At 39.9% G+C, this 144,179-nt stretch overlaps 3 protein-coding genes and 1 pseudogene across 4 annotated transcripts; 3 read left to right on the forward strand and 1 right to left on the reverse strand.

Annotated features, from left to right (window-relative positions):
• The first annotated feature begins 1,594 nt into the window (after positions 1-1,594).
• LOC131232284 (pectinesterase-like) lies at positions 1,595-8,854 on the forward strand (annotated as a pseudogene).
• Positions 8,855-41,202: 32,348 nt separating this feature from the next.
• On the forward strand, positions 41,203-60,406 carry LOC131232632 (methionine aminopeptidase 1A-like). Of its 2 annotated transcripts, XM_058229004.1 has the most exons (17): positions 41,203-41,391; positions 41,627-41,741; positions 43,124-43,174; positions 43,820-44,005; positions 45,799-45,874; positions 46,226-46,273; positions 46,389-46,433; positions 46,603-46,702; positions 48,188-48,239; positions 48,325-48,366; positions 52,816-52,877; positions 52,962-53,060; positions 56,655-56,728; positions 56,825-56,894; positions 57,100-57,165; positions 57,246-57,334; positions 60,212-60,406. In XM_058229004.1, exons 2-17 carry the CDS (start codon positions 41,668-41,670, stop codon positions 60,287-60,289), a joined length of 1,212 nt encoding a protein of 403 aa, XP_058084987.1. In that variant the 5' UTR covers positions 41,203-41,391; positions 41,627-41,667; the 3' UTR covers positions 60,290-60,406. The 2 variants fall into 2 exon arrangements, with proteins under 2 accessions (XP_058084987.1, XP_058084986.1); XM_058229003.1 differs by lacking the exon at positions 41,203-41,391 and having other exon boundaries at positions 41,449-41,741.
• A 1,436-nt stretch (positions 60,407-61,842) lies between these two features.
• Positions 61,843-103,771, reverse strand: LOC131232631 (tubulin-folding cofactor D). The gene is made up of 17 exons (XM_058229002.1): positions 103,435-103,771; positions 101,119-101,666; positions 100,445-100,547; positions 97,639-97,824; positions 96,509-96,706; positions 82,275-82,391; positions 81,961-82,065; positions 76,433-76,603; positions 76,099-76,314; positions 70,277-70,475; positions 69,089-69,294; positions 68,635-68,856; positions 67,977-68,537; positions 66,690-66,959; positions 66,113-66,157; positions 62,591-62,776; positions 61,843-62,466 (listed from the first exon to the last, which is right to left on the reverse strand). Exons 1-17 carry the CDS (start codon positions 103,630-103,632, stop codon positions 62,179-62,181), a joined length of 3,819 nt encoding a protein of 1,272 aa, XP_058084985.1. The 5' UTR covers positions 103,633-103,771; the 3' UTR covers positions 61,843-62,178.
• A 31,570-nt stretch (positions 103,772-135,341) lies between these two features.
• LOC131232587 (hsp70-Hsp90 organizing protein-like) lies at positions 135,342-143,245 on the forward strand. Its single transcript, XM_058228925.1, has 7 exons — positions 135,342-136,378; positions 140,066-140,354; positions 141,391-141,476; positions 141,953-142,176; positions 142,275-142,341; positions 142,435-142,494; positions 142,838-143,245. The coding sequence occupies exons 1-7, from the start codon at positions 135,494-135,496 to the stop codon at positions 142,949-142,951; spliced, it is 1,725 nt and encodes a 574-aa protein (XP_058084908.1). The 5' UTR covers positions 135,342-135,493; the 3' UTR covers positions 142,952-143,245.
• The last annotated feature ends 934 nt before the right edge of the window (positions 143,246-144,179 follow it).

The following is a 144,179-nucleotide window of genomic DNA, read 5'->3' on the forward strand; positions in this document are numbered from 1 at the left end:
TGCGCAATATACTCTTCATTGTTCATCTCCACTCCACGGTACACATGGGCTTACTTTCTGTGAATCTGGACCGTCCAACTTGTGGGCCCTACAACTTTTGGCCACTGATCATAAAATCACTATAGTTAAATTCTACAAAAATCTGATTAACACCCAATTCCATTTTTAACCTCCACCGTTGGGAGGGCCAGGCCCAATACTGACTACTGGACCTGATGTTTGGTGAGAAATGATAATATGGTAGAGCAACCTCTCACCGCCAAGTGGGAGAGTAAACTGTCACAACCGTTCATCTAGTAGGCCCTACCGTGTTGACCCATAAGCTAAAAATTCAGCCTAAATTGATATTCCTGAACATTTGATTGTTCCCCATCGAATGAACGGCAGAACGAAGACGATTCAATGGCTGCAGTTCAGAGTGGAAAGGTTAATGAAAGGGATGGCTAGGATTTCCTGTAAAGGAGATTGTGAATCACACTGCATTTATATTTTATTTGCGTCAGGGAAATGATATGATAGATCCGCCTCTATCTTAATACGATAGATTTCCTCTTTAGCCGTCCACGTGGCACAGCAAAAAGTTTATCTGAACCATAAGACCAAGTGGACCCAACATCGATGTTCACAAAAATACGATTAGTGGCTCTTCAAATGGATGATAAAATGCAAAAGGAGTACTTAAGGATTGCAGTACAAGACTCAAGGTAAGAAAAAGCAACGTCTGGGATTGTCTCATCTGTGTGATTTTTAAACCATGGACAATCCATGATAAGGCCCACCTGGTGGAGAGCTCTGATCCACCCTGTCACCTTTAAACATCTACTCTTCCACGTGGACGGTGGAAGAGGGCTCTATCAGTAAATTCGCCTCGTATATTTCAGTCCACGACCTCTTGTTGGGACGCGGTTTGGCTAGTGACACTGCCAGTTGCCATCAGCCAGGTGGCTAGTGGTCGGTGCTATGCGGACCCTACCATAATGTATGTGTTTTATCCACGCCTTCCATCCATTTTGAAAGATAATTTTAGGGTTTGCCAAAAATGAGGTAGATATAAATCTCAGGTGGACCACACCATAGGAAAACAGTTGTGATTGAATGTCCGCCGTTAAAAACCTCCTAGGGCCCACTGTAATGGTTATTTGACATCTAACCTGTTGATTAGGTCATACAGACTTGAATGAAGGGAAGAAATATATATCAGCTTGATCCAAAACTTTTGTGGCCCCAGGAAGTTTTTAATGGTGACCGTTCAATCAACACTGTGCGGTCCACTTGAGATTTGCATCAACCTAATTTTTGGGATCATATCATAAAATGATATGGAAGAATGGGTTGACGGCATGGATGAAACACACACATCATGGTGGGGCCCACAGAGCACCGACCGTAGCCATTGGCTAGTGGCACTGTGGCACGGTGAGTAGCCGATCCGTTTCCCTCTTGTTGCCGTTAAAGTAACATGTTCCACTTGGCCAGTGCTAGTGCCAGGTGGTCTAAGAGCCCTCTTCCCTTTTAGGCTACCACCATGCCGCTGGTCCTTTAGTAATTTTCAGAGAGAGAGAGAGAGAGAATGTGTCCATGGGCCATCTGCTTCTTTCTCCTCCTAGCCATGGTTAGCAAGGCCTCCCACATGGAAGAAAACATGGCCACATGGGCTTGTGCAAGCACCCCATACGTAGATGCTTGCTTGTCTCACATGCTCTTGTGCCGTGGCCCGGCTGGCAGGCCATGTACGTTGTCACAACTGCGTAGATACACGATTCGAGTGTCACGTGAACGCCTCGCCCATGCTACAAACTGGGCTTCATCATCTCTCAGTGTAAACAATCCAGACCGCCACCGTGGGGTTCCCCTCAATGGAATAGCAGTGAGTGATTGTGTCCATCTCTACGAAGATAGCGAATACCGGCTACAGCAGTTGCGGTCATTGCATGGGCGCGACGATGCTCTTACATGGCTAAGTGCCGCTCTCACCAACCATAGGACATGTTTGGATGGTATACGTGAGACGGGCTCTTTGCTTCCTCAAGTTGCTGAAAATCTTACTGTTTCGCTCAGCATTGCTTTGGCTTTCTATGCATTGCCGACGAACGAGACTGGTAAGTTGTCACCTTTGTTTTTTATAGTCTCCATGGGGACATTCTCCCCATCATAGTCCAGTGATCTAGACCGTTGATATTGTAGATATTGTAAGACTACTATGGATGACTTATGTGCCAAAGATCTCCCATTTGGGAAAGATCTTAATTCTTCGTAGCTGGCCAATAAGAAAATAAAGAAACCGTTCGTGTTCCAAAAAGAAAATCAAATCAGTAGACTTTTAGCGGACGGGCCATCTACGATGTGGGCCATAACCAATGGTTTGGATCATGAATCGTGGACCTCGCTTGTACAAACGGCATGAAATCTTGGGTTGTAACGCTTGATCGTCGTGCCTTGTAGAAAAAATTGACAGATGGCATGCAGAAAGTGACATGTGACATGCTCCACGTCCGTGGGCCCTAATTGTCTTAGCATGAGCGACGCGATAGCCGCTCCATTTTTGGGCCGTGTTTTGCCGTACTGCTTTTTACGTTGGGAATATAGCTGTTGGATTTCATCCAAACCGTTCAAATGAGCGCCTGATTACTGTGGATGGTGAATATGAACCGTTCCTTTCAACGGTTGTTTCGTGGGCCATTGACAGGGTCTTCTAAATCTTTAGAAGTTTTCCTTCTTTCTTTTTTTTTTTCCCTCTTTCTTTTCTTTTTTTTGTTTTTCGGTGATAGCCCACTACAGTCATCCATATCATATAAACGGTCTGGATCATTGAAACGTGACACCGTATCTGACTATTATTGTCCCAACGTCAGAAAAGGCAATACGTCCGGATGTATCGTAGCACGTGTCCGTGTGCAGTAAAGAACCCCGGTTGCGTGTTGAGTAACCTCGTGAAACTGCAATTTCGGGTACTCACATCTACCAACATGTCATCCGTGGGGTCCATCTATTCATCGGGTGGGCCACGAATGTGTACAAGAAATCGTGAATGAGAGTATGACCCCTATTGGAATTACGTGTGGTCCACCAAATAAGCTGATCGTACTGATATTTTTTGTTAGGAAATTGCAGTTGCTGTGCACGATGGAAAGCTTGGATCTCTGAAACCGTACTATATTGGCAGATATGAGAAACGTGTGGCTCTCGAAGTGCACTCACACGTGTCAGGTTTCAAAATATACTCATAACACGATACGTAGGCCGCACTTGTCAGCGGCATCTTTACACGTGATAAATGCGGCCCAGGACATTAACTTGAGTCACACCGCCGGCCAAGAATAATTCGGACGGCTGTCATATTTCTCTTTCCACCCGTAAGATTGTCTTGTCTACCGCATGTATAAGGCATTTTCCATCCAAGGTGGGACACCACAGACCAATGGCCTTGATTTCCAATCAACGGCCCCCACTTGTCATAACTGAGTATATACCATTGAAAGACGATCCCCACGATACAATGCGTGGGACATAAATTTGCAAAATAACGTTTGGATTTTCAGTCTGTAGAAATGAGCCTATTGTTTTGTTTTCAAACCATGGTCTATGCGCGGAGTTAGGACTGGGAAAGGACCTGGTGACGCATAAGGCCAGGCCCTAGACCTTAAGCCCGAGGTGGGGCGGGCTTGAAATCTAGGCCTAGTGCTAGGCTGGGCTAGAGCTGGGCTAATGAAAAATGGTTCGACCCTGTTGGTCCATTGGGCCAGTCCAATCACTAAGTAGGCCATCTTTTTAAATCATGGATGGACAGTTTAAAATCACTATTATTAGTTTCCATTCACAAGAAATGGACATGTGTGCTTTAAAGGCACACGTTTTGATATGAGGTTATGTTTCTATTGTTCAAACCGTTTGTATTAGGACTTACTTTGGATGGCCTTTCAAATAAATAAATCTCAAGTTGGACTTATTTTAAACCGTTGATCATTTTAACCTTTCTCATGGCGCACCCGTAACGCTAGAGCCAAGGATTAGGGCAGGACTATGGCCAACGTAGCCCATTGCCAGCCCTACACCATGTCCTCGTGTGCAAAATCCTCATAGTTCAATGCCTGGCCAATAAATAGATAGTTAATAAAGTAAGAATGTACATTCAACCTTTAGGAAAAAAAAAAGGCCAAATATTCCATTGCTAGGTTCTCCCTGGACCATTCACACCTAGGCCCACTGTATCAAAGGGTCCGGTCCGTCTGTTTCATTTTTTTTTAACATATGGATGTTATACTGTTGATATAGATAGCCCGGGGCCAGATCTGGGCAACAACCAGGGACTTCTAGTGTCATGGGATGCAGCTAAAGGGAAGGCCGATTTTGTGGTGGCTAAAGATGGGTCAGGCAATTACAGGACCGTCAAAGAAGCAGTTGCAGCTCTTGCCCAAAGAAGGAGAAGGCGACCTGAAAGAGTGGTGATTTATGTGAAGTCTGGCGTGTATGTTGAGAATGTGGAGATTAGTAGAGATATGAAGAATGTGATGTTTGTTGGTGATGGCATGGATAAGACGATTGTTACCAGCAATCGAAATGTCCGGGATGGTTCCACCACGTTCGGATCAGCCACCTTTGGTAAGAATCTAAAACTTACAATTAAGGAACAATAGCCATGGAATGGGCTCGCATGGTGCATGTAACCAAAATCCTGGAGAATATGCTAATTTGAGACGCTATTCTATCACTATGGGCCCCACTCTGATGTGTTCATCAGATCCACCAATTCTTGAGGTGTGCCCTTCAGTGTTAGGCCATCAACTGAAAAATTAGCTTGAACTGAAACTCAGGTCGGCTAGACCACAGGAAACAGTTTGATGGGGGCTCCCAACAAATAAAACTTCCCAAACTGTTTTGTGGGGCCCACCTTGTAGTAATGGAAAGTGAAAACCCATCTCCAAGTGCATGAAAACACGTCACTAAGTGATGCTAGCTAGGGCGCGGATTGCTTCCAGCGCATGGTTCTCGGTTATAGGCATGGGACCCACAGTACAAGGCCAAAATGGTGTGTTTACATTTGGTACTACCTTTTCTTATACAGACCTTGCACAGGTATATATAATGCAGCAGGATTTGATTGAATGTCAATTAGGGCCCACACAAAATATGTTTGAAAGTTATTCAGTCGAGTATATATTTGAGTGAGCCCATCCATGACAGTAATTTGTCTAATTAAATCCTGTCATATTATAATGATGTTGAATTCGGTACAATCATAGGCAGATTGGGTACTGCCTCCACCTATGCCGAACTTAGCACAAGCATGATGTGGCAAGATTTGATTGGACGGCAACCTCTATCAAAGTTAGGGCCCACCCAAAGTATGTTTTGAAAGTTGTTCGATCAAGTAGGTACACAATCAAGCCTTACCTATGACCATCCAGTAGCTACTCAACTGGGACCCACCTTTAATGCTCTGCTGTCTAATTAAATCGTACCACGTTGTGTGTATGTTGAGCTTAGCACAAGCAATGGTAGTATCGAGTTCAAGCCCCCCCTAAGACACAGTATGCAACCCACATTCATGATGACAGGAGAGTTAGCATATGAAACTTTGCTCACATTTTTTATGAAAATGTATTGTTGATGACTGAGGTTGAGTCAAATCGAACCATCAAATTAGTGAGTGTAATGCCCGTATTTTTTTTAAAAAAAAATATATTTTATATTTTATCTTTTATCTTTTGAGTAGGAAAGAGATCCACCGCTCTCATCATCCTTCTCTTATCTCTCGTTATACAAACTTTTCTCGTATCTCGTAGTCTTCCAACGAAACCTCTTTCTTAAAAGGGGAACGTAAGAGAGCGAGAGTCTTATCAAAATTAAAAGAACTAAAGAAAAACTCTAAAAAGAAAAAAAAACACGAAAGGAAAAGTGGAAAGGAGGATTTTTGGAATTTACTTATTCAAGTTAGTATATTTTTTTTTCTTTGTTTTGTTTATTCAATATATAATTAGTTTGGATGGATTTACACATTAGACGGATTGGATCAATCAAACATCCATTGTGTACGTTTAATTCATTCATGTAAAAAGATATGCGCATGATTTTAAGACTAATGGGTAGAATGTGAGATTTTAAGGTATGCACATGGTTTTAAGGCTAATGTGTAGAATGTGAGATTTTTTCCATGATGGACAGCGATCAATATTATCTGTACTGTTCATGGGTGTTATAAAACTTAATTATGTAATATTTTTAAGAATCAGACCAATTTGACACCTTAAGGAACCGTACTGATCATAAATCTACCAATTTTCTTCCTTAATCTAACGAAATTGAATAAATATCAGAAGAGTAATTCTCTGAGCAAGATACAACTTGGCATAGAAAATTATATGACATAATCTGAAATGTATGATTAAATCATCACCATTCATTAGTTCATTAATATTAAAATAAATTAAAATCTTAAATTCTAAACCGATTGGACCATTGGATGGGCAACATTGATATGAAGAAATGATAGATAATGAATCATACATTTTATTCATTATGTGTAATCGTAAGATTAAAGATAATTCTTATTTATGTGATTTTAGGAAGTCCTAATTCAATTCAAACTGTTGGTTCATGGAATCATCTCCACCGCATCAAGATGAGTGATCCTGATGTATTTTCCATTCATCAAGTTAAAATAAATGGATTATTTGATATATTGTATAATTACCCTAATTTAATTATCATGTACTCTTAGTTGATTTAAATGAATGTGTGATTTTTATATTAATATAATAATAATAATATGATTTGATTAATGTGTTAGACTATGTTGATTCAAATTTGATAATCAAAATAATCTACGCAATATATGATTCTTTGATATGCTTGTGCATCTATCAATTGCATGCACAACACATGCTGAATTCTTAAAGGACCTCCTTAGATAGTAACCTGGTAAAATCGTTAGCAAAAGCCCACCATATTAATGGAAGCCTACTCAAGAGTATATGCGGGCCTAGCCTATGCATACCAAATGGTAGAAGTCTGCCAAGGGGCAGATGCGGGTTAATAGGTTTCCAACTCAGGCAAGTAGGCAGATTCTCACTTGATGCATTGATGCATTACAAAATATTTGCATTTTCTTTATAAAATTATATTGTGTATGATTATTGGCATTCTATTATAATTTAATATAAAAAAACCTTGTCGAGAATTCTCACTAGGCCTAGCCAGCTTACCCTTTATTAATATAAAATTATATGGATGAGCAATTAGTTGTTGAGTTGGTGCATGAACAAGAAGTTGTGGTTGAACTGGTGTACGACACACATGAGACATAGTCATACCTATCAGAAGAGGAAATGGCCGCATTTGGACCATTCTTAATTATTTAATTAGAATTTTATTTATTAGGATGATCTGATTAATTGAATAATTTTAAGCATTCGATAGATTTTATTTAATTGAATTGTTCTAGGTCTGTAGCAAGTATTCATTGTAAAGTTGTATTCACTGATGAATGATGTCAAGTTTATGTTGATTGAATGTTTATGGTCGTTGAGAATGGACAAATGTTGATGATTAAATCATTTTTGTGTGAATGATTGTGAATGAACATGGTTTGAATGTATAAATGAATATTAATTTTGCCTCTGAATATCGTATAATGGAATGAAGTTTGTACACTTAGTGTATGAGTTACGACTTGAACTCGGGTCTGAGGGTGCATACTTTGTACTCAAATTTCGAGGCATGACAGTGAGTCCACGAGTCACTCATATTCACATTTAAAACAAAGTTTTCTAGTGACCTGGCAAGAAATCTCATCTAATCGAGTTGATTCGGTATTTTGAGCCAATTAAGTTCTTAGCATACTTAGAACTCCTTGTGATTTTTTTTTAAACAGGTGTATCTGGGGATGGTTTTTGGGCTAGGGACATTACATTCGAGAACACAGCAGGCCCTGAAAAGCACCAGGCTGTGGCACTAATGGTGGGCTCCGACCACTCTGCCTTCTACCGATGTAGCTTCCAAGGTTACCAAGACACACTCCTAGTGCACTCACAGAGGCAATTCTACCGCGATTGCCATGTGTATGGCACAGTCGACTTCATATTTGGCAATGCCGCAGCCGTATTTCAGAATTGCAATGTCTACGTGAGGCGGCCCATGGGACACCAATCTAACATGATAACTGCTCAAGGAAGAGAAGACCCTAATGAGAACACCAGGATCTCGATCCATCGGTCACGCGTTGTGCCTGCCTTGGATTTTCAGGAAGTGAAGGGCTCATTCAAGAGTTATTTGGGTAGGCCATGGAAGAAATACTCCAGGACCGTGTTCATGAAGACAGACCTCAGCAGCTTGATCAATCCCAGGGGGTGGACCGAGTGGAGGGGCAACTTTGCATTGTCTACTCTCTACTATGGAGAGTACATGAATTCTGGGGTGGAGCATCCACAGGCAGGAGGGTGAAGTGGCCTGGGTTTCATGTGTTGAAAGATCCACGAGACGCAGATCCATTCACTGTGGCAAGGTTCATACAAGGCAATGCATGGATTCCATCTACCGGTGTGCCCTTCTTGCCTGGACTTTAACCCAGTAATGAATTGGTATAGGTAGAAATAACATAATGTGGAACAATTCAGGCAGAATGATGTGATGTGGGACCCATTGCATCCCATGTCCTCCTAACAACTCAAGAAGGTGGGTCCTGCATCTCATCACCCCCTGATTTGGATAAGGTGATGATCATACATCTTCCTTGTGTTTCTGACCTGATCATTCTCTAGCATAACCACTTGTATGTGCATATAGTGTGTTTTATGCTGGGTTTGTGTAAATGAACCGTACAGTGTTTATTGGTTTTTCAATTTCTTGTAAAAAGTAAATAAGCTATCATTATGATTTTCAGGTGTTCATTTAAATATAACATCGAGAGAGAAATACACTTGTAAAATAATTATAATTATTACATTTTGACATTATAAAATTACTATTATTTTATTAGCGACTTGTGTGGAATAAACAATGTAACAAAATTATCATTGTAGTTAAATGTAAGTGATGTCATCATACAGGAGTAAATAATCATTGAGGATTTATATCTATTTATAATTGTAATTGAAAAACCAAATATGCCCGTATTATTTTATTAGTGGCAGTAGTGGGATGGCACTTATGCACTGGAGAGAGAGAGAGAGAGAGAGAGAGAGAGAGAGAGAGAGAGAGAGAGAGAGAGAGAGAGAATTGCAGCTTTCTAGCATTAAAAAATTAATGGCAGAGATGTCCTTTGTTGGAAAAATTCCATTTTCAACATAGCATTAAATAAAATAAATTTAAAAAAAAAAAAAAAAAAAACCCCATATAATTGATTAAACATTAAGAACTCCCTATTTGCCAAAAGATAGGCCAAGGAAATCACCTAGAAATCTTTTTCAGACTAATTCGAAGAAAAAAAAAATCTTTTTTAGCCAAATCAAATTAAACATGTATTTTCAATAAAATACATTTTATTATTAAACTTTTAAGGGCAAGTAGAAAATAGAAATTGACAGTTAGTACGATTAAGTAAAAGGTGAATTTTTTTTAGACAAACTGATTTGTATGTGGATTACTTGAGAAGGAATTGAGAGAGGTAAAGAATATCATTCATTCATTGACATACATTATTATTTATAGATATGGAAATTTTAATTTTTTTATTTTAATTTTCTTATATGATATATACACACATATATGCACATAACTAGCTATTTTTTTCATTACATTCATCCAAACTGTATTAATCTTGCACTTTTCATTCTCCCTATTTTTTACCTCTCTATTCCTCAGCATATTTTTAACTACTTAAACATGAACATCTCCCATACCATTTTTTTTTTTTTTTTTTTGCGGCATACCATTAGGCTATGGAGATGTTGAACAAAGGTGGCCTGATTAGAATATCTAAATACCTAATTACCCTTCTTATTTTCCAAATCCATTTCCATGTCTTTCTAAACCAAAGAGCCCAACTTTCAATAGATAATTGTGTGGGTGGAATCATCCTAGCTACTTGCACATGTTGGATATACTTTTTAATATTATAAGAATAAGCTTGACCTGTTGAAAGAGGTTCATGAAATTGATGTAGAGCTAACCTATTAAAAGAGGTTCATGAAATTGATGTAGAGCGGGCCATGGATATGTTCTTAGCATGAATGGATCAAAAGAAGTCTAAACGGAAGTAGGAATAATCTATCAAATTCAAGGACCAGTCAAACGTAGGTCATGACGCAATTGGACCCAATACACGTCCTATTTAAAGAAATTTATTTCGACCAGGGAGAAATTGTCTTTCAAAGTATAGATCATAAATTACTCATAACTTTTAATATGAGCATCATCGCAAAATGCACAACTTATCGATCTTTATCTAGTGATGTTTTCGAGGTCAACTGGCTTGCTATGTTAGAAAACGTACTCCATCCAGTTCAACACTGATTTTTAGAAAATTTTACTATTTTTAGAAGAAAAAATTTTGGAGTTCTAAAAAATTGCGTCATGTAATAATGCCTAGAATATTTTGATAACTTCTATTTTATTTGAATTAAGATTTCTATTTTAGGAAGATTTTGCTATTTGAGGTAATTTGTGTTCTATTTGAATTAGAACTTTTATTAAGATCTTGGGTCTTTCATATATAACGTAATTGAGCATTTTAAATTAATTATTCAATAAATTAATCAATTTTTCTATTTTATTTTTTGTGAACTCAAGAACTCTTCCTATGTATTCAAGGTTTTAATCACTTGAGAAAGGCAGTGATCTCTCTTGTTATTTCACTACAATGTGTAGAACACTACCAAAATTGGGAAATTGCGACGGATTTGGTCCGTCGCAAAAGTGTCTAAATTTAACAGCGGATCTAATTCGTCACTCAATGAAAATGTCCGTCGCTTTTGAGTCAAGAAATTAGCGACGGATCGAAATCCATCGCTAGAATCAATTTGTGACAAAAATAATACCCAGCGACGGCTTTTAGTGACATTTGCGACGGATCATGGTCCGTCGTAAAATGACTTTTCCCCAAAACATGTTTTCTTGTTTTTTTAGAATATGGTGGAAAAAATTTTGTTTTATTGTAGTCTAAGAATTGTTTTTTTAATAGAATTTCAGTAGTTTACTTATACATATTTGTATCTAAGATTATTTTTTATTAATTGATTAAATGGAAAGAATTTTTTATTTTGTTTTTATATCAAATGAGTGGAAATTATTATTAATTTAAAAAAAAAAAAAACTAATATTTAAATGATTTGTAATAACACATGAAAAAGAATACTAAGAAGTTTAAAAATTTTAACAACGTTTGAAAAAAATTGAGATTTTGAAAAAGAAAAACCTTGATTTAATAAAAATCTATTTTTTGGAAAAAAAAATGAATATTGAATAAAGTTGACAATTTTGAAAAAAAAGAAGTTGATTTCGAGAAAAAAAAAATGATATCCTGAAAAAGAAAATTATAAAGAAAAAAATGTGAAATTTTTGACAACTTTGAAAATTGAAAATATTTTGAAAAAGAAAATGAGAGTTTGTATTTTGAAAAAAAAAATGAGTAGTTCGATAAGAATTGACAAGTTCAAAACACACACACACACACACACACACACACACACACACACACACACACATATATATATATATATAATGGAGAAGTTCGAAAGAATTGAAAATTTCAAGATAAAACAAGATTAAAAAATTGATACTTTAACAAAACAACTGACATTTTGAAAAGGAAAACAAAGAAGTTGAAAAAATTTGTGATATTGAAAAATAATTGAAAATGTTTGAAAATTGAAATTAAAAGAAAAAGTGATTTATAAAAACACTGAGATTTTGAAAAAAAATATATATCATTTTGAAAAAGAAAATTGAAAAGTTGAAAACAAAATGGTGCTTTCGAAGAAAAAAAAAAAAAGGCATCTTGAAATTTTTGAGGAAAAAAAAAAGATTTTGGGAAATTTTTTGAGATTTTGAAAATAAAAATTTAGAATTTGTATTTTAGTTTTTTTTTTTTTTGAAATGTTTGATAATAAAAATGATATTTTGTTAAAAGTTTTGAAAGAAAAATTAGGAGTAAAAAAATATACATTTTGAAAAATATGTGATTTTTAAAAGGAAATTGAGATTTATCTGTGAAAAAAAAATATATTTTTTACTAAATTACTAGGCACATCCACTGATTAAACCTTTAGGGCGTGTTTGGCCAAACCAATCCCATGGGATTAGGTGGGATGGAATGGTTTTCAAGGTAATGATGGTGGTGTCAGTGGATATTGGTTAATCCCATGGGATGGAAGGAATACCAGGATGGATGGCCAGCGTGTTTGGGATGTCGGTGGGTTTCGGTTTACACCGTCGATTTGTAGCCGGGCGTGTTTGGGATGGCCGGACCAATCCCATGGGACTAGACCGTGAGCCATATCCAACGCCCGCCCACTTGTTGTACAGTAATTGACCGTACAAGGGAAACAGGGTAGGTCCATGCTATGTGGGCCCCACCATGATGTTTGTCTCATCCATGCCGTCCATCTATTTTTAAACATATGTGGCTACACATGTGCCACACACCACCATGTTGACCTATCCTCCAATTGCTTTTTCACCTACACCCGTGCCATCTTTTTCCACCCTCCAACAGTCTTCAGAAACGTAAGATCTAGAACGTTCATCAAGCCATTTTGGTGTGTGTAATTACACACATGGGCTAGGATGATGAACGGAAGAGATCTCATACATGGATGCAATTACACACGTGTATGGCGCTTGTTTCGGCGTGTGTAATTGTGAGGCAGCAAATACCTTTTTCCTTTTTCTATTTTAGTTTAACCCACTTACTTTCAAACATTACAGCATTAGGTCAACAGTTAAGAAAGATTTTGGATTCTTCTGCCTAGCCGGTCAATAGTCCAAATAAGGATTCTATCGTGTGTGTTTCTCACAATTTATTGGAATTGTGCCTACCCATCCAGGTAGGTGTGACGTACATGTATGCGAAAACTAACCATCCAAATCATGGGCCTCATTTTGGATTGATCTTATTCTAAATTTGTAATAGGCCCAAGAGGCCTTACCATCGATTGATTATCTTCAATGAGATAGTTAGTGACAAAATCGCAACTCCAACTGGCTAAAATAGGAGGTCAGGATTTTCCTATTATTGTGATTTACAAGCTATCGTCCACAAGATGTATTGCAATGTGGGCTATCTGATTGGATTAAGTGGATGCTACTATTCGGTGAATGAGTTACCACAGTTTAGTAGTTCATGAAAAAAAAACACCACTTTCCTGCCCAATAGATATTGTATATCGTACAGGTCCCACACGCACACCTTGCACTTGCATGTACTTACACGAATAACATTTCATGGCACGTATGTGGTACATCCGTGCAATGTGTCTCTTTGGAACCACGTGTAGATGATGTGTCCTGAAGATCAAGGCGATTAGCTATCAGCTAAACCAGAAATACACGACACGTCGAGTTAGTAACGAGCTGGTAATCGGGTCCAGAGATTCAGAAGCCTTCTAGATGATGCATCCTGATGGGAATGGTGGGTCAGAGTCTTGTATATATTTGCTGAGAGTTTGAAAGCACTGTTTTAGCCTCTCTCCATCTTAGCTTGTTTTTTTGGGGTGTTTGGTTTTCTCTAGGAATGACACGGTGTATAGTATATACTCCGAACATTGGTGTGCCTCACTCATCATCTTCCTTTGCATCAATTAAGATAAGTATATCAAATAAACGTGGTAAAGCAGGAATTGCATTCCATGTAACATAGTATCATGGTATGCTTAATTAGTACTAAAATTGTTTACTATGCAAATCAAGTAACCAAAGTTTGATGACAACATACAGAATAAAAAACACAACTACAATACCTGTTAGCAATGCAGCTAACGTTTCGCCCCATGACACGTCGGCATCATTTGTTGAAGTCGCTCAAAAAACCACTGTTCGGGTCGTCTGTTGGGTCGACGACCATGACGTCCTCTGGGAGGCAAGCCCATCGCTGGAATGGGATGTAGGTGCCTCGATGTGCGGCGATACTATACTCTGAGCAATGATGCCATAATAATAACTCTCCTAATAAGCTGCAGCTTCTCTCTAATTTTTGAAGGCCCAGAACCTACTGTCACTGTATCCTTCTACTTCCAATCAAGCATCTTCCCAGGAAATCCTTGCACGACAACCAACTAGAACAACATAATATTTATCCTTCTTCATCTGTAGAAACAAATAACACTCAATCAACATAATATTAACACATACCTTGATCCTTTGTCGAAAACCGGTATTAGAGCCTACATATTTCAAATTTGTGAATTTAAGATTTGGCTAATATTATGAATGTCTACTTGATATGATCATATGAAAGCATTATAGTTATCGATTGTATGCAGTTTAATGTCATCCACAAAATGTAAACCTACTAACATCAAACCAACCTAAAACAAAAAAAAAAAAAAAAAGCAATCCACACAACCAAGCCAAAAAAAAAAAATGAAAAAAATATTAGTTATTACAATTCTAGAAGCATAAAAAGTATCATCATGGGACAAAGCCCATCAAATGGAACCACTAGCACCATCACCAAACTTATCTTGAAGGGTTTATTTTAACCAATTGACGCAACACTCAGGGCGTAGGCTGACAAAGAAGGATGCCATCTTCTCGTCCCTTCTTAAGAGCTGACCAACTTCAATGAACTCAGAGTTGGTTAGGCCCTGCACCACTTCAAGGATATCTGGAACTTTGCTAGTTCGGTTGACCTCTTTTCCTAGCCCAAAGTCGCGTATAGCGTCCGTAACAGACCTCAGAGAAATGCTAAGTACATCACATGGTTGAGGCGGGTGTTGTCGTTTCTTGGTGCTACTCCCACTCCCACTGCGACCATGATCTATATCAGATGTGTGAGTGGGAGTGTCGTGATAGCATTGATTTTGCATACTCGGTGTGTCCAAGGAAAATTGACCGCGCATGGTCCCTATAGAATCTCCCAACGTATCGTCGGAGAGGTCAACATGATCGTCAAGATCGTCATCTAACTCTGTCTAAGTCTCGTTCAGATCTCGATTAATCCTAGATGACGATGCAGCCATTGTCCTTAATCCCTTCACATAACGTCCGGTCGCTTAATCAGAGCCGACGATAACCCTTAGGTCATCCATTCTCTCGATCCTCTTGCCCCTTAGTCTCACAGCGTGTAGGTGTGACTACAGAAACAGAGCACTCCATATTATTTCCATGTATTCAGATTTATATAATCAAAGATCTGGGTTGAAAGCTAACACATGGGATAGACAGATATAGAACAACTAGATTTAATAGTACCTTGAGATACTCTTCCCATACTTCATCTGGTGTAGTGACCACCATACGCTCATTGTCCCAGCCGAATCCACTAGCAGCATGTCCCTAACATCATTGTACTCTCTTTTATGATATCGGAGTCTGTTTTGTACGTTCTGCCAGGTGACAGGCACCCCTGTTTGTCTTGTCACTTGCTCGGCCGCAACTTGATATGCTTCTCTTTGAAGCCATTGTCGGCTTTCCTTCCCAGTGCGATTTGTTCTAATAATGTGTTACATAGAACTTAATCCATTATAGAGCTCCACTTGCTCTTTGCTGCCTGGAATAGAGGTTTTACAAGGGATTTAACTATCTTTTCTCGTGGTGAACATCGCGTAGGTAAAGCAGGGGACCGAACGGGCGACTGTATCAGTGTGGATGTATCAGATAGACAATTGTCCGATATTACACCTACACAGAAAACAAACTATTATGTGCCCTGTTATTCAGACAATCAAACCACCCAAGTTCAATGCATAAAGAAAGTCGGAGTGCTTTAGGCAAATTGTAACGCCCTGAAAATCAGGGGTCGAGCAGGAGCTCAACTCCTGAGTTCCAACACATCACTTATGCAACATAGATAATGATGATTAAATGTTGTCCGTATTAGTACATTAAACATGAGTGGGATTATACCAAATCAGCATATCATACTCCAGAGACAGTTAAGTTACGCAAGTGGAAGACTGTGATAGTTGTATAAAACATATAAATGGATTTGAGTCCCTAGAGTATGAACATGTCACCAGGTCAAATAATTACATGTATAATTCTCAAAATAACAAAATCATAAAATGTGATATCGTCTATCCATATCCCTGTAGCCCCAATGTGCAACTTCAGGTCTACATAGACCCGCCAGAGAGTTGCATGTAGGAGAACTCCTCATCATCATAAAAGTCAGGCTTCATCTCATAAGCCTCGACATCACCTGCAACTACAACAGAGTTTAATTGGTGTTTTAAAACACCATCCCAGAGTGAGAGTGAGTGATTAACGCAGTGGAGCTATAAGGCATAGGTTAACATGTTATTAATTCAGTCAAGCAGTAATGATAAAGCAGTATAACACTCATATCCTAAGTACTCTTGTTAATGCAAGAATAGTATGTTGTAATGATGTATGCCCTCACTTGCACTCCCTCAGTGACATCATCTCACGATCGCGCATGGCAAACTCTCTAAACGTGCGCTTCCTCGCCAAAGCACATGCAATGTGGTGCATGGTCGTGTTAGCCAAGTAATTTATTTAGGTTTATTCATACTGTAGATTCGAGAAGCTAAGGTACCTCCCTTTATATCGTTTACCCAAACGATGATCCATCTAGGGTCGTCAATCCTAGTTAATCACATACGATAGGCAAGTTTTAGGTCATTACGGAGAGGCTCGTCACCTCAGCACAGGCCTAGTTTATACTCAAGGTCACTATGGAAAGGCTCGTCACCTTAGCGTAGTCCTAGGGTATACTCGAGGTCACTACGGGAAAGGCTCGTCACCTTAGCGTAGGCCGACAGCTCGAATACAGTGTCCCATACCACCATATTCGACTCACGAGTTTGGGTTGCTCGCTAGTCACTACGGGGAAGCTCGTCGCCCCAGCGTAAGCTGACAGCTCAACCACGGTATCCCATACCACCATGTCCGGCTCATGAGTCTTAGCGGATCGAGGTACCAAGGTTAAATAGACTTTTCACTGGTGAGTTTGGTACCTTAGATTCAAGCAGTAGCATCCATACATGGTAAACATACGTTGGGCCAATCGGGTTACTTGACAAGCTCGACTGGTACGAGCATACGTTAAATTAATCGACATGGAGCGCATAAGCACTCCGCGTGGCGTAACCACTGTCGATATTTAGCGGACGACTCAGATTCCTCGAACGTATCCGTTGTCGCTACCAGTATGACCATCGATCGTAAACCATTACCAATTGCCTAGACTTCATCGTAGCCCCAATCACACTCCAACCAATAGCATTCACATGTGATAATTCAAGACAGCATGTGACAACCAAATCTAAACATAAATCTCATTCGAGCATTTCAACAAATACATACTACACATGTCATCATACATAGGCATTTCATCTGTAAATTACATAATAGTAAGATAGGTTACATAAAAGAAACTGTAACTATGTATAAGGGGATTGAGAATCCTATCTCAACACCCTCATTAAGTACATTACATCAAGCATTTTCTCATTCAGGCATTTTATCAAATACTTAGACTACACATATTACATACATGTAATAACTTAGTTAAAACACATATTATAGGAAATCCTTTCACCAAGGAGTTGTCACACGTACAAAAATCAGGTATTCCCAAACATCCATCATAACAAGCACAAATCATAATTCAATACTCATTCAAACATTTAAACAAACACATGAAATGCATTATTTTCAACATAGTCCATATATATGTGTAATGCGCGGAAACATCGTATCTAAGCATATGTGATAGCAATCGAGTCAGTCATAAATCATTAACTGACTTTGAAATCCTTGAAAACCATAACCTAAACATTTATAGTTCGTACCTTTCACCTGTAGACGCCTAACGAACTCAGTCTAAACACTAAGCCTTTGTCTACGGCACAACGACAACCTATTACATGAAATAAGTTAGCTATTTCATCACTTTCTCTATTTGAATCCCTAAAATGGATTAGGGTTAGTATTTCTTACCCAAGAATGGAGTCGGAATCACCAGAATAGTGATATGGGAAGGCTAGTTCGGCACGGGGAGCGGTGGGATCGAAGGCCAGCAACAATCTCCCACTTTATCTCTCACTTTCTCTATTTCCTTCTCTCTTTGCTCTCTTCTCTCTCCTAGGGTTTGAAATTCGTATGGAATGAGAGAGGGGTGGGTTAAGGCACTTATATAGGCCCAGAACTGGTCTCAATGGCCCTAGGGCCATGGTGTACTCAAGTTATAGCCAAAGAGTAGCCGTTTCGGTCCAACGGAGCACATCTGAAGGCCCCTTTTCTGTATACGGTCCGGAGTAAGTCCCCTAACGATGGATCTATGCCAGGATAAGTTTTCGGATCGATCGGGTTCATGGATCGACCGCGTTTTAGTTTAACGGTCACCATTACTCGATTAGGGCCACAAGTACACTGACCTGTGTTGGAAATTTTCCCTGATCCGAGGGTGTAGTTAGGTCAGAATTTGATGGTCTGAAATCTTAAATTTGGCCCGCAAGCAAATGGCCCAATTCACTTAAATTCGAGTTCATTTTCTAAAGATATTCGCGTTTCTCACACACTTCGCTCCGGGCTCAAGTTATGCGTTTCTGGATACTATTAGGACTTGATTTTTGAGATAGTTGTCAAGCCCAGTAAAGCGATCATAACCGTATAGTTTTGCGGTAATCAGACTTTTGACGCGCTATTCAGGTCCGATACGGAGTTTCGTGATGCTCCCGAGAGTAACGGGATTTTGAGATGGATCCTAGATTTTTAGGCAATATAGCGTTAACAATTTTACTGGTTTTAAATCTTGCAGTTCGTATTAAAAGCTGTCCAGGCTAATTCGACAGGTGATTTTGTTTAGCCCTTAATTAATCTTCGTTTAATTTCTAAAGGATTTGGTCCTTAGTGATTTCTGCCTGAGGTGATCCTCGGGTATTTGTTCTAATTTTTCTGAGACGTTACACAAATTATACGGTTGATTAACATGACAAGAATAATCCTTACCCGCTCCATTTAGTTACAACAAGTTGGTCTAATGTACTTCATACGTAAAGACAGAACTTGTCAAAAGTAAATTACAATGCAACGGCTATCTACTGTACTATCATGTCCTACTATTACATTGCGCATCTGCCCACATTCGCTCAGCGATGACATCACGCGCCCTAATCCAGGCTTCTTTCTCCATTTGATTTGATTGAAATAAACAATGTTACTCGTCATGCGTGGAGACCTCGGTGGGTATAGGGTTACCCTCCATCTCGCCTACTGATATACCAGTAGTCTGTAAATCTTCACCACACTTAATATCAGATCGAATGAAATAATGTAAGACAAAGCAAGCAATGACAACTTTTACTTGTGTTTCAAATGAATACTGGATCACCATCTTCAGTATTGGAAATCTACCCTTCACTAAGCCAAAACAACGTTCAATTGCATTCCACAACTGGGCATGACGATAATTAAACAGCTCCCTCATGTTCGATGGTGCTCTGCCAGTTCAATACTCTTGCAAATGGTATCGAACACCACTGTAAGGAGCCATAAATCCTTGCGAATGGGCATATCCAGCGTCGACAACGTAATATTTTTCTATACATTAAAACTAATGTTACATTAAGCATATCAGATTGAACCATTAATTATCAAAATATATTCCAGTGCAACGACTATAGTGATCTACCATTTGGGACTGTCAAAGGATCATCGATTTAAGTCAACGCATTGTGTAGCACCCTCGCATCTGATGCAAAACCTTCCCAGCCAGCTAACAGATACAATATCTTCATATCAAATGAGCAGGCTGCAAGAACATTTTGGGACAAAACTCCTTTTCGGTTGCGGAAGCTAGCATGATCGGGTGCTATAACGTGCGCTGGAATATGTGTACTGTCAATTGCACTAACATAGTCCTATGATGTGTTACATGTAAATTAAATCAGCGTGTAGTTGTGAATTGATGGACAAAAATGAACAGTAGAGTAACAAAGAGACCTTCAGAAACACTTATACCTGGAAATATGAAGCCCAATTTTGATTTGTTTGGAGGTCGGTGGGTGGCTCTTGTTCGGCCTGTTTCACGTAAATAGGGTACAACGATACCATCGCATCAAGAACGCGATAAAAATGCCGGCTTACTGTCGCACCCGAGCGAATGAAACGATGCCCTATGACACGATTGCGAATGTTATGGCCCACCGTGTGAAGAAAAATAACGACTTGTTCTTCAAGACTAATATTCCGAGTATCACAAGGAAGTGTCTTCTCGCGAAGTTGAGAACATAGCAAGAAAAATGCTTGTCGACTCATCCTGAGTTAGGTAACACAATCCCTGTCAGTGGCCCGAATAATCGAGTTGATGAACCTTGCCCGCTCCTCATCCACATAAAGTGTCGGTTGTTTAAACATGTAAGCTTGGCAGTATTCTCCAACGGCCGCCACACAAGCTGTCACCGCTTGAACGACCACGGCCCTACGTTCGTCCTCCTCTTTGCTATCCATCTGTCCGGGTCACCTACACCTAGATGTACAATGTCGATGGTTTAATAAATATCTTCACAACTTCTACTCTATTTCTATGTGCATTATTATTTGATACCATTACTTCAGCTAGAATAATTTTGTCATATATTTGCAATTCTATCACATCATAGGACTCTCCCTTCTAAGCACCATCCTGTCAATGGAGATATCGATGATTGTCGGCTTTCATCTGGTCTACACTAGGTGCGAAATATCCATTAACCAAACGTTATCCTGGGGTGGATTCAAATGAATTAGAAGTCAGGACCTTCCCTATGAAATTAGGAAAGGAGATGTCCACCAACCTGAATTTGTTTATTTGGTCCGCGCATGTCCAAATTGCAATATAGTCATCTATTGTGTTTGGTAGGTATAATACAAAATGTAATTTGGTCTTGTAGGGTGTTTGGCAAGTATAATACAAAATGCAATCTGGCTTGTCATTTTATTAGACTTGGAGTAGCATTAGATGCATGTGATAATCCAATCAATGACCAAGAAAATATAGTAGCATTAGTGTGCTACAAAAACCCGAGGTAACTTGTAAGTTGTTCTAGTGCTGCTCCTAGTTGCATTGGTTAACTTGGGCACTCCAACTGATCAATCTGAATTCTCCATTAAGTCCAGAACACATTTCATGGGCCGCATGCAAAATCGCACTCCTTCATTTGGCCTTATTTTCTGTAGTTGCCTTCCTTTCAAACGTCGAGATGGATGGTTGCAAATTGAATTGCCTAATAAAAGTGATTCTTTAGAATTCGATGCAATCCATGATACTATTTTTCACAAAAAGATGAACCAAACCAGCTATATTGAAGTGGGTTTTCTATTTCAAGCTCAACCAACTCTCCTTCTAAGAATCCAACAAAAAAACAGTAATATCTGAAAAGGGAAAATATTATAAGGTCTTAGAAAAAGGCAAAAATCTCATAAACCCACTTCAATAATCAAAACCCAGAAATGAATTCTGTAATCTTCTACTTTTCTAACAGAGATTACAGCAGCAAAAGAAAGGAAGAAGAAAACAAAAGAAAATGGTTTTTCTTTTTTCTTCTTTTGGCAGATTGTAAATGCAAGATGTATTTACTTGGAACCTTAAACACACCATTCATATATGATGAGAGAAGCAAAGCACAACAATGCTTCCCTAGCTGAGGTTTTAAATAGAGGCTCAAACACACCATTCATATATGATTACAGCAGCAGAACACAAGAAAGAAAGATCTAGTTATTATAAGCAATATAGAAAAGGAAACAAAAATATCAGCATTCAAATAAAAACCAAATTATAGGAGGGAGAAATGTCAAACATTGAAGATAAAAGACCTCTAAGGCACCCCTGTTCCCTTAAGCCCTTTTCAACTGAAAGCATGCTCACAAGTTGTCCAAAAATGCAAACATAATATAACTCATAAAATAAAATAAAAACATGTGATTTCTTATGTGTGAGTAAAAAATAGAAGCATTCAAACATTTCCACTGAAAAAATTATCATGAATTTTACAAACCAATTCAGCGCTCACATGGAGTCCCAACAAATGAGTGTACAGAGTCATACCATTAGTTGTACATGAATTTTGATGGTGTCCCACTCAATGACTACTTCCACCAACCATCATGGTGTGGCCCACCTTTTGCATGGATTAGATACTCATAAACATTTGACATGTTGCCAGAAAAAAATGGTTGTATCAGAACTGTTACAAACCATTTCATCTGATAATTTGAAAACCTGGAAACAATCTAACCGCATCTGTGCCATTCTAATAGTTAAAAGATCAAACAATGGCTACATGTACGACATAGAAGCCCATGTGCTCCATGAAAGCATCCCTCACTAGCTTAATACCCATACAGTTTGATATGATCTCCTTTGCCTACTGAAACTGAGAAAACCAAATTGACATCCCCATTTTTGTCCCAAACTACCCAACCAATGCCCAGCTGCCTTGTAGATGCAAATTAAGCCCATGTGTAGTTGTGCTTTGATGGACAACAAAAATATCAATTTAGTCACAATTCAGTCGAGACTTGTTCAAGATTTAGTCCACTTGAGTAGTCATAACTCCTAAAACTTGGAAAAAGAAAACTCGATGAAACTCGAGCTCCACTTGATTCTGTTCGCAATGAGTCACAAACAAGAAAACCCAAGTAGGAAATAGAGATTACAGCTATCTTCTTCACTGTTCGATTAAGAATAGCAACACCCAAATAAATTTCTTTTTAATACCCAAATCAAAAAAATTAAAAGTGAGAAACAACCACTTTTTTTTTTGAAAGGTAAGAAACAGCCACTTATTTTCTTTTGTAGTAAAGATGAAGTCTCGACTCTCAACAACAACCCAGCAAAGAATTTATGAGTTTTGATTGGCATTTAGCAATGAGTAGTGAATATGCAACACACATCAAAGGAAGTGAATTGCCAGATATTCAGTCAGTGGTACATGAAATTCAAGCCCAATGCACATGTCAAGAGGGGAAGCCCTTGCTGAGGGTAAGACATGCAATGAACTATTATGTACATCCACTTTGCTCCACTAAAATCTCGACTCAAGGAAAGTAATAATGATTTACTTGGAACATTATGGAGAGAGCTCTTTGTGTGGTAGAATCAAACATCATGGAGTAATTTTGGAGTTTAAATTCCAACACCACTAATCAAATTAGTGGCTTTCCATTCCACTTTTTTTGGCTAGATCAACTCAATGAACTACTCTAGCCAATTCAGGTTCAACTCCACTGTCACTAACATTTTTACAATGAGAACAGCGATTTCACTCTACCACTGTTTCATCAAACCCTCACCAAGAACCATCTAAAGCTACATAGAACGGTAATTCCTTCCTGATCATTTTTTGTGGTCGTTGTATTGAAATGTATTTGGTATCAGTTCATTCCTTGCCACCAACTATCGGCAATTCCTTCCTGATAATGTTTTGGGCAATTCCATATCTCACCATATCCTATCTATTTCCATCGAAGCGAACAGCCTATTGTTTTTATATTTTGAAAAAGAGAAAAAGAGAAACACACACACACAGGTACACACAATGCAGATAGCAGGAGTTTCTTCAGCTACAGTTTTTAGTCCTTTTAAATGATCTTTTTCTCGATGGAATGGTCTTTCACTACAAATGAAAGAAACAAGTCCCCAAATCCATGTAAGATCCATCAAATAACTAAAAACTGTCAGCCAAAAATAGATTTCTCCCATTTCAATTAAAGAAAAAACCACTCCCAAACAACACATTATTATTATTTTTTAAGCGAAAAAAAAAAACATAAAAAAAAACACAGACACAATGCAGAAACCGGTTTTTCTTCGAGTGTTTTGGATTAATCATCAGAAATGATATTTTTATCCTCACAATGAAGTACCCAAATCCATTCAAGATCCAAGAAATTAAAGAATGCAAAAGTCATCAACCAAAAATAGATCAGACCAATTTTAACCCAAGAAAAAACACTCCCTAAACAACCCATTATGGAAAAAATAAAAGAAGGAACACACAAACACACACACACCCAAACAGACATTGAATGAGAGGATTGCAATACCTTACACCACACCACTAGGGAAATTCACCATTATTTTTGTTTGGGTTCGAGTACCTACCTGCAATCGATGAAGATGAACTCGTGGCGTTATGAAGACGGCCGTGAATATTCACCTCACTTTCAAAAACAGGGACAGGGTACACCGTGGCTGGTAATGCCGTTTCTCAAAGTAGTTGGACCGTGGCTATATAACATGGGTGATGAAGACAGCCGTGGAAAACCCACCTCAACGCCGATGAGGGAGTCAAACGATGAAACCCTGAAGCTTCCCCTCTTCCTATCCTCACCGGCAATGAACCTTATATGGACGAGCAGCACTGGTCTGGTTGCAGTGCCGCGTCTCTTCCAGCACCCTTCCGAGTCGCCTGTGCCTGCCGTCTGAAGCAGACTCTTCAATCCCATTGCAAATCCCATGGGAATTGGTGGGATGGAGAAAAGAGGGGGACAAATTCGCTGAATCCGATGGAAATCCCATGCACCGTTTACGAGGGCGGTGCCATCGCCCGTACATAGACTAGCCAAACAGCTGGTGGGATGGGAAGAGTCTGGATTATTGTCGTATATCGTCGCATGGTCGATATCCATTGCCCGTCCAAACACGCCCTTAACTGTTTATGCGCACAAAGATTCACTTGTGAAAAGAATGATAGTCCAAGTTTAATGAAGTTTAATTGTGACATACTAATTTTGATCTGAACGATATAGTATTTTTGAAACCTACGTGCTAATTAGGATAGAGAACAAAAATCAGCTCAATACGACTTGAAACAAATCAGATCCATCCAAAACACTTTTTAAATGGGCATGATCATTTTGTCTATATCTAGACTGATTTTGGACAATCCAAACTGACCTTAAACTCAAATCTGACCATTAGATCGCAATATATGGCCCATCACATTGTTGATCAATCTTGTCCACCCAACATCTTTCTCATCTGAAACTCGATCGTGGCGTGTGACTAGTAAAATCGAAGTTTGAAATATAAAAAATTGCATTTTTCAAAAAAATTGAGAAGTTTCAATAAATTGAGATTTTGAAAAAAAAAAATGAGATTTAAAATTGATAATGATTGAGAAAGATTCAGATTTTGAAAAAGAAAATGAGATTTGAAATTTCTGAGATTTTTGGCAAAATTTTGACATTTTGAAAATGAAAATTGGGAAGTTAAAAATAAAATTATGATTATTGGAAAAAAGTTCAGAATTTTAAAGAAAATTTGATAGTGTTTGAGAAAATACATGATTTTGAAAAAAAAAAAAAGATTAAAAAAATGATATGTATTTTGAAGATAATTGAAAATTTTGGTAAAAAATTGAAAATTTGCAAGAATAACTCATAATGAATTGTAATGGCAAGAATAACTTATAATGATGAGATTGATCTAATTCTATGATAAAGTTATTCTAAAGTCGATCTGAACAAAACGATGAAATGTATTCATAACGTGCTAAATAGGATATACTGCAAAATTCAGCCTATTATGACTTCAAACGAATTAGATTAATCCAAAACACTTTTTAAATGGGAAACGAACAGTTTGCCAAGATCTTGATCAGATTTTGGACAATCTGATCAGTCCAGTTTGAAGAGTAAATAACTTCAGATGTTTGAATTAAATTTCACTCAAATCAGACCATTAGATTGGAAGATACATACATACATACATACATATATATATATGGTCCATCATATTGTTGATCAGTCTTGTATGCCCAATATCCTTCTAATATGTAACTTGATCGAGATGAGTAACTAGTCAAATTGAAGGTATTGATTAGTAAAGTAGAGTGAATTGATCAAACATCTAAAAGATATAAAGCACTTAGTGGGGCTCACATGAGTTTTGGATGCAACTGAAACTTGGTCTAACCCCTCATCCAAGTGGGACACACATAGTGAATGGGCTGGATTTGTGAATCACATCTAGGTGGCCAGGCATAGATACAGTGTGCTCCTTGGTGCATAGTAAATGTGGATTGTGTGCATTTTACTAAAGAGTGAGGTAGAGTGCAACTTGTTTATCCATAGTTCAATTTGCCTATACATATTCACTTGGCTTAAGTTAAGAACAGGCTTTTTTAATTTCTAGTAAATGTGGATTGTGTGCATTTTACTAATGAGAATGTGTGCTTCTTTTAGTAGGTTATTGTTGTAAAACAATTGGATGGAGATGGGCTCCAAGGAAATAAGGATATTATTTGTGGAGGTTCTCATTAGAAGACTATCTTTATGGTAAGATAGCAATGCTGCCACACTTCACTTGGGCTATTTACTCTATATTTAGTTCAATTTGCTATTCACACCAACTGAGCATCCAAATACACCCAAAATGATATTTAATCATGTTTATGTTCAGGTCTAGTTCCTTCCTATTTGGTGAACTTACAAATTTGTAAGGAACTGTAAGTTCTCAAAACCTTAAATTAATCTTGAATCATTTATATCTTTATCGCTTCATTTATATTTTGTCATCAAAGTCAACTTGTAACTCCTCAAAACCTGCTCTGCCGTAAGACATTACAGTGCATGAGAGTTCCTAGTAGGTTAATTTGCAAATTATTATAAAGAGTTGGTTGAATATCTTTTATTTTTTATAAATGTTGTTAATAGTTGGTTGGATGATGAATGTATTTGCGAATGTGAATGAAAATAAACAACTTATAATATATATATATATATAGAGAGAGAGAGAGAGAGAGAGAGAGAGGATACCTTATTTAAGGGGACGTGAAATTTTGTAGCTTACGGTATGGTGCCCCAATATTGATTGTATGTTACTAGTATATAGTATAATACTATGTCCAATATTTTTTGTATGCGGCTAAAATTTTATCTCAATTCTATGCCGATTCTGTCCCACTTCCCGCAACTAAATTCCTTTGTATATTTACTGTTAGGAATGGAAGGATTGTAGATAATATGTTTCATTAGAGGATTTACATTTAGTTTGAACTTTGAATCTATCTTTTTCAGAAATAGAGAAATTAGGAAGGAAAAATTGCCTTTGTATAGAAGGTAGGCCCAATCATGTAAATGCTCTTAACTGTCCCAAAGCCAAGTCCAAAATTAGATCCAAAGATCCAATGGGTACCCAAACACGATCAGATCCAGGTTTTTAAGAACCAAACCTGATCAGGCCCGTCCATCATCAGGCGCACTACACAGACATCTAACATAAGATGTTTTGGCAATTTTATTTAAACAGTCCATCTTTTCCATATAGGGGTTGTCAGGTTGGCACGTGTGATGCATGCAAGTGTTGACAAGGTGAGGGTGGACCATTCATCCGTTCCATATAGGGGTGGTCCACCTGATAAATGGACTGGATGATTTTTGCACACAGCACTCGCTAGATTGGCAGACGTGATGCATGTAACTGTTCATGTGGACAAGATGCAAGTGGCTAGCAGAACAAATATTTGCAGGACAACAGTGGAAGGGTTAGATTCAATTCAACAATAATTTTGGGGCCATGGTCCTTTGCGCACCATTACTATTGACGGTGTACACAGGAACCCTATTGTTTTTCAGCTGGCTGCTATGAAATAAGTAGCTATTGCTAGCTAGCCTTTTTCAAGTGGCTGCTATAAGCGCTAACACCCCACGGCAACATAAAATAAGAGCCCTGCTTATCCCAACTAAGGCCCACGGCAACATAAAATAAATACTCTGGTCAGAGATCATATATCTCTCTTTGCTATATTCTACTTGTTCAGAACGGAAGAAAATGAGGTAGCCTGCATTTTAGGGTCCTGAACATCAGTAAATGCACGTTTTTCTGGAGTACCCAAAATACACATTTGATATGATGGGCCCCACTTTGGATGGGGTACACCCCAAAGATCTACTATCGATCATCTGCTTTTTTGATCTTTGGCCTTTCCTCTGTTGAATGCATACTGTTGCTGTATTTTTTCTTTTCTTTTCTTAATATCTACTTGTAAACCACTAATCATAGAGATAGGATCTTCCAATCTGGGAGACTTTTGGGCCATCCCATATCCATAGTGGCCCCCAAAATCCAGATTCACTGAATCGTGGAGCCCACGATCTGGGAGCCTCATCACACTGTACATATGTTGAGACTCGGGACCTAATTAATCATCAGCTTCCAAAATTGGGAACCCTGTACCTAATTGCAAGTCCAAAATTTGTGCCAGCATAAAAGAAATATTTATTCCAGCTATGGGAAAGGGATACTCCCATTCCGCCTTTCTCCCTTCTTGCTTGTGCAACAGCTACTGGAATGAATCCTGCCCAACAAACACTGCCTTAAAAAACCACGTTTTCATGGTTGCTAGTAGTTCTAATGGTGTGTTTGGATGAATATTGGATAAAAATGAATAATGCCCTTGATGTGACATAAATGGTGTCTAATCAACCTTGAACTGGTTTCTATATCAATGGAGGAAATATGTTGATTTTTACACAATATCATGGCCTCCAAACACCCCGCAAAACCTGGTAAATTAAAACAAAAACAAAACAAAACCGAGTTCATGATTTTATCGCGATAAAGGTTGCATCCAAGAGGGCTACAATTCACAACCATGTTGGATAAGACACGATTTCAAATCTCTGTTTCAGTCCCTCACCTATTTGGGACTGCTACTGGGTTGCATACTTGTGTTGCTGAGACCAATGCAACTCATTCAAAATGGTCGAGCCAGGAATCCGAATTCAATTAAAAAAAAAAAAAAGGAATCTGGAAATTTTTAAAAAATCAGAACAATAATGGAAGTTAGGTAAAATTCCAAACAAATTTAACAAATTAAAAAAGAAAAAGTTTGGGATGGTTACACAAACTGAGGTTCAGATAGTGTACACTTTCCATGTTCTGGACTGAAAATTAGTGTTGGGGCCCATTCTGTCAAGACAACCCATAGATATAGATGGGTTTCTGTAGATGTATGAATGTATAAATATACATATACACATATTACATGTCACGCCCCAAACTCGGAAACCGGGCTCACAAAATTTCCGATCACCGAATCCGGCGCCGACAGCCTCCGTAGAACCCCATTCTCGGCTTTCAGTGCCCATTCGCCAAGTTCCGATCCTGGGATGCTACGAGGAGGATTTTCAACATCAGTTTGATTCGTAATAAGCATAACCAAAAGCATAACCCACAAACAACAACCAAAAACTCCATCACATTTCTACTATGATCAAAAACTTTACAAGTACAATGAGCATAAAGGGAAATACAATGATAATAAACAAAAAACTCCAAGATGATCTACAAAGCGCTCCTGCCTCGGCGCTGCTGTGCTCCAACGTCACCTGCACGCAACGGTCATGCATAAGCTTATAGAAAGCTTAGAGGGTGGTGAAAGTGTGTACTCAAGGTGGTAATGCAGTTATGCAGTATCAGAGTAATGCGGAACATGCTGATGAAAGCCAAGAATACCATTAGCCGTACTAAGGTCATGCGGTGCAAAGCATGAATGATGTCGGCCATACCAAGGCCATGCAATGCGAAATGCAACTCAAGCATACAAATCCTCATCTAAGTCCAAATATCAATACAGCTCAAATCTGGAATATCACCGAGGTCTAGTACACTCCAAGCCAGATTGCTGCCCCATCGCGTGCAATAAGGTGAGTGAAAAAGACCTCACTATCCTCCTGCCAATATCGGGCTCAGCTCGTCAATAGCGGACCCATTCTTCGAGCTGGTCAGACTCAGCCTAGCATTGCCCCCTCTTCTCGGGCGGGTAAGGCCGCACCCTCTTCCAACCGACCATGACACAGTGGAAAGCACAACCGTCTGGTAATCGGCACTCGGCGCTCATGTACCCACTCGGTCTAGACGTTGGAGCAATCTCTTGGTACCATAAGGGTTTAGGGACTTTCACCCAGGGATATTTATAGCACTCTATGTAGAACAAGATTTTCGGTATTCAATCCTGCCAACCACGATACGCCTGTGGAGGCTACGGCCCTGATGTCGCTAGGGCGTACAGTACCATATCACACAATGCGAATGCATGAATCACACTATCCAGTCATGCAGCAATCCTGCGCGTATCGTGCGCTCATGCGGGGCAGCACCGCCTATCCGGGAGCTCATGAACAATCTGCCCGAGGGCATATGCTATGATCAGTCACTCCTCATATCAAGCATATATATGATGTGTATGATCGTGAATCATGAAACTATACTAAGTAGGTTATATGGTAATGGATGCAGTTCATAACGAAGATGGGCTTAGACGGCTTACACATTACATGTACGGACCTATAATGAGCCCTAGGGAGAGTCATAATATGGACATTTAACCAACACTATACTTGCAACGTGGATGTCAAACTAACATTACTCCCAAGGCATAGCCCGTTGTAAACATCATTGCATAAACCATGTTGGGATCACACATTGCAATGGGCCTTAGGTATATCCTATTGGGCCTTCAATATATCAAATGGGCCGTATCACATGGGCCTTACATTCATCAAATGGGCCGCATTAATGAGCCTCACCAACGGGCCTTATGTACATTGCAATGGGCCATAGCCCATGGGCCTTAAAATACATCACAATGGGCCTAATCACATGGGCCTTATGTGTATCAAATGGGCCACACCAATTGGGCCCCATATGTACATCAAATGGGCCTCAACCCATAGGCCCCAATACATCTTAATGGGCCTTAACCCATGGGCCCCTAATACATCAAATGGGCCTCGACCCATGGGCCTCACATATATATCAAAGTGGGCCTCAACCATGGGCCACAAGTGAACTGAGATGGGCCTCCCACCACCAGTATATTATATATAATATAATATATAATTTATATATAGTACATACAATATTATATATAATATAATATTATATATATATATATAAATATATATATACACACAGGTACACACCCACACACGCATGCACACAAACACACCCACCGTCCCCTGGACGGTGGGGACAGAAACACAAATATCACAGTGGGCTCCACCGTCCGCCTGGACGGTGGAAGCAAAACACATATATCACTGTGGGCTCCCATGTGGGGCCCACCATAATGTTTACATACCATCCGATCCATTGACAAGGTCCTACGGACCCAAATGAATAGGGAGAACAAATCTCAGCTGGATCCAAAAATTCTGTGGCCCAGAAAAGGGGTTCCAAGGGCAGATGTTTAATTCCACTGTTTCCTGCGGTGTGGGCCACTTGAGCTCTAGATCAGGCTGATTTTTTGGAGTGGGCCCACTTCAGGGAGTGGCCCACCCAATGAACGGGTTAGATGGCAGATATGCATCATGGTGGGGCCCACGGCTGGGGCTGTGGGTTGCTGTCGTCCGCCCGTCCGCCCGTGCATGCGCAGGCAATGCCTGCTGCCATTCTGACAACAGCAGCAGCTGCTGCTTAAAATACATGTATATTTTTTTTTTAAATCGCATTTTCTTGTGGTTTTTCCGGTGTGCGGCCCGCATCATGTAAATCCACCCCAGCCATTGGTCTCTGCAGACTATGACAAGTCCATCGAGCCCAATATTGGACATGTCCTGGCGCGTAAGAAATTTTAAGCAAATTTGAAAGGTGAAAATCACCGTTTTTAATGCTATGGCCCACCAGATACTCGGATCAACCTCATTTCTCGGCTCAACGCCTAAAATAGTCTGAGGAAAAGGTTGGACGGCTTGGATTAACGACATTCATCAAGGTGGGGCCTGAACAAGTGGTCCACCCAAAAAGCTTGTGAATCAAGCTAATATTTTTGTTTCCCTTACACGTCCAGCGTCCCTGGACGCTGGACAGTGTTGCATAGCACTTTAAGGTGGGCCCTATTCAGGTGGGCCACCAAATGATGGATGGTGTGGTCACAACATATATGAAAAGTGAGCCCCCACCTATAAATGGATTGGATCAAATACATGCTTCATGGTGGGGTCCATTCAAGTGGGTCACACAACCATATCATGATCTCATAAAAGAAAAGAAAAAGAGAGGGAGAGAGGGATAGAGAGTGCCACACGCATGATGGAGGGACCCCGGCACTATGAGCCCTCCCTTGCACTAAATCATACATCAAGTGGGTCCCATTACATATGGGCCCATTAAATCAAAAATCCAATGGTAGAGATCCCTTATCCATTAAATTAAACGGTCTAGATGACCCTAAGTATGCAAGGAAAATAAACATCATGATGGGGTCCATGGAGAATGGCCCCATCATGGAATGATCATGATGATCCAAGTGGGCCATCGGCCACATCTTAGGGTTCAAAGTGAGATCCCAACCATTAATCGGTTGGCCTCACTTGACCCATCTTAAAAACATTAAAACTACCCTATCAAGGCACACACCGCTTGATCTTCTTGCTCCATTGGCTTCCTTAGCTCCTTAATTAGCTTCGATTCCAACGGAGGAGATGAGGTTTGGATGATTGAGATGGGAGATGAAGGGGTAAGAAAGTGGGCCACCTTTGATGCTTGGGAAAGCTTGGAGAGGTTCATACGTATGGTGTTTCTCATGCTTGGGAGAGTTGGTTTGAGAATGAATGAGGGAGAGAGACTTGTAAAGGGAGAGAGATGGGTGATGGATGTGTTGATGTGGTGAGTGATGGGTGTAAGAGCTCTTTTTTGACTTTTGTGGCAAATGTTGTAAGAAAAGTATGGGCTTTGTAAGAACTTTTTGACTTTTGGAGCTTGCTTGGGAAAGGGTGAAAGGTGATGTGTACATGACATGTACTTGATATGATGGGATTGATTGATGTGACAAGTCGTAGAGATTCTCTTGGGTTTTGCAATGCGCGGCGTTTTCCTCGCACTAAACGCTGGCCCACATCTCCTGACTAAGGTATCGCCTCGGCGCGCGAGTCGCGGCATCGAAACCGCGGCGACGGCGCGGTCGCTATGGCAAAGGTCTTGGGTTGAGTCGACTCGGGTTGACGGCATGAGAATCAAGGTCGCGTGCAAATACCGATTAAGAGTCGAAGGTTGCCGGAATTCGACTGGGAAGACCGCGGAAGTCTATGGAACGGTACGGTCTAGGATACGGGGCTTACATTACACGCCCTACATTTACCAGCAATTCTACATATTTTTTGAGAAACAAAGATTTTCCACTTAATATATAGGCCCCGACCTTGATAAGAGGTGGATGGGTTCAGAAAATTTCAGCCGAGTTTTCGAGATACATACATTTTAATTTTTATATTGTAAATGACATGAGCAGCTGATCAATCTGATTCTTGGGCAGGATATCATTATGGTGGTTCTTTTCTTTTTATGGATGGATTGAATCTCACACTTTTTTTCTTTTAAAAAGGTGGGACCACATTACCTGTAACTTCGCTGATTTGAAAATTGGTTGTGCAATTATTCCAGGGGCACTATAGAAAACAATCATTGGAATTGGATTTTAGAACTATCATGCCAATATGTGTGGCATGTACATGAGTTTTATTGTGCATGCATGTGTTTATCCATGCCATCCATCCATACAGACCCTTTACATGCGATATTTTGGTTATATGTGTACAAGTGATATAGACATCCATTGTGAATTTGGTTGGTTCGTTGATTACAATTCCATGGTCCATCAAGCAGAATTTTGCTAGATCCAGTGTTTTTCCCATAGCAAGATTTTTATCTCAAACATGGGATTGGAATACCAAAATACCATGGAATTTCCAGACATGCAACATCAATGGAAGCAACTTATAGGTTCTATATATCATCTTTATCATTTATCTTTTGTTTCAATTGTGTCACAAACCAATTGATTAGTAACCGGGTGGAGCGCACCTTCAGTAGGGTGAGCGCATCACGAGCTTACGCCAATAGGGGCGGTTACAGAAGCGTTCGCCTACTTTGATAGGCATAGCTGGCAAAGATCCTTCTCTTCCCCCCACCCTCTTCCACTATTTCAATCTTACTGAAATGAATAGTCAATTCTAGAAGGGAAGGCGGTAAATACCTTCCTACGCACCTTTCGAACCAATCAAGGTCACGATTGGCGTCACGATTGGCCCAGAAAGTCTTAATAGGATCATAGGCGTATCCCAAAACATGCCTACTTTCAGACGCTTCTTTCGAGGAATTGACTCCACGCGCCCTCCCCCGGAGGGGGACGTTTGTCCTTGTTTTATTTGGATGCTTGTAGAAATATTGAGAATAAGTCTCTTGGATTTGTATTTTAATCGATGGGACATAATTATGATGATCATTTGTTTAGTTTTCAGGGCAAATGATATTATTTACATTACCTTATTTCATTAGTAGCTGACTTAATTTTGCGACGGATTGTGTCCGTCGCAAAAAAATTGCAACCAGTCACCGACTATGCGACGGACGAAATCTGTCGTTTATTTGATTTTGTGACGAATCTGGTCCGACGCAAATTCGCGATTTTGGAGTGAAAAACTAGAACTATGCAGATGTTTCCGCTCTCACTTTAGTGAAGACAACTTCATCCTAAATTATATAAATGCCCCTTCTAATTTTCTTTCATGTTTCATGGTTTGGTTGGTTTGAAAGACTAATTGTATGATTTTCTTTTGGGACAGTTCTAACCACACATGGTAGAGATGATGAATGATCCCATGTCTTTGACAAAAGATAGTGCATAATAAGGTGGGCCTCACCATAAAGATCAATGGGCGCAACAATCAGGCCAGTTCACTCATCAGACAAGCTGCAACAATCCTCAGCCTGATCTTTCGCGCCAGGTGAGGCCCACCTCATTCACAGCTAGTGTCCCGTGCAGGGCATATGCAATAGGTTGTAGGTGATCGTTTGTCTAAAATGTCTGGGGATTGCCAGAAAATAAAAAATAAAAGGAAAAACAATACCAAACAATACCATCAACTGATTGTTAGATGGATTAATTCAATACCATCATTTGTAGACAATTGCAGCTATGGGCCCACTCAAATTCTATTGCAGAATGGACCACCATCTAATATTTCTAATTCTTTTTGTTACTTATTTTATGGCTTAGAAGAATCGAATCAGGACCGTTCAAGTGCACGTTGAAGTTGAACATTGAATGGATGCTAAAACGGAATATTGTCAACATTCCAAATTCAATGGATGGTATCAGACGGTGGGGCTCAGCTGTGATGTGGGACCCTGGGATTTTTGGAATTAAAAAAGGAGGCTCAACGTGAAGGACGAGTTTCACATCTGTACTTGAAAAAGGGCAAGCGGATTCGCGAGAGCGGAGATTAAAAGGCCATTTGCTGCACAGGTGGCCAGCGTGGAACACGAGTGGCGGGAACCACTCACGATTCATTGATTAGGCTAACGTGCAACATTACCTTGCTCGCAAATCATGGTGGCCCAGTCATCAGCATGTGTCTTAAATGCTGCTCATGGCATCTTTTAGTGTCTATCAAACCGTCCCTTTTTCCCACACAGGCATAACCCAACGGATGACTCGGATCGGCCTAATTTTGGATCTTTTCAGGTCTGAGCAGGTTCTGGTGGCCCCACTTGCTGAGCAGCTGTTGTCCCTCACACGTGCGCCATGAATGGGCTCGACAGTGTTCTCGCCCGAAACGTCCCAGCATTCTCATACTGTCACTTCAGAGATCAGAAAAACATTGATACTCGGGCATAGCGTGTGGATGATACACCAGCTCTTAAATATGAACGTGGTGTACAAGTAATTCAAACTAGACTGTCGAAAAACTAGGCTTAGTTTATTATTTGACAAACTGCATTGGAGGACGTTTCTTGGACGGCACGGAATGAAAAATCTCCCTGGGTCGTTTAAAAATCTAACTTTCGAGAAGCAGTTCTTCAAGTCAATTTAGTCGGCCTTATTGAATTAAAATAAAAGAAGTATTGTCGTACATACCGATACAGCGGTATGGAACCCGACACAGCCCAATACAAGGGGAATACACGGCAATAAGGAGCTATATCGTCTCATCAATAGATTACATGTACCATATCAAAGTCTTGCGTTGTAAGCGTCACCTACAAGGAGACCATCAACACCGACACCAGGGATCCAGTGCCCTTGTGGTGTGGGTGGGTGTGTTTGTTTGTTGGGTGTGGATGTGTGTGAAAAAGAAAAATAAATAAAGAGAGACTATCAAATGATTCGGCAGAGTTTTTAAAAAGGGTTTAATACCAATGTAGGGGCATTTTCACACCCGGCTCAATTGGGGTTGCCCGTGTGATGCAGGGCCTGTACACTCGGGGTAGGGGGCTCCAGTAAGATGGATGGGATTGTGTGAGGCGTCTCGTGTTCGATACTTTTCACTGGAGGTGATTAATGAAAGGGCATTTTCACACCAAGCTCAAATAGAGTGGACTATGATCATTGATTATATTAGGTAGAGGGTTTAAGTTGAGGAATGTGTAGGCCACTTACACTTTTTTTTTTAGTGCACGTGAGAACAATCACATAAGGCCTGTTTGATTTTCTAACGTAATGATAATTACATTGTAAATACGTAATGATTATTTCCATAGGTAATTACCTCATGGTTTTCAAGGATGGATTTGATTGTTACTTTTTTCAACACTAAAATCGAGGATGCTACTTAATATTTGTGGGGCCTACCATGATATATGTAGATTATCCACACCGTCCATCCGTTATGCCAACTGAATTTAGGGCATGAACCAAAAAAGGAGTCATATTTAAAATTCAAGTGGACCACACCACAGGAAAAAGGTAATCAAACACCCACCGCTAAAAACTTCTTAGGGCCACTGTTTCTATTGGTGTGGGCCACTTCAATGTTGGATTTGCCTCATTTTTCGGCTCATGCCATAAAATGTCATGGTAAAGCAGATGGACCACGCGGATATGTCATATACATCATGATGGGGCCCACAAATTTAAGTTAATCCTTTTGGACCGTTTTCCCAAGTAGAATTACCTACCTGTTTAAAAATAGGGTGAAATTGTAATAAGCTGGTATTCATGGCGCATTTACAATGAATTTGAAAATTCAAACAGGCTAATTGTATTTTGTTTGTCTACACTTAGGGAAGACATTTGGTCTACTAGTAAAATGTACATTTCAAATTGTGTTAGTTGTTATAGGTTAATCCGAACCGAGCCTTGTCAAGGTTAATTCTGGCGTCAATGAATAAAGCCTCGGACGGGTAATGTCCGACCCGAGGAAAACATCTGACTTGAGGGTTCTTGTAGGACTATAACGCCGACCCGATCCTCTCACAACCTTGTGAGTAGGACCTCGGAGCAGTAACAATATGTCTGAGCCGATATATCCTTTACCCTCGACCGACCCGAACCTCTATACTTTGCGTATCAACAATCTACTTATCCATGGGCTTAGGTCAGCGAGCAAGATCCAAGCCATGAGGTAGGTTCGGATGGGAATCTAGTTAGCAACAACATTAGTGCACAACCCCGGTAATGTGCAATCGGAGTAATGCCCAGCGCACGATCTCCGGGTAACTACCGATGACTGCGCACACGTAGCCCTCGCATGGTGGCGATGACCGTGCCGAGATTATCGGACACGTTCATCATAACCCTCAAGTATAAATACAAATCATTTTTATAGATACACGTACGCAAGATCTCACACTCTCACTCTACTCCACACTACTTAGACCCGATTTCCTTAGCCTGACTTAGGCATCGGAGGGTCCCTTGCTTGAGCTAGGGTCTCCTTTGTTTGTTGCTTTGCGCAGGACCAGGGTTCGTTCCAAGCACTCAAGGCTCGGCGGAGGGTGATCCAGATTTTGACATCAACATTAGTAATTGTAGAAAATATATCAAATATTTTTATAAATCTTAACATATCTTTTTTATAATAATCATTAAATAAATACAAAATGTAAAACAATAACGACAAAAGAATCAAAATACTAGCAATTATAATTTTGTCAGTAACCATATATTTCCAGACTATAGATTGATGATCTAGATTGTTGGGGGGAAAATAAAATGACTTATGGAATGGACTAACTCTACAAACCAGCAGGGACCCAATAGGGCTAAACCACTTAAGAGGCATCTACTGGCAATGAAAGGTTGACCTTAAAGTAGGTCGATACAACTGTAAGTCCACTAAAATGGCTGACCTATTGAGTAAAGTCAGCATAACTACATGTCAGTCATAGGTCGATTACAGATCAACCCGACCATAGGTCAGATATAGCTCGGCCTTAGGTCGATATAACAACATGTCAATCATAGGTCGTTTATAGATCGACCCGACAATAGGTCAGATGTAGCTTGGCTTTAGGTCGGCGTAACCTCTGACAAAGTGAATACTGATCTGTCGAAGAGGCTCAGCATTATCTACTTCCAGTTTTCCACTTTATCCGGTGCATCCCCCGCCCAACCTTGTCCCGAACGAATAGTCCGAGAATCTCTCCAATGTCCCAAAGATCTCTCCCAAGATCTTCGGAAGATAAAATCAGATCCCAGGGATCCCGGATGACTGTAATCCCAAGAAAATCTTCGGGAGATCCGAATACCCATGCGAGAAGATCTCCAGTACAGCAAGAATCCTACACGGGGAAGGCTTCAAATGTAGTTATCCTCCCTCTCGACTATATAAGGGGATTCATAGATGGTGAAATGTACATTCATAATACTCTATCTAAATATGGTGACTCTTTTCTTGAAAGGTCACTTCTTACAAAGGCCCAATTTCTTGACTTAGGCATCGGAGGGTCCCCTGTACTAGCCAGGGTTTCCTTTGCCTCTTACTTTCTTGTGCGCAGGTTACATAGGGTTAACCAAGAAGAGTCTATATGAAAACTGCATCAACATATATTATTCCATCTAGATTTAGGGTGTGATCTATCAATTCCGTGGGATCCAACCAGATGAATGATCTTGATCAATGAAGCATGTCTCGAGATGTTTTGCACATCTTTTTCCCATTCTTAACTACTTTTAGCAATATCTGGTAGGGGAATCATATGTTACTAAAAGCGTAATTCTATAAAGATAGTGCTAGTGATTAGATAATCTGGACCATGTGATGAGGCACTGGCCCACTTGCACGCGCCAAAAATCATCTCTGCAATCTGTCCTCGTGCAAGTCACCCGAAAAATTGGGGTGTGTGATATTGGGCCATATCATCCGAAGCGGTTGGGACTCACTGACCTTGATGTGAAAAGAGCATAGGTCACCTCTCCACGTTAAGAAGTGGGAGCGTGATGTATCAATATGAAATATTCATCTAGTGGCTTTTATCACGGATGACTGAGAAAATCACTACGTTGCTATCCAATTCGGACACATGATATCACACATTACAAATGCCTGTTCGACTATGAAAGTGTCGGGCATACTAGAATTGTATTAGACTCGGATTGAATTGAACACCTTGCGAACTCAGATGTTGAGATCCAATTAAGACCGAATCTTTGAAAATTGGTCATTTATTCAACCACCAATTGACAAGGTATCTGTGAAGACAAAGTTACTGATGTATTCTTTTTTCCTCAAATAAGCACTTTTCTTACAATGATAATAACTTCACCACATTTTTCAATAAAATTAATATAAAGATAGAAAAAAATTGAAAAAGAAAGCTACATGTGAATTTTATTAATCTAAATATTAATGAAGTACAATTGACATATAAAATAATGAAAGTATAATAAATAATTGACGGCAATTTAAGCTATTGAAACAACAGTGTTGTTAATGGTCTTCCAAACTTGAACGGTCACGGTTGTAAAAAATTCAGATGGCCATGCTATTTGGTCAGTAGATCCTAATTGAGAAATCATTAAATAAAAACTTACGGAATTAAAGATTGGACAACAAGGTTTACCACAACAATGTAAAACTAAGCTAGATGTCGGATATATACCATTTACAAGTATTAATAAGTCTTAAAATGTGCCAATGTCATGGTTGCATGGCAATCCAGATCACCCAAAATGATGACCCAACTGCTACATAACGCAAAAATGGCACCCAGAAGTTAATATTAACCCTCTCGTTTTTCTCTCTACGATTGCGCAACTCACTGCTTTACTTAATCCTACATTCGGTGGCCATTAATTGGATGGTTAGGAGTGTTATCATTTTAGATATATGATTTGTAAACAATGGGATGCACAAATTGGATGGCGTGGATAGCCATGTAGCAGTGCCACACTGACGAGTCACCACTATTTTTTAAACTGTGTAAAATCAAGGATTCTAAATTAGCCAAGATAACGCCCTTGAGAAGTTTTCAACGATAATATTTAATATCCACTGTTTCTTGTGGTGTAGTCTACTTGAGTTAGAAACATGGATGGACGACTTGGATAAAACATATACATCATGGTGGGGTCCACATAGCTTTTCCACCAGCTAGTGGTTGTTGGTCACCACCCAGTGAGTCCGTCACATTAGCCTAGTGTTAGAGCTGGGCATGAACCGACTCAACTCGTTCGGACCCAACTTGACTTGAACCGAATGGGTGAGTTGGTCTGAACTGAGTAGGCTTCACCTAATCTGAACTCAAACCGAGTTAAGACCGAGTTACCCAGTAACTCGACCTAAAACTCGATCCAGTCAGACTCGGCTCAATTCGAAATCAACTTGACTTGGATTCGAGTATATATAATAATAATAATAATAAATCTTAATTTTTAAGTATCTCTAATCATACATGCCACACTTGACCCCACCCCAATCTGATCCCAAACTTTCTCTTCCGCTGTCTTTCTCCTTCTCTTTCAAGCATAACAACCACCCACCACCATCACCACCCTCCTTTCTCTCTCTCCTCTCCACTCCCTCCCACCCTCCTCTTTTAAGCCCGGCGGCTACCCACCACCGTCCTCCTCTCTCTTTCTCTCTCTCCTCTCCACGCCCTCCCTCATCCCTTGATTTGAATCGGTGCCAACTCGAACCGACTCGATACTTCTTACCAGGTCAGACTCGGTCTATTAGTCCTGGTCAGACCTGGATTCAGATCAGTTCAGGTATGCTGGACTCGGTACCGAGTCAAGTCGAGTTTGGGTCAGGCTTATTTCAAAACCGGATCGAGTCGAATCAGCCTTAACTCGGTCCGACTCGACTTATGCCCAGCTCGGACTCTTTTAGTCTCTAGACCTCCGTAGAGACGTCACTCCCCCCGCGTGGCGTTCGTATCGTAATTCGCCGATGCGTATAGGCGATAAGTACTGGTTTCGGACGATACTAAAACATGCCGTAAGCTAGTGCGGGGGTCTTATAAAGGAGTTCATCCCCTTCTTTCTCTGCTGTTTACGCATTTGATATCGATAGATACAGTCCAGAACTACAGCGGGAGTGAATCTTCGCCATTCCAGACAGGTACGCGAATTCTCCCTTTTTCTTGCTGCAAAAATCTTATTACTTCTCTACTTTCAAGAAACATCCATATGTTTTATTTTTTCTTTCTCATTCCTTTGGTCTATTCCATTTATTTCTTCTCCTCTTTTTCTCCCTTCTTTTTGAAGTCTCCTCTGACTGCATAACTGAGATCGATTGATTGAGTCATTCATAACTTATTTCCATCTTTTGTTTTCATTTGTTATTTCTTCTAAAGGAAAAAAAAAAGGAAGCTGTAGAATACAAGAATTCGATCCGATGGACGGAGGCTCAATTGCATCGGCGGAATCAACCTTGTCTTGTGCTCGTTGTGGCAAGCCTGCTCATCTTCAGTAAGTTCTTCTATGCCAGCTAGATACGTTCTATGTATGTATGTATGTATGTATTTATGTTCTGCTAATATCCAAATGGGATGCATCAGTTAACGGAAACCATATGACACATGACCTGTATCTTTGCAGAGTATACACAGGTTTCCGGTAGTGACAAGCCCATGGTTATGTGGTCCAGATTGTTGGTCTGCTGTGTCCCACCATAGATGGACCATGCCCCAAAAATCTCCTCAATAGGACAATTTCGACCTTTGGATTTGTTGCATATAGATTGATGCTTAAGAAGAGAACTACAAGAATGGTGTGCATTTGACTGAAAAAGGTTCCTAATCTTGGTGGCGGAGATTACAAAACCATAGACCCTACTTGTCAGAATTGAAAACCAATGGATACTGTGCGAAGCTGCGGGCTATGTAATTCCTCAAATGGAAAATTTGCATATGGCAGCTGTCCATGTGTTTTGTTCAGTTTGTATGTTTCACTCTCCTCTTCCATCGTGTTCTATTACACTAAGGGTTTTGGCTCCACATTGCAATTGTGTTACTTTCAAGTTGGAATTGAAAGGAACAAACTTACAATTGGAGGGCTACTTCCTCACTATGAATAGTTGGAAATGTTGTTACAATTTGAGGGATGCTAGGTTGAAGTAATGTTTGTAATTCAATTCAATTGTGCATCCAAACACACTCTGAGTGAAACCTTTGGTAGGGACTAATGGAACTCATCTACCCCTTTCCATCCCCAAGTGGAGGCCCTTGCTCGTCCAATTTCATTTTGCAGTCATGGTTAAAGGGAGATCCCTGACATTCTGTTCCATGTTTTTCATTTCAAAACCCTAAGACCTCTCCTATAGCTGCTTCCATTTTCATGCCTCTCCAGTGAAAATGATAATAATAGTGATTGCAAACCAATCCTCAAGCACCATCTATTTCTTTAGTTTTGTTTCTTGAAAATTTTCTTCCACATGAGTGGTTGCCTCATTCAATTTCTGACATATGAATTCGTAACTCTACTCACGAGATGATGGTTTCAAAAACCTTTTGATTGTGTTCTTTGTATTGCTATTCTTGAAGGGTTAGGATTTTCCCGTGCCAAAGATTTTTGGTGTATGGGCCGTCACAGTGGGTCCCATCACATTAACGTTTTGATTACTGAACCTCTGGCTGAACTGTGCAAACTGAAAGCCTGAGCATACTGTGCATATCCTCAGTTTGAGCATTCTATAGTGTTTCAATTAGTCATGCATTGCATAACATTCATGTGATCCACTACTTATTGTGACGGTTCAGAACTCAATGTCTATGTTATTATGAAAAATGTTAGGTATTTGTGCTTTTTTCTTGAGCTTACCATATTCTTTCCTTTTCTTTTCCTATGTGCAGTTGTCCCAAATGTGTAGAGTTGAGGCTGCCTCGAGAAAGTGCCGTATTCTGGTTTGTAACCATTTCTAGCGTAGCATTAATTTGTATTACATTGTGTATTCAATCTTCATTTTTTAGAAAAATTGGGGGACGGACTTTGTTCTATTTATGCGTCATAGCTCTGCCAACATCTTTACAATCTAATATTGTTCAAATTTGTTCCTTTTGTGTTTTATGCCTATTTTATAATCTATTGATAGCTAGCCTTATATGTATGACAGGCAGGTTCATGGGGCAGACTGCTTTTGAATTATGATGCATTCACACACTCAATTATTAATGTTTGTTTCTTCATTATAGAAAGCTTAGTCGATCCTTTTATTCTCAAAAAAAAAAGAAAAAAAAGAATGAAAGAAAAGAAGTTTAGTTGATCATGTTTGGAACTTGGAAGCAGGACGATGTTTATTCATGTCAGTGTTCGCATTTCCTCGTTTCAGTTAAGAGTGATGAAAGAGATCTGTATTTGTGATTGGATTCAACATACATGCACTATTGCCCAGGACCATAGTTCAAATTGCAATCCTTTCTTGTTCTTCACCTTTTCTTTTTCTCTTGTACCAACTCATCTAGACGATTTGGATTTTTTCTGAATTTGTCTGAAATTCTATCATTTGATTTTCCAGTTATTTTCTATACTTATGTACTGTTTGATGGCAGCTCCCAGGATTGCTTCAAGGCGTCATGGAGCTCACACAAGACGGTGCACTTGAAGTCAAAGTTGTCCAGACTTACAGCAAGTACTCCAGATGAACAAATTTCGGCAGCGCTTAACGAGGGCTGGCTCTATTGTTTAAAAAAAGGCCAGGCTCGAACATCCAAACTTCCCCATTTTTATTGGACAGGGTATTTAACACTGATATCCTTATTCCTCAAAACAAAACAAAAAAGGCAGCCTTTATCTCAGCTAGTCTTCAACTCCTTATGGACTTATTGCTATTCTCCATGGTAGTTATGATGATAAATTTCAGTTAGACGATGTCCATTTCTCAAGGGGTTGTTGTTATTCAGACTCCTAGGAAGCATGTATGATGTATGTGACAGCGTCTTGGATGAATGACTTTTTTTCAGCTAATATGTTGGAGGTCTTTTTTGATGGTGTCCAACTACTTGAAGCCAATGACATGTGTGCATTTTGATAACGTCCAACACCTGTCTGCTTGGTAATGTTTTAGGGAGGGTTTCAGATTGCAACTAGCTCTTGCTATGTGCTCTCATTGTTGAAGATGGTTCTAGATTCATTCCTTGGATTAGGATACAGAAAACTCTGGCGCCTTGCCTGCCTTTGCAATAAGATAAAGGACTTTGCGTCTAGGTTGAGAACTGCATTTTCATGTTGTTGTTAACAAAACAAAGCATGAGATGGGATTATAGGAGAGTAGGGTGTCTTATTCTTTGTTGCAGCAGTTGATAGAGCTAAATGGCACTTGGTCTATCTTCTATTTTGTCCATTTGGGAGTTTATGCTTTCTTGATTGTTATTGCAATGGACAATGGAAATGACTATAAGTTGGGATTTTTTAAACGAAGTGGATTTTTTAAGGGTAAAAATATGGCGGAATATAAAAGTTCTTAAAACCCAGATGTTAGATTTTACAGTCCTAATATTATTCATTTCGATATTCTTAAGTTTCTAAAGAAGAAAAATCTAAGACCAATGGTTAGGATTTACCTTATCAAAAGCCCTGCCCAATGAACTGTTGTTTTGTCGATGTTGTATTCCAACCTAGGAGTTTTCTCCCAAATCCATCCCAGATGAAGGAGAGGTGAGAGTCCACACATTAACCCTTGGAGTAGGGCCAAGGGAGACGCACAGTGTCCATAAGGTGGACCCCCGCATGTGTCACACATGTGATGAAAGGAGAGTAAGAGGAACAGATTTCAGAAAATAAAAATAAAAATTGAGAGTTGTATTTTTTTTCTCTTAGTAAATTTCTCTTACCCAGAAAAATATTTTAAATTAGTTATAAAATTCACAGTATTTTTTTCCACATCTAGATCTTTCTTCCATAATCGTTTTATTGGAGTTTGTTTTTGTTTTTGTTTTTTTAGTGAGTTATGTTTTCCAATATGCATCAGTGCTTGGTACTAGGGTTGTAACCATGCTGGGCAGGACCAGAGTATGTCCGTGTCCTGCCCTTGAGCTTTGCTTCTGAGTCCAGGCTCATTGCAGCCAGCCTGTGAGCTAAAATTCAGGCTCAGACTGCACTCAGCACACCAACCAATACTCTGTCCACCAATGTTAAGTTGGCTTGGGACTGATCAAAATAAACATTTTGGTTGGGATGAGCCCAGCCTACTGTTTGCACTTTTTGCAAGATGCAAACCCAGGTCCACCCAACTAGTTACGCACCCAAACTCATGCTGAGGTCCAAACCACAGGCCTCTAGCTCAGCCCAAACCCTACCAAAAGTGGCTGGACTTGGACCTGGCTTGGCCAAGCCCAGTTGCAATGCTAGTTTGCATAATTTTCTTACATGTACTGTGAGGTATCTTTTCATTTCTTAATCTAGTGTTTCATCACACTAGGGACTTTTTTTACACTTTACTTTTACCGCATTATAATTTTGTGGAGCTCAGAATATAGTTTTTTTTTTCATGTCACCTTAAGACTAGAGTTTCTTTTGTGTTTGTGTGCAGACCTCTAAGACAATATCCCATATCAAGTCGACGTATTGTTCCTGCAAACATTGACAAACCCGATTGGACCATTGATGTGAGTCCTAATTCAATTAGCTACCATTTTGATGATTTAGCAGAGGTAGGAGTAGAAGAAGATGAGTATGATGTTGGCCTTGTTGTCTGTGAGCACATCTGTATATGGCACATACATGTTTATGCATGCAAATGTTCCTTTTCTTGCATTCTTCCAAGCAAAAATTAGTAGATGGACGGGTGCATTTTGCTCTGTCATTGTGCCCTTCTGTTATGGATGCATGTGGACAACTTTATGTTGATGCTAGGATTGCTGTGAGCACGTGCACGTGCCTATGTTCCCCTATAGACATGACAAGGAGTTATTCGGTTTTGTTGGTTTGTTCTGATCTGACTGATTTGTAACTGGCAGGGCATCCCAAAGATTGAGCTCAATAGTGACCTGCAGAATGTCGTGGAGGTAAGGTTGGACTTAGAAACTGCTTTTGGATTCATTGTACCAGATATCCTGGTAAAAATGAGTTGGATATTGACTAGATGAGGAGATAACTTTACTTTCCTGGTTATCTTCAAAGATCAAAACATTGGAGCAGATTGAGAGAATGCGAGAAACTTGTCGAGTAAGTATTTGATTTACAGTTTTAGTTTTTTGCCTATGTTGGATGAGGTTAGTACCTGTGCTTTATTCACAGGGACAGATTTATTGAATAGCTTAAATGCTGGTATATTTACTTGAATTCATTTGAGAGTTGCATGCGGAACTCCGTTCCCTACTAAAATTATCTTCAGATTGCAAGGGAGGTTCTGGATGCAGCTGCTCGTGCAATTCAACCTGGAGTGACAACTGATGAAATTGATGAGGTGGTCCATGAGGCAACAATTGCTGCTGGTTAGTTGTCTTCTTTGGCCATGTCATCATAGTGTGATTTTTAAACCTGTCCCGCCTTGCTGGTTTCTAAAACTTGTATGCAATGGGTGATGGAGTGTGTTAGATAGAGGCCTTAATCTTGCTCTGCTGAAGCTTGAAACAGTGGCTAGAATCCCATTATTATTCATCCTTCCCTCATAAGTGAACTGTGAACTATAATGAAACTCCTGGTCAGATTAGAGTTTGGTTGAGTTGGTATTTGTCAGTCCTTTTTATTTTATTTCTTTTGTCAAAATTCAGACAGACTACAAGGCTAGCGGTGTAAATACATACCTCAACTTGTGTCACTCTTCCAAATTGCATATGTTGATTTACAAAACTTTGGAGACTTCAGAATGACTCCTACCTTTCTGCAGAAGCAGAAGTAGATTGCATTTTCCTTTATTTTGCCTTCTTATTTGTCTCCTAAAGCTTTGAGTGTCAGATTGATCTGTAGAGAGGCTGGGTTCATCTTCATGATTATTTGGAAGAAAAAAGGAAGATGGAAAATGAATGGAGTGGTGGCAGACAGGGAATCAACCTCACTAGGTCATAGCATGTTATGAAATAAAATGGCCAACTCACTGGAAAATTAGAGGCGTAGAATTCCAAAGCTGCCATTCTTTGGATCCCAAGGGTGGTTGGAATTCCATGGAGTTTATTTTCCATATGAAAGAACTCAAGTTGGATATTTTGACTCCAATTGCATGGTCTTGAATCTAAAAATCTGGGCAAGGGCCTCAGTGATGGGGAAGTGATGGTGTTAGGTACCCTTCCCTGCCCATGTTAATACATGGTCTGTATTTGGTTCAGGATCAAATTTTCCAAATGGAATTTCGGCTAGATAAATGGCTGTACTAAATGACTAAATAAAAGAAAATGTAATCAAATGAAAATAAAATGTGGCGAGTTTGTTGCCACATTAATGCTGGGAGGTTTTAAAGGGTAGAAAGATAAAGCAAATCCTTCCACCCAGAGGTTACTGGAGCTCTGATTGAGAATGTTGATTGCTTTGATTGACAAATGCTACGAGGAAAGTTACCATTAACCATCCCTAAAGAGGCTGACTGCCTGACTCTTGATAATGGTTTACCTTAAGGTGTTTATAGTTACGGATTGACACTATCCCCTGGTATGGTTGTGTTGGTGGATGGTTCTTATTCTTTTCTCTCAATAAAGTAGTCGTTACTGATTTAGAAAAGAAAAAAAGAAAAAAGAAACTATGAGAGCAGATAAACTTTAGCACAAAATCAGACATGCCACTGGACATGTTTCTGATTTACAAGTTTGGCACCTTAGTAAACTTTTAACCACTCTTCTTCTTCTTCTGTCATCTTAATATTTTCTATCTCAAAATCCCAATTCTTTTCTTGCTCATCTGCTATTATGGTTATTGTTGAACATAAGCTGTGTTCAGTTATCACAACATTGCTTGCTAATTCTTTGGGTCTCCTCATCACTTTACAGGAGCATATCCATCTCCACTAAATTATAAATTTTTCCCAAAGTCTTGCTGCACGTAGGTACTTTTTCATTGTATCATCTTTAAATTGGCTTTTGTAGGAGGAAGGGAGTGATTTTATGCTTCTTATATCTGTATGCAGGTCGGTTAATGAGGTTATCTGCCACGGAATCCCAGATGCCAGGTTTATTTCATGTTTAGTTGATTTTCATGTTACAATTTTCCAAATTACTGGTCATGCGCTGATAAGATTTTCAATCACATGCTGATTTCATTTGATTCACTTAATTATGTTGATAGACATGACACTTAATTCTCCCTTTTTTTGTGTGTGGGGAAAGGGGGAGTGGCATCCTTTGACATACTTTATACTTGTATATTTACCGAGTGTAGTAAAGATGTTAGCATGTTGGACATTATTTTCTCTTGGCGTAATATTTGGACAATGTACTGTACTTTTGGGGATTTTTCGATCATTTTCACACTAAGATCTTTCAGGTTATTGTTTATGTATGGAACTGAATTAGTGTTCTTATATGGTGGACCTGATAAAGTTATGTGGTTCATAGTTTTTATTCAAACAATACTGAAATTAGCTCATCCCTTGTTATTGTAAATAATCCCTTTGTCTCTTATCGGCAGTGTTTGCAATATCGATGATATCGGCCGATATTATCATCATTGCACTCCAGTGATACGATATGCCCAGTTAGTGTCTGAAATTTCTGATAACGCAGTGAATATCATATGATCTCGCTATATATCACCGATATTGCGATATATCCCAATTTATCGCAGCTGGCCCTTTGTTTTTATTACAATGTATCGATGACACTATTGATACATTTTGGTATCGATGATATTTCCAAACAGCTCACCCCTCTTGTGGAAGTCCAAAAAAAAAAAAATCCATTTTTTGAGAGAGGAGAATTAAACAAGAGAGAGAGAGAGAGAGAGAGAGAGAGAGGATGTAAAAAAAAAAAAAAAAAAAACTATGTGCCACTCTCTCTCTCTCTCTCTCTGATACAAAATAAAGAGGTCTCGGCATGGGTTTCAAGGTCTTTTCTATGGGGCCGACCTCGGTGTATGTGTTGTATATCCACACTGTCCATGTTTGCCAGCTAATTTTAGGGCATATTCCCAAAAATGAGGCCAATCCAAATCACAGGTGGGCCACACCACAGTAAACAGTGATCATAGAACGCCCACCATTAAAAACTTCCTAGGGTCCACCGTAATGTTTATTTGCCATCCAACCTATTGATGATGTCACACAAACATAGATGAAGGGAAAACACAAATAGCAACTTGATATGAAACTTTTGCGACCCCCAAAAAGTTTTTAATGGTCAACTACCAGTGTTTCTTGTAGTGTGGCCCACCTTAGATTTGGATCTTCTGGTAAAACAGATGGACAACATGGCTATACAACACATACATCGAGGTGGGCCCTACAAAAAAGACCGATGAAACTGTCTGGTCTCAACCTGATTGAATCCACACCATGTCACCACACATGTCAGCCCCATACATGGGGTTTGCTACTCGGTGGGCCCCACCATGTTTTTATGTCAAATTCAAACCGTTCATGAGGTGTCACCTCTTGTTAGGTCCAGGGCCCAAAAGTCAGCCCCATCCGTGATTTAGGTGGACCACACGATTGGAAACAATGTATAGGCAATGCTTACCCTTCAAACCATTTTCCTCAGTGTGGCTCATGTGAATCACAGATGGAGTTGATTTTTGGGTCCCATCTCTAAATTTTGTTGTGGCATCTAATGGTTAGAGTGGACTTATATAATCATCAAGGGTGGGCCTTGTAAAAATCAAGGGCAAATGTCTCTTTATCAACTGTTTCCTTTGGTGTGGCCCACCTGAATCACAAGTCAACCTAATTTTTTTGCCTTGGGCCCAAAGTGAGATTACACATCTAATGGTTGAAGTGGATTTTCACATACCACATCATTTGAGTAATATATTAAATAAAAAACATTATCGACCCAATGATTTTTTATGGGGCCCACCTATGTATGTGAGATCCGCTCTAACCATTATATGTGTAATCCCATGTTAGGTCCAGGGCCAAAGAGCGCAGACTTTGCTTGTCTAAAATCAAGGTTGTTGCCTTGGCTAGTTTATTTGGGTGTAGGTCAAGGAAGCTTCCTTCTACCTTGGTCTCCCTCTTTGCATTGCTAAGCTGGCTAAACATCTCTGGGATGAGGTGTGGAGGATGAAGTGGAAACTATTGAGTTGTAGGAGTCAATATATTTATTCTTTAGATTAAGGTTGCTCCCATTTTGATCGTCGCTACTACAGGAATTGCTTTTTCTTTCTTTTCCTCTGGCTACTTCCAAATAGGAATTTGCCAATCCACAGTTAGACCATGAAATTACAAAGGTTGTACCTGTGAACGAATCTCCACCAAAATGGGAATGGGCTGGGGTTATGAACTTATAATCATGGAATCAACTCAATCATCAAATTACAAATACATTCCATACCAGACCAAACCGGAATATGCTTATATGCATTTTCTCATTATGAGAAGGGGATATTTGAGGTACATAGGAAATGTATCGAATTGATTCTTTTTAATGAATAGATCCAATTGCAACTTCAAATATGGAATTCAAAGGGATCGAATCGGAAATGATACTCTAAATCATCCAACTTTTTCTTTGTATATAAAATCAACCTAAAGGGGATCCGGGGAGTTTGTATTGATTGGGTCAAAACAACCCAAGAGGGAATATATGTAGTGATTCAGAGAGTTACAAAGCAAAGTCTTAAAATATATTTTTTAATCAATTAGTTTCAAGGCTTCATTCATTCCTTGAAAGAAGTTTTTATGGGTTCTCTATCTACCACAATCTTTACTTCTGGTTTCGGCGAACGAATAATCATTGAGTCCTCTTTCCGAACAACACATACAAAGAGAGGCGCCAATAGTCAAGTAATTAGTGAACCTTTGAGAGATGGGTATTTATATTTTGGATTCATTTGAGTGAAGTAAAGAAACAAACTTGTGGGACATAGACAAATAGATCTATTTATCCACAATCGAATTACATTTGATCAATACACCATTGTCAATATAAATTAAATGTTGAGAAAAAAGATTCAATAAAGAAAACAAAGACTTGTGTCAATCTGTTCTATGCACAACAATGTGTTGAACTACAACAAGCCAACGCTTGTGGTATCTAGCATCTGATGTTCACATAGAAGTATCCACAACTCCTTCGTGGGCTCCGTAGCAAGAAACAGAGGTTGGATTATATTGATCAAACCTGTTCTCAGTAATATGCCATTCAGAGTTTCTTTTCTTTTTCTCGTGTATAAGGTTGCTCATCTCCTTTGCAACAACCCACTTTTTAATGGGGTGAATATTAGGTGATCCTGTATTGTTATGGATTTAGTCTTTATGATGAGGATGTACGACCATTTAGAGTATACCAAAGGAGGAGATCGGCCTAGCCTTCACTTTGGCTCGATGATTTATACATAGGCCCAAGTGGGCCACATTGAGGACTTGAGGACCTCACATGCATGATTGTGCATCTTTGAAGACCCTACACTATGAAGATGCACGTAGGCTGCTTATTTGAGGGGTTTTGACCGTTGGATCATGAGGACATGGCGATCGGACCGTTGGATCTTGTGGATCCTTCGATTGGGCGGTTGGATCATTTTGATCTTTGATCACTTTGATCATTAGTATTGGAATTAGCTGATTTTATGTTTTTAATGGTTATTTATAGTTTAGGACGAGTTATTTTCAGCTTATTGCATTATGGGACATGTGAGGTATGGGTATTTTTGTCAAAACACATTTATTGAGACTATATAGTGGGGGGACGTCCAGACCTAGCCCATTATTATGGAATGAAAAAAAAGACTCTTTTGCTGGAAAAGCCTTTTCTCTCATGTGATTTGAGATTCTTTTGTGAAAAGAGATTGCTTGGTATGATCCGAATGTGTGAAGCCTAGTTATACTCTTCATCTCTATCTTATTCTTCTCTAAAAGGTATTTTTCATTCTCTTTTTTTTTTTTTTCTATTTCTCCACTTTAGAACCAAAATCTTCCTTACCCTTTAACATACTCCACAGTCTCATTTTCCATCCTACAACCATAATTAGTCCCTATCGATCAAAACCAAAGACTATACGGTCTACGCATGTCCATACAGACCGTACGGACGACTGTACGGACAGCCATACACCCTCTTCCCCCTTCCTTCTTTGATTTGGTAAAACCCTAGCCCCAATAACCTTCAAAACCCCCTAATTTCCAAATCCTAGAATTTTGCAAATCTTCCATTGAATTAGAACCATACCTATGCTAACATGAGAGTTCCAGTCTCTCATTGGGCCTAAGATTTTCATGCTTCTGTGGTTTATTCCTGTGTGGGATTGTGATTTAATGTAAATCTGAATTTTATTATTTATTTGGAACTCTTTTAATCATAGTAGAATGGCATGTTATTATATTTGACTTATTTTGATTAATCCGTTAATAATCTCTTGCATCCAAATGGTTAGATCACACATCTTGCATCACTTTAGGTTGGTTGTTTGATGTTTTATGTTGACTTATCTGATTCTCTTGCCTGATTATTCCTGTTTGTTACAGGAGATTGGAGGATGGTGACATTGTTAATATTGATGTCACTGTCTACTATAAAGGAGTCCATGGTAAGCAATGCTATCATCCATTTTAACCTTTTCTCTGTGTACCTGGAAACATTGTGCCTTACCTTTCTGTGAATAAACGTGCAGGTGATCTTAATGAAACATATTTTGTGGGAAATGTTGATGAAGCATCTAAACAGCTGATCCAATGTACATATGAATGCTTGGAGAAAGCTATATCTATAGGTACTTATTGAAATTTATATGAAAATAATCTTCAATTTATTTTTATTTTTGATATGAAAATCATATCCGTTATATAACTTATATTCCAACTTCATGAGATTGTTCATATATTTAACTTGTGGTTAAATAACTTGAAGTAAATCCTGTTCATATCCAATAATCAACAGATAATTGTTGTAATTGTAATGTCTATATTTAATTATGTGGCTCAGAAAGCACCACATGATTGATTCTAGATGACAAAAAAATGGAAGATACAAGAGATGGGAAATTTCTTTCATACAGATTTCATCTGTGCACAGCAAAATTCTAGCAGACTGAATTTTGAGGTACTAGAGATAAATGCCTTAGAGGATAAGGTATAGATGCCAACTATGTGTGCTGCCATTAAATGTGCCCCATCTTTGTGAGAAGCTCAATTGCACTTGAACCAGATCAAAAGCACGAACCCCCGCCCCCGCCCTTTCTTTGTGTGTGTTCCTATGGGGAGGGATGGCAAATTCCATTTAAATAGAAAGGGGGGAAATGAGAGATCAACACCCAGAAGCTGGCCAACAAGAATGAAACGAAATAGAAGAATGTATCAGCGACATACAGGAAAACCAGTAGCAAAGATATATACCATATTTGGACATATCTTAGGACTTACCCTTATGCAGAATGCAGCCTCCTCTTTCATGGAGGGCAGTTCCTTAACAATTCCCAGTTCCTTTTGATTTCTATTTGTTTTTCTTTAGCCTCATCCATGGAAGCAGTTCTGTGACAATTCCAGTTCCTTCTGATTCCATTTTGTTTTTCTTGCTGTTGTATGCCTGTAGCAATGTGGCTGCAACTGGTTGAACCAACCTGAGTATAGGACTGGTTGGGCCAGGTTGCCAAGGTCCTTAAGTTGGGTTTTGGGTACTTGGATAACACCAACCCGATTTGAATTCTAGTTGGGTTTGGGTTGAGCAAATTTGATTTGGGTTAGGTCCGATTCAGAATCACATGTATTTGGGTCGGGTTGGGTACCACAGGTTGGAATTCGGGTGGGGTCGGATTGCAGGTTGGGTTGTGCTCTGGTGGACCCTCAACCCAACCCAACCCAAGCACCCCTATGTAGCGGTCACTCTCTAATGAAATATCTCATTCAGTCCAAAATAAATAAATAAATAAATAAAGGAAACAAGAGAAAGAAAAAGGAAGGAAAGAAAAAGAAAAAGAAAAAGACAGAAAAGAAACGAAAATAGAACTTTCCAAAGTCTCCTTACTAGGCTCCTTACTCTGTCAGCCTACATCCCATTTGTCCCTTTGACTTATCTATACAAAGAAAAAGAAAAGCAGAAAAGAATATCTTTCCCACCATTCTTAGAACCAATGATTGTAGTATCCAAGTTAGAACTATCTTATGGATTGAGTGTCATCTGGAAGGATCAGTGAAACTGCAAAGTTCTTTAACGTTCATACTTCTATGAAGAATATAACAGCTATGCAACGCTGGAGTTCAATGACCAACTTGAAATGCAAGGGATTACCTAACTCGCTGCTTTTCCTTTTAGCTATAAAATAAAATAAAATAAAAAGAAGAAGAAGAAGAAGAAGAAGAAGATAGTGGTGATAATGATGAGAACTTTTATTATAGCAATGGAAAGAATTAACACTAGCCATTAAATTATGAGTGAAATGTAGTGGAGAAATATTTTTATTTATTTAAAAAAAAAAAAAAAGCGACGAAGAAAATGCATTAAAAACAAGAAGAGCATACAAGAAAACTGCTGAGGTAGCAGCCACAAGGAAAACTAGAAACCTAAGAAAATAAGATTAAAGTCTTTTAAACCCATCACACAAGACACCCATTCAACAATCAGCTTCTTAGCATAGGATCCCACAGATTTAGAATTAGACTGCAAGTCGTTAAAGACTCTATCATTCCTTTCCCTCCGAACAGCCCACCAAATTGCAATAATCGCTATTCTCGAGATTCTAGATTTGATTTTCCCGATTTTGTGGCCATGCCACACACCAAGCAGGGACGCAGCAGAATTAAGACAACACCCCGTAAAGTTGAATCTGGGCCAGAAGTCCCAGTAAATGAGAGTGATGAAAGGGCAGTGAACGAAAAGATGATCGACTGTCTCTTCATTACGCATGCAACATGGGCATATATTGACGATCTGCATCCCATGCTTCCTGAGGTTATCGATTGTGAGGATCCTGTTCATGGCAGCGAGCCAGCCGAAGCATATGAACTTTGGGGGAGCAGCATACTTCCAGATGAAAGGAGTGATCTGTGAAGTGGGAGCAGGAGTGGGGATCAAGGCTGTGTATAAAGATTTAACAGAAAAGTTTCCGGACCTATGACGATTCCAGATCAGCTTGTCAGGGGAAGAGATATCCAGAGAAATTGTGGACAGACAATGAAGAAGGTCCACATATTCGTCCACATCCCAATCCCAAGGTTCCTAACACAGATAATTTCCCATCCCCCTCTGGAATTCGAGAAGGAGTAATTGCTGGCAACAGAGCTGTCTTTGTTGAATATTTTTATTTATTTATTTACTTATTTTGAAAGATGTAGTGGAAAAATCTGTCTCTACAAACTGTGTTAGAACTTACATAGAAACTCAATGATTCTCACTTTATTGGAGTCCAATGCAGAGCTCACAGAAAGAAAATGTCATCCTAGCTAGGAATATGCTGGTTGTGTGGCAATTCTGGAAATGCACCCAGGAAACATTTTGTGATGTATGTCATCATAACTGACAACAATGTAAATTAGCTAATTATTGGGAGTGTTGCGTCAGGTTGGCAGCCAGCTTCAAATTTTGGCCACAACTTTTTCTCATGAATCCTGACAATCCAACATTCAGGTGGAACAGGATTTGTGTAGCCGACCCCAATTAGTTGGAGTAAGGCTTGATCATGATGGGGGTATACATAAAATTGTGCCACTTGTAGATGGAAAAGGTTCAAGGCAATGAATTTTGGTTTGCATTGTATTTGGACAGTTGCATCCGTGCAGTCTTTTGGTTTTGATAAAGAACTGCAGCATCTTGTTTGGTCTGGCATCTTCTGAGCGGCGAACATTTCCTGGGTGATGCCTGGGTTAATTGATATCCCGTTCAGAACCTGGCATGGCGGAGGAGAGGGTTCCTTTGAGAATCGTAGATGGAGGATTGCACTTCTGGCTTCTCTGTGGTCAATCTGGCTCAAAAGGAATAATCAGACCCTTCATAACAAGAAGAATTCTGTGTTGAGTGTTCTCAGTTGGGTCTTGCATGTATTTCTGATTGGGTGTCCATAGTGCCTAAGTAGAGCTGGTTTGCTAGGTGGAGTTGTATAGTTTTTTTTTTTTTCTTTCTTTTTTGCCTCTTGACCTTAATAATATTTTCATCTTTCAAAAAAAAAAACAACTGGAGCATCTTGTTCGTAACAAGCTTCTCATGTGCACATTTCACTTCTTGTTTGGTTTTGCAGAATTAAAATGTATCTTTGTGGCGATCTGGAAATTTTCAGGTCCTCTTTGGATCAGTTTGCCATACTGTACTGTGAAGTATTGATTGCATGTTGTAAAAGAAAATTGATTTTGGTATTTTTGTACTTTATCATGTTCAGTTAAACCTGGAGTTCGGTTTCGTGAAGTGGGGGAGGTTATCAATCGACATGCAACGATGTCAGGGTTCTCTGTGGTAATTGTGTCTTCCTTTCGCAATACATAAAGGAATCTTTGGTTTGACATGGTGCATTTTTTTAACACGTCCTCACTGGAGATCTTTTATGATCAGGTCAAATCATACTGCGGTCATGGTATTGGGGAGCTGTTTCATTGTGCTCCAAATATTCCCCATTATGCAAGTATCCTTTCTAAAAATAGTAATAAACTTTTGGAGATGTGACTTTGTATTTCATTCTGTTACTGACCATCAGCCCATGAGCAATGCTGAATTCAGCTTAGGCACCATCATATATGTGTGGGTCATGTAGTTTACTTAATATCTTCTTCACTCACTTGTCAACTTCTGCTGTTAGCTGTGGTAGCTGTTTCCTTGACCCATAGCAGGAAATAAAGCAGTTGGTGTGATGAAAGCAGGGCAGACCTTTACAATTGAACCCATGATCAGTGCAGGTATCCTTTTGAGATTTTAGCAAATGTCTAGCATTTCAGTACCTTTTTTAAATGCATTCTGATAAAAGCTTCCTTTGTAGGAGTTTGGCGTGACCGGTTATGGCCTGATGGATGGACCGTTGTTACTGAAGATGGCAAGCGTAGTGCTCAGTTCGAGCACACTCTCCTGGTAAGTTACATTTCTGGCTAACATCTATTTTATTGGTATGACCAGCCAAATTTATAGATGTACTTTAACAATGGTCCTATACTAGTCACCCAGTATTTGAAATATCAGTATTGCGTTATGTATCGCATCATTGGGATACAGATACGTATCAGTTATCGCATGGGATATATCGTTTGTATTGGATAATTTATCGCACTTTTTTGAGATTGGGAAAATGGTTGAATTTTTCAATGAAACTTCATGGATTGTTAAAAAAGACCTTAATACGCACTTTTAAATCATAGCTAAAAAGAAGCAAACATAATAGGTTTCCTTTGTATAGGGTTCTAAGCTATGCGTTGTTTGATGAACCAATGCAACTATATTCAAATTGAATGCCTAACATTTAGAGTGTATGTGATGATCATTTCATCAAACACTCCTAAATACTTCAAAATTGGTCTCAATGGACAGCTGATTGAAGGCAATTTTCGAAGAAAAAATAATTTTTTATTAAAAATTGATTTTTACTTTCCAAAAATTGACATGAACTTAACAAAACAGTATATCAGCCCTCATACATGCTTGATTTCATGTTTGGAGTGCAACATTGCAAGCAATTTGGGAGATTGAGAAATTTTTTAATTTTCCCCAAATCGGACCACATACTCCCAAATTTCAAAATTAGAGTGTATGTGATGATCATTTCATCAAATACTCCCAATTACTTTGAAATTAGTCCAAATTGACAGTTGGTTGAAGGAAAATTTCTGGAAAAAAAAAACATGGAGAACATGAAGAACCAATGGATATCGAAATCAAAGCTCCAACTCCATGATTTTTCATGCAACACATGAAGAACCAATGGATTTATAGCCATTTGACACTGATTTAACATAATTTCAACAACAAAAAAGGGATCAGAAATTGAAAATGCTCACCGGATCAAACATGTGAGATTAATTGGCACTACTTGTGCATTTCGTATCGCACAGGTGCGATGCAAGATATATCGTGGGATATATTAGCCAATATCATCGATATTTAAAACATTGGTCACCCCTTCTTCTCCTTTCTAAAACGATGATACTGTCAAAACAAGCACATTGGTCTTGTTTCTTGAGAAAATTTAGAAGGTATGGACTCTGAAGGGATATAAAGACCAGTGAAGTAATGTAGGGCTATCTTTCAGCATTCCCAAGCGAGCTGAATGCTGTTGGATTAAGAATCTATAATGCACACAGAAGTCTAATCCAATTTGCATGATTACAGGGACATACTATGGAATCTGATACTGGTATAGAATGTCTGGTTTGGAAAATCCCCCAAAACATTATCTGCAGATGGGACACGCTCTGTGTCCATGTGTCTGATTAATATGATAATTTCTGCACGAACATTTCTGTTGAAAAGGTTGGAAAATGAAACTTGTTTTCATCGTTGTTTGCAGCCTGAAAATAATGGTTAGATGTACATTTACGCTATGTGAAATTTTGATAAAACTGGATGAAAGAGCAAGAAGTGTCATGTCCAAATCCATGGATTGTCAGTATCGGAATGAACCCAACACGGATTCTTTGCCCGTCTGAAATAATCTGTGCAGCTTTGTAGCTAGACTACAAGCATGCTACAGTTATAGGGTAACTCACTGTAGTTTGCTGGAAATATGCTTCTTAACATTTGGATTATACGTTATTACTTTCCTCCCACTACACAATGCCTCTTAAACAATGCCTTTTGTGATTATTGAAAGGAGAGTGTTATTTGGATCAGACCTCAGTGCAAAAGTTTTCGTATTCTCCATTGTCATGCATCTGTTTTCAGTTCAAACCAAAATTCTGGAAGGACAAGCTGAAGCAACAGGTAAACTGATAATAATAATGAGAGATGCTCCAGTGCCTCTCAAAGCACTGTTAAGTTATAGTGCTCCTAGTTGCAGTGTGACACTTAGTCCAGTCCATTGATCTAGACTATTCATTAGTTTCAGTGCACATTTCATGGGCTGCCCTGCAAATATCATGTCAATCTTACAAATACGAACCATTTAATGAATAGCTTTAATATGGACGGTCAAGATCATTTACACAAGTATAGGTCCAATCAACACTTTGATCCATTTATTTGTTCGTGGATTGCTTATGATTCTTAAGAATCACTTTTGTTCAACAATTGCAACCATCCCAGCCACGGCTTTGAAAATGGATGGCTTTAGAAAATAAGGCCAAATCAAGGATGGATTGAATCATCCGATCAGTGTAATTTTTGCATGGTAGCCCATGAAATGTGTTCTGAACTAGATGGACAGTTCAGATCGGTGTAACTTTTGCATGGTAGCCCATGAAATGTGTTCTGAACTTGATGGAGAGTTCAGATTGATCTATTGGACTGTCCAAGTGAACCAATGCATCCAGGAGCACTATAACTTATAGTGCTCTGAGAGCACTGGGGCATTTCTCAATTAATAATAACAATAAAAATGAACAAATAAACCAATTAAAAAGGATGAAGCAAATGATTTGCTGCAAATAATAGTAGCATGATATTGTACAAACAGCCCATTTGATCAGGATACCTGATTTTATGGGAGATATCCATTCCTCTGCAAATTCCTTTCTAATTTATTTTATTTTTTTTCCTATTGTGTATTTGAACATGGGCATCATAGTAGAGAAATAATATTTACAAAGTAGTTGGGTATGTATGAGTTTCTGGTTGCTGTATGCCCTCATCATTCATGCGCACAAGTCCCTTGTAGCATCCTATATGGAAATAGGTTCTGGATATATATATAGCACGCTCTTTTCCTTTTCTTTTTTTTCTTTTTCTTTTTTTTTTTTTTCTTTTTTTTTGCACCATATTTTTGGATATTCTGGAGCTATAACCAACGTTCTTGTGCAGGTCACGGAGACTGGTGTAGAGGTTCTGACGGCACGGCTGCCCTCATCACCCAATGTGTTCTCTTGGTTGAAACCATGATTGATATGGAAGTTAAAAACATACGGTTTAATATATTTATTCTGTATCAGATTTTACCAATGGGCGAATATATTACACAATAATGTATTATGAACTGCAATGCAGGTCCATTTCATATTGGATCGTGATCCCCCCCATGCATTCCTGATTGGCGCACCATGTCCAAAACTTATTATCGATACTTTAAAACCATAGTTGCTGCCTTGTATTTCAGTGTAGTCTGCCCTGCCTTTTGCCTTTGGGTGTGTATACAATCCTGACAACAGTAGTTTTGTCGTAACTGATGTGTTAATGATAAAGAAGCGAAAGCACTTTAACATGGCCGCTCCAGTGTGCACCCTTGGGAGCCCTGCGTTCAATTAGTAGTGAAATTATATATAAGAACAGTGTAAGTAATTGTGGGAGCTGATCCATTGCATTCGGCATGCTAGGATGAGATCCTTACCATGCATCCTGCGGGCACCACTATTGATTGGCCACTAACCCACAACTGCCATTCAGAACTGCTGGGCAGTCAATCAACTATCTCATTGATGCTAAGCCCTTGAGTTTGGTTTCCAAAAATCCAAGAGGCCATCTCAATCAATTAGCAACATGAACAGGGGTGTCAGGTTAAGGTCAGCCTGTTGGGCTTTCAGGGAGTGGCCCTAAACCCTGTTGATCTGGACAGTACTCAATTGGTTGGCTGAGATTGAGTGTCCGGGTCCTGCCATTTATGATGATAAGATGAGAGATGTTATGTGCCAGTTGAAACATTTAGATGGACCCAGGCTTGGGTCTGATTTAACCTTTATTAGATCAGGCTTGGGTCTACAAAACTTGGCTTGACCTTGTCTTATGTGTACTGTTTTGGTGGGGCCACCTGACCTGGTTCCTAGAATTGATCCATACATGTATTGTGGGATTGTGTATCTGTAACCCATCGGGTTTTCAACTTGGACAAGTGGGATCCATGGTTCAGTTATCAAAACCACCTGATCTAATCCATTCCATAGGCAACAATAACCTGAGATTGGAAGATCCTAGTATCACGATCCCTTTTTTCTTTTGGATGTGGATCAGTGCTCTCTTCTTAGCTATCTATTTGCAGGCCATAAATTGAAAGGTCATATTGTCCTTCCAAAAAAAGAAGAATAGAAAAAGGAGGATTCCTGTGAAGGATAATTTTGGAGCAGTCATTGCACAGACACAGTAAGACCCAGCAGACCAATAGTCTGGATCACTCAACCATGGACCCCACTTGTACAAACTCAAATCCCAATGACATTGAAGACCCTCTGGTCAAGAAGGATCACAAAATTTGCTCACATATATTACTGCAGTCGTAGTTGCTTCAAAATTGGTATACAATGCTCTCTCTCTTTTACCCTCTCCCTTATGTTTTGAACCCTGTAAAAATATATGTGAATTCTTATAAAAGCTTCATCCAACTTCCACCATTCTAAATTTTCTTGACTCGACAACAGGTCAAAAAAAAAAAAAAAAAAAACCCTTTTGGTACCTTCCATCCTTCAAAGAGGCAGAGAACAAAACAAGATCCAAGACACACCATGTTGAGGTAGGATTCGGCCTTTGAAATTTTCATTCTGCTTGGCGCTAGCCCATTGATAGCTCCATGCAACACTGAATACATATATGCTCAACAACAAAAATCAAAACAACCTATCCGACCGAGAGTGGTGGAATTACAACATATATGCCCAACAACAGAAATAAAAACAACCTATCCAACTGGAGTGGTGGAATTTCAGAGCTTGTAATGGCACTGCAGCAGAAAGTTTAAAGAAAAAAAAAACAATGACTCCAGCAAGAACCCGCAAGGGTTCAGAAACACCAATCCAAAGACAAAAATTGCGATGGGAAAAGCAAGGCATTTTCCTCCAGATTGGTCAGAAACCAGTGGAATCAACTAACGAGGAATAGGACTCGTTTTCATCAGCTTTAGCTCTCTTATCCCTATCCTTGTCTGATTTTCTGATCCTACCCTTGAGAAGAGAACCGACTTCCACTCCCACCGTCTCATATAACTCCAGTCTTCGATGCTTTGCTTCTTCCAAATCACCTTCCCAGCAAGTTTCTGAGATAACTTCAAGTGCCTTGTCCATTTTGTCCTCCGCCACAAGGCTGCCGTTTTGGAGGAGGACGAGGTAAACCTGGTCGGCAGCAGCCTTCCGTATCTGAAGACAATATCTACTCTTTAGTCCAAGGAAAGTTAAAATGTACAAAATCCATCATAAGGGACGTCTTCAAACTCAGTCATGAGAATGAAATCTTGACTCAATAGTCTGGTTTACAACATACCTTTGGGTATCGATGGCCTAAGAAAAATAGTAGGCGAGAGAAGGCCTGAGAGTTGATAGGTTCCGGAACAGAAGCAAGGTATCCAAGAATTGATATGCCTGTATATAACTTGGAGAAATCCTTGGATCCCTTCAACTCAACAGCCAGGGAATCCAAAATACCAGCAGCGAAATCCTGAGTATGGGCCTGTTGGTCATGATTGAAAACAAATGTTGCTGCCAGTCAATGGAAGCTCATAATAAGGAATAAACTAACGGGAGAGCAATAACATTATGTGGACACAAACACATACTTGTCGTATGTACAAAATTACCACATTAGCACTTTGCGCCATCCACAACTAAGTACAGACTGGATAATGAGAATTACTTGGATACTTCTTTCCTAATTTTGTTAGAACATGTATAGAACAACGGACCATGAAGAGCTGACCAAGGTCTGAAGAATGTAATATCATAAAAAAGAATTCGTTATTCTTAGAAGTCCTTGTTGCTTCATATTTCCTTGTTCCTTCAAGAAGCCAACACAGTTTTGATTTCCCATACATTCCTCTCTCTCTCTCTCTCTCTCTCTCTCTCTCTCTCTCTCTCTCTCTCTCTATGTATGTATGCATGTATGTACACACACACACACAGAGGAATGTTCACCTGCGCACCAATTCTCAAGGGTATTCATGAGAACTTTTTCAAAACTCATCTCCCATGATGTGAGCGCAATATCTGAAACATCCATGTGATGTTGAACCCCATGAAACCCCCAGGGCCCAACTTTCACCCTTATCCAAAATTTTGGTGGGCCATGGCAAAAGAGAGACAAATCAATGGGGGAAATTGTTTCCTTTTTCCATGGCCCACCAAAGTTTTAGATCAGGGTGAAAGTTGGGCCCTAGGGGTACCGCATCACATGTACGGTTCAGATTTTGCGCTCATACCTCAGGAGATGAGTTCTAAAAAAGTTCTCACAAGTTCTCATGATAACTGGTGCGCAGGTGAGCATTCTGTAACAGTAATGGTGGCCATAATGGCCACCACCGTTATCTTTACAATACGGGCTATAATGGTCGTTATGACCCCCATAACGACTGTTATGGTCTCTTTTTTATTTTTTTTTTTTAAAAAAAAAATCCAAAAAAAACTTGTATTGGCCCTGTAATGGACCATTACAACCTTTATGGGGGGTGTAATGGGCCATTACAGGGACTATAACGGCTGTTACAGGTTATTTCTTTACATACCAGCTGTTACGGGTTATTTCTTTACGTCAGCTATTGCCGCCATTATGATCCCGTAAAATGTAACGGTTACGACCATTACCTTTATGTAACGGCCATTATGGTATACCATGCCCTAAAGGGACAAACCACCCTAAATAGATCTAGAACTTGAGAGACCCAATCCTCAATTAGACCAGCAACTTTCCATATGGCACTACCAACAAAACCCTACAATTATTAAAACATCTGTTATTTCTTTCCAACCAAACAAACCATAGAACCACTAGTAGCACCATTCACCATTTTTGTCGGTCTTTAGCAGGAGGCCCCCCCACGTGCCACAAATGAAGGAGCTCCTCCAAGGAGCCAGGCATAGCTCACAGGATGTCAAAAGGGGGAAGAATACCATCCTAGACTTCCCTCACGAACGGGCAATGGATGAAAATATGATTCACCGATTTCTCATTCTTCAAACAAAGAAGGCAAGCATTAGGGAGAACCATCACCCTTTTTGGTAAATGATCAATAGTTAGGATTCTATTCCTACTCGAAAGCCATATAAATGCAACAACCTTTAGAGGCACTCCATAGCTCCAGATGAAAGCTTGTGTGACAGCAAACAGCAGACAGCAGCAGAAGCGGATACCAAAACCACATTGATAAAGGAACCAAAAAAAAACACACAGGTTTATCTCTCCTCCAAAACAGCCCATCCTTTTCAGCTAGATTAGGATGAACACCTTCCCATCTAGCAAGAAGATGATTCTATCCTACTCACAAGCCATATAAACACAACAACCTTCAAAGGCACTCCATAGCAAGGTATTATGTAACGGTAACGATATCCATAACGGCCACCACCGTTAACTTTACAATACAGGTCATAAAGGTTGTTATGGCCCCCGTAACGGCCATTACAGTCTCTTTTTTTTATTGAAAGAAATTTTTTTAAAAAAAAAAGTTGCAAAAAAAAGTTAACAAAAAAAAAAAAAAAATCCAAAAAACCTATATTTGGCCCATAACAAACCATTACGAGGCTATTACGGCTTTTATAGGGAGTGTAACAGGTCGTTAACAGCGGTTACAGGTCATTTTTTTCACAATGGCTATTACGACTGTTACGACCCCGTAATGAGTGACAAACTAACAGTTGCCATCGTTACCTTTACGTACAGCCTTGACGGCCCTGTAACGGCCTTTACGGCATACCTTGCTCCATAGCTCCAGATGAAGCCTGTGTGACAGCAAACAACAACAGAAGCGGATTCCGAAACCACGTCGAAAAATGAGCGAACAGAAAACACCCCCAGTTTATCTCCTCCAGAACAGCCCATCCTTTTCAGCCATATTAGGATGAACACCTTCCAATCTAGCGAGAAGACTAGCCAACTCATCAGCTTCATCATCCCTAAGGTCGTGGCGACAAGGAGGGATCCAAACACCATCATTCTCCTAAGGGAGGAAACAGCTAATGACCAAAATGTGCAGTCTTGAACAGAAAATGAGGGAAGTCAGCAGTGTGAGGACAGTCCCCAATCCAAATATCTTCCCAGAAATGGACCCTCTCACCTGCCAACAGAGAAGCTGATTTCCAAGAAGACTCTACTTGCCAAACGAGCAATAAATTTCCAGCTGAAGGAAGCTCTGGAAAGTGCACTCTTTTATCCACCACCCTGAACTGGACATCCCATATTTCCCAGGAACATCAGACCCCCAAAGGCTACCCTCTTTGACCCCAAACCTCCAAACCCATTTACCCAACAAGGCAGAATTAACATATTCTAACCTCATGATACCCACCCCTCCCTCCTTAAAAGGTCTGCATACCTCCTCCATGGTTTCTATTGCAAAGATTAAAAATGAGATAGGGCAAGTAACAGAAAGATGAGTAACAAACCAACATCACCACCTATAGGTGTTCAAATTCAAGTCAAGAACCACTTGGCATTCAATGAATCTTGTGCTTTAGGCGAGTATCCAATGGTTGACATTCAATGGATCTAGTCTCCCTGATGATATTTGTGACATCAATGGATGATATTTGTCATTCAATGAATCTCGTCTCTCAGAAAGCACTAACATTTAATGGGTGATATACTGATATTTATGACATTTATTTACTGTTAAAGGAAAGGGGGAAAAAAAAAACACACAATAAATGAAATAAGAAAGGGCAACCTGTCACTTAGCCAAAACAAGAAAGAGCAAGCACAAGATAAATACAAAATGAAGACTAACCTCCATGTTCAAGAAACTAGTCTCTTAAAGTGAAACATTAACAGCAAAACAAATACAAAATGAAGACTGACCTCCATGTTCAAGAAGATCTTTTTGTTGAAGAGAATATCAATGGTCTGAAAGAAGAACAAGAAACCCTCACATCAATCAAAGTTCAAATGGTAATAATATGTGGCTGGAAGAAAAATATAGCCATGAAACAGAAAATAAATCCATGCACAAAACTAGTAAAGAAAAAGTCCGAATCATAGACATGCAAACTAATTCTAGCATTCGCATTGGAATTATGGCCAGAAATGATCAGCAAACAGAATCCCAGCATACCCTGCCAACGCTAAAAGATAATAAATGTGGGGAACGACCATGACATAAATCACAGGTGCATGGCGTTTAAAAAATCAAATCATTTGACTTATCAAACTCGTGCCAGACACTATAGATAAACCTTGAGCCATTGGGCTTATATCAATCCTACCATATGACATCACTTTAGAGAGTAATCTAGTAAAATATATATACCATCTTCACATTACACTAGCTGATTAACCAGTAAATCAAACTTTTTGAGGAAAAACAACTAACATATTGTTTCCATGTCAAAAACTATTTGCTCGAAAGAATCTTATGCTTCAAAGAAACTATTTGCACCTTCAAAGTGGGTATAACGACTCTGTCACATTTCTCATAGTTGTCAAGCACCCAAAGGAGATCAGCACTCAGCATATGCTCTCTGGCACGTCTTTTCTCACCCATTTCATTTTCTGAGACTTGAAGATAATCTAATAAAGCTGCTACTGATGCCTTTCGCAAGGAATCTTGCAGCCCACCAATAGAGATAACTAACCCAGAAAGCACCGATTTACTATAATAGCCAAACTGAAGTAGAAGCACAAATCGTGGATAGGAAATGCTGGGTACCTGCAGAAGAGTGAAGAATGACATCCTCAAGTCAGCTAGTTTCATTTGGGGGTACGGCAAAGAAGCAAAGTTCAGTAATTTTTGCTCATCTAAAATCATAAATAGAAGAAAGATCATAGAAAACATAAGACAAGTTCACAAGGCACTTATAAACAGCTGTAAGCAAAGACATTGTTAAAATAACATGATGCTTCTTTTTTACCAGAACAAATATCTATTATAAACAGCTGTAAGCAAAGACATTGTTAAAATAACATGATGCTTCTTTTTTTACCAAAACAAATATCTATTCATGAATTTCCTTAGGCATGGGCAGACCACTGGATAACCATGCACAAAAGGTAAACAAGAAGAAAATTTTAATAGAATTTACAATCTGAGCACTGCAGTATACAAACAAAATTAATTAGTGAACAAAATATATCGTACATTGATAATTTTCGTGAACGAAAATATCGTACATTGGATAATGTTCATCCCAATAGTTAATGCACTTACTTCAACATCTGGCATTCAACTACAGATTTGAGTAATAGGAGATGCAGCAAACTATTCTCCATCAGTATAACAGTTCAGGCAAACAGAAAAAAACTGTTAGACCTCATGCCTGCACATAAGTCGGTAACACTTTCTTTTCCATATAGAACCCAACACCTCACTGTTGAAAGACACCCTGTCTATCATTGAGCTACATGTTAGTATGTCATTTAGATGAATAAAACAAACATAGTGATTTCTATGAGACAGTACTCTTCTGCAGTTGTTGAGGTGCACGAAGAGCATGCTTGGCAGAGCATGAAAGATTCACTCCAATTGATGTGCTCAGAACGGGACATCAAGGAAAAACATTTGCAAAAGAAAACAACAGACTCCAATGGTATAAATGTAATCTTTCTGGATTCAGCAGTGGAAACAAAGCTCGATGCAACTCACAGAACTTGCAAGAAAATAAATAAATAAATAAATTCCAAATAAAACCCGATCAGCTACCAAGTTAAGAACTTAAGATATACTTACTCCCCACTTTAAGTCTGCATCATTGGGAACAATTTTTTCCAGTGCTTTCCTATGAAGTATGGATGGAATAAAGATCCTGGGATTGTATAGAATTCTTTGCATGATCTTCCCAGCAATGTCTCTTATTTTATCAATTTTCTCAACAGCCTGTTTGACAATTCCACAAACTAAATTCGTTGCAAGACTTTCATTAAACAATGAGTATGTCTGCTCTGTTGCAACCACATCACTATCAGGCAACTTAGGCAAATGTTCAACTTCAGGTTTATTGCTTGTGAAGCCAACAGATTGTCTCTCACAGAGAATATATGTGCATCTTTCAAGGCCATTCATGGCAGCCTCACGGACCCAAGAGCCCACATCACCTCTATTGTCTACAGAATAGTCATCAAGAGCTTTAAACAAAGTTGGCATCACTTCATCCTTGATCAGCAGATGCAGAGATAAGTCTTCCTCCATATTTTGGAAAGAACTTCTTTCCTTGGTTAATGTCTCACACACTGATACAAGTCCTCGGATAGCATTTACACGTGCCTCAGCATCTCGATCATCGGGGTTTTCCTGAATATACAAGTACTCACTTTAGTAGATCAACCATACAATTGCTTTAGTGGAAAACAATAACCACAAGCACAAGAAGGCTAAAATAAAATAATACCTCAATCATACAAGAGCTACAGAGTTTCGTTATCACATCCCTCCATCTTGTAGCCAAAAATTCAAATGGAAAAACACCTATGGCCAATGCTGATCCCCGTCGTGCAGCCACATTAGGATCACCCAAGAGTTCCAAGTACTTTGTTATATTATTGGCAGTTCCATCACCCATGTGAGCAAGGTATGCTGGAACAAAGTGCTTTATTGCTTCAACAGCAGAAACCTGTACATAGGTGAAACAGATTATTAAAAGAAAGAGAGAGAGAGAGAGAGAGAGAGAGAGAGAGAGAGAGAGAGAGAGAACTCACATCAAGAATCGATAAAAAGCATGTAAAAATGATGCACATGGGCAAACTATTAAGCAAAGGGCGTGTACATTATTAACTGGTAGAAATCAATTGCAGAAGTCCAAGAATACTACTGAAGTAAATTTCTAAGACAAAAGGAGAATACACCTGTATCTGAGCATTAGGATGCTTCAAATTCTCACTAACGGTATCAAGCAAAGTTCGTTTTATCTTCTCTGGTAAGAATACACGAGCGACAGACATACACTCAATAAGCCGTGACACAGAAGAGCGCATAATTTCTCCACCCTTCCCACGATATAGGCGTGCTTTTTCAATAGCAGGAATTATGCCCGCAACAGACTTTTGCTGGTCTGAACACAAGGAAAAAGAACTATGAACACATGTAACTAGTAAGAGGTTGTGAATCAATAGGATGAGATAATATCTAGAAATGGAAAATATGAAGAAATCAATTTTCTTTTGAATTATTCCCAGATTTGATAGAAAGAAAATTGTTGCGCAGAGGTACATATTCCAGAGCATAAGAGATTGAATATCCACTATGCAAGTATAAAATTAGACAGGAATGCCATCAGAACAAATGGACTAAAAAATGATATTTTAGTTACCAATGTATGACATAAATATAGCATAGTTTAATGATAATGATAACAAATAACAATAACTAAAATACCAGGAATAATAACAATACCTCAGCCTTCACATGCTCAAGGTAGTATTCAATGCTCAGGCTGAGAGATTGTACAATGCTGTTCAGGTTTTCGGTTTGTACAAGTGGGGCCACAGCGCAGTGTGAATGGTCTGTGCAGAGAACCATGGACCACACTTGCATATTCTGAAAGCCTGGACATACTGCACAGTTTCTCAGCCCACGCATTGAATAACACCTTTACATATTGATGCTTCACAATATGAAGAAGGAAACATGGAGATACATATTGACTCTAAGCAGACAAGACCAAATATATCTACAATGAGAATATCACATTAATCTTAAAACGAGGTACAAAAATGTCCTGCTCACAAGCCTGGTACATAATGTGTGTGGTAACTACTGAATTTCTGTAGTTACTTGCAGTTCACCACAAACACAAACCCAATGGATCTATGAAAGAGAGTAGTCATCCAAAAACAAGAAGGCATTCTCTTTTCAGACATGATGTGGAGATATCCTGAAATATGAAGAAGACAAATACAACCAATGGTTGTGAAGGAAATGATAGTCAATGTCAGTAAGCATGAGATATTGCATCACAACCCCAAATCAACCAATAGAACTTCCAGTTAACAACTAAATACATAATGTTCAACAGCAGCTGGTGAGATACTAACCAGTTGAAAGCATAAAACCAGACTGATGTAAAGCCAAAACAAGTTCCCCAGCAGCTAAGGTTGCTCCGTGACGCATACACAAATCAGTTGAGAGAGTATAGGGAATTAGTCTCTTGAGCACAACATCAGCAAAATATCCAAGATCATATTTTGCAAGAGAAGAAAGACCTTGTGCAGCCAGTTCTCTCAGACCTTTATCCTAGGATGTAGACAATTTGTAGGTTAGATATTCATATGAAAGAAACTGAAATCAAGCAAACAATCTTGACTACACAACTCACCCTACTTCCAAGTTCAAGCACCAAGATATCTTTTGTAAATGAAGATAGTATATTTGAGAGTCAGGAAACTCCAGAAAATGAAGAAAATTTTCGTTAGAGAAAGAGACTCCTTATTCATATATATAGAGAATGCCAGTAACCTCCATCCCTATGGCAGTTGAGATAGGCATGGTAAGCTCTCTCCAAATTGTTCCCAAGTTAGGCAGAAATATAAAACTCCTATGGGACTACCTTTATACATGCAAAGAAGAAGAAGAAGAAGAGGAGGAGGAGGAGGAAGAAGAAGAAGAAGAAGAAGAAAAGGAAATAACATCAACATACACAAGTTAAACTGCTAAAATGAGATCATAAGACTGTAACATCCCGAATTTTTACGGCCAGAGTTTATACTCGTGCCCGAGAAAACCGGGTGTTAATAATGTAAAACTTGGATACTTTAGAAATCGCACCTTATTATTATTTATTTATTTTTAAATCGCATCTGGATACATTCATGAAGGTAACATTCACAAGAATAAAATCGACTGGATTGATTATTTCATCAGAGTAAAGAAATTCAATAAATAATCAAATGCCTTCTCAATGGAAGCTTATTACATTAATCGAGTTTGCAGCGGAAGTATAAAACTAAATAATAAAACTATCATCATATTTTTCTTTCAGTATAGTCTTCCATAGGGAGATGGTCCTCTAGGTCTTCAATCTGTACATCACCTTTTTTTCTTCTTTTTTTTATATGTATTATCAACGCCCTACTCATAGTGATGGTTATCCTTTAAGATTAACAGTAATTCAAGAGATTCATAAAAGCAATGTAAAGGTTCTGATATGTCTCGTACTCCACAACTATAAGAGGTATCAATATGCATAAGCAATCTACATGAGATGCATGCCTAGCAAAGTATATGTGGTTCATCACACTTAGTGATCGCCACAATGTGGAATATGATTAGAGTTATCCGACTTGCCCCGCATCCCATACTACGGAGATTCGCCGGCGTGTGCCACTTTTAACATAGATTTATGCGGTTATCCCAAGACAAACACAACACATAACTAGGTGAATCATGCAACCTGGATTGGAGCAACTAATTGCGACATCCAACCCCTAAAAAGAAAAGACCGGATTGGAGCGACTAATTGCGATATCCAACCCTCAAAAAGAAAAGAATTGATGTAACACGTATAACGATTTACATACACCAATTTGTGCACCATCACCCATGAAACATGGAATTACGTGTCGCCTCAGAGCCGCTACTGAAAACACATTACGTCCACAATATTTATTCGATTGCTAGAAGAGGGATTCCCAACATAATACTTGCACCAAAAGGGGAAATTCATTGAATCATGAGAGCTTTGGAATATCTAGATACAAGCTCAAGTCCTTTAAAGATAGATAGCACAAGGCTAATAACATAAAAAGAAGAGTGGCAATGGCCAACTCAGCCAAGATAAAAGTGGCAATGGCCAACGTAATAAAGAGGAGAGTAACAATGGTCAACTCAATAAAAAGAAGAGTAGCAATGGCTAACTCCACAAATAGACGCGTGGCAATGGCCAACTCAAATATAAGGAGAGTGGTAATAACCAACTCAATAAAGAGGAGAGTGGCAAGGGCTAATTCAATAAATTGATAAAGGCAAGGGCAAGGCTTGTATCCATCGCCCCCACATAAATTCATGAAGATCATTCGTAATCAACATTACACAACAATCCCAAAGGGCAAATAATTGATGGTAAAACATATAATTGCAGGGAGGATTCATAGTAACATGAAGGCATGTAAAAGGTAAGATAAATATAACAATTTAAATTAATGTAAGCTTAAAGGATAAAACCCTCACCTCTAATGTTATTTCTTCCTAGAACGTAGGTGTGCGTCGAAGGATTAGATCTTCAAACTAATATTAACAATTCCTTTTGAGTGGTTACCTTCTTTGAACTAATGGATTTTCGACACGATTTGGATCAATGTGTTAGGGAAAAGGAAAAGAAAGAAGTCTAGGAAGGAAGAGAGTTGGGCGTGGACCTACTTTAAGTCGTAGCTCGCTTCTTACTGAATCGCTCAACTCAAGCGGGGCCGACCTCCACTTATTGCTGCCGTAGATCTCTCTCTCTCTCTCTCTCTCTCTCTGTCTCTCTCTCTCTCTCTCTTCTTTTCTTTTCTTTTCTTTCTCTTTCCTTTCTTTGCTAAAAAAGATCCAGTGATGGACGCCTAAGCCCGGCTTGACTTAGCCTAAATCGAGCTGAGTTGACCCGGTGCCTGCACCAACCCTCTCTCTCGTTTGTCTCTCTTTCTCTCGCTCGTTTCTTTCTTCTTATTGGACGGGATAGCTGGATGGGTTTCTTCCCTCGCATGTTAAGCCTTTACAGGCTTTCAGATGAAATCCAGCGTAAGGAGAGTTTTAGTCCATACAGGTTGCATCTTACGCAGCTCTATTTACACACAGCGTTTCACTGCTGCCTACGCGCGGATCGAAACTCTCATTCCATCTAATGTGTTCGGCCCTATCTAGTTGTTGGGTGATATCTCTGTGAAGGAAGGCCACCCGATGGATGTCTATGATTGGCTCTTGATCGCCTGTCGTGTGATTGGGCAGCATCTAACGTCACACGTTCACTTGGGAAGGATGGCCCTATTTCTGATGGTGTTTCTTGATCAGATTTCTTTCTGCCTGATCAGTTTCTTTAAATGATGTGGATCTGCTCTTCGTTTCTTGGTGGTGGGTCCCACTGTATTTCAGTTGCAGTTGGATTCGAACGTGGAAGCGAGAAGGGAAGAAGACACTTTCCTTTTCGGGCGTTGTTTCACAGCGCAGTGAAACTCGATTGTGAGCGGCTCTTTTGTGCTCAAAATTGTGCACAAGTGAAGACCTGAAAACGTGTGGAAAGTGCTAGGGTTTGGTCGGTTCTGACCTATGGGCACGATGGACGGATCGGATTGTCCGAGATGATCATGTTGGTGGGCCGGACTGACTCCAAACGGACGTCGCCCGTTCAAGTTGCGTGCGGCATGAGATTTCTTCTCTTCTTTTGGGGGGCTTTCACTCGAACGTTGTTACCAACCTTGGTTCATTTGTTGGAGTAGGTGAGGTCCCACCATGATGTTTTTGTGAAAATCTATTCCGTTGATTAGTTGGGTCGGGTCATGTTAACTCACGAGTCTAAATTCGAAGTCGATCTGAGCTTCAGGTGGGCCACACGTTGCAAAGACGTGTGCTTGATACTTACCATAAAGATCACTTACATAACAGTCTGTTGCTGTACATGCGGATATATGGGTTTAAAATCCATTTCATTTGTTGATCCAATGGGTCCATTTATGATAGCCCTTTGGTTGATCTGTGCCCTTCACCGTCTTTCGCAAGTCGTGGTGGCCCATGGCCTCAAGTTTGAGTCAGATCCAAGTTGTAGGTGGGCCACAACTTGCAAGAATATGTGGGTGACAATTACCATAAGAATACTTACCTAACCGGATTCCTCATGCGAAAGTTTTACCTTTACACCTTCTGTTTGATTGTACGGAATCAATGGGTCTGCTCACTCATTAGTCTGGTCACGTCATGTTGGCCCATGAGCTCAAATATGAAGCAAATCCGAGCTTTACATAAGCTTATCTTAGAATTCTCCTAGCGGGTGTTGAAACGAACTTAATCTCAATTAGTGGTCCACGCTTAATGATCAGAGACCAATTTTGGAGGAAACGTGTAGTCAAGATAGGCAAACAATTGGACAAAGTTTGGTTGTTGATCGATGGTGGAAAAAGCCTAGATATGAAATTTCACCTTTTGTGTCAAAAGGAATGAATTGGCTTCCGCGTTCAATGGTGTAGGATCACAGATCGGGGTCCAAATTTTGTATAATGTCATAGTCATGTGAGGCCAAGGTGTGGTCCAAGTTTGAGTTTTGATGAACGGCAGAAAGTGGCTAGATCTGAAGAGCTAGATTTTATAAAGAGTTGATAAGCCTCGAAAGGATAACTTCGCGTCCAAGGAAACGTCTACCAAAGGGGGTCTTCATATTTCACGCTTGGTCCATATGATGTGAAATCCAAGACATTCATATGAAGAAAAATATCCTACTACGACTAACTACGAGGTTTCTTCATTCGATGGACACCAAAATCAATGGTTACGGGCTGATTTATCAATTGAGCCACTTTTACAATGATCTAAGGGCTGATATTCAACATGTATGGTTAATTTATGATATATAGGCATGGTATAAAATTTTATATGAAACGGATCATGAGAACTATGTGATCTAGAATTCAGGGGTCTAGGTTAATGGCATTTTCATAATTATTGTTGATCTAAGAGTCTTGTGAAATCTAATGGTTTTACATAGTTCTATGCCCATTTCTAAACAATTCTTACAAAAGAACTTACATCTAAATCATTATGGATAAAGAGTTATTCACTGATTTAGTCAAGGGAAAGTACATATATCAAACCACATGATCAACGGTCGGATGACTTGATTTATAGATGGAGATCATTCTTAATCAGTCAAATTCACGTTGGAGGATGGATGTAGGGTTAGGTTAGCTAGATTGGTACCGTACACGTGTACATAATAAGTCAAATTCATGGTAACACTCGAGGACTTTCAATACTCGGGTATTGAAAAGTTCGGGGTGTTACAAAGACAATTGTATTTACTCTTTAAAAAAGGAGAAAAAGAAGAAGGAGAAGAAATACCATATACACGAGTTAAACTGCTAAAATGAGATCACAAGACAATTGTATTTACAAAAAAAAAAAAAAAAGCAGCAGCGCTTACTTCCATGCTAAATTGAGTTCCTAATCAATCAATCATGTTGCTCATTTGAGCTGCTCAGTTTCTAACCAGCAGATTAAGATAGCCCAGTCATGTGCAATGAAGAATGAAGAATGGCAATAGTTCAGGTAAGGAGGGAACAATGACTAAGGTGCAGAGACCTTAAAAGAGGATGACAGGGAAGCCGTTGGGAAGACCGGATACAGTTCACGTGAGGGGAATGATTGGTGAACAATGATTCACAAAATGGGCCCCAAATAACTGGCACAGGGCTATGTTGATGATGATGATGTTGAGTAAGCTTCTAAGCAACCCAACCAACCGTAGCAAATATAACAGGGAAGTGGAAGCACGGACTACCAACCTCTAACAGCAGCTGTGAACAGAATTAATAATCCTAGGTGCACATAAGAAGGTAAATAAGAAGCCAATAACATGAACAAGCTGCACTTGCTCTTGACCATACAATCTATCAACTTGAGCTTCATGTCATGTGTAAGAAATACACTGTTGCTCATGAACTAAGTACTTCCGTAACTTATATGAATCCACTCTTTCAACAATAAGGGTGCCACTGCTTTACAAAACAATAACAATAAGAATAACAAACAATAACAATAACAACAACAACAACAATAGCCATAGTGAAAATCTAGTTCCTAACTTTTCTCCAGTTACAAAGAGGTCGATTCTGCAAAAAACATGAGAACTAAAACTAGAAGCAATGAATAACGATGCAAAGAAAACTTAGCATACCCAGTGACAAATTTTGTTCAATAGCAATTCTTCCACAAAAGGATAGAGGTACCCTTCATACTGTGCAATACACACAGCGACAGTGAGATAAGAGTTTACTCGTGAGGCGAGAGAGAAATAATCGGCTGTATTCACTATATCAATGCCATGCGGGAAACTCCCCTGCCTCCCAACATTCTCTTGAAATGCAGCTGCAGCTGCTCTTCTACAATTAACCTAAACATCATAGAGCTCTTGATCATATCAGACCTATAGGTATACTGATATTTATAGACAGCATCAGATAAACGAAATCTAGATACAAATCATTGTGAGAAACAAAAAGATTACTAACCTCACGGTCATAACATGCAACTGTTAAAAGGTGGGGAGCAAGCTGTTCCAATATGCTTTTCATATCTGCATGAGAGTATGCGCGACCAAATGCCCAGCAAACATATGCAGCAGCATCACGCACATGAGATCCGACACTGTGTGGACCTCTTCTTATATCGTAATGTAGTGCCTGTTGGAAAAAAAAAAAAAATGCTTTCAGTAAATAGTAATGCTTTAAGCAAGATGGGTGCCATGTGCGCAAAGCATCTATCCACTTGCATTTTTAGCCATAAAAAGCCTGAATCTCTACTGAACAGATATACTGATAAAGAATGCACTAACCAACTTTACACCATAAAATGCATGTAGCTTCTTTACATAGTCAGCAAATGACAAACAGAGTCAAACAAGGTCATAAAAGATAGTAAGAAGAGGACATAGATAGGGTCCATGACAGATTGGAATAACCTGAGTGCAAAATATGTTACTACAAAGATCCACAGGCAAACAGTACAGGCATCAGGAGTAATAGTTATTTGCAGCATCTAGCAGGCAGACAGATACTTGCATAGGGTAAAAACATCTTAGACGCATGAAAAACTTCCGACTTCGAATGCAAGAAGTATACCCAAGTAAAACGACTAAAATCATCAATAAAGGTCACAAAACACTTGTAATGGGCATGAGAGATAAATGGAGCAATTTCCCATAAATCGCGATGTATTAAATCAAAACATATTGAACTTAATGTAGTACATGTAGGAAATGAAAGGGTCTTACTTTTCCCAAACTTACAAGTACAATAAAAAGACAATTTTTCACACCAACAGATTTATTCGTCAATCCAGAATTAAACAACAGTGATAAAGTTTTGAAATTTGGATGTCCAAACCTATTGTGGCACAATGGCAATTATTCTGAACGAAAAAACAAAACAAATCATTTATTGGTTTATGCTGAAGAAGTGCAGAAAGTCAAAAAGGAAAGAGACATCCACATTTAGGGCCATTTGCGATCACCTTCCCCAACATCTGATCCTGCATCACACAACCTGAAGATGAAAATAAGATATTGCAGTTATTGTCAACTAGTTGGCCAACATAAAGTAAATTGGTGGTCAAGTGAGGAGAGAGAAACATTTGTCAATGGAACTCAGCCAGGAACATCACCAACTGCAAGAATTGGAAGACTGTCTCCATTTGCAGTCTAAACTTGGAGATTGTCAATGTATTTTTTGACATTGGAAAGATTTTCATATGTGAATGTCATGTGATTTGATGCTCCGGAATCAAAATACCAAACAGAATGAGGTTTTCTGGTTTTACCTGAGACACCAAGTGGAGAAAAGGCATTTAGAATCATTAGTTGGACCATTTTGGGGGTCAAAGAAGCAGATGAGCTAGGTTGTGTCCTAGATGAAGAGGTAGCAGTCAAAGCAGATGAAATCGCAGGCTGTAGAACAGATGTACAGTTGTTGCAGTATAGGCACAAGGAAACCAATTTGGAGTAGTCCGATTCTAAGGTTGTCTACGGCATTCAGTAATGGTATGACAGGTTCCGTTGCAGTAGGTACAAAATTTCTATTGACACTAGGAGGCATACTATAACACTGCATGGTACTCATATCACGAGGATAAGGTTTTCCTTGAGTAGCGTAAGCAACATCAACAATACTTTCTGTAGTTTTCTGTTCCAAATGTACTTCCATCAATTACCATTATTCCTCACGAAGAAGTTCATTCAGGCATTCATCCAAGGATGGAGATGGAACCCTACTCATTAGATTAGACCGAACAGTCTCATATCCAGAATGTAGTTTCATAAAAAATTGGTCCCTATGACTAGTTACTTGAAGTCCTTGTATTTCAGCCAGAACGATGTCAGATAGATTAGCATATTTAATCTCATCATATTCAGCCCATAAAGTAAGAAAGCCTAAATAATATTCTTGAATGGATAAAGTTCCTTGATGAAATTGAGGAATGTCAAATTCTAATTGGAATTGACGTGCAAAATTTCCTTGATGATATACCTTTTATAAAATTTCCCACGTCCTTGCGGTTTTGTAGGTTTTGAGATGCAAAATGAATTGAGGATCTATTGATCCAAGAATCCAAGATTTGATTTTTGCATCCTGAGTGTGCTAGGAAGATATCTTTTTCTCATCCTCGTAGGCAGCGAATCGGATCTGGAGACATGCCCCGACAATTCATTGCCTTCAAGGTATACTTGGAATTGGAAAGCCTAAGAGGTATAATTTTTGCTAGTAAAGCAAATCAAAAATACCTCAGACTTCTCCATTTATATGATTGACAACCAAGAATAGATCAAATCTATGAATGAAGTACAGAAAACAAACAGGTCAGCCAACCCTATCTATGGTTACCGACTGCACAGGGAAGTCTCAGTAGATGATCAGACGATGAATCATATCCAATAACCAACAAAAGCACCTTGATGCTGTGTGGATTAGATGAAACTTGATGCAGAAAACTGAAAAACCATAACTGTGATTACAAATCCTACCTCTGATGAGCAGAAAATGCTAAAAATCTTTCGAATGTTTTGAATATTCGGGATGTCATGAACTAAGAGCAATTTTTTATGTTGCTTGGAAGATCACAAACTCGTTCTGTACGAACTGAGAGAAGATGTTGAAACTTTATTGTATTGTAGCAAATAAAAAATTGATGGGAATGACGAGACAAGGAATACTATAAATCAAAGACGAGAAGTCTCCGATCGTAAAGAAAATTGCACGAACTTCAAAGAGAGAATCGTGGCTCTAATACCATGATATTTCTACATAAATCTAAAATGTTGAGATCTTGAAATTAAGTTTCGATTCAATTTGAGGTGGTCCCCATTGTGAGATTCCATCCTCTTAAATAGATTACAAAATGCTATGCATGGTATATGTTGACCCGTAATTTTGGGTGATTACAATCCCTGATTTAAGGGATAATGAAGGAGAATAATTCAATTCCTAAAATAGACAACCTAAGTATAGTAAATGATTGAATAGGATAATGAAGGAGATTAATTCCGTTCCTAAAATAGACAACCTAAGGATAGTACATGATTGAATGGGATCCACGTTTTGAGAGTGCAGTCCCTCGATTGACAGGTTTTTTTTTTTTTTTTTACACGCACACACACCCCACACACTCACGCTAGTGGAATTTCACCACCTATGGATACTCGAACCCTTGACTGGGTGTTGAAACTCCCGAGAGTCTACCACCCGAGCAAGAGTAAGGATCCCTCGATTGACACGTTGGATAAGCAACAACTCACCCCTATTGCCATACACAATTGCTACATCTTTCCCAACATGCACCCCATCTTGTATGCATGTTATTCATATTTCATATCATCTTCATCATTCATTTACAAGCGGTTAGTGTCTTCAACATATTCTCCTCTCTCGGCTAATTTTACTTTTAATTGTGAATTGATGTTCAAGGCGGTGAAGAAAATGATGTCCTGGATGCCCACACTTAAAGCACATGAAAGAAGTGTCGTTTTGCTCTGCCTTGGGCGTACTAGCCCACAGTCCATAACCACCTCCCACGGGTTGGGGTTTGACCTCATTGTTGGATGTTGGCCATCATCCCTCAACCTACGGGAGGTCTTGTGGTTGCCTTACGTGGGAAGTTAGCATGTTGCCCCATCATTGACGACGGTCCTCATGGAGCACCAAATCATCTCCCAAGTCCCCAATTAACTATCTCTTCAGCTTTCAATGCAAGTATGTATACATCAGATATCCTAAATATATCTTTGAAAGCCAATTCATTTCTGATATCCATGTTAAGACCAATAAGATATCTTGAAATCTTTTGGTCTTTATACTTACGAAACCTTACCCATGATGTTATGTTCCCTTGACATAGATTGTGAGGGGCATAAATTGCATATAAGAACTTTTTTAACTTCTTTTTCATCTTCTCTTAAGAATTTACTCTCCTTACTTTGACGGATTCATTCGGTTTGAATATTGTCCCATCATACTAATGCGTGACCAAAAAACTTCATACTTACTAACTTAACCTTCCGATTGTCGACAATTTACTTGTACTTGAACATATTTTCCACCTTACTTAGCCAACCAATGAAGTCACCAACACGTAACTAACCATGGAATTCCAAATTTTCTACCTTAAATACGAACTCGCTATATCACATTCCAACAATCCAAGAATTGGATCATTGGTCTCTTCATAAACCGAAGTTGCCTATTGCTAGTTAAGACCTTGGTGAAACCTTACCCTACGTGTCTGTGTGCTCCAACTTCAGTCTCTAGATTCCCTCCGTGCCAGAACTCTCCCACTTGATTTATAAGATTGCCTACCATATGCATGAGTTGATCCAGTCACTCTGTGAGTGGACAGATCAATTGAGCTACTTGCACAAACTCCTCCCATGTAACCTCCTTTGACACCATTAAGCGATGACATAAAGTTAAAAATCCCCAAAGATGACCTGCTCTAATACCAAAATGGTACAACCCAGTTATTGAGTCAATGAGATCTCCACACCCGAATTACAAAAAATAATAATAATAAATAAATTGACAAGAGTACACCCACAAGAATATTTGAGTAAAGAGAGAAGCACTCTATTGATATTAAACTTACTCTTACAATACTTGGAAGAAAGAAAAAAAACTCACACACTTAGAAATTTTTGGAATGCCTACATCCTACACCACCCACCTTTTATAGACCCTCACTGAATCTTTGATGAGGATTCCCCTAACTGAGAGATTGATTTCAAATCAATCTAATCTATCTAAAATGGTAAAAGCCTAATAATAGTGAAAGCAAATCTACGAAATCATCCTCAAAATTTTCAATAACATCTTTAAATCAATCCCATATCTTCCATTAGTATTATTACATCCTCACATATCTCCCACAAATCGTAAATTATAGCTCTTAATTATTTAGGCCCTGAATCTATAAATAAACCATCCAAAATCAGCACATGTTGGGCCCTACAGTGGGTCGTGGGCCTACATCATTTATCAAGGAATCTCAAGTAACTCTTGGAGCAATAAAATTAATTGCTTTTCGAAGATAATAGAGATAGCCCCCATGTATTAAGGCAGAAACGGCCCCAAAGTACCAATTTGGTCTAGTTTATCATAAAAACTGATTGCATCTAATCCAATTCATACAAAAAAGTTGCAAACAATTAATATTGGGAAAGGGAAACCGATAGCATCAATGCAGCTTGCGTTTTAAGAGTAAACACATTACTTTTGAGAAACCTCTAAAGTCCAAACAACCTGGCAAATGCTTCCAATATGGTGAGAGAAGTGTGTTCTAGGATGATAATGAGAGTAAATTGATTTGTTGATAATGACTATAAAGTATGGCATAACACACTTTAAAAAATATGGCATGACACATGAGACAAGCAACATTTGATAAAATAAAAGATCTTCAAATAGCAGCCAATAGTTAGATGAAAAAGGGTAGTAAATATTTAACAGTTATTTAGGTCAAACTATGATTTTGTGAGTGAAGAAGCCTTTGTTACCTTTATAATAACAGGAACTACTTTAGGAAGACTAGTAGGTAGCAGCAAGCCTCTGCGAGCCAGCTCAGCCAATGCCAAGCAGCCTCCATGCCATGAACCATCTCCCTATAAAACAATAACATATTTCACTAACAATATACCCTTGGAACCACTACCACCACAAAATAATTATAATGTGAAGAACCTGCACGTACACATGCATGCATATTATAATTATGCACACACATACCTATGCAAGTATGTACATGGAGCAAGAATGTTTATTATTTTTTTAATGGAAGATGTATTGGAATGAGACTATAGTGGTAGCGAACCTCGCCTGGTGAAAAGAGCTCCAACATAGAAGACAGGACTTCATCTGAAAGGGCAGCTGTTAGACGTGCTGTTGTGCGTCCAATGCCTTTTGCTGAAGACCATCGGACAACCGTGTCCTGCACTATCAAATAATCATGGCAAATTTTACGTCACGAAATCAGGTTGGGATTGAGAACGCAAGCTGAAGAAAGAGATTCCAGTCAGGCCAAGTAAAGAAGTTATTCAATTATTTAAATTCAAACTTATGAATACAACTATATTCCGGTGAAATTTGCTTCAATATTTTAATATATTACTTCTATTTGTTGGATTTCTCTGAACTTTATAATTCATTCTCGAATTGAAGCTAATTTTGAAAAAAAAATATAAAATGTCAGATATCAAGAATAGTACAAGTGGAGTTCAATGCATGCAGATATGGCTAATATTGACTAATTGTTTAGAAGAGTTGGGCTAAGCCCACATGCATGTACAATACAAGGCATATCATCTACACCCGCCGAACGTGCCAACATGGCAGCAACATGCCAATATCCAAGCAATCTATCAGATCAGTCTAACCATCTAGATGATCTTGCCCAAAAATAAAGCTGGTCTACTCATCAGGTGGGCAGTGAAATTAGAAAGAGGCAGATCACTTAGCTTTGGATTTTTTTTTCAGACAGAGATTTGTTTCATTAATTGTGACCCAACTAAATTGTGGGCTGACCTGATTCTCAGATTAAGGCATCTACATAGTGGTACCCCTGATTCGGGTACCGCATTGGACCCTGTTGGTTCAGGCACAAATTCAAATTTGAAATGTGGTTTGGATTAGGAATGGGGCCTGGACGCGCGTGTTTGTGACCCAACTGAATTGTGGGCTGACCTGATTCTCAGATTAAGGCATCTACATAGTGGTACCCCTGTGATGAATGGGTTGGATATTGTTACCATGCACCATGCTGGTACTGTATGGTGTGTGCATGAGCTGCCTTATATAGATGTGTGGGCTTAGCAAAAAAGTTGTTTATGATTAGGAAATCCTAATTGTATTGGGTTCGCTGGACACACAAGATGTAGAGTTTTGAAGCAACTGTAAGTTCTTGTTTTGGGACCAATGCAATCCGTACTTCACATTCTCAGCCGGAAAAGGGAGTTCTGAAGACCAATAAGAAGCGGTAAGAGTGGTAACTCTGTCCCATGGGAGAAATTTTTGTTAACTGGCACAAACCACCAAGGTATTCAAAATCGGTTACATAACGGTAACAATCGTAACCATTACAGAAAAAAGAGCCATAACAGCCTCGCGATGGACTTTTACAGTCCAGAAACTTTTTTGTAAGGGTCGTAACAGCCATTACAGCCTGTATCATAATGGTAATGGGTGGTGGCCATTACTGTTATGGAACACTTTGCAAACCACCGATCTTTGATGAAGATGTGTATGGAGAAATGAATGCGTACTATCCAAAGGCAAACTATCCATTTGACGAAAACCATATAGTAATCATACTACTAAAGGAGAGACTCCCCCAAATCTTACGTGAAAGAGGAAAGGCTTTCTAGTTTCCTCACAAATCACAACTGAGTCTCTCAAGGATGATAAGCTGAGTCAGCTATTTTGTATTCATGTGATAGAGGAAACAGAAATCCTGCTAACCTTCACTCTCTAATAGAGGAATATGACAACCATTTCTCTAAAGAGACCTTAAAAAACATTATTGCTTTTGCTTCCCTGGAAACAACATCTCTAGGAAATTGCACGAAAGGAAAAACTATTTCCCTTTATTGTTTCTCAACAAGATTTCTTGAAAATTTTTCCTCCTTTTTCCACTATTCATTCATGGAAGTTTTACTTGAAGATGGAAGGTGGCACATGAGTGGAATTGGAGATGGATCGTTGCATGTATCACAATGTCACATGTGGCACACCAGGCACATGTGGGACACTGGCACATGTGGGATGCTTGAAGATGAATAGTGGCACGTGGGGAACTTGAAGATAATAGTGCCACGTGTTGCACATGTTATGTGACACTTTGACATGTGGGGCACTTGGAGATGGGCAGTGGCACATGTTGCATGTGGCATGTTGGAACGTGTGGTGCTTTAAGATAGATGATGGCACATGTTGCTCATGCAGCACATTGGCAGATGCGGGGACATTGGCACATGTGGGGAGCCTGAAGATAGTGGCAGGTGGGACACTTGAATATGGTCAGTGACGCATGTGGCTAACATGTGGGCACTTCGTAGATAGATGGGTTGGTTTCCTCTCTTTTGCCCCAATTTCTTGGAAATTTTTGTTTCATAAGTATGGGCAAGGAAAAGAAAAAGAAGCATTTTCTAGGAAATGGGAGGGAAATGGAATGATGATAAATGATTTCAAGAAATTTACAAAAACAAATAACGGAAATGTTGTTTCTGCAAAAATGGCATTTCCTCAATTTAAATTTCAGCAGATCCAACTAAATACTTTGATAAGGAAATATGAAAGAAAATGTTTCCTGTGGTGCATCTGGACAAAAATAAGTACAGAATAATACATGCTTCACTCACGAACAACCAAAGAGGCTAAAAGAGAAACAAGAAAAGAATCAGAAGCCGAAAAGGGGGGGAAAAAAAAAAGAAGGAAAGAAACAAATGAAAGAAAAAAACAAATTCACATGAGCTCATTTGTTTTGATTTAGAAAATTTGAAAGAAAATGTTTCCGATGGTGTATCTGGGCAAACATAAGTTATAGAGTAATACGTGCTTCAATCATGAACAACCATAGAGTACCTACCCATATGGCTACGTGTCGCAACCCAGGTAAGAGTTGTCCCGAAGATATCAGATCAAATAGGGGATGTCTGACACACGCAATAGCTCTGGCAAAGGAGGACACACGTCTCTTATCCAAGGAGAGTAGCGACGCCTGGAGGGACGAGATGCACTCAAGTTCGGATCGGATTCCAAGAAGGCCAGACGCCGGTCAGAAAATCGAGGATTTTGTAAGCCAAGGCAATAACAGCGTTACACATGTTCATTTGAGGGAGGCTCGGGACTCGATGAGTCAAATCGATCTCGAGGCTAGCTTCGAAGAGAACGCTTCGGATCTCCCGAACGATTCATATCAAGAGGCTCAGGATTCGATGAGTAAAGATATTTTCGATCAGGACGTTCCAAACCAAACGATTTTATTTCAGGACTCAGATCCAAAGGTCGAACCTAATCTAAGGCATCCCAAGCCTACAGACCCAGTGGACTCTACTTTGAATGGAGAGACCTGAGTCGAGGAGTGCTACACTCCTCACTTATCGAATCACCTCATTCCTTACAGATCGGGTCCCAACAGTATGGTCAACCCCTCATCTCCTCTGGCGGAAGACGAAGCGTCGTTCGAATCGGACGGTGAGGTTCTATCCAGTCGATCGGGGGGGACAACATCTTCGAACAGTTCAAGCTCGTTGTCAAAGAGGTCCAGGGAAGATATGTCCGAGAAGGCCATTGTTACCTTATTCCAGGAAGATAGCGATGAGGATATCATAGAGGCAGAACCTCTTCAAATTCGTAACAAATCTAATGGGGGGAGAGGATCCATCAGATTCAAATCCGGCAACTCAAAGGGAAACTCTGATGAATATTCTTCTAAAGAAGAGGTGGATCAGGGAAGCTATGGATCACGTAGGCAGATCGATCGGTCTTTCTTTTGGAGACCATCCAGAAGATTTCCTAGCTCTGTTCCAATGCATAGAATCCCGTGGGAAACCGCTGATAAGTAGGAAATCACCCAACAAATCCATCCTCAAGACAAACAGCAACAAGGAACCAAAACAGCTTCAACAAAGTTCCATCTCATCTTTCGGGGGTCGATTGGGAGGAAACAAGAGAAATCGTTAGGGAAGATCAGTTTCATAAATGAAAATCCTGTCTTGGAATGTAAGAGGAATGGGATCTAGGCAAAACCTCATCACAGATATCAATGAGAGAAGCAAAGCAGACGTAATATGTATCCAGGAAACAAAGATTCCGAATTTCAACGCCAAGCTTATGGGTAGTATATGGAAGGCAAAGGACGCTCAGTGGAAGACTCTAAATGCTACAGGAAGTTCGGGAGGCATTCTAGTGGCATGGAGATCTTCTTCTTGGTCCATGGAGCAGAGCTGGATAGGAGACTTTTCAGTCTCGGTCATTCTCAAAGACAATTGTACAAACTTCAGATGTTTAATCACCTCTGTTTATGGTCCCAACCTAGAAGAGGAGAAATATTTTCTGGGCGAAGTTGAATGAAGCCAGGCAGAAATTCAGTGGGCCTTGGGTTATAGGGGGGAGACTTCAATATTACACGTTATGCAGAAGACAAGTTGAAGGGGGTTCTATATCTACAGCCATGAAACTCTTCTCAAACTGGATAGATGATCAAGAACTGGTGGACCTTCCTCTCATCGGAGCCAGATTCACATGGTCTAATGAATGGGAAAATCCAACCCTCGCGAGCAGGGTATCCCAAATCGGTTACGTTTCGGCCGTAATGGCCGATTCGTAACGGTAAAGGCGGTTACCGTTACGTGATACGGGGCTGAAACGGAGAGGTGTAGAAAACGAAACCAAAATGGCCGTTACAGGGCCGTAACGGCCGTTAAAAGGCATAACGGCCGTAACGAGCCCGTAACAGTTGTTACGGGCAGTAACCCTTAAAGGGGAAAAAAAAAAAAAAAAATCTAACCTTATTCTCGCTTCCTCTTCTTCTTCTTCTTCTTCTTCTCCGCGGCACTGCTGTAATTCATCACGGCGCTACTGCAGCTCCTCCTGCTTCTTCTTCTTCTTCTTTTCCCTCTGGTGCAACTACCTCTCCACCCTCTTTCTTTTTCCCTCTCGTTTTCTCCTCCTCTCATTTTCTCTTTCTTTCCTTCTCATTTTTTTCTTTTTATTTTTATTTTTCCCTCTCATTTCTCTCTCCCTCTGTCCCAATCTCAAAAAAAAAAATGAATGGAGGCGTGGCCGGACGCGGATTAGATACTGACAGGTTAGTAGCGAGTCAGCTACTGAAGTGACATCAACAAGTTCTGTGGACCCCACTATGATGTATGTGTTGTATCCACACCGTCCATCCATTTTGAGATATTATTTAGGGCATGAGCCAAAGAATTGAGGCAGATAAAAAGATGTAGTGGACCCCACCACAGAAAACAGTGGGGAGAGTGATTCCCACCGTTGAAACTATCCTAAGGCCCACCATAATTTTTATTTGAAATCCAACCCGTTCGAAAGTTAAAAAAGACATGAAATAAGGTAAAACACAGATATCAGCTTGATCTAAAACTTTCGTGGCCTTTAGAAGTTTTTAATGGTGGGCGTCATTGTCCCCACAGTTTTCTGTGCTGGGGTCCACTGGAGCTTTGGATTTAACTCATTCTTTGGATATTGCCCTAAAATGATCTCTACAAATGGATGGAAGGTGTGGATATAAAGCTTACATTATGTTGGGGCCCACGGAACTTGGTAATGTCAATTCAGTAGCGTGACTCGCTACTCAAACCTGTAGGTAGCTAATCCGCGCCCAGTTTCATCGGTAGTGTGCAGCGTATGCCGCTTAGTACACTTGCATTATTTTAGCGCATGTGGCCCACCTTGATTTATGTGTTGTATTATATATCCATGCCACCCATCAGTTTTTCCTGATCATTTCAAGGCATAGTCCCTAAAAGGAAGCAGATCCAGATCTTAAGTGGACCGCACAATAGGATTGAATGTCCACCGTGCACTTGCATTGTTTTTGTGCATGTGGTCCACCTTGATTTATGTGTTATATTATATATTCATGCCACCCATCAGTTTTTCTTGATCATTTCAAGGCGTGGTCTCTAAAATGAAGTAGATTCGGATCTCAAGTGAACCGAACGGTAGGATTGAATGCCCATTATGACCCTGTAATGTTTATTTACCATTGAAACTGTTGAATAGGTTGCATGGACATGGATCAAGGAAAACACAAGTTCGCAACTTCAAAAATAATATTAACAAATAATAATAATAATAATAATAATATAAGTTTTAATTGTGGGAATTCAATCCCTATTGTGTGGTCCACCAAAGATTTGGATTTGCCTCATTTTTTGGACCATGAGTTGGCAAAAAGGATGGACAGCATGGATATACAACAAATGCATCAAGGTGGGTCCTATGTTCAGTGCATCATTCACTAGTGGTCCACCTAAGATTTAAATCTACCTGATTTTTTGGATCATGCTTTAAAATGAGTTGGCAAAATAGATTGACGGCACGGATATACAAATACATCAAGGTGGACCCCAATTTCAAGGCCTCACCCACTAGTGGTCCACTTTAGATCTGGATCTACCTTATTTTTGGACCATGCCTTAAAATGATTTGATAAAACAGATGGATGTCATTGATATACAATACATACATCATGGTGGGCCCTATGTACATGGCCGTAAAAATTGTCCATGAGGCATACATTAACTCAAAATTAATAAATTAAATTATGGCACTATTGTTGCCAAGTCACAATTCCAAAATTAAATTGTTTAAATGATTCTCACCGTTAATTTGCAAACACTTGGTTTTTTTAAATATGATCATTTGATATTTTTCATTTATCACTGTTCAATAAATATCCACCAATCCATTAGTGAGATAAGTGCCAATAGATTGCATGAATTTAACATTGACTTGGGGCATCAAATGGTCCACCAAATCAGTTCTAAATCAACGACACTATTTACTTGAATATAATTTCAAATTTTTTCTTAAGATTTATTGGGAAAAATTATATTAATTTGTTAGATATATGAATTATATAATTGGACATAAAAGTCCCTAGATTGTATGTTGAAATAAAATGTACACAAGTCAACCTACAAATATGAGATATTTTGGCATTAGATTCATTCTAATTAATTCATATTGATATTATATAGTAAAATAATTAAATATAAAATATCTATAGCCAATACCAGGATGTCTGGTTCATAAATTCATCAGACAGTCCGATACAGCTTCTCACTAAAGAGTGGACCGTTACACCACCATAAACATGTTCCAATTTATAAATGAATGCATATTTGGAATGCTTAGAATATTCCGGATTTAATCCATATTTTTTCATTTTTTTGGCAAAAAAAAAAAATTTACACCGTTACGGGCCGTTACGCCCCCGTATCGCCAATACACCCCCATATCGGTATCGGTATCGGTGGGCACCATTACGCCAACCGATACCGATACGGGATACCTTACTCGCGAGGCTCGACAGGTTCTTGGTTTCAGCAGATTGGACAGAAGCCTTCCCTCTTATCTCCCAATCTACACTCCCGAAACCAACCTCTGATCATAGCCCACTCCTTCTCTCAGCAGACGTTCAAAACTAGGGCCCTAAGCCATTCAAATTCGACATTTCTTGGTTGAAGATTGAAGACTTCCATTAGTTAATTCAAGAATGGTGGACAGATATTAAGGTGGAGGGTTACGCAGGTTTCAAACTGTGCAGAAAATTGAAACTCCTCAAAATTAAGATGGAGTGGAAATCAGTGGAACTTCGAAAGAGGGAATTGGAAATGATTGAAATTCTTGCAGAGCTACAGAAAATTGACTCCAATACTAAAAGAGATCAAATTCCAACATATCAGCGGACCAGAAGACTTTAGTTAATCCAAAACTACACAACCAAGGTCCTTGAAGACGAAATTTCCTGGAAACAGAAATTGAGAAGCAAATGGATAAAGGAAGGAGATAAAAACGCAAGATTTTTCCACTCTATAGCTTCGGCTCGAGCAAGAAATAATAAAATTCTCAGTTTAGTGATGAATGGGGAATGGACAGAGGATGGGGAACGGACAGAGGATAAGGAGCGTATAACAGCAGAAGTTATTCATTACTTCAAAAACCTGTTCTGCGATGAGGGATGGGATGGGCCCAAGCTTGATAACCTCCACTTTGATTGCATTTCAACAGAAGAAAGCAGTTTCCTGGAAGCCCAGTTCTCTCTTGAAGAAATCAAAGGTGCAATAGATGAATTAGAAGGAGACAAGGCTCCTGGTCTAGACGGTTTCCCAATCACCTTCTTCCAATCATTTTGGGACATGTTAAAGGGAGACATTGTAGAGTTCATTTCAGAATTCCACGACAGAGCCAGACTATCGAAAGAATTGGGGACCTCTTTCTTAGTTCTCATCCCAAAATTTTCGGGAGCAGATTTCATTACAAACTATAGACCAATCAACCTTTTGGGAGCCCCTTACAAGATATTGGCTAAAGTGTTGGCGTCCTGTCTTAAAGGTGTGTTAGGAAAGATCATCTCCGACAACCAAAACGCGTTTGTTCCAGGTAGACAAATTATTAACGAAGCTTTAATTGCATCGGAATGTTTGGACTCTTGTTATAGATCCGGTCGAATGGGTCTCTGATGCAAGCTTGACCTGCAAAAGGCTTATGATCATGTGGACTGGACATTCCTTCAGTACGTGTTGAATCAAATGGGGTTTAGGGAAAAGTGGATTTGATGGATGGGGGTTCATGTCCGATCTGCTTCATTTTTCGTATTACTTAATGGATCCCCAAAAGGATTCTTTTCTAGTTCAAGAGGCCCAAGGCAAGGCGATCTTTTATCCCCATTCTTATTTCTAATTGTGGGCGAGGCCCTATCTAGAATGTTGAAAAAGGGTCAAGAAGAAGGCATTGTCAGCAGTTTCAAGGTGAAGGGTACGGAAAATTCCATTTCTCATATACGGTTTGCAGATGACACACTCCTTTTTTGTGAAGCAAAGCAGACGAAAGTGAGCAACCTGTGCACAATAGTTAGATGCTTCGAAGCAGTTTCAGGTCTCAAAATCAATCTTACTAAATTGAAGATGTTTGGTGTTAATATGGAAAAAAAATAAATAAATAAATTAGAAGATTCGCTGACATTTTTTATTGTCTTACGGGATCTCTTCCAACCAAGGTGTCCCGTATCGGTATCGGTTGGCGTAACGGTGACCTCTAAAACTGATACAGATACGGGGTCGTAACGGAGATACAGGGGCGTAACGGCCCATAACGGCGTTAAAAAAAAAAATTTCCAAAAAAAATTAAAAAAATATGTATTAAATCCGGTATATTCTAAGCATTCCAAATATGCATTCATTTATAAATTGGAACATGTTTATGGTGGTGTAACGGTCCACTCTTTGGTGAGAAGTTGTATCGGACTGTCTGATTAATTTTTGAACCAGGTAACCTGAATTTGACTACAAAATGTATATATTTAATTTTCTAAATATCTAATTTATATACTTAACAATTTAATATCTTTCTCCCAGTAGTTCTTTAAAAAAATGAAATTAAATTCAGGTAGATGGCGTTGCCAATTTCGGGCTGACTTGGAGGACCAATCTATGCCCCAAATTAGCCTCAAATTCATGCAATTTATTGTCATTATCCCACTTATGTATTAGTGGACATTTATTGGATAGTGAATCATGAAAAAAACCAAAAGGCCCTATTTTAAAAAATAAGAGTATACCAAATAACAATTAAAAACTATTCAAATAATTTGATTTTGGCATTGTGAGTTAGCAATTGCAGTTTATAATTTAATTAGTAAATTTTAAGTTAATATGTCTTTGGTACAATTTTTTATGGTCCCAAATTAGGTGAGACTTGGATTGTGAAGTGTAGCACACATGTCAAAGTTTTTTGGGCCCCACGCATGATGAATGTGTTATATCTAAACCGTCCATTCATTTGACGAGATTGTCTTAAGGCTTGACACGAAAAATAATACAGATCTAATTATCAAGTGGACCACACTGCAAAAAGCAATGGGGGATTGAACGTCTACCATTGAAAACTTTTTTGGGATCACATAACTTTTAGATCAATATGAAATTAGTTTTTCCTCTTCATTCGGGTCTTTTTTACCTTATCAACAGATTGGATGGAAAATAAATGTTACGTGGGCCTACGAATTGTTTAACGTGAAAATCATTATCCTTGCTATTTTTGGTGTGGTCCAGACGATCTTTGGATACGATTCATTTTTTAGGTAATGCTCTAAAATAATATTTAAAAATAGATGAACAGTGTGGATATAATAAATACATCACTGTGGAGCCTATAAAACTTTGATCTCCTTTGAACCGTTCGTACAACTCGGAGCTCGAGGAGTGTCAGCGCTCAGCTTGATTGCCGTTACACCCCTGTATCCGTATCGGTATCGGTGGGCACCGTTACGCCAACCGATACCGATACGGGATACCTTACTCGCGAGGCTCGACAGGTTCTTGGTTTTAGCAGATTAGACAGAAGCCTTCCCTCTTATCTCCCAATCTACACTCCCGAGACCAACCTCTGATCATAGCCCGCTCCTTCTCTCAGCAGATGTTCAAAACTAGGGCCCTAAGCCGTTCAAATTCGACATTTCTTGGTTGAAGATTGAAGACTTCCATTAGTTAATTCAGGAATGGTGGACAGATATTAAGGTGGAGGGTTACACAGGTTTCAAACTGTGCAGAAAATTGAAACTCCTCAAAATTAAGATGGAGTGGAAATCAGTGGAACTTCTAAAGAGGGAATTGGAAACAATTAAAATTCTTGCAGAGCTACAGAAAATTGACTCCAATACTAAAAGAGATCAAATTCCAGCAAATCAGCAGACCAGAAGACTTTAGTTAATCCAAAACTACACAACCAGGGTCCTTGAAGACGAAATTTCCTGGAAACAGAAATTGAGAAGCAAATGGATAAAGGAAGGAGATAAAAACGCAAGATTTTTCCACTCTATAGCTTCGGCTCGAGCAAGAAATAATAAAATTCTCAGTTTAGTGATGAATGGGGAACGGACAGAGGATGGGGAACGGACAGAGGATGGGGAACGAACAGAGGATAAGGAGGGTATAACAACAGAAGTTATTCATTACTTCAAAAACCTGTCCTGCGATGAGGGATGGGATGGGCCCAAGCTTGATACCCTCCACTTCGATCGCATTTCAACAGAAGAAAGCAGTTTCCTGGAAGCCCAGTGCTCTCTTGAAGAAATCAAAGGTGCAATAGATGAATTAGAAGGAGACAAGGCTCCTGGTCTAGACGGTTTCCCAATCACCTTCTTCCAATCATTTTGGGACATGTTAAAGGGAGACATTGTAGAGTTCATTTCAGAATTCCACAACAGAGCCAGACTATCGAAAGAATTGGGGACCTCTTTCTTAGTTCTCATCCCAAAATTTTCGGGAGCAGATTCCATAACAAACTACAAACCAATCAACCTTTTGGGAGCCCCTTACAAGATATTGGCTAAAGTGTTGGCATCCCGTCTTAAACGTGTGTTAGGAAAGATCATCTCCGACAACCAAAACGCGTTTGTTCCAGGTAGACAAATTATTAACGAAGCTTTAATTGCATCGGAATGTTTGGACTCTTGTTATAGATCCGGTCGAATGGGTCTCTTATGCAAGCTCGACCTGCAAAAGGCTTATGATCATGTGGACTGGACATTCCTTCAGTACATGTTGAATCGAATGGGGTTTGGGGAAAAGTGGATTTGATGGATGGGGGTTCGTGTCCGATCTCCTTCATTTTTCGTATTACTTAATGGATCCCCAAAAGGATTCTTTTCTAGTTCAAGAGGCCTAAGGCAAGGCGATCTTTTATCCCCATTCTTATTTCTAATTGTGGGCAAGACCATATCTAGAATGTTGAAAAAGGGTCAAGAAGAAGGCATTGTCAGCAGTTTCAGGGTGAAGGGTACGGAAAATTCCATTTCTCATATACGGTTTGCAGATGACACAATCCTTTTTTGTGAAGCAAAGCAGACGAAACTGAGCAACCTGCGCACAATAGTTAGATGCTTCGAAGCAGTTTCAGGTCTCAAAATCAATCTTACTAAATTGAAGATGTTTGGTGTTAATATGGAAAAAAAAAATAGAAGATTCGCTGACATTTTTTATTGTCCTATGGGATCTCTTCCAACAATGTTTGTTGGTCTGCCCCTATGTGTAGGGAAACCCCTCAAGCGCTTGTGGGACAAAGTTATTGAAAGAGTCGAGAAATACCTGGCTAGATGGAAGTGCAGATACCTATCATTGGGAGGCCGGCTTACACTGATAAAATCAGCTTTATCAAGCTTGCCACTATATTTTATGTCATTGTACAAATGTCCGGCGTCGATCCTACTAACCCTTGATAGACTCAAGAGAGATTTTTTATGGCACGGAAAGGAGTAAAAAAAAAAATCCCATTTGGTTGAATGGAAGGAGGTGTGCAAGCATGCTCAAGACGGGGGTGCTGGCATAAGAAATCTCAAAACAATGAATCGAGCTCTTCTAGGTAAATGCTTTTGGAGACTTGGGACTGAAAAAGGATCGTTGTGGAATAGACTCATCAAGAGCAAATATGGAAGATCTGAGGGAGGTTGGTGGACAAAGGAATCATCAGTTTATAGAGCATTTGCACTGTGAAAAGGAGTTCTTTCTTCAAAGACGGAGGTAATCAAAGGTATTGGCATAACAATAGGAAAATGTGATAATACGCGTTTCTGGGAAGACATGGTTGGGGGAATCTACCTTAAAAGATGATTTTCCGAATATTTTCCGCCTCACTACAAATCAGTCAATCCGAGTGGCTGACTGCTTCTCCATCATAGGGCACCAGACTGTGGAATCCCACATGCAGAAGAAATCTCCATGACTGGGAGATCGAAGAATATGCAGCCCTGCAACGACGCATCATAAGTTGCGAGATAGATCAGGAGAGAGAAGATAGCCTGAAATGGAGAGTTGACAAGTCCGGCTCTTTCTCGGTTAAATCTCTGTACAACTTTATTGATAGGAAACATTCTTTGGTGGAAAATATCAGGACAGGTTCAGTATGGAAGTTCAAGGTTCCACAAAAGATAGCAGTATTTGGCTGGCTAGTAGCGAAGAACGGGGTGGTGCTGACTGTCGACAACTTGAGGAAGAGGGGTATGACAATTACAAATATTTGCCTTTGCCGCATGGAGGATGCAGAATCAGTGGACCATCTATTTGTCCACTGCCCTTTCATCAGTCAGGTGTAGACAGCGATTCTTCAAACTTTCAAGGTTGCTTGGTCCTTCCCTGAATCAACCGATAAGCTGCTATATAGCTGGCATGGGCCAAAGTTAGGAAAAGATAGAACCACAATCTGCAAAATGTTCCTCTTGGCTGCTTGGTGGTTGGTGTGGGAAGAAAGAAACAGGAGATGTTTCGAGGGAGTTTCCAACTCGGCAACTGCTATAGTTCAGAGGGTGCAACGGTATGTGGTCGAGTGGGCAACATACTCTGTTAATTTAAAGGGATGTAATTTGTCTTTTGTCAAAGGATAATCTTCTCACCTTCTCAGCAGGCTGATCCTTCTTTTTCTAATCCCTTTCTCTTTAATCAAATTACCATTACTTCTCAAAAAAAAAAAAAAAAAAACAAAGGAACTCCACCAGCAACTGTATGAATGACAGTAGTCTCTGAATATCTACTCAACGAGAGCTATGTTCCAGAAGAGAAATTTTCACTATGTAACTTTGTTTTGACACTGTTTTCAGGGCTCCAATTCAGTTACAAGATTAAGGACACAATGTCCATTTTTTGCTATTTTAACGTTTTGGTAGGCGGTTTGCGTCTAATGGTCTATGAAAAGTTAATATTCACTTTCTAATTTCTTTTGGTTAAGATCATTACTAATTATGCTGGTTTCCTGCTTGGTATAAGATGAGTGTTAAGGATCAAGAAATTCTAATCGTATAGGGTTTCCAAATTGAACTAGAACTAGAATTTTGCGAGTCAATAAGTACTTGTTTTGGATCCAATGTATTTTTAATTTTAATTATTTGCATAGATTTTTTCTTTTCTTTTCTTTCTTTCCTTTTTTTTTAAATTTATTTGCATCTGTGTGACACTCTAGCAATCAAGAATTTCTTCCTGCATCAAAGACTCTTACATATCTTTGCAAGCAAACATACTATCAACAGTTCCAGCTTTAAGCATAAGCATTGAGCGAGAAATTCACTAGGCTTTACAAATATGTAGAATAATTGCAGTTTGCAAAAACTAGGACAGAGTCATGATGTTCGGCAGCTTTAAAATGGCACTTTAGCATTGCTAGGATAAACATTAGTTGGTACTTTGGGAAATAAACATGTAGAAACATAAATGAAAACAAAGAATTGAAAGAAACAATACAGAATTAAGGCATTATGGTAACCAATATTTGTTTAGTTTTACATAGGGATATAATTACATCATTCATACATACCGTATCTCTCAACCCAGACAATAGCAGCTCTATTATCTCCTCTATGATTTCAGGTACATCCATGTCTCCATCTTCTTCGTCTGGGCATCTAGGAGTTTGTGTATGAGCACTTAAATCTCCCTCTTGACCATGATCACAGGAATCATTTTTGGTAGCTATATTTGAGGAAACATTCTCTGGCAGTAAGCTGTTTCTTCCCTAATATTGAACGAAGTACAAAAAAGCTCATCAACATGGGGAGAGAACTCGCAAAAAGAGGGGAAAGTATGAAGACGACACTATCTTGATTTCAAAAGCTTTTAAGTAAAAATTAGCTGTAAAGAAAATCCATCCAAGACAAAAGCATATATCAACAGTGATAGACTTTTAAGTAGAAGATAAACAAATACAATTCTGCAATTTTGAAACCACCTTCCAGCAGAACCAACTCTCCAATGCAACTCAGTAAGCCCAACTACTGATATTCTAAAGCATCAACAATTGAGATGGCTTCCCTATAAATGTGAAACAGATGCACATTAGCCACCCATCATGTCAAAAATAACTTACACATTTCTCAATTAATTATCCTTCTTCTCTTAAACAATTCTAAAATTTATTCTCCAATCCATGAAAAGCCAGCTCAAGCCTTTTCTCCTACTTTTATTTCCCATATTGTTACCTCTCTGGGTCATTTTATTTAACTAACCCTCTGAATTGTTGCTCACCATTTAAAATTTTGTCATTATCCATCGAATGAATTGTTGAAAATCTTCATTGTCCTATAGAAATTATTATTTTGTCCCTACCTTCACTAAGATACATAACATAGTCCTTATAAAAATGATTACAGCCTTCAGGTGAACCACATATGGAGAATTTGGGGTTGTTTTCTAACATATAGTATCAGATCTGTCAATCAGGGACGAATATATACTAGTCCATATCAAAACATGTTATACGGTCTTAAAAAAAGGACCTGCACAAGGAAGTGGTATATTTAAGAAGTGATGAGATAAGAAAGCTCAAATGAACACGAATGCCTAAAAGCACAAAAACAGAGGAAAATCAAGCATACCATCAATTAAGGAGCTCAGAAGGTTAATGCAAGAAACAGGCAAAGCAAGTCACAGTGAGAAGTGAAAGCTTACTTGGCTAATCACATAGTGCCATGAAGAGGAACGGTGAGGTAGGCATGCAAGCCCAACGCGCTGAGTTAATTTGACCAGAAATTTGCGAAGCAGAGAACTCCTACCTGCAGCAGTGGATTTGATCAAGGAGGAGGTGTCATTCCAAGCAATAGGAACCACATCCAGTAAAACCTTTCGGCTACCAACCTGCATTATGAAGAGAAACTCAAGTTAAGTCATAAAAAGGTACTAAAATCGCCAGGAATTAGAAAGCTATTAGATACACAAGAAAAAGAAAGCATACTAGATCAATGTTCCATGATATCCTTTCCAATTGAAGAATGTGCCACGATACAAGTGTTGTCAAAATCGTTATCATATCGCAAATCATAATAGGGGTTGAATCGTATCGAATCGAAAATGGTATCATAAATCATAAGATTTTTATGATTTTCTTAAAAATATGAAAAACATAAATAAATCAGGAAAAAAAATAAAAAACTTTGCAACCATCCTTTTGCCATCAATATGCACCAAGTAATACCATGTCGCGATAGTGTTAAAGGATTCTTACCTTTCCTTTTTCTTTGTCTTTCAAGAAATTTTCCTTACAAAACCATTCAAGGATCCTTCAATAATTGATGTTCTTGTTACCTTTCTTGAATATAGAATCATATTGGAAAAGTGACATTTGATTCTGTAGACTGATGAAAAAATATATTTTGACTTCTAACCATCATTCCACAATACATATAAGTCAACATGATCGTAACCATCTATAAAAGCATTCCAGATAAGTCATACATCAATTTGGTGGTTCAACGCCGCAGTTAAGAAGTAAGAAATCATTAAATAAAATTAAAAAATAAAAAAAGAAAGCTCGACAATTTAACATTGAAGAGAATATATATCATTTAATCTGTCATAAAGAACAAAATAAAATAATTTACCTTTTCTAAACGATTCATTTTTTTAAAAGCTTTGTCTAAATGATTCTTAAAGCCAACACCAATTTAAAACCATAAAATCAAAGCCAAGTGTAGCATAAAATAGAAGAAAATACGTATAATTTGAATCATAAATTGGAATTTGAATCGTAAATCGTACAATTCAAATCATAAAATCGTAAGATTCATATAAAAAGGGATTCAAAATTGGGATTTGAATCGTTTTGCTTAAGATTCGACTCAAATCATAAATCATGAATCATAGGATTTTGACAACACTGCACAATAGAACTGTCAGCTTCAAGCAATTTTATATTCTTGAAAGTCAATAACATAGTTCATGATTTCAGAACCCAACAACACCTCAAGCTGACTAAATATTCAAGCAGATAAACCATGAGTAAGAGAACCGGAAACTGTCACCAAGAACAGCTGACCTGTAGAAATGAACATCAACCTCAAATGGCCTAAAAGCATCTAGACAGGTAAATGCTTCCCAAGATTATATTAACATATCATTCTATCGCAAAAATGAAATTGACTAATCAGTGCCACGTACTGCAAATACCACCATGGACTAACGTTGATCAGTGGATAATACAAACATTTTCCATCAGAAAGAGCTCTCTTTCTCTGCATTCCATAATGCTAACTGTTTTAAACCCAACAATAACAAAACAGATCATGTAACACTACTGCAATTTGGAGTATAAACAATGTGTCTGCCACCATCTTTGGTGTCCAACAGATTTTATTCCAGTGCTGGGCTCTGGGAAATAATTTTAAAACTGAAGAACGATAGAAGCAAATCGTGTAATTAGTGCAGCATTAGAAACCCCAGTAACAATGCCTGAATACACCTGACAAGCTATAAGCATCAAATGAGTCGGTAACAAAATGAAGGATAAGAAATGTCATAGAAACAACATATACATATTGGTTAGTTTTGCCAATCAGATATTTATATAGATAGGTGAGTATATGGTACATAGGTCATTCCTCTTTGATGTCAGGTGCACTTAAGGGTGTCAACTGTCAACAGATAGGGCCAGCCCTCCAGGCGTGAGACCTTTAGGCCCGTCTAGGGTTGGCTCGGACCTATACTTCCTAGGCATATTGGTTTGTGTCATTTTGGGCTCAATTAGTAATCAGGCAGGGCTCACGTCAAGCTGATAGGTCCATCATATCAGATTGCACTTGGACAGACCCAGATCATGATAAAAATATTGTACATTAGTAGTGTGTGAAGTGCATGTGTTACATTCAGTTAGTGTGCATGTAGAAATTGCTTAACAGGACCATGTTCAGGCTCGACAAAATTTTAATTGGATCAAGGTCAAGCCAAAAAAAAAATGGCTAACTTCAGTTTTGGTTCATGTTCTGGCTCAGGCTGACCCTGACCATGCCCATGCCCCAAGCCCAACCCAACAACTCTAGGGGAACTTGAGGAAAACCCAAATATTCATTCTCTAGTCATTTCAATTTTCAGACTCCCAGTAGCAATGCACCGGCCATCCCATGCTCGAGTAAAGAAGAGTTGACATTAGTTAGGCAGCCGGTCATTGAACTTCTGCCAAGCAATCATGAGAAAAGTGGACTCCCAATAGTTGGGAAATGCTATGATTATGATGATGGTGATTATACATATCAATTTTCAATACATGAATTGAGTAGATAGGGGTCCAATTTGTCATTGTTGCAGCCCACAACAGAATGAACAACTTGCAATGAGGAACAATTTCATAGTTTGCATCAAAAGTTTCATGGTTTGAATCACAGCCAACATTGTTCTATTCTTATGTTGGCATCATTTTGTACATGTAAGAAAAACAGAGCATGCATATAAATGTGGTTATAACACAGGAGAGACAAAATTAAACCTTGAAAATAGCCGCCAAGGCTTCCAAAACTCCAAGAAGTCGAAAGTGATCTGCAACATCTTCTGTGACAGAAGATAGAACTTCGTGTGTCCATTCCATGAAGCTGAAGGAGTATCCAAAGGGATAAATGTGTAAGCTGAAGGATCACTAGAAAGGCTTCAACTTGCAACATATGATAGAATTTGCATTAGGAAATGAAATGAAATAGAACTTGCATATCGAAATTGGTCTCCATGAAAGGAAAAAATATTATTGTATACAGAGTTACTGCAGATGGATCTAGAAGCATTATAAAAACAAGCTCCAAGGTCCATCCAATAGATGAATGCCATTCAATGTCTTCACAAAAGCTAAAGAGAGGTGTGAAGTCTTAAGAAGGGGGCTTGTAGAACTCAACATTATTACCTCAACCAATTAAACAAAATGCCACTTAGACAGTTAGACACAGGCATGTGTCAAACTCAGACACAACAAGTCTAGGAAACCCAACCAACTGCCATCCTTGTGCAGCAATATGTTGATCATGAATGATTATTTTTTTTCTTTTCAAAATGAATTCATGAAGTATGAGCTACAAAAAATGGATCCAGGCAAGCAGTACTTTATACACTGTGCTGAAAATCAATAAGGTTTGGTAACCTCATTCTAAAAGGAAAAAAGTGCTAATAACAAACCTGCTAAAAGCCTTTGGCATGTCCGGTCGTGTTAGAAGCCTTGAAAGCAGCAATCCAGCTATTCTACGCATGGGGCCAGCATTTGAAAGGTAATCCTTGGAAAACCCAACAATCTTTAATACCAAAGGGGAGGGCTCAAGTCCTCCAACATATTCACCATATGCAATACTAGTATCCACGGATGAGATGTCAAATGGAATCAAAACTAGTATGAAAAGCCAAAGAAGTATGACACATTTGGTCTCCATCTCCCCAGTGCTTTCCTGCCGCAATGACGACATTGCTGTTTCATGATGGCACTTCTCCAAAAGAGAGACCGCAAGTTCTAAATCGGAAACCTGATGCGGGAAGAATTTAATAACCATCTTGTATCCACAAACTGTAACGAGGGAATAAATAATAATGCATAGCGGCTTGATAATCTCAAGAATGTCATCAGAGGCAACCCCCACTTCAATTGTTTTTGAGCGGACTATATGCATTAGAGGAGAAACAATGCTCTCCAGGTAAGGCTCGAGCAGTTCACCCTGCTGTTGATACTTATCAATCTGCATGATAGAGAAAGAGGATCTTCTCAGAATAGCAACAAGTAATTTAGTATGTGCATCAAATATGCAGGATAAAGAAAAAACGAAAAGGGAAAGTAAAACAGATCCAACGAGTGCTGGAGACTATAGCACAAAAAAACAAATCAAATTCGGGTTGAGGGGACCTTTGTAGGTCCCCTGAAAAGCAGATGGGAAGAATGCAGTTTCACTCAAAATAATGCTCACTATTTTCAGGTAGGAGCTGGTGTGCATTGGATATCAATTAGAGGCAGAAAAGGTGGAAAACCATATCGCATCCAATGCCTAAGCATTCCACGCTGCCCCAAAGCACATCCATTTCACAGTAATATATGTTCCCCAACATTCATTTGATCATAGCATGACGAGGCTCCATGCTGAGTGTTCTTGTAGCACAAAGCCCACAGACATGTTTTTTCATTTTCTTCATTTTTCAGTTAAGGGCCAAAAAATAAAAAGAGCCTTATATGGTGCAAAAGAATCATGACAACAAGTGCAGCAGGGAACATGAGTTTCACAAGCTATTTGAGTGAAATAAAGTTTCTGCACCTTCTGTTCAATTGGGGATGGTAGCTTATACTTCGTCCATACCATCAGAAAACAGCCTTTTGAAAAACCACCCGTAGGGTGAGGGATGCCATAAGTGAGAGCTGACTTTGTGGAAAACTATATGCAAGGTACATTTTCAATGGAAACTTGGATTGAGAGAAGAACTTGCGGATAAAAATGAAAGGGCCCCATTGTAGCCTTAATCAGTGGAATCCTGGCAGAGGAATCATAGGGACCTCAAACCGAGCTTTGCACAGCATACTACGATTCTGTTTTGACGAGTGGGGCCCATCGTTCAGTAATCCAGACCATTGGTGTGTTGTGTGCCGACGTGGATGGACCATGTACTAAAAGATATCCTTGATAGGACAATACCAAGTCCTAAACCTTAGGTTTGCGGCCTAGAACAAACGTGAATTGCTTGTAACTGGAGTAACAGGAATCCTCATAACCCCTAATGCAGACCAGTTGAAATGTGCCACATGCGCACTCTGTGTGGTGGGCCTGCAAATCAATTCAGAGACTTCCATGGATGAAACAAAAATTTACCCTTTTCATGGTGGGCCCATCACATGACACACACACGGCGCATTTCAAGTAGTCCACGTTCGGGATTGCAAAGGATTCTTGTAACCCAAGGTTACAGCGAATTTGCATTCGCCTAGAACATAGACGGTTAAGAAGAGAAATACAGCAACTGTCCACATTCAACTTCAGTCTTCAGATCTTCCAGTGGTGCACAACAGAACAGGTCAGCAGTCTGGATTACTGGAACAAGGCCGCGCATAAAATCTAAGTACACTGCAGAGCTACAGTTCAAGGATCACATAATTCCTCTCAATGACAACGCTACCAAACCATGGATCATCACTAATTTCATGCCTTGGGTGTAATTTCACACCGTGCCACAAATCCTTGCATTTCTTCAGATCTCATGAATAATTCGCACGAATTACTAGGGTTGATCTTGAAGTTAGAAGAAAATGCAGATTCCGATAAGGAATTCCATCTCAGATAACACTGCCAAATCGAGAATGATTACATATTGAGTTTCTCTGAGCATTTCACTACAACTCAGTAAGTTGTCGAATTCCTTCACGCGTTCTGGAGTGTTTTTTGTTCAATTCTAGGACTTAAGGTAATGGAGAAAAATAAAATGAAAGAAAGAAAGGAAAGGAAAGAAGAGGAGTGGAACGCTTACGATGGATCGAATCTTGCCTACGGTGGATAGATCAGTAACTCGGCCACTGGAGATGATGCCGTCGAGGAGAGATTTGACGATTTCCCATTCCAGGAGGAAGTATTTGAGAAGGACTCTCTCTTTGCAGCCATGCTCATCGTCTTCTTCCCGTGCCTCTATTGCTTGTTGGAATTCTTCTTCCGCCGTGAGAGGAGACATGGAAAATATGAGAGAGAAGGATGCCGCTCTGGCCCTCTTACACTTCCCGCCTGGTGCTTTTATATGTGAAGAGAAGACGATGTCGACAGCCTGCCTACTGCAATCGCGGGTGACGGAAAAATGCCTGTCCGTGCTGATGAATGCTCCTTCTGTGCGGACGCGGATTAGCTACTGACAGGTTGAGTAGCGAGACTCGCTACTGAAGTGACGTCACCATATTATATGGGCCTCACCATGATGTATATGTAGTATCCATACCGCCCACTCTAGTGGACCCCACCACATAAAACGGGTGGGTAGAGTGACGGCCACCTTTGAAACCTTCCAAAGGCCCACCATGATATTTATTTGAGATCCAACATGTTCATAATTCAGCACGTATACGAAAGAAGTGAAAATACAAATATCAGCTTGATCGAAAACTTCTGTGGCCCTATAAGTTTTTAGAGGTAGGTGTTCAATCTCCACTGTTTTTCTGTGATGGGGTCCACTCGAGATTTGGATCGGCTAATTTTTGAGTCGGGATCCTCTATTATCAGGTCAACAGAGAATTCCTGTTACCCTAATGGTTTGGCGTCCGAAGCTGTTTTTTATTTTTTTTATTTTTTTAGTGAGTGGTGACGTGGACCAATGAGGATTTGGGTATCAGGAATTCTCTCTTGACTTGATAACAGAGGATCCGGACTCCTAATTTTTTAGCTCATTCCTAAAATGATATCACCAGATGGATGGTCTGTTGATATAAAACATACATTATGGTGGAGCCCACGTAATATGGTGACGTCACTTCCGTAGCGAGTCTCGCTAATCAACCGGTCAGTAGCAAATCCGCGTCCCTTCTGTGCATACATACAGACCAATCCAAACCGGCTGAAGAGGAGGCCCCGCTATACATAAAACGTCAACCTAATACCTGATTCATCCGAGCATTTGCTTGTGGATTTTGGACTGTTGAAATTTTTCACGTTGACCGTTAATTATTTGGCCACCAGCGGTACTGATAACCAGATGGGATTCTTGCATTATGACCCATCTCCAGTGGGGCCCACATTTTGAATAGCTAGGACTGTGTAAGCGTATGTGTCACATATGCAGCACGGCTCGCGTCAGAGGGTTCGCAGGAGGGCGGATTAGGTGAGATCCCAGACTCACCCAAGACGGTGCGGCCCTCACGGTGGGGTTAGCGTGGGCCTACCCTGATGAATATATTATGTATCCACGCTGGCCATCCGTTTTTTCAGATCATTTTAGTGCGTTATTTCAAAAATGATGCCGATCCAATTATCAAGTGGACCATACCGCAGAAGTTTTGGATCAAGCTGATAATTTTTTTTCCCTTTCACACAGGATCATGTAACCTCATCAACAGATTAGATGGTAATAAAAACTACCGAAATATTAAGGTGGGCCTGAGAAGTTTTTAATGGTAAGACTGTTAATCACCATTGTTTCTTATGATACGGTCGACTTGATTATTGGGTATTCTTCATTTTTCCATATGATATTCTAAAATTACATGAAAAAACAGATAAACGGCTTAGATACATAATACATACATCGCGGTAGGCCCCATAATAACCCCACGGGTGAGTAGAGATGGCTATTGAGTGGAGTCGGTTCGAGTTAGGGCTGACTCAACTTGATCCGGTTTTGAAATAGGCCTAACCTGAACTTGACATCGAGTCCAGCATGCCTGACTCAATCCAATTCCGGTCTGACTTGGACTAATTCAAACTGAGTCCGATTCGGTCAAAAGTACCAAGTCGGGTTGAGTTGGTACTGAGTTGGATTGAGAGATGAGTGAAGAAGAGACCGAGAGAGTGGAAAGGAGAGAGAGGAGAAGGAAGAGGAGGGTGATGGTGGTGGGTAGAGTTGGGAAGAAATCGGTCCGATCCGATGGATTCAACCCAATCCGAACCGAACCGAACCGAAAGGCCAGGATCGAGGTCGGATCGAGTTGGCCCAGTCAGATCTAACCATTAATCAGATCGAGTTCGGATCAATGGTCAATTCGGATCAATCTGATCTAGAATGGGTGTATATAAGTAATTTTTTTTAAACTCTTAACTTTTTACCTACTCGGCTACCCACACCTGGCAACCCTCCCGAACCCTAAAAACCCCCTTTCTCTTTCTCCACCTGAACGAGAGCCACACCATCTAGATCCGGCCACTGAGTAGCCCGACTCACTCATCATTACCGTTCATCATCTCCATTGATCGGGTATGTAATACTCCGTTTCTTTTAACGGTGGGTTCCACTGTTGCCGTTGGTGTGGCCCACCTGAACTATGGATGACCCTCATTTTTGGGCACATGCCCTAACTTTGATGGGCAAAACTGATGAACGATGTGGATTTGTCACATCACTCCTGTGGGGCCCATTCACAAAAAATAAAAATAAAATAAAAATAACAAAGCAAGTGACATGCGTCACTTGCTTTCCACTCCTCCATGACTCCCTCTCTTTCCACTTCTCCACGACTGATGACGTGCATCACCCCACAACAATATCCTCCACGACTCTCTCTCTCTTTCCCACTTCTCCGTGGTACGGTTGCGGATGGGAACCCATCCACCATGATTGCCATCATCATCGTGGGACCCACTTCTTAATCTAAACCGTCCATTAAATTCAAAACTCACCAACTCATCTGACATCATTTTTATACCGTATTTCCCATGCTATCGAGAGAAAAGCCATAGAGAAAATCTGTGAGAAGAAAAAGAGAGCTCAGGAGAAGGGAGAGTATCCGTGAGGGTTCAACATCGAGTCAAGAGTTGATCAATCCAAGCTAGTACACGTAGAAATCAGCATTGCTTCAGATTATTTTTCTTCCATCACAAAATTTTTCCATAGCAGGTAGGTAATCAATCCCTATTGAAAAATTCATAAGAAATTGACATTGAAAAATTCATAAGTAATTCCCTATTGAAGGATATTCTTTATTTGACTACTAAATCAATGCAATTATTATTATTATTATTATTATTATTATTATTTACATTTAATATTATCTAGTGGTGATGATGAATATTTATTATGTGAACAATTATTTTTTTAATGCGATAATTCTTACAGGTGCTCTGCCTTAAAAGGACCACCATATTATTTGTTATGGGTGCTCGGATATTATTTGTTACAATGTTTCCTTATAAGTTAGATGCATAACATGTGAACAATTATTCTTTTATGCATTCTTACGGGTGCTCTGCCCAGGGTCATTCCTGAAATGATCAGCCCGACACGGGTGCTCTGCCCAGGGTCATTCTCAAAAGGATCGGTACGGGTGCTCTGCCCTAGGTGATTCCTTAAAATGATCAGTACACACGAGTGCACTGCACTAGGCTTTTGTCTCTAAAAGGTTGTACCGGTGCTCTGTCGAGGGTCATACCCTAAAATGATCACCATCGGTGCTCTGTCGTGGGTCATCCCCTAAAAGGATCAGCACACATGAGTGTTTTGTTCACTCCAATCTTAGTATTTTTAGAAAATTTATGTTAAAAAATTATTCATTTCATATCATGAATGTCAAATTATTAACTATAATTTTACAGCCAATGTTCGCCTTATTTTGATTAATATGTCGAGGTTAAATTTAGTAATATTTGTGAGACGTTCAACTCGGGATTGATGTGATCCCATTGAGTTGTCAACTCATTATGTTTTAACCATTTCAGGTTATGAATATTTTGAAGATGTAGAGTACTACTATTAGTAGTAGAGCATGGAATGTGGTTTGATGCACATGGCATGTCATTCTACATAGGATAAATTTTATTTTATTTTAGAACTCTAAATGTAGTAATGTTTGACTTGATTTTCTTATTTCAAGTTAAGTTAAATAAGTATGCATCGATGAAATAATAGATTATGTAATTAGTTATCTTAGTTTGTGTTTGGATTTTAAAGTTTTGGGTTATGGTGGGAAAAAAATGAAATGCATATGAAATTGACATACTTTATCTTTTTATTTTTTTTTATTTTTATACATGTCACGGATCTGGAATTCGGGTCTTTGACACCCTATTCGGGTATTCGAATTTTGGGGCATGACAAAGTTGGTATCAGAGCCAGGTTGATCTTAAACATTGGACTTAAAATAGAGATTTAGCTCTAAGTCTTCCTAAATGGTCTTAACTAGGAGATGAGAAATTTAGAATACATACGTAGGATATTTTAATCTATTGTGATATAATACTTAGATTCCATATTGGTTGTATATTAACATACAAAATCAAATCTGGACATTAGGAATTTTTTGAGAATTTTTCTAATTATTTCTTAGGTTGGACAGCAATAATCAATATAACATATTTGACTTTGAAAAATTATAACTATTTAAGTAAAACTCCGATTGAAGTGATTCAAAAAACTTAATTGAAGCTTGATAAGTATAATTTTATAAAAAAAATAGATAAAAATTAAAAATACTGACCCTTAATATATGTATTTGAGGTTAAAAAAACCTGTCCAGAAATCGTCCAAATCTAGATAGCGTGTACTCTCTGATTTTTTTTAAAAATTTTATAGGCTTCGAAATATTATGAAATTTTACAGGGATATATTAGACTTATAGATATATCTATGTAAAAATTTTCAAGTAAAAATAATGTCTAAAAATATCAAAAATATCAATTAGAATAGCACCCTTATGACCAAAAAATTTTGCACATAGTTCTAAACTACATCTTAGTTTAACTTCTCTTAGATCTTCATGTATGCCTACATTAAACCATCTAATTTCTTATAATCTTAAAATTATTCAGTAAAATTTATAATTCCCTTTATTTATCCTAGGCTATGACAGATCAAAGTATGAACATCTGGGCCGCATCGGAGACTCAAGTACCCGATGCAGCTAGGCAAGGAGCAATTATTGACAAGATCCTCCAGGCGATGGAAGGATTTGCCTCATTTATGGGAACGCAAGTGCTTATAACTCAATCTCAGGAGCAGATTCAAGCAACACTTTTAGCCTTTGAAGGGACGGGGTCCTTGTTGGAAAAGTTTAAGAGGCAGAGACCGCTTACGTTTAAAGGTGGGCCTGACCCAAGTGAAGCTGAGAGTTGGAAAAGGCAGATGGAGAAAATTTTCTCAGGTATGAGATGTAACAAGCAACAAAAAACTGAATTAGCAATATATATGTTGGAAGGAGAAGCCAATCATTGGTAGGAATCTACGACCAAGGAGAACCCGAGAATAGAAAGGTGGACATGGGACCAATTCTGCACAAAATTTGAAAATAAATACTTTCCAGCTTATGTACATGCTCAAAAGGTTACATAATTCATGAAATTAGAATAAAGAAATATGACGGTGCATCAATATGATGCAAAGTTTACAGAGTAGGCACGATTTACGACATTTCTTATACCGGATGAGCTTCATAAAGGGCAGAAGTTTGTTGAAGGACTAAAACCTTCTATTCGTACTCGACTGGCGCCATTTCTTATTAAAACGTATGCAGAAGCACTGAACCCACCAGCGCAATAGAAAAGGACTTTGATGAGCATTGGAAGAACCGCGAGCCATGGAAGGACATGAGGAGTGGAGCCAGGACCACGCCCCCATTCATCTCTCACACAACATGAAGCAACTAAGCAGCAGAAGATGATGCCAACATCAGTACCTAGGCATGCCACTACGCAACTTTCAACGCAATTCACTGGGACTTGCCATAACTGCGGAAATGTGGACCATCCTGCCCGCCATTGTCTTCTACCACCTTGTCATCAATATCTAGGGAATCAAGGACCACCACGATCGTTTTACAGGCCGCCTCTTCATTATACACCGTCTACTTCGTATCTACGACCTTCGCTGCCGCCCCCTCAGATGATTCATCCAACTGCGAGACCATCACAACCTTATCCTGAGAGGCCTACACAGCGACATCCACGATCTCAGCAACTTGGACCCCCTCAAGCTTATTCGAGACCACCTCAACAATCACAACAACAGGTTAAGCCTCCCCAATATCAGCAACTGAGGCCAGAAAGTCAGGTGCCCCAACCTCAAGCTCAAAGACGTGTTTACAGTCTATCTTCATTCACAAATGATCCAACCTAACTTCAGGCGTATGAGGAACCAAATCGAAGCTATGATGATCCAACGCCACCTTAAGATGATGCTGCACAAATGTATAAGACTACTGCTTCTGCTTATGAGGACCCAGCACAACCTACAGATATCACTCCTTAACATGGTGCTCGAGCTACTAATGATGTGGTGGAAGGTATTATCTTGACTTACACCTCTCTTGCTAGAGCATTATTCGATTCAGGAACTACACACTTATTTATATCTTATTTTTTCGTATACTCACTCGGTATATCACTCGTACGATTAGATAAGAAAATTATTGTAGCAACCCCTCTCGGTAAGTCCGTAAATTTAGAGCAAATATGTAGAGAATGCCCCATCATAATTGAAAATGAAATACTACCAATAAATCTCATAATTATGCCTATGAGGGAATATAATGTCATCTTAGGAATGGATTGGTGTTGTCCCAGTATCGTGCCAAGATAGATTGTTTCAGGAAGACGATTACGTTGAACATAGAAAGACGATCTCCACTGAAATTGTGGGACACGAAGAAGGAATACACCGATTGGTTTGTCAGCTATTGTGGGAATCGAGCAATCAGGAGAAGGGATTAAACAAATGCCTGTGGTTAGGGAGTTTCGAGAAGTTTTTCAGAACATTCCAAGGTTATCTCCAAAGAGAGATGTGGACTTCGGTATCGATCTAATGTCCGGAACTGCACCTATTCTAGAACACCTTACCGTATGACTCCGGTAGAATTAAAAGAATTAAAGGATCAGATCCAACAATTGCTAGATCAGGGTTTCATTAAAGCAGCACGTCACCATGGGGAGCACCGGTCTTATTTGTAAGGAAGAAGGATGAAACTATGAGATTATGTATCGATTATCGTCAGTTAAATAAAATAATAATCAAGAACAAATATCATCTTCCTATAATTGAATATTTATTTGACCGGCTTAAGGGAGCGAGGTTCTTTTCTAAAATAGATTTGAGGTCAGGTTATCATCAGTTAAGAATAAAGGACGAAGATGTACATAAGACGGCTTTTAAGACTCGTTAGGGGCACTATGAGTTCTTGGTAATGCCATTTATATTGACAAATGCTCTAACAGTATTTATGGATCTTATGAATCGGGTATTCAAACCTTTTTTAGATCGATTCGTTATTGTATTCATCGATGATATTCTTATATACTCCAAGACTTATGAGGAGCATGACGAACATCTCAGGACCACTTTACAAACGTTAAAGGAAAATCAATTGTATGCTAAGTTGTCAAAATGTGGCTTCTGGAAGTATAAAGTAAAATTCTTGGGGCATGTGGTGTCAGAGAAAGGGATATCTGTGGACCCAGCTAAAATTGAAGCAATATTAGAATGGGAGCAACCCTCGAATGTGTCAGAAGTACGAAGCTTTCTCCGCTTTGCTGGTTATTATCGAAGATTTATAAAAGGATTCTCTAATATATCAAGACTTCTAAGTAATCTAACTAAGAAGAATACGAACTTTAAGTGGGATCAAGATTGTGAGCAAGCATTTATCGAACTAAAGAAGCAGTTGACATCAGCTCTAGTTCTGGCATCACTTATTAAAGGAGAAAGATTCGTCGTTTATACCGATGCGTCATCATGTCAGGGATTAGGATGTGTTCTTATGCAAGGAGGCAAAGTTATTGCATTCGCATCATGACAGTTAAAGACTCACGAGCGAAATTACCCAACGCATGATCTGGAGTTAACAGCAGTGGTTTTTGCTTTAAAAATTTGGAGGCATTACCTATATGGGGAACAATTTGACTTATATTCAGATCATAAGAGTTTAAATTATCTTTTTAATTAGAATGAATTGAATATGCGTCAGAGAAGATGGATAAAAGTTTTAAAAGACTACCATTTCGATATTTCATATCACCCAAGAAAAGCAAACGTTGTGGCCGATGCCCTAAGCAGAAAGACATGAAGACTTGTGGCCAGCCTAATGATCAAAGAGTGGGAGATGCTAAATGTCATCAAGGATTTCGATCTGCAACTCTAGCTTGAAGAACCTCAGGCGCATCTAAGTAACCTAGTAGCACAGCTTGCCCTGGTGTGTAATTTTATTTTTATTTTCTTAAGTTTAATAGCTAAGTTTAACTTATTAATCTTTAGAATTGAGATTAGATCATGATAAACTTTTCTCTTAGATTCGGCGTATTCTAGAAGCTCAGAAGGAAGACGTTTGACTATAAGAAAAAGGAGCAGAAGGAATGGGGAAGGAGAATGTAGAATGGCGAATTGGCACTGATGAAGGGATTAGGTTTCGTGGAAGGCTATGTGTTCCAAACGAACCTGATTTGAAGCAAGAGATTTTGGACGAGGCTCATAGATCAAGATTCACTATCCATCCAATGGAGACTAAAATGTACCACGATGTTAAGCGCCAATACTGGTGGAACAACATGAAGCGGAAAATCGCTGAGTACGTATCTAAATGTGCGACATGTCAACAAGTGAAGGCAGACCATCGAAGACCACCAGGACTCTTGCAGCCGTTACCGGTCCCCAAGTGGAAATGGGAGCATATATCCATGGATTTCGTAGTTGGATTTCCAAAGACAGGTCGACACCATGACACTGTATGGGTGATCGTGGATAGGTTAACCAAATCCGCACACTTCATCCCGATAAAGATTTCTGCATCAGTAGTGGAGTTGAGTAAAATTTATATTCAAGAGATCGTCCGACTTCATGGTACTCTAATATCCATCGTCTCCGACCAAGATCCCAGGTTTAAATCATGGTTTTAGGCAAGTCTACAGGAAGTTTTGGGAACTACTCTCGATTGTAGCACAATATTTCACCCGCAGACTGATGGACAAACAGAAAGGACGAACTAGATTTTAGAAGATATGTTACGCAGCTGCATTCTCGACTTCAGGGGCAATTGGGACGATCATCTGCCATTGGTGGAATTCGCATATAATAATAGCTACCAAGCCAGCATTGGTATGACACCATTTGAAGCTTTATACGGAAGACCCTGCAGATCACCAATCTGCTGGACCGAAGTAGGAGAAAGGACTTGTTCGGACCAGAACTTATTCAAGAGACCTCCAAGAAGATTGATATTATCCAGGAACGCATGTGCGCCGCCTAGAGTCGCCAAAAGAGCTATGCAGATAATCGACGCAGAGACTTAGAGTTTTGTGTGGGAGATCATGTGTTCATAAAAGTGTCCCCAATGAAAGGAGTTATGCGTTTTGGAAAGAAAGGGAAGCTCACGCCACGTTTTATCGGACCCTTCGAGATCCTACAAAGAGTAGGAGTTGTAGCATACAAGCTGGCCCTACTGCCTTAGTTATCCAATATACACAATGTATTTTTGTAATGACCGAAAAATTTCGTGCAAAGACCCGAGTACTACCTCTATTTTCCTTAGAAGTTATGTGTGAGTTATTTAGCTTTAAACTCCATTGCTTGTGAAATTAGTATCAATCACTTTAAATTTGATCTACAGGACCCAAAACCTGTAGAATCGTTAACGCTATATTACCCTGAAATCTAGGATTCAACGCTAAATCCAGTTGCTCTCGGGAGTACTTGGAAACTTTGTATCGGACCTGAACCGCGCGTCGAAAGTCCGATAGCGTCGATCTTAGACAATTTTGGTCATCTTATTGGGCTTAACCATCATCTCAAAAATCAAGTCTAGATGATGTCTGGGTCGATTTGCTTGAGTCCGGAGTAAAGAGTGTGAGAAAGTTGAGAAATTAAATATAATTTATGAAATCTGAGTCGTGTCGCTTGCGCGCCAATTCTAAGCTTTTTGACCATTAGATTCTGACCCAATTTCACCCTCGGATTAGGGAAGATGGCCCGAGCATGTCATAGTGCTTGTGGACCTGATCGAGTTTCGGTGACTGTTGAATTCAGTGTGGTCTGCCACGGCTGATCTATAAAGTCGATCGGTACGAAAACTCAACCTGACCTAGATCCATGGTCAGTGAGCTTAAGTCCGACCGCATGTGGAGGAAGGACCACCAGAAGTGCTCCGTTGGACCAATATAGACCTGATTTAGTTATAACCTAAGTATACCTTGGCCCTGGGGCTGTTTTCATCTATTTTAGGCCTATATAAAGACCTTAAAACCCTCACTCTCTATTCCATACGAATTTTCTAACCCTAGTTAAGAAAGAGAGAGGAAAAAGAGAGAGAAAGTGAGAGAGAAGTTCGTGAATCATCTTGAGATTCTTTCTTGTTACTCTGTATCCCTAAACCATCACTTTTAAATTGTTATTTCGACGATTCTAAGTTCATTCTTGGGTAAGTTACTCAAACCCTAGCCTGTGTTAGAGCTTAGACTTGTCTAAGTGGTGATGTAGCTCATTTCTATTCATGCCTTAGGCTATCTAGTCGTCGTTGACGAAGACTTATCGTCTAAATCAGATCTATTGTGCTTTTTTGGTTTAAGATGCGGACTATATTCGTATAAGTTATGGTTTTCAAGGCTTTCAATGTTAGGAAATGATTTATTATTGTTATGAATGAAATTTCACATGCCAACTGTGATGTTTATATTGCGTTTCTGATATATATGAGATATATTGAGATTTGTGTATTCTATGTATATGTAGAAAGTATCGTAAACGTATAAAATACGAACATGTGTTTGTCATGATTAATTGTCGTGTACTTGTGCTAGTTGTATGTGTGTCAACTCCTTGGCGAAAGAAATTATCCAAATGTGTGTTATTACCAACATACGTCATGTATGTTGGACTATGTAGTCTAAGTGTTTGTAGAAATGTCTGAATAGTTAAGTGTGTATTATATTAACCTATTTATGGACGTTGAGAAGAGATTCTCAACTACCCTATTGATGTGTATGATTTCCTACATGCTATTTACATTCTTTGTTGTTAACTTCAAGTACTACTTATGTGTAATTCCATGTTAAGTTGATATTCATCACATGCTTCCATATTGTATGATTAGAATTGTTGTTCCATTACTGTTCTAAATTGTTGATATGAATATCTGTTATCATTAAATGTGTTTGGGACTATGGAATAGTCCAGGAAATCGGTAACAAACCTTGAGTTCGTGGCCGAGGTTGTTTTCGCCACGTAAGACGTATTTGACGAACCCGAGTCGTATTAGGGTTGTCGGCAGTGGTTTGGCCACACGGAGTGTTTGCGCACTCTATGTCGTTCAACTCAACGTGCGCTGGTGCTAGTCGAGTTCGTCAAGTAACCCGATTGTCCCGGTGGATGTACACCATGTATGAACGCTATTGTTTGAATCTAGGGTACCAAACTTACCAATGCAATCCCGTTAACTATTGTACCTTGATCCGCTAAGACTCATGAGCCGGTCATGGTGGTATGAGACACCGTGGTTGAGCTGTCGGCCTACGTTAGGGTGACGAGCCTCCCCAAAGTGACCAGTGAGCACACCAGACTCGTGAGCCGATTATGGTGGTATGAGACATTATATTCGTGCTATCGACCTACATTGATTGGTGACGAGCCCTTTGTAGTGACCTCGAGCATACCTTGCTACTGCATTAAGGCGAAGAGCCTTAGGGTAATAACTAAGGTATGATAGGCATGCATTGATTGGTGACGAGCCATTTGCAGCGACCTAAAACCATATGACCGTATGAGATTGTCTATGACTGACGACCCTAGAATGGATCACTGTTTGAAAATTGATATGAGGAAGATACCTTAGCTTCCCAATCTTACTGTATGAAAAGGACTAATAACAACTTGGTAATCATGTTCATGCACCGCATTGCATGTGCGTTGGAGTTGTTGGCACTGCGGGAGGTTGTCATGCGTACCGTAAGATGAAGACGCTGAGGGAGTGCAGGCGAGAGCATGCATCATTTCTACATACATCCTTTCATTAACAAGAGTAATTAGGACGTGTTTGATTGTATTGCCTTATCATTACTGCCTGATTGATTTGATAACATGTTAACTTTTACTGTATAGTTTCACTGAGTTGATCACTCACTCCCACATTCTAGGACGGTGTTTCAACACCAACCAGACTCTGTCTTAGACACAGATGATGATGCGACCTCTGAGGCAGAGCAGGAGTATGAGGATGATGAGGATGTATTTTCTTTTATGCAGTTCTCAGGCGGGTTCATGTGAGCCATGTCCTGATATGCGGGGATTCTGGGTTTTCTTTGTATTTGTAATAAATGATGTCATTTTGATACTTATATTTTGAAACAACACTTGTAATTATGACCTGACAGAGTATACGTATTTCAGGGACTTGCACATGTACACATGTTTCTTTAAGTCTTCCACTTGCATCTTTCACTTATCCCTAAATTATGTTTGCAGTTTGGCTTAATCTATTCCATGTTTTATGCACTCATACAGACAACATACATCCATCATTCAATATATTGCATAAGTGATGTTTTGAAACTCGGGAGCTGAGTTATGCTCGACCCCCGAATTTCAGGGCGTTACAAGTTGATATCAGAATATGATTTGGATTAAACCAGACCTGGGTTATGGTCACACAACGCACGCTGTCGCCACCTTAGTGTAGGAGGGTGCGAGCTTATTTTAGAATTTGTGTATGTTTTCTCGTTGTTCCTATCGGCGAAAGTTTACTGAAAACGATCGCCGAGATCGAGTCTGTGCACACTCCTGATCACACACAGCCACCCAAAATCTCTTCTAGACCATCCATGGACGAGTTTAGATGGTGTATCATCCCATCCTAGCCCTTAAAATGTCTGTAAACTCGAATCTATATCAGATTCTATTCCTAGTGGCCCGATATGCGTCGAATCGGACTAAGGGCCCAATCGGGGCAATTCCAGGGGGATTCAGGGGGGACCCACATCTTTTTGAAGCATAGGGGCCAGGAGGACCTCGCCCAAACGGCGAGTCATCGCCGAAATGTCCAGAGACCGGCGATGACCTCGCCGCCCAGCGGGCCAGGCCGGGCGGGCCGGTTCGAGCCGACGCATGTGGGGTCTTGTGTGCCCACTTATCCAGGGTTGCACGATTTTAAGTCTTTCTAAACCCTACTTCCTTCACAAACTCACCCTCCAAGCTTTCCTTTTCTTAAAATTTTTCTCAAAACCCCACAAAAATCCTTGCCCAAACTCCTTCCTCTTCCATTTTCGTGCACACCCATCCTACCCATCTTAAAACCCATCTTCATTGCTGTTTTCTCTCTCTTTCCTTTCCATTTGAGCACTCAAATCTTTTCTTTGGGTCTCAAATTCGTGGGAGCCTCACCATTCTTCTCATTTCCCTCTTTTCTCTCATTTTCCATGGCCCTATTTGAGTTTGTTACGGCCATATTTTCCATCTCCACCATTCTCTCTTTCATGGGGAAGAAGAGAGCGCCCGTTGATGAAGCCGGGCCTAGCCACCCAACCTGTGCACAGAGGCCGAGAGGTGCCTCCGTGAGCACGACTGCCACCCGAGAGTTTCAGACGAAGCGGGACCTCGATCCTCAAGCTCCCGTTGGAAGAACTCTGTTGGCGGAGCTATCTCATGGAGTGTATAAAGGCCGTAGGGTCCTTTTTGAAGCTTATGTAGATCCGCGGCTATTTGACGAATTTCTCTTATTGGAGCGCTTGGAAGGGGCCGGTTGGTGCCCCCTATTCGAGGGCGAATACCGCGTCAATGTGGGTACTGTCTGAGCTTTTTATGCCCACATTTAGGAACCTTCACTGGAGCCTTTGCAGTTCAAGATCCCTTACGGAAGAGATCGGGAGGCCACGATCAACGTCTCCTTGATATCCCGACTCCTAAACGTGCCACTTGGCGAGGTTCATGCGAGTGAGAAGAATTTGAGTAGTGCGCGCGAGAGGGATCGCCGCACGCGATTCTTATGTGGTCGTCTAGTCGAATGGCAGCCGAATAGAAGCTTTTTAGCTACCAATATGACGGACGACTTCCGTTTGCTTCACCACATGTGCACATTCAATGTTTATCCAAGGTAGAGCAACTGCATTGAGTGTACGCGCCTGATGGTAGATTTCCTATATTATGTGGGGCAAGGAGAGAAGCTATGTGTGCCAACGCACATCTTGCGTCAGATTGTCCTTATCGCTCGTTCGAATAGGAGGATCGAATTGCTCCCATTTGGCCGACTTATCTGTAAGCTTGCACATGAGTTTGGCTACAGGCGTGGGGCGAAAAAGTCGGTACCTGTTCGTTACATTAATGAGACGACCCTTAATCAGTTGGACATTGGGCCTCGTCGACGACAAGCCTCACCTGAAGAAAGTGAGGATGAGACAGAGAGCGATGAGGAAGAGAGTTATGGCGAAGGTGGAGCAGAGATAGAAGAAGAAGAAGAGTAGGACGAGGAAGAGGTGGAGGCCCAGGATACGAGTGAGAGTTCTCCTCCTGTGGCACCAGAGCAGAGCGCAGATCAGGCTGCCAGGGATGCCCGTATTGCTCGGCTTGAGGAGGGTCAGGCTGTTCTACGCCAGGATATTATGGATCTTCGAGGCCTCGTGAAGCATAAGTTCAAGAAGATGTCTCGAACTCTGAAGTCTATCCTGTGTTGTCTACAGGATAAGTGTGCCCCTCCTCTATCTCCTGATTCTGATGAGTAGTGGCAGATGTAGTCGTCCCTTACTCTGTTGTTATTTGTTTTTGTGTGTAGCCATTATAGGCGTAGTAGTTTGGAAGTTGTTTGTTGCTTGAAGTTGTAGATGTTTTAGCTTACATGCTTTCTCTGTCGCGATTCATGTAATGCTGCACTTCTTGTATTGCGACAATTTTGTTAAATGAAATGCATGTTGTTTTTTCTTGTGTTGTGATGTAAATGCTGTGTGGGTGAATTATGTGGATGTTGAATCTCACAGGTTGCATCCTCTATTAAATGTAGGGCATGCCTCCTAAGGGTTCGAAGACTTCGGCCCGTCTCTCTTTGGGCGAGTCGCTTGCTGGGGTTTCTCCCATAGGCGATAGCCAGACGGATCCACAGTCGGGCCCGTCTCATTTTGGTGCTGGGCTAGACTCTCAACCAGCTACTGGCCCCGTTACTGGGCCGACTCCTGTGATACCACCTATGGCTTCACCAGTCACGCCTTCGGTTCCTGAGCCGAACCGTGCATCTGCGTCGACGCCTTATGCATCTTCATTCGCTCCGCCTCCTGATAGGTTTAAGCAGATGATGTTGTTGATGTAGCAGCAGCAGATTCAGTAGCAGCACCAGTAGCAGTTTTTGTCTTCCATGGCTGGCATCCTTGCTCAGTCGATGGGGGCGACTCCACCTGCTTCACCTATGCACCCATTTGAGAACACTAGTGCGAGCGGCACATTTGAGCAATTCCAGCGCTTACGACCTCCCACATTTGCGGGTTCTCATAGACCCGAGGAGGCTGAGTACTGGATTGATTGCATCTCAAAGATGTTGAGGCCGCTTCACTGTTCTGAGGCTGAGCAGGTCGAGCTTGCCTCATTCATATTTGAGAAGGAGGCCAGTTTATGGTGGGACAGTGTTCTCCGCACAGTTGCGGAAGGTTTTGAGTGGACGTGGCAGGCGTTTGAGGCACGCTTCCACGAGAAGTATTTTCCGGTTACGTACCGACACGAGAAGGAGAGTGAGTTCCTTCGCCTCCGTCAGGGAGGGATGTCGGTGACTGAATATGAGAACCGGTTTACTGAGCTAGGTCGCTATGCTCCATTGCTCCTCGGTGATCAGCCGATGCGGATGCGGCATTTTTCTGAGGGGTTGAGGCGTGAGATCCAATCGAAGATGTGCTGTGCTAGCATATCTTCTTATGCTGAGTTGATAAACATGTCTCTGCGAGCTGAGCAGGACGGAGACAGGTCGTCTTGTATGCGAACACTTATGGTTCCCAAACCGCGACCCAACTTTTCGAGCACACCTTTTCTTGGCAAGAGGCCGCGGGTAGATTCTCCTCTGAGGCGTGTAGCGCCGCCCGCTCAGCTGATGCGTTCTGACTTGCGCTGTTCGTATTGTGGAAAGATTGGGCATTCGGATCGTAATTGCTTTACGCAAATGTGGGACAATGGATTTACTCCATCGCAGAGGATCAGCCGTCCGATGCCTCAGGTCATATCTCCTCCACCCCTTCATTCAGCGCCAGCTCACCCATCCTTCAGACCTCCTGTACCTCGCTTTAGGCCACCTCAGCGGCCCATGGTTCCACCGTCGAATCGCCCATAGCAGGCTCGAGTTCACGTGCTTACAGCTAAAGCGCCTGGGGCTGACTTGGCATCGAGATCCTTTGATGTTACAACTCACATCTTAGGTATTCCCGTTTCTTTGTTGGTGGATACTGGGTCCACTACTTCTATTATATCGTATACGGCAGTTAAGCGCCTGAGTTTGGGCACTGTTACTATGAAGGGAGTGACGCTCACTACTACTACAGGGACCTCCTCTGATATTACCATGATTTGTATGAGTTGTTTGATTAATCTAGGGAGCAGATCAATCCTAGTTGACCTATTTGTCGCACCTTTATACCATTACGATGTCATTTTGGGTATGGATTGGCTCACGAAGATGTGAGTAGAGATTGATTGTGAAGCTAGGCTGGTGACAATCCATGGACCTGAGGACGAGACATTTACTTTCCCTGTTCAGGTCAGTTACCCTTTCTGTTTTGGTTATTATACTTCTCTGTTGGAGAGTATTGCTAGTTCGGCACTTGAAAGCACGCCAGTAGTTCAGGATTTTGACGATGTGTTCGAGTCAATTCCTTGATTACCCCCTCAGCGCGAGATTGATTTTACTATCGATCTCATGCCTGGTGCGACACTCATTTCTTTGCCCACCTATCGTATGCCTCCGAGTAAAATGAAGGAATTGAGGAAGCAGATAGATGACTTGTTGAATCTAGGTTTTATTCGACCTAGTGTGTCTACTTGGGGAACACCTGTCCTGTTTGTGAAGAAGAAGGATGACTCCTTGCGATTATGTATAGATTATCGCAGGTTAAATCAGGTGACTGTGAAGAACAAGTATCCCTTGCTCAGGATCGATGATCTATCTGATCAGTTGAAGGGGGCACGGTACTTTTCGAAGGTTGATCTGCAGTTAGGGTATCATCAGTTGCGCGTTAAGAATGAGGACGTGCAGAAGACCGCATTCAGGACTAGTTTCGGCTATTATGAGTTCCTTGTGATGTTGTTCGATCTTACGAACGCACCGGCCGTATTCATGGATCTGATAAATAAGGTGTTTTGGCCATTTTTGTTCTGATTTGTCATTATCTTTATCGATGACATTTTGATATACTCTGCGAGTCGGGAAGAGCACGGGGAGCACTTAAGAGCGGTCTTGGATACTCTTAGGAAGAATCAGTTTTTTGTGCAGTTCAAGAAATGTGATTTCTGAAAAGAGGAAGTCAAGTTCCTAGGACATGTGGTGTCCAAGGAAGGCATATTTGTCGATCTCGCTAAGGTAGCTGCAGTTCAGGACTGAAAGCAGCCTGGTTCGGTTACTGAGGTGAGAAGCTTTTTGGGTCTAGCAGGCTATTATCGACACTTCATACGAGACTTCTCGAAGATAGCCAGACCGTTGTCTCAGTTGACACGGAAAGATTTGAAGTTTGCTTGAAATGAAAAGGCGGAGATAACTTTTCAGGAGCTGAAGGACAAGTTGACGTCCGCCCCTGTGCTAGTATTACCAGAGTAAGGGGTTAAGTATACGATATATACTGACGCCTCTCGCATTGGTCTAGGTTGTGTCCTTATGCAGAAGGATAGGGTGATTGCATATGCCTCGAGACCGTTGAGGAAACACGAAGAGAATTATCCTACACATGACCTGGAGTTGGCAGTTGTCATTTTTACATTAAAGCTCTGGAGACATTACCTTTACGGAGAGGAGTTCGAGCTCTTTTGCGACCACAAGAGCCTTAAGTATATCTTCACGTAGCGTGACTTGAATATGAGGCAACGCCGATGGATGAAAACATTGAAAGACTTTAAGTTCGATGTTTCTTACCATCCGGGCAAGGCAAACCTTGTGGCAGACGCGTTGAGTCGTAAGAAGGCTATAGAGTTTGTGGCTCCGCTAATGATAACAGAATGGGACATGATAGAGTTTGTGCGAGACTTTGAGTAGAAACTTACGGTGGAAGAGTCATATGAGGTTATCGCACACATTCGAGTACAACCCCTCATTGACGAAAGGATCATTACAGCTCAGGCAGATGATGAGCTATTGGCGAAGATGAGAGAGCGGGTTGGTACAGATGAGGACTCCGAGTGGAGTGTTGGTTCAGATGGGGGCCTACGATTTTGTGGCCGGCTATGTGTCCCAGGCATTCCTGACTTGAGATGGGAGGTTCTCGAGTTAGCCCATAATTCTAAGCTTGCGATGCATCCAGGTAGCACGAAGATGTATCAAGATATGAGGAGATCCTATTGGTGGGACAACATGAAGGTTCACATTGCTGAATTTATATCTCGTTGTCTCACGTGCCAGCAGGTCAAGGCATAGCATCGCCGACCTCCTGGACTGCTTCAGCCCATGCCCATAGCTGAATGGAAGTGGGACTTCATATCTATGGATTTTATTTCAGGGTTGCCGAGAACGAAGAAGGGACATGACTCTATTTGGGTGATCGTCGACAGATTGACGAAGTCAGCTCATTTCTTACCGATCAGAGTTATAAACTCTGCAGACGAGTTGGCTAGGTTGTACATTAAGGAGATTGTACGTCTGTACGGAGTTCCCTTGGAGATTGTGTCTGACAGAGACACGCGATTCACATTTATCTTCTGGACTTATATCCAGGAAGCGATGGGTGTGAAATTGAAGTTCAGCACCGCGTTTCATCCGCAGACAGACGGGCAGACGGAACGTGTAATCAGATTCTGGAAGACATATTGTGGGCTTGTGTTTGGATTTCAAGGACAGTTGAGATGATTGTCTCCCTTATGCAGAGTTTGCGTATAACAATAGCTTCTAGGCGAGTATCGGCATGACTCCCTACGAGGCATTGTATGGTCGCCTGTGTAGAGCACCGCATTGCTGGGCAGAAGTTGGCGAGCGTAATTTGATTGGCCCAGAGTTGGTACAGGCGACTTCAGAGAAGAGTTACACTGATATGAGGTGGCGACCGCTTGAGTTTGAGGTTGAAGACCATGTATTTCTTAAGATTTCCCCTATGAAGGGAGTTCTGTGGTTCGGTAAGAAGGGAAAGCTCACACCGAGATTTATTGGTCCATTTTAAATACTGGATCGAGTGGGAGCGGTAGCATACCGCCTTGCTTTGCCCACACCACTTGCGGGCGTGTATAATGTATTTCATTTTTCTATGCTGAAGAAGTATGTTCCTGATCTTTCGCATATTATCAGTTGGGAGCAGGTGCAGTTGAGCGAGGATGCCACATATGTACTGCGACCGACACGTATCCTAGACAGGAAGAAGCAGGTATTGCGTAGCAAGGTTATCCCTCTTGTGAAAGTACTATAGATGCATCATAGTGAAGAAGAGGCTACTTGGGAGACTGAAGCTGAGGTCAGAAAGAGCTACCCTTAGATCCTTGAGAAGTATGAGAAGGTATGAATTTCGAAGAAGAAATTTTTCTTTAAGGGGGGTAGATTGTAATGACCTGAAAAATTTCGTGCAAAGACCCAAGTACTACCTCTATTTTCCTTAGAAGTTATGTGCGGGTTATTTAGCGTTAAACTCTATTGCTTGTGAAATTAGTATCAATCACTTTAAATTTGATCTACAGGACCCAAAACCTGTAGAATCGTTAACGCTATGTTACCCTGAAATATAGGATTCAACGCTAAATCAAGTTGCTCTCGGGAGTACTTGGAAACTTTGTATCGGACCTGGATCACGCGTCGAAAGTCCGATAGCGTCGATCTTAGACAATTTTGGTCATCTTGTTGGGCTTGACCATTACCTCAAAAATCAAGTTCAGATGATGTCCTGGGTCGATTTGCTTTAGTGCGGAGTAAAGAGTGTGAGAAAGCTGAGAAATTAAATATAATTTATGAAATTTGAGTCGTGTCGCTTGCGCGCCGATTCTAAGCTTTCTGACCATTGGATTCTGACCCAATTTCACCCTCGGATTAGGGAAGATGGCCCTGGCATATCATAGTGCCGGTGGACCTGATTGAGTTTCGGTGACCGTTGAATTGAGAGTGGTCCGCCATGGCTGATCTGTAAATCCGATCGGTACGAAAACTCAACCTGACCTAGATCCATGGTTAATGAGCTTAAGTCCGACCGCACGTGGAGGAAGGACCACCAGAAGTGCTCTATTGGACCAATATAGACCTGATTTGGTTATAACCTAAGTATACCTTGGCCCTAGGGCTGTTTTCATCTATTTTAGGCCTATATAAAGACCTTAAAACCCTCACTCTCTATTCCATATGAATTTTCTAACCCTAACTAAGAAAGAGAGAGGAAAAAGAGAGAGAAAGTGAGAGAGAAGTTGGTGAATCATCTTGAGATTCTTTCTTGTTACTCTGTATCTCTAAACCATCACTTTTAAATCATTATTCCGGCGATTCTAAGTTCATTCTTATGTAAGTTAATCAAACCCTAGCCTGTGTTAGAGCTTACACTTGTCTAAGTGATTATGTAGCTCATTTCTATTCATGCCTTAGGTTATCTAGTCGTCGTTGACGAAGACGCATCATCTGAATCAGATCTATTGTGCTTTTCTGGTTTAAGGTGCGGAGTATATTCGTATAGGTTATGGTTTTTAAGGCTTTCAATGTTGGGAAATGGTTTATTATTGTTATAGATGAAATTTCACATGCCAACTTGATGTTTATATTGCGTTTCTGATATATATGAAATATATTGAGATTTGTGTATTCTATGTATATGTAGAAAGTATCGTATACGTATAAAATACGAACATATATTTGCCATGATTAATTATCGTGTACTTGTGCTAGTTGTATGTGTGTCAACTCCTTGGCGAAAGGAATTGTCCAAATGTGTGTTATGACCAACATACGTCATGTATGTTGGACTATGTAGTCTAAGTGTTTGTAGAAATGTCTGAATTGTTATGTGTGTATTATATTAACCTATTTATGGACGTTGAGAAGAGATTCTCAACTACCCTATTGATGTGTATGATTTCCTACATGCTATTTACATTCTTTGTTGTTTAACTTCAAGTCTACTTATGTGTAAATCCATGTTAAGTTGATATTCATCACATGCTTCCATATTGTATGATTAGAATTGTTGTTCCATTACTGTTCTAAATTGTTGATATGAATATCTGTTATAATTGAATGTGTTTGGGACTATGGAATAGTCCAGGAAATCGGTAACAAACCTTGAGTTCGTGGTCGAGGTTGTTTTCCGCCACGTAAGACGTGTTTGACAAACTCGAGTCGTATTAGGGTTGTCGGCAGTAGTTTGGCCACAGTAGTATTTGCGCACTCTATGTCGTTCAACTCAATGTGCGCTCATGCTAGTCGAGTTCGTCAAGTAACCCGATTGTCCTGGTGGATGTACACCATGTATGGACGCTATTGTTTGAATTTAGGGTACCAAACTTACCAATGCAATCCCGTTAACCATTGTACCTTGATCCGCTAAGACTCATGAGCCGGGCATGGTGGTATGGGACACCGTGGTCGAGCTGTTGGCCTACACTGGAGTGACGAGCCTCCCCGTAGTGACCAGTGAGCACACCAGACTCGTGAGCCGATTATGGTGGTATGGGACACTATATTCGTGTTGTCGGCCTACATTGATTGGTGACGAGCCCTTTGTAGTGACCTCGAGCATACTTTGCTACTGCATTGAGGTGAAGAGCCTTAGGGTAGTAACTAAGGTATGATAGGCATGCATTAATTGGTGACGAGCCCTTTGCAGCGACCTAAAACCATATGACCGTATGAGATTGTCTAGGACTGACGACCCTATAATGGATTACTGTTTGGAAATTAATATGAGGAAGGTACCTTAGCTTTCCAATCCTACTGTATGAAAATGACTAATAACAACTTGGTAATCATGTTCATGCACCGCATTGTATGTGCGTTGGAGTTGTTGGCACTGCGGGAGGTTGTCATGTGTACCGTAAGATGAAGACGCTGAGGGAGTGCAGGCGAGAGCATGCATCATTTCTACATACATCCTTACATTAATAAGAGTAATTAGGACGTGTTTGATTGTATTGCCTTATCATTGCTGTTTGATTGATTTGATAACATGTTAACTTTTACTGTATAGTTCCACTGAGTTGATCACTCACTCCCACATTCTGGGATGGTGTTTCAACACCAACCATACTCTGTCTTAGATGCAGATGATGATGCGACCTCTGAGGCAGAGCAGGAGTATGAGGATGATGAGGACGCGTTTTCTTTTATGCAGTTCTCAGGCGGGTTCATGTGAGTCATGTCCTGATATGCGGGGATTCTGAGTTTTCTTTGTATTTGTAATAGATGATGTCATTTTGATACTTATATTTTGAAACAACACTTGTAATTATGACCTGGCAGAGTATACGTATTTTAGGGACTTGCACATGTACACATATGTTTCTTTAAGTCTTCCGCTTGCGTCTTTCACTTATCCCTGAATTATGTTTGCAGTTTGATTCAATCCATTCCATGTTTTATGCACTCATACAGACAACATACTTCCATCATTCAATATGTTGCATAAGTGATGTTTTGAAACTTGGGAGCTGAGTTATGCTCGACCCCCAAATTTCATGGCGTTACAATTTTACGTCTCCATGCTTCGAAAGTACAAGCTGGACAATTCTCATGTCATCGAATGGGAGCCGCTAGAGATTTAAGAAAATGTCACATATGAAGAGAAACATGTGCGCATTCTCGATCGTAAGGAACAAGTGCTTCGGACGAAGGTTATACCACTCGTGAAGGTACAATGGAGTCATTACAGCGAGGAAGAAGCATCGTGGGAGCGATAACAAGAAATTCGAGAAAAGTATCCTAACCTTTTTTAGGTACATAAATTTCGAGGATGAAATTTTGTTAAAGTGGATAGAATGTAATACTCCGTTTCTTTTAATGGTGGGTTCCACTGTTGTCGTTGGTGTGGCCCACCTGAACTATGGATGACCCTCATTTTTGGGCACATGCCCTGACTTTGATGGGCAAAACTGATGAACGATGTCGATTTGTCACATCACTCATGTGGGGCTCATTCACAAAAATAAATAAATAAATAAAAATAACAAAGCAAGTGACATGCATCACTTGCTTTCCACTCCTCCACGACTCCTTCTCTTTCCACTTCTCCACGACTGATGACGTGCATCACCCCACAACAATATCCTCCACGACTCTCTCTCTTTCCCACTTCTCCGCGGTATGGTTGCGGATGGGAACCCATCTACCACGATTGCCATCATCATGGTGGGACCCACTCCTCAATCTAAACTGTCCATTAAATTCAGAACCCACCAACTCACCTGACATCATTTTTATACCCTATTTCTCATGCTATCGAGAGAAAAACCATAGAGAAAATCTGTGAGAAGAAAAAGAGAGCTCAGGAGAAGGGAGAGTATCCGTGAGGGTTCAACATCGAGTTCAGAGTTGATCAATCCAAGATAGTACACGTAGAAATCAGCATCGCTTCAGATTATTTTCCTTCCATCACACAATTTTTCCATAGCAGGTAGGTGATCAATCCCTATTGAAAGATTCATAAGAAATCGACATTGAAAAATTCATAAGTAATTCCCTATTGAAGGATATTCTTTATTTGACTACTGAACCAATGCAAATATTATTATTATTATTATTATTATTTGCATTTAATATTATCTAGTGGTGATGATAAATATTTATTATGTGAACAATTTTTTTTAATGCGATAAATCTTACAGGTGCTCTGCCTTAAAAGGATCACCATATTATTTGTTATGGGTGCTCGGATATTATTTGTTACAATGTTTCCTTGTAAGTTAGGTGCATCAAATGTGAACAATTATTCTTTTATGCAATGATTCTTACGGGTGCTCTGCCCAGGGTCATTCCCGAAATGATCAGCACGACACGGGTGCTCTACCTAGGGTCATTCCCAAAAGGATCAGCACGGGTGCTCTGCCTTGGGAGATTCCCTAAAAGGATCAGTACACACGGGTGCACTGCCCTGGGCTTTTGTCCCTAAAAGGTTATACCGGTGCTCTGCCGATGGTCATACCCTAAAAGGTTAACACCGGTGTTCTGCCGTGGGTCATCCTCTAAAAGGATCAGCACACATGAGTGTTTTGTTCACTCCAATCTTAGTATTTTTAGAAAAGCTATATTAAAAATTTATTCATTTCATATTCATGAATGTCAAATTATTAACTATGATTTTACATCCAATGTTCGCCTTATTTTGATTAATATGTCGAGGTTAAATTTAGTAATATTTGTGAGACTTTCAACTCGGGATTGATGTGATCCTATTGAGTTGTCAACTCATTATGTTTTAACTATTTCAGGTTATGAACATTTTGAAGATGCAGGGTACTACTATTAGTAGTGGAGCATGGAATGTGGTTGGATGCACATGGCATGTCATTCTACATAGGATAAATTTTATTTTATTTTAGAACTCTAAATGTAGTAATGTTTGACTTGATTTTCTTATTTCAAGTTAAGTTAAATAAGTATGCATCGATGAAATAACGGATTATGTAATTAGTTATCTTAGTTTGTGTTTGGATTTTAAAGTTTTGGGCTATGGTGGGAAAAAAATGAAATGCATATGAAATTGACATACTTTATCTTTTTATTTTTTTTATTTTTATATATGTCACGGGTCTGGAATTCGGGTCCTGGACACCCTATTCGGGTATCCGAATTTTGGGGCGTGACAAGGTAGGTACCATAGTTATTATTATTATTTTTTTTTTTATCTTCTATTCTGGAGTATTTTGGAGCGGTGCCCCTCGCACCCACCCATCTCTCCTCCGTTCTCTCCCTCTCTCTCTCTCTCGATCTTGATTCAACCCAGTCCGAATTGATTGGACAGACTTGACTCGATTCGGTTTCCCTAACCGGGTCAGACTCGATTCGAGTCAGGGCAGCAGGGATTCAGATCGGATTGAGTCAACCCTGCTAGCCTCGGTCCCGGATCGGATCGAGTTCAGGTTCGGTTCTTGGAAAAATTGGATCGAGTTGAGTTGGACCCAATCTGGTCTGACTCGACTCAATGCCCACCTCTCGTGGTGGGTGGTTGCTAGGCTTGGAAGATGAGGAAGATGAGGGAAGGAGGGAAGTTGGGCTTGGAAGATGAGGAGGATGACGGAGGGAGAGAGAGGGATTTTCAGATTGGGTCAGGATAGGGTGCGGCAGGTAGGGTTAGAGAGTCGGGTTTCAGAACAAGTCAAGTCTAACCGATCGAGTTTCACGGCGAGTCGGGTCGAGTTACTATATAACTTGAACTCAACTCGGTTTGAGTTCGGATTGGGCGAAGCCTGCTCGGTTCGGACCAACTCACCCATTCGGTACGGGTTAAGTCAGATTTGAACGAGTCGGATGAGTCGAGTTAGCTAGATCGAGTCGTCCCGTACCCACCTCTATGGGTGAGGTCAGGGTCCCACTAAATCCACTCTCGATTCGCAGTGGGGAAGATAGCATCGTAGTGGGGATGAAATCGGATTGCTTTACAGTATGCTGTTATCGTATTGAGTAAAATCTATTAGGCCCACCATGAATGTATGTAGTTTATCCATTCCGTCCATCTGTTTTACATATCATTTTAGGAGTTAACACGAAAACTGAAGCATATCCAAAGCTCAAGCCGACCATATCACAGGAAAAGTGGGACTAATGATTTCCACCATTGAAATATTATTAGTCCCCATAGTAATGTTTATTTGTCATCCAACCTATTCCTAAGATCACATGGACTCATAAGATCACATGGACATGAATGAAGAGAAAACATATATAGAAGCTTGATCAAAAACTTTTGTGGGCCCCAAAAAAATTTCAACAGGAGAAGTTTAGTTTACCTATGGTGTGGTTCATTTGAGTTCTGAATATGCTTCATTTATTGTCTCAAGCTAAAATTATCTGTTAAACTGGATGGCATACAAAAATCACAGGACCCCACAAAGTTTACTCAGTACCCAATCCACTTGGGGTGGGTGGGTATGAGGCGACTGGGCCGTTCATCAGGTGGGCCCATGTCATGGAGGGGATGGAAGCTGATTGCATGGTGTGCCCCACTTCTTAGTGTGTTGACGTCACCAACTTATGTGGGCCCACTATGATGTATGCATTATATCCACACCGTAAATCCATTTGGCAAGATCATTTTAAGCCATGAGTCCAAAAATGAGACTGATTCAATCTCAAGTGGACCATACCACCAAAAAAAAAAAAAAAAAACAAAACAAAACAATGGGGACTATGATTTCCACTGTCGAAACCTTCCTAGGGCCACCATGATGTTTATTTGCCATTCAACCTGTTCATGTGGTCACATAGACCTGGTTGAAGGGAAAAACAAATATGAGATTGACCCAAAAGTTTTGTGCCCTCGAGAAATTTTCAATGTTAGGCATTCAAACCTCACTATCTTTTGTGGTGTGGGCCACTTGAGCTTCTAATCTGCCTCATTTTTGGGCCATGCCCTAAGGGTGTGTTTTGCTCATGGCATTGGGAAGGATTAGGTGGGATGGGATTCAAAAAAACATAATTATTATACATGGCAGGGGTCGTCCCCTGATACCATGGGACAAGCTTAATTCTATGCCATGTTTGTAATACGGTGGTACATTTAATGGATAAACCCATCATCATTTAAAACGTGTTATATCCGGACAGTTCATTTGTTTTGTAACCTCATTTTATGGCATGGGCCTAAAACTGAGGCAGATCCAAACTTATGTGGCCCCAAAGAAGTTTTCAATGGTAGGTATTCAATCCCTGTTGCTTTCTATGGTAGGGTCCACTTGAGCTTTAGATTACCTAATTTTTGGCACATACTCTAAAATGATCTTAAAAAATGGATGGACGGTGTGGATATAGCCCATACATCATGGTGGGACCTACACAACTTGCTAACATTGAGTGGAATTGGAACGGACCCAATGCAGTTCCCTCTAATCTAATTCCAAGCTATTCCACTCTTCCCAAACAGTGAGAGGAATTGGCACGTGACCAAATGCAATTCCATCCCACCAAATCCCATCTAATACCATGCGCCAAACGCCCCCCAAAATGATCTCCTAAAATGGATGGACAGTGTGGATATAACACGTTACATCATGGTGGGGCCTACTGAACTTGGTGACGTCAACACACCACCAGGCAATCAGTTCCGGGTGCGATGAGGTGAACTCTCCGTCGCCCAAAACCCACCCATGAGTGGGCCACCACTTTCACATTGAATGTACACCATCCAACAGTGTTTCCTACACTTTCATCTTTCTCGTGCACTATTTCACGACCATGAACAGTAGTGCCCAGCCTTATAAGGGGCATTTTCACAGTGCAATCCAAACAGGTCAGCATCAGAACTAGAATTAGACCGAATTTCCCATGGACAGCCAAGCTCAACCCAATTCCAATTTCAAACGGCTCGGACAGGGCCATGCCCTATCATCATCTGGGTGGCTACTTAGACCTGGACCAGCCCAATATGCAACCACTGGTCCACTGCACATGTATAATCCAAGGGCCTGGATGAAATCCCATCTCCCCCCCACAGGCCACAAGCCCAATTGAAACAGTTTCATAAACTAAAAAGAATAAATGGTTAACATGGCCATTTGCTAAACCATTCATCATGGACTGCTCCATTGAGCGGGCACTAACCAAAACCAGCCTTGACACAATATCGTCTGGTCAATGAACCTTTGTCATGGAGTTGGTGTAATATTTACTTGGGTTGTGACTTAAGTGAGGGCACGTCGCATGACGGGCCGCACGCTTAAAGACACGAACAGATGGCACTCGTCAATGATATGGGACATTCACCTGATAGGACACATGGTGAACATCATCGCCGTTTAAGCCGTTGTCCCAACTATTTGGGATAGGTTATGTGAATCTTTTTTTTTTTTTACCATTTCACTCCTTCAAAGATCATAACTTCATTTATACCAGTAGTTATCAAACATTTTCTTACTACTCAACCTTCTTTTAGAACTTTCAATTTATATCAACTCACTCACTTTAACCGACACACTTCTTTATGTCCATTGCGCATCACCGAACTATTAAGTCTACTTTTCATTTATCTTGTTATCAATTAGTGACTCTAAAGTCCCTCTAATGCATTCAATTTTTTTATTATATCCTTCTTTGTCATGCCACTCATCTATCTAGACATCTTCATTGTGCTTTCATCCATCTTATAGCTGCCTAACATTCTACCACATAAAGCATGCTTGGTCTTAAAGCTAACAGATAAATTTCCATTTAGCTTGAGTGATAAATAACAATTATATAAAATTTTAAAGGCACATCTTCATTCTTTACTCCTTGCTTGAATTTTATGGGTAATATTCTTATCATTTTTTTTTCAATCTTATAAATTATGTACCCAAGGTATTCAAAGTGGCAGTTTTGGAAAAAAGTTTGACCATTAATCATTATTAACTCCTCACTCTCACTCCAATCTTTTTTAAAATTGTACTCTCTCTCTCTCTCTCTCTATATATATATATATAGAGAGAGAGAGAGAGAGAGTAATTTTAATTCCCTTAAATTCTAAGGCCCTTTTTTATAAATCTAACTTTGTGCTTTCCTTTTTATCATCTTGTCAATGAAAATCAAATTATCTGTAAGCAACATATATTGCGGGATCTCTTCGTGCAAATACTTTGTTAACTCGTTCATAATCAATGCGAAAATGTATAGGCTCAATGACAACTTACAATACAAGCTTATAGTAATCAAGAAGTAACTCATCTCTTTAATAGAGGTTCTTACATTTCTTACCACTCCCTTGTACATTCATAATCATGTTAATATACCCTCTTGAATCTCTTTTCTCTCCCCACGTCCATTAGATATGTTTTCTAAGGACCATAAAAATCATGTGAAGATTCTTCATCCTTTCTTTATAAATTTCTGTATCTATTGTCTGGGTAAGAAAATGGATGGCGGGAAGAAAAGTCCCGCGGTCAAATTCAACCATGTCTTCCAACAAAAAGGTCCCAAGTTAGTATAATTTTGTGGTTCACTTGTGAGTGTATTGTGTAATTTTTGGTATATGGCATATTTACATTGTGCGCTATTCAATGATTCGCCTGGATGTCTAACGTGTGTGTTGTCCACCTGAATCACACACGTGTCCATCCTCTCACGCACGAGGGGTCCTTTAACTCACTACCCTGCCTTTTATCCTTTGAACCAAACCAATTAAAGTGCAACTAGTGGGTTTTCCCCTTCAATGATTGAATGGTTTGGATCTCTTCGATGATTGGTAAGTGTAATACGACAAGAGCATGGTAATTCCCATGCATTCGAATGCACAGGGATTGCTCCCATCAATATGGCAGATATCTTAAGCACCAAGCCAATGCATGCTCCTATAAGAGCTGTGGCACATGCAATGCATAAACAGGAACAAAAAGTTCATTCATCAGAGCCATTAGTGAATGGGTGAGAAACTAAATTCAGCAGCAGCATTGCACAACACGAGAAATGTTCATTTATTGGATGGGATGGGTGGTTTTGTGCTTAGCAAAATCACTCGAGTTCAAGTCATAACTCATCATCTTAGCTTGGTGAGGGGCATTTTCTTTTTCTAACAATCTGGATAATTCAATTAACAAAATCTTTTGTTGGCAATCATGGATGGAAGCTAACCTATTATAGTTGAGATCATGGTACACGCACCCTCGTTTACAAGACACATCATGACACAGGCATGTGGCATTGCATCTCTTCCCTTTGCTAGGACGGTTTTTTTTTTTTTTACCCACGCACCCGACACACCCACACCCACCCACGCACGCCATAGTGGGATTCCACCACCTATGGGTAATGAACCCAAGACCTCGTGTTTAAACTCCTAAGAGTCTACCATTGAGGTAAGGATTCGAACCCCTTTGCTAGGACACGGGTGAACCAGGCCCGGGCAGATAAAAGTCAGATCAAACCTAGAATAAACCTAGCTCAAGTATTAACTAATAACCAAAGAACCCAACCCAGCTAAACGGACGGAAACCATACACAACACTTTCTTTACGCGCTCAAGCTTTGTGGAGCCCACCAGGTTGCGTAAGTCATTAAGGGCCTGTTTGGCCGGCTGGATTAGATGGGCTTAGGTGGGATGGAATTGCATATGGTCCTGTGCCAATTCCACTCCATGCTTTGTAAGAGTGGAAAAGCTTGGAAGTAGGCTGGATAGAATCGTTTTGGGTCTCATGCTAATATCACTCAATGTTAGCAAGCTGTGGAGGTCCCACCATGATGTGTGGGCTATATCCACACCGTCCACCCATTTTTCGAGATCATTTTAGAGCATAGGCCAAAAAATCAGGTAGATCTAAAGCTCAAGTGGACCCCACCATAGAAAGCAATGGGGATTGAATACTTACCGTTGAAAAATTCTTTGGGGCCACATAAGTTTTGGATCTGCCTCATTTTTAGTTACATGCCATAAAATGAGGTTCCAAAACAAATTAATGGTTTAGATATAACACGTGTGTTGTTGTCAATAGTTTCAAATGATGGTGGGTATATCCTTTCAATGTACCACCGTGTTACAAACAAAAAAGGGAATTAAGCTCATCCCATGGTAACAGGGAACAGTCCCTGCCATGTGTAATAATGATGTTTTTTGAATCCCATCCCACCTAATACCGTGGGATCGGTCCGGCCAAACAAGCCCTAAATAACAAAAATTGTCACATCAAAGGAAAATCGTTTTTGTTTTAACATTATTTGGAATGGCATTCACGGCATGCAAACATAGCCTTGTGGTCACCATGCATACAAAAGATTAGCTCTGATGTAAAACTCAGACACTATCTGGAACAATGTAAATTCCACCTAAAACTTCTAATACATGCATTGTTGCTCGCTCGAGCTTTGGATTAGTCTAGTTTTTGTACATTCCCTTGATCACAGTGAATTGCACCTTATGAACGGTTCTGATGAAATACAAATATCATGTGTCCCAACACAAATACCTATTGCTGGCTTTAAATCGCCATTGTTTCCTGTGTTGCTACCTAAATGAGGATTTGACTATTTTTCAGCGCAAGGGGCCCTTTAATCAACAGCCGCAAAACAATGGGCCCGCTCTTAGGCAGTGTGTGAAGCATGCCTTGAACAAGCGTCAGATTCATTCTCTTGCCAGCGAAAGGGGTCAGAATCATCCACAACGACTGTTGCGTAGGGCCAAGCATCATCCAGATCCAAAACTCTCCTTGAGCTTAGACCTAGGCCCACCATGGAGCCTGCGTGACTCAGCAGGACGTTGACAAGATAAAGAACAACATGACGTATAACTCAGGTGGGCCATAATGCGTCCCATCTGAGTTTTTAATGGGCTGCACGTTGAACATCATCACGGATGGTTGGAGAGGATTTCACATATACAACACGGTGGGCCCGAAGCGCTTACTCGCTACGCAAAATAGGCGCTGGGAACGATTCCGGTCCAAGCCCAACAGCCCGACAATCCCCGAACCCCGGCCTCCCATTTGCCGTACGTGCAACTCCACTAACTCCGTACGTGCGACGGCGCGTCGTTCTCCTGCTTTCAACCCTCGAGACGACTCGCTCCGAACTTTCCAGAATCACGTTAGGAACAGGACTGTCTTTGTTAAAGCCCCCTTCCTACAATGCCATTTTCGATTCCATTGCAAAAGTCTCCGACGGTTTCTATCTGAGAAATCCAAGAGGATATTTGCCATGGCCGACGAGGCTAAATCCAAGGGTAACGCTGCCTTCTCCGCCGGCCGCTTCTCCGAAGCCGTCCGATTCTTCACGGAAGCCATCGATCTGGCCCCCACCAATCACGTCCTCTACTCCAACCGCTCCGCCGCGTACGCTTCTCTCCAGCAATACTCTGATGCCCTTGCCGACGCCCAAAAGACCGTCGATCTCAAGCCCGACTGGGCCAAAGGCTACAGCCGTCTCGGCGCGGCGCACGTCGGCCTCGGCAGCCTCGACGATGCAATCGCCTCTTACAAGAAGGGCCTCGAGATCGACCCCAACAACGAGGCGCTGAAATCGGGATTGGCCGATGCGCAGGCCGCCGCCGCCGCTGCCGCACGATCTCGCGGGCCTCAGTCGTCGCCTTTCGGAAACATTTTCCAGGGCCCGGATGTGTGGACGAAGCTGACAGCGAACCCGGCGACGCGGGGATATCTGCAGCAGCCTGATTTCTTGAAGATGATGCAGGACGTGCAGCGGAACCCGAACAATCTCAATTTGTATTTGAAGGACCCGCGAATGCTGGCGGTGCTTGGGGCTTTGTTGAATGTGGAACTGAGGACGGGAACACAGGACGAGATGGAGAGGGAGGTGCCGATGCCGGAGCCGGAAGTGAAGAACCAGGTGGAGTCGGAGGTAGCGAGGGAGGTCGAGCCAGAGCCCACTGGTGTTATGGATGAGAAGAAAGAGGAGAGGGAGAGGAAGGCAGATGCTCAGAAGGAGAAGGAGGTGGGTAATGCAGCCTACAAAAAGAAGGATTTTGAGACAGCAATTCAGCATTATACAAGGGCAATGGAACTTGATGATGAGGATATATCGTTTCTAACGAACAGGGCAGCAGTTTATATGGAGATGGGAAAGGTGGGCTCTTCTTCTACTTTTTTTTTTTGAAAGATAGAAATTTGATTCTTTAATTGTATGGATATATAAATTGGAAAACACGACAACTTTTAGGATATTGATTTTCGTAAAAAGTATGCAAATTTAGGATACTGATTTTCTTAACAAGTATGCAAATTTAGGTTGTTTTTGGATAAAATCAATCTAAATGTATTGCAATAATTCAATACGATAATGCGTAATGATCAAAGTGGGGCAGATCTAGCCCCATATGACCCACCCAGGGTTTGGGCTAATGGCCAGCATCACGGGTGTGCTCCCCATTGACGAAAGTTCAATTCCCCTCCTTGTGCTTTACCCGATGCACGTGGTTTGCAGGTGATTGCATGCATCCGCAGGAATTAGTATTGCCTTAAAAGGGGGTGGGAACGCCCTGTCTTCATAAAAGAAGAAGAAGAAAAAGAAGATCTAGCCCCATCTGTAAGAAGAGACGAGCCCCCCAGTTTGACATTATCATCGTTTCTAGCTTCAACTTGCAAGGCATATAATTGAAGTTAGGGCTTTGTTGTCATCACTAGGGAACCGCATTTTGGGCACACTAGCCCCTCATCCATAACCACCTTCTCTGGGCTGGGATTTGGCTTCATTGATGGACATTGGCCTATTGTCCCTTGACCTATGGAAGGCTTGTGATTGCCTTACGTGAGAACATGGTATCATGGGGCACCGAATCTCTCGTAAGTCCCAAATTAGTTGTCTCATCAACTTCTAATGCAAGTGTGTATGCATCAGACATCTTAAATATATGTTTAAAAGTCAATTCATTTCTGATGTTTGGTTTAAGACCATTAAGATATATTGAAATCTTTTGGTTTTCATACTCATGAAACTCTGCCGTGATGTCAATGTAGAAAACTCCTTGGTGTATTCATTTATTTGACATAGATTCAGACGTCTTCATACTCATTAAACTTTGCCGTGATGTCAATGTAGAAAAACTCCTTGGTGTATTCATTTACTTGACATGGATTGTCATAAAAATGAATTGTGTGTAGGAACTTCATGGTTAACTTATTTTTCATCTTTTCTCAAGAATCTGCCTTCTTCTCACTTTGACGGTTTGTTTGGCTTGGAGATCGTCCCATCATGCTAATGCGTGATGTTAAACTTCATTGTTACTAATTCAACCTTCCAATTGTTTGCAATTTCCTTATACTTGAACACCTTTTCCACTTTGATAAGCAAATCGATGACGTAGTTAACATGCAAACAACCATGGAATTCTGGAATTTCTACCATAATTTCGGCTCCCTGTCACGTTTCGACAATCGAAGGATTTGACCATTGATGTCTTCACAAGCCGGGGCCGCTTGTTGTTGGTTCAAATCTTAGTGGGGACCTTCCCATATGTGTCCATTTGCTCCAACTTCAACTTCAGTATCTGGATTCCCTTCATGCTGGAGTTCTCCCATTTGATTAGTAATAGTGAGATTATCTACCATATGTGTGAGTTGATCTACTTTATGAGCGTGTGGCTCAATCGGGTTACTTGCGCAAACTCTTCCTTTGCCATTGCCACCACCTTCAAAGCCATTAAGAGATGATGTAGAGTCGAAAATTCTTCAACAATCACCTACTTTGATACCAAAATGATGCAACTCAGTTATCGAGTTAATGAGATATCGATACCTGAATCACAAAGAAATGGACAAGAGTACACCCACAAGAATATTTAAGTAGATAGGGAGATAACTTTATTGATATCAAACTTCTTCTCTTATACTACTCAAGAAAACTCACAACTTAGAAAATGTGGAATGCCTACCTCCAATACCCTCCCGTCCAAAAGACAATCTGTAAGAATCTGTAACCATAATTTATTTAAAATAATAAAAATCTTACCAACAAAGTTTTGCCTAAGATAACAAAAACAAGTCCACTAAATATCCCCAAAATCTTCAATCATATCTTCCACATCAGCTCCCCCATCTTCCACAATTGAAAATTTTTATCTCTAACATTTAGGCACCAAATTTTGCAACAAACAGCCCAAAATCCTCACATGCTGGCCCTATGTTGGGCCATAGTCCTATATAGCGAATGGATCACACCTCCTTTAGCCAAAGTGCCTGCTGAGTCATTCTTGGCCATATGGCTAAATGGGATGCCTAAATTGGAGGCAGTATGGTGATTTTTGTGAAAGTAAAAGATAACTTCTTGAAGGTAGTATACCCTTCAAAAAGAAAATAAAGCCTTCTCAAAGGAAGTATTTGATTGCGCACTATGTTATGCTAAGCAGTTATGTCTTCATAGTAGCTAATAATAAGAATTCTGCCTTGATTTCCTTAGGGTGCTTCATCAATATTTTATCATGCCATCTCTGACTGGGGGTTGCTATTAGATTTTTTCCATGATGGGCTTCTTGTTCACTCACTGTATGGGTGCTTGACAGATGTTGGTCATCTTATAAATTTGATTTGATTTTCATGATTACTTGCTCTCAAGGGTTGAACTCTTTGTGAACATTGTGATTGTGAACCATGCCTGCCACTATGCTTGAATGTAGCCTTTTGGCGTCTTGAGTGTCATAATTGCCAACAGCTATACATTTTGTGTTCCAAATTGTGTGATCCAGATTACGAGTCATCTGTGATCTGGATTAGTATTTTTACCAATTTGAAATTATGATGCTATCCTCTTAATGTTGATTAAGTTGTGATGTAAATTTATATCCAGAATGTTGTTTTTTTTGTTTCTAATAAAAGGTTTCAGAATGTAATGATTTATGCAATTGCATGCATATTTATAATACTATGCATGCAGGATCTATAATAACAACATGCATAATTTCATATATGTATTAAAATATCAAGTCATACATAATATACTCGTGGAGGATCTATAATTATAGCATTCAGCATTTCATATATAAATTAAAACATCAATTTGTATATAAAACTATATACATACACTATTCTGGAGCAACCCACATGATTGTGCACCTTACCAAGTATTGGATGTAAGTTGTGTGACACACTCCCTTCAATGTACTCCGTACCAGAATTACCCTGGTAAAACCATGTGTGGAAGAATTATATTCATGAAGGGAAATCGTTTACCAGGCTAATGAGGCATCTCCAGGTGCAGGTATAAGAGAGAGCTTGTGAATGCAAGTTTTTTTTTTTTTTTTTTCCAATTAATTTTCTTTGTCCAGCTGGCCAAAGGTGTTTTTCAAGAAAAAATCATTTGCTGTAACCAGTGACGCCTTTGAAAAGGAGAATCTGTTAGGAGCTTCATTTGAATGAGTAGAATATTTTTAAAGCATGTACTCTTGCCCCTTGGTATGGATACACCTTAATGAGCTGCTTGAGCCCTGTTGTTGCAACAACCTAGCAGTTGGTTTGCCGGTTGCAATTTTATTTGATAATTGCATTGTCGGCATTAGAAGAGTTTTCCCAGTTCTTTCAATTTCTTCATCTTATGCATTTTTTTTTTTATTTTTATTTTTTTGGTAGTGAATAATATTCTCCTTGATCTGAATTAATTTTGTGCAACTCTTGTTGGTTTTATCCCATTCGTTCACTCTGTTTTAGATTTTACATTCTATCAGCAGTCACATATTCATATAGGAACTGGGTATTTCTCAAGTTTCTCCTGTATATATATATATTTTTTCTGAGATTATGGAACTATCATTTCTGTGTTTAGTATGACGATTGCATCAAGGATTGTGACAAAGCTGTTGAGAGGGGCAGAGAGCTTCGTTCAGATTATAAGATGGTTGCAAGGGCCTTGACTAGGAAGGGAACTGCCTTGGTGAAGCTTGCAAAATGCTCCAAGGACTATGAGCCAGCGATTGAAGCTTTCCAGAAAGCCCTGACTGAGCATCGCAATCCTGACACATTGAAAAAACTTATTGATGCAGAGAAAGCAAAGAAGGATTTGGAGCAACAGGAGTATTTTGATCCACAAATAGCAGATGAGGAGCGTGAGAAAGGTACAGCTCTTTACTCCTATGAAAGCTTTGAATTTGTGACTAAGTTAATAGGTTTTGCACTGGATTCTTTTTGTCAGGAGCCATATGCTGCTTTGACGAGAGAAATGCTTTGATTTGACATTGGCTTGGTGTAATTTGGTTTCTTCAGAATTTGCTTGGGCGAAATTGATTTCTGCCCCCATACTAACTGAGCTGTAACTGAGCTGAATATTGATTTTGAGTAGAAAAGGTTGAAAATGTATGGACCTCCTCGTGTTGCTGTTGCTTTCTGTGTTGTACTGAAAGTTTTAAGGCAGCTTTGCCTCCACTACTCAACTGAAATTTGGCTTGAATGAACTTCTTAAAAATACCCTCAATTGTAGTGGTTAAATCATCTGATGATTGTTTTCTTTCTATCTTTATGTTGGTATGCTGTGCAGTGGTCGTATACCTGTCATTTGCGGTTAATCCTAGTTTTCTTTAGTGTTGCTTCATAACAATGACAAGGTTGAAGTTGCTCATGATGTTTGTTGCAAGAAACCGTCATATCAGTGCTGTGTGATCTCTGGTTTTAGATGGTTTTGTGTGTTCACTTCAGCCTACTGTTCTGGGAAAATTCTCCATCCCTTGCATCAGGCTGCTGCTGGTTCTGTACTGTTTTTCTCATTGACCAAGCGGAGATGCACTTTTCCTTTCTTGTGGTTTTCCGTAAAAAATGATTCTTTTATTCATCAAAGCTATAGACCTATTTTACCTACCAAAGAAAAGACGACAGACGTATTTTGTATTTACTGGATCTGGCTGCTGCTTTTGTAAATGAGCATTCCCATTATCCCTTATCTTGCAAGGGGTATTGGCCATGTCATTGACCTCCACAAATTATAGTTATGCTGAAACTTTATACTCTTCGCCAGATATTTCTGTCTCTTGTTGTTGTTATAATTCATATAATCTCTATCAGCTTTTTCTTTGCTGGCAAGTAGCTAGAGGTTCCTGTTAGTTTTGCCTTGTGGCAACATATTCAGATTCCCACATCTAGTTTACTTCCGATGTACAGGCAACGAATTTTTCAAGCAACAGAAGTATCCAGAGGCTGTGAAACATTACACAGAAGCCCTGAGAAGGAACCCACGAGATCCAAGGGTAATATTCTTATTTCTATTTTCACATTAGCTTACATGATACAAAACATGACGCATTAATCAATATAACTATCTTGCACATGATCAGTGGCAAACTCCCATGCTTGCATTTGCTGTTTTGAAAATAGCTGAAATTTGCCTGCATGGTAAACTTCAATAACACTGGCCTCTTCTTGAAGCCCAGATAGGGCTATAACGTGGACAAACCACTGTGTATTTTGATCAATAGTCTACTAAACACCTGGGTTACAGAGCATGACCCGACTGCCCCTTGTCTGCATGGAAATAAAGTATCCAATTGACTTTTCTCGTCTCATAGCGCTATACATGGTGTATTTTCTTCTTCATGTCTCTATGAATTGACTAATGAATCGAAACCATTTTAAAGCTGTGCAGATCCTCACCTCTTTTTTTTTTCCCTTTCTTTCTTTCTTTAAGAGTTGCATGTGTAGTGCATGATCCCTTGTTGCTTTGCAGGTGTACAGCAACAGGGCAGCATGCTATACCAAACTGGCTGCCTTACCGGAGGGTTTGAAAGATGCTGAAAAATGCATTGAGCTAGATCCAACCTTTTCGAAAGGATATACAAGGAAAGGCACCGTCCAGTTCTTTATGAAGGAATATGACAAAGCACTGGAGACGTACCAGGATGGGCTAAAACACGACCCAAACAACCAGGAGTTGTTAGATGGCGTGCGAAGGTATGGGAACCAAAACTGCTCCTATTGAGCACGCAGCTGTCCGATGCTATGCTTCACTGTACTTGGATATTGATTCTATTTTCTGGATTGATTTTCAGATGCGTTGAACAGATCAATAAGGCAAACCGAGGGGATATCAATCCAGATGAATTGCAAGAGAGACAGGTCAGTTTGGTTTACCAATATTAGTCATTTTTGTCTTTGCCTTAGGAGTGCTTTATAAGGTAAGGATCTATACTTGTGTTTCTTTCTTTGCAGGCAAAGGCAATGCAGGATCCAGAAATTCAGAACATTCTATCTGACCCCATCATGAGACAGGTATGCTTTTAGGATCTTGGGCATCTTATTGGTCAGTGCTCAATGTGACATTATTTCATGTTACCTATGATATTACTGTATCATTTAACGATATTATAACATTCTATCATTCATTATAAAAAAAAGGAAATAGTGCAACATTCGAATATGTTAAACATTATCATTGCAATTTAGTATTCTTCCAAAAAATTATTATAGCATATTGATAGAAAAGCTGTCTTATGTACGTGTAGGATATTATATTATATGCACGTTTGCATGTGAGAAAGTGAGCTGTTCTCAATCCATGGTTTGTTCTCTTTCTGTGGGTGATTGAATTGCCATGGGTGTTGTGGTGCGACAGGTATTGGTTGACTTCCAGGAGAACCCCACATCTGCACAGGATCATCTCAAGAACCCACAAGTGATGCTCAAGATCCAAAAGCTGATCAGTGCAGGGATTGTCCAGATGAGATGAGGCAAGAACAACCAAGTATTTAATCATTTCTGCTCTCCACCCATGCCTTGGATTGGTAAACTCGGTTTCATTTTTTGGATAGATTGATAAACTTGGTTTCATTTTTATGGTTTTGATTGGCTATTTAGCTTTTTTCTCTTCCTTCCTTTGGGAATAGCATGTCATTCATGGACTCTTTCGAGTCAGATCTGATGTTGCTCCTGGTGCTTTGTACGGTACTGCAGATAAAAGAGATTGAAACCAGTTTTGAATACAATTTGTTGAATCTATGTAAACAGACATTACATCTCTCAATTCTCACCACTGATTATTGAATCTATGCAAATGGAAACTGATGCGGCTAGCATTAGGGGTCAAATTTTTCTCCATTTATTGTCCAGCAGCCCATGTCCATAAACCTTGCAGCCCATATTTTGAGCCAATCATGTGTGTTGTCATTTTTTGTTTTACCTTAAGGGTCTGTTTGGGCAGTGGGATTAGAAGGGATTAGGTGGGATGGGATTCAAAAAACATAATTATTACCCATGGCAGGGATTGTCCCCTAATACCATGGGATAAAATTAATGCCATGCTTTGTTGATAATACGGTGGTATATTGAATGAATATACCCACCATCATTTGAAATTATTGAGAATAACACATACGTGTTATATCTAAACCGTTCATTTGTTTTGTAACCTCATTTTATGGCATGGGCCTAAAAATGAGGTAGATCTAAAACTTATGTGGCCCCAAAGAAGTTTTCAACAGTAAGTATTCAATCACTGTTGCTTTCTATGGTGGGGTCCACTTGAGCTTTAGATTTACCTGATTTTTTGGCCCATACTTTAAAATAATCTCCATAAATGGGTGGACGGTGTGGATATAGCCCACACATCATGGTGGGACCTACACAACTTGCTAAACATTGAGTGAAATTGGCACGGGACCCAATGTAATTCCATTTAATGTAATTCCAAGCTTTCCCATTCTTCCCAAACATGGAGTGGAATTGGCACAGGATCAGGTGAATCCCATCCCACCTAATCCCTTCTAATCCCACTGCCCAAACAGACCCTAAGAGGACTGTGATGGTGGCGGCAAGAGTGGGCGACCATTCTGCATCCCATGTCAAGACTCTAGTTGAAACTCCAAACTCAGCATTGTTCCTATAGAGAGATTTTTCTGTAAGTTTTTAGTTATTTGGGCAGAGTTCCTAGTTTTGAGCTATTTAAGTAAAGTTCAATT

This window comes from Magnolia sinica, chromosome 18, assembly GCF_029962835.1.
Source record: "Magnolia sinica isolate HGM2019 chromosome 18, MsV1, whole genome shotgun sequence".
Lineage (NCBI taxonomy): Eukaryota > Viridiplantae > Streptophyta > Magnoliopsida > Magnoliales > Magnoliaceae > Magnolia > Magnolia sinica.

Bases quoted from the DNA above. Each gene is read 5' to 3' on its own strand.
- LOC131232632 (XM_058229004.1), top strand. From the start codon at position 41,668: ATGGACGGAGGCTCAATTGCATCGGCGGAATCAACCTTGTCTTGTGCT. The intron at 46,274-46,388 runs GTAAGGTTGGAC...TTATCTTCAAAG, and splicing joins ACCTGCAGAATGTCGTGGAG to ATCAAAACATTGGAGCAGAT. The intron at 57,166-57,245 runs GTATCCTTTTGA...CTTCCTTTGTAG, and splicing joins TGAACCCATGATCAGTGCAG to GAGTTTGGCGTGACCGGTTA.
- LOC131232631 (XM_058229002.1), bottom strand. From the start codon at position 103,632: ATGTCTCCTCTCACGGCGGAAGAAGAATTCCAACAAGCAATAGAGGCA. The intron at 100,548-101,118 runs GTTTGTTATTAG...ATACTCCTTCAG, and splicing joins ATGCCAAAGGCTTTTAGCAG to CTTCATGGAATGGACACACG. The intron at 76,604-81,960 runs GTAACAAAGGCT...TTTTTCCAACAG, and splicing joins TAGTTCCTGTTATTATAAAG to GCACTACATTACGATATAAG.
- LOC131232587 (XM_058228925.1), top strand. From the start codon at position 135,494: ATGGCCGACGAGGCTAAATCCAAGGGTAACGCTGCCTTCTCCGCCGGC. The intron at 142,177-142,274 runs GTATGGGAACCA...ATTGATTTTCAG, and splicing joins TTGTTAGATGGCGTGCGAAG to ATGCGTTGAACAGATCAATA. The intron at 142,342-142,434 runs GTCAGTTTGGTT...CTTTCTTTGCAG, and splicing joins ATGAATTGCAAGAGAGACAG to GCAAAGGCAATGCAGGATCC.